Source organism: Diadema antillarum, unplaced genomic scaffold, assembly GCF_040938485.1.
Source record: "Diadema antillarum isolate AM-2024a unplaced genomic scaffold, OU_Dant_1.0 seq00002122_RagTag, whole genome shotgun sequence".
NCBI classification, from domain to species: Eukaryota; Metazoa; Echinodermata; class Echinoidea; order Diadematoida; family Diadematidae; genus Diadema; species Diadema antillarum.
Genome location: NW_027272762.1, coordinates 196,358 through 338,124, shown reverse-complemented (window position 1 = coordinate 338,124; position 141,767 = coordinate 196,358). Strand labels below are relative to the sequence as shown.

General features: G+C 39.1%; 1 protein-coding gene across 5 annotated transcripts; it reads left to right on the top strand.

Annotated features, from left to right (window-relative positions):
* The first annotated feature begins 32,978 nt into the window (after positions 1-32,978).
* LOC139713995 (uncharacterized) lies at positions 32,979-99,134 on the top strand. Of its 5 annotated transcripts, none has more exons than XM_071625715.1 (13): positions 32,979-33,089; positions 54,589-54,685; positions 74,202-77,236; positions 77,808-77,991; positions 80,408-80,557; positions 81,800-82,401; positions 83,983-84,067; positions 86,515-86,588; positions 87,346-87,512; positions 90,649-90,800; positions 92,233-92,334; positions 96,706-96,868; positions 97,607-99,134. In XM_071625715.1, exons 3-13 carry the CDS (start codon positions 74,246-74,248, stop codon positions 97,896-97,898), a joined length of 4,962 nt encoding a protein of 1,653 aa, XP_071481816.1. In that variant the 5' UTR covers positions 32,979-33,089; positions 54,589-54,685; positions 74,202-74,245; the 3' UTR covers positions 97,899-99,134. The 5 variants fall into 5 exon arrangements, with proteins under 5 accessions (XP_071481816.1, XP_071481820.1, XP_071481819.1 ...); XM_071625716.1 differs by lacking the exon at positions 32,979-33,089 and adding an exon at positions 54,162-54,455; XM_071625718.1 differs by lacking the exon at positions 54,589-54,685 and having other exon boundaries at positions 33,006-33,089.
* Positions 99,135-141,767: the final 42,633 nt, after the last annotated feature.

Genomic DNA, 141,767 nt, shown 5'->3' with positions numbered 1-141,767 from the left:
ACAACTACAAGGCTTTAATGTGCTGGTCACATGATGGAAAGCGAAGACACTTTCAACAAAAAGTACCCCTGGATAAAGACGGAACGTAACCATATAATGCAGCCAAAACCGGGTGCAACTTTGTCCCTTGATCTATCCCATAATGCAACTAAAGCACCCAGGCACTGGCGATGTATCGAGAATTGGCGCGCACAGTGCGCTTCACTGGAGTCACATTGTTGTGGTGGGCACGATGTTGTGTGCACGCTGTTTGGATGTGCGCTTTGAATGATGGAATACAAAATCTCAAGATTATTTGGTCCATCGTTCACACGGTCACCGTGGGGCGAATTATCGCGATAATTCAGAAGATATCAGCGCAAGATTTATTACAATTTGCGTCGCAAATGCTGATTGTGATAATTAGTGAGATTCTTGTGCTCACACGGGCAACAAATCGTCGAGATCTCGTTCGCGATGCAAATCTTGACATTTATATTCCCACAAATTCACATACGTGAGAATCCCACTGGTCTATAGGGAGTCCCACAAATATTAGGCCTAATTGAAATGAAATAATGGTACGACAGTCGTTCCATCGCCTATTTTTGCGTCATTATGCCTCTTTTGAAAAAAAAAAACACCCAAAAACTATCTAGTGTGTACATCTTTGCAAAACATATCATACACACACAAGCACACACACACACACACACACATATCATCGACTCAGATTATGTCAGCATACGTCTACAAGTATAGCATAATGATCATAATAATAGCTCATACCATAATTCTATGCGCGCAGTTGCGCAAATTCCGCGACCACTGGCAACTGTCAGTCTGTCTAGGTGCAAATGACATACAGTGAATGGATGCAGAATTTTGATGTTACGCGAATGCGGCAGCTTAAAGGAAACGACGAGAAACAAATTTTGCACACGCTTGAAAAATCACTCATTTCCTCTGCGTTTTAATCCTCATCATTCACAGTGGAATTCCCAGCCATTGAAAGATCTTGCACATGAGTGGAGATAAAAGCATAAAACGGTGTAGCACCAGCAAACAAAGATTTTCACTATTATCATCTATTTCTTTATTTGTTCTCGACGGAGGAGGGGGGGGGGGGGGGGTGTTCTCCCTCGATTCCCTAACAATAAATCCAGCTTTTTCCAGCTTTTAAACTCACCTTCCGTTTTCTCTGCTTTCGCGACGCCACCAATTTTCATTCACGTTGTTCCTCTAAAGAGTCTCTTTCTCTTCCACTTTTCTTCCCTAGTCTCTCCCCTCCCCTTTCTTACTTTCTTTCTTTCTTTTTTCCCCTTTTTTTCTATCATTTCACCTTTTTCTCTCTCTCTTTCGCTGCCAGTCCTTTGTGAGAATTCTTACGGAACAAATGGCAGGATGTGTTTTTTCTTTTTTCAAAGGACTTGTTTCTCCTATAGATACTTTCCAGAGATATAGCTTCATCAGTGATGTTATGCTTTTATTAGCGCAAGAAACAGTAAAATAAAAGCATTTTTTTTTTCAAATTCATATTATTATCATAGCTTTCTTTCCCAAGGGAGAAAGGATAAATTGCTCTCCTAAGAAATAACGCAAAGAAATAGTCACCTCCACGTAACTCGCCGGATGTATGGACACAACAATACTTCTCTGTTTGTTTCTCTTTCTTTCATTCTCCTTGTTATATTCATTCACTCCTTGTTTGGTTATTTTCAATTCCAAACAATACACACAAAGACACGCACACATACATACACACACACACATTATCCATTACAAATGTCAAATTGATATTATATTCCTTGTAACATAGTATCATACATGACATCACATCTTGTTTAATTAAAGACTGGAAATGGAAATTGAAAGGGCAGCTACATTACTACAATACATTTATACAAAAGTTAAAGGTATTGTTTACCATTGGGGGCAGTGATTTGAAAAATGTTCGAGTTATCACATTATTGATGCATATGACACTGTGTAGGTCAGTTGTATCTCAAAACATCCTGCCATATAAATATTTTGTAATAAAGCCTAAAACATAAGGAGATATCTTTGTTTTTCTAATCAAACCATTACTGTAGACGGTTAAGTCTAGAGACAATTTTGTTAAGCTGTTGTTCACATTTTGTATATTTAACAATATTTTACATTGATTATACTGATTAACTTTTTTACACTGGTTGTTTCTATCCCTAACTCACATTTTAGAACTAATTTGAAGCACTAAAGCTGTATTTTTGTTTCATCTGCAAATAGTAAATAATGCCTTTAAAAAAAGGTATACATATACCAAAGCAATTTAACCAGTGCAAGTTAAACCGGTCTATGGTTTTCCCTCTGTATACTGGTGGTAAAGTTCTTAGCACGAACACTTTCATGTTTAACATACATATCTCGTTTTGTTGTTACAAAGCAGTGTTGTTGTTGTTTTTTCTCCATTTCTCCTTCTCTCTCTCTATCTCTTTCTCACTTTCTATTCCTATCTCTCTCTTTCTTTCTTTTTTAATAGTTTTGTTGCCTCCATTATAATTATGACGTTGTTGTTTTCTTTTGATTTATGTCAGGTAAATTTATCCGAACTAAAGACGAGCATACGAACAATATCATGTCCTTCCTGTAGTAAGGCCATCTATAAATTATTTTTTTCGATTTCTTCCCTTCTGCTAAAGCGCTCTTCAAAATGCGTATCTGCGAAACCCCCTAAACATCTCCTTTTATCTGCTAATGTGACATGGATATCTCATTCATCTGTGGCTTCATTTGTTCCATTACTGTTGTCCGTGTTCTTTCTGGGTTTTTTTTTTTTTTGCATCGTTTTTCGCCTCAGATAAATTTCTGAATGATAAATGCATTTACATTATAGTGCATGGCTAGAACCTCTTGTAGAATCTGAATTGCTGTGGGTTGGATGATATTTTCGCTCAAATTATGCATGAAAACGGAGGAAGAGCTGAGAAGCATAGTAATTTGAGGGAGACAAAAAATATCAGTCAGGTTCTCCGCATCTGTTCCTGTATAATTTTATAATAACAGAGCAATTTCTTTTCATGTTTTTTGAAGCTTTGTGGTATCAAATTCCAGACACGGCCAGAAATTGATCATCGATGTCCCATTTAAAGTGCACATGAACTACTTTTATACGTCATTTGGAAACCCAAGTAGGACGACAACAATGACCAATTGGACGGGTGTAGAATGTCGTACACGCGGACAAACCATCGGGTCTAGATCATTGTAATAATCAATGTTGCTCCATCTACACTGTCACACGTACTTTGGTGATTAACTGCACGGGACAAGATAATACTATTCTGTCGCAGAAGATACATGTCTTTTTGGTGTTGTTGTTGTTGTTTTTTCGGTGTGGTAAAATTGATTCATTTCCACATCGGGCAGCGGTGTTGGTATATCGACAGAACCCGAGGGTGGGGTCGATATAGCGGTCCCAACCTGCTTCCCGCAACGCACAGATGCAATATCGGGAGAGTGTAAGATAGAGCGAGCGGGAAAGGGAGGTAATTCACTTATCTAGTACATGTATGTTAATATATCTGTTGTCCTATTTATCTACCTGTGTGCGTGCCTCATTACACTTTCTATGTCTGTATAACCGTTTCTGTGTAAGTATTTAGACAGTTTTGCTTTTGTTTGTCTGTTTTTTACACGACTTTCTTCACCTTAGCTTTTACTGTTTTACGTTGCAATTTATTTTTTCACTCTTTTTCACTCTCATTACCAAAACCCATTAGACAATGCAAGCAAACGGAATGTGATATCAGCTAGCATGCTGGTATAGCGAAGGGAGAGCGGAACAGTGTTTATACAGCGGCAATGCTTCAGGCTTATACAGGGCACTGACTTAAATTGAAAGCAACACTTGCTTTTGTTTATGTCCCGGAATGAATGTAGCTTAGCGCTTCTCAAAAGTAAGTCAAAAGTAAGATATGATTGAGGAACCTAGATATATTCAAACGTGTCCAAGAACAGCGAAAACGGCGCCAGCTGAAACTTAAGATGACTTAAACAGAGATAGTGGGTATCTGACAAAATAAGTAAATAAATAGACTAATGAAAAAAAAAGTCAATTTAATATGGTACCTTTCCTTTAGAAAAATTGAGAATTTGAGGAAAGAAAGACCGAGGAACACAAATATTAGTCATCTGCATAGCAATACATTGAAATTATTATTGCCCTCGGATTCCTTGGAATATCATAATTCTAACTTGAAGCCAGAGATTCTTGCCATGTCTGAAAATCTTATCAGATAAGATAAGATATGATGATTGAATTGAAGATTTATTGTGAATAAAATTCAATTCAAATCATTTTATTTCCATATAAAGTAATACAAAGTAATATATTTGTCCACAGATACGAATGCGGAAATGTGTCTTTCACCAACGTTACATACAAGAGATATACACAAATAACAATAATGTCAAAAGAACAACATATTATTATGCACAGCACACTACAAAGAACATCTGACAAACAGACATCTTTTACTTTGGTTGTTGCAGGAAATAAAAATAATGATCATAATATGCATAATACATCTTACACATATATGGCTCAACTGGGTGGTTGAAATAAATTCCATAATCATAATGATGTCATCATTAAAAATTCAAAAAAAAAATCCCCGTCGTCTTATCAACATCATCTTCAATAGATATCAACTTTAAAGAACACCTGTTTCTAGATGATTATCATGGTGAGGACATTGAAAAGGAAGAATAGGTACAATAGTGAAGAGTTTGTATAATATTGCATAATGCGAACATAGATGAGAAAGATATGAAGTTGGCAGAATATACATATATATGTAGGAATATATATATATATATATATATATATATATATATATATATGTATATAATTATGTCAACTATTTCATTTTATTTTCCCTTCTCTATCAAACTCAATGTTTCACCAGTAATTGATCGCAGGTATGAATTATCATCTTGTTTTTGATAGCATAGGAAACATAACGAATTCTCAATGACGATCTCAATGACAGCTGCTGATATACAGTACAACTGGCGTTGCAATGCACTCTCTCCCAGACTGTTTTGATATATTAGGTGTGTCTTATTATCGTTTTCACCAATGATATTCATTGATGTATTTTTACGTCCTTGTGAGGAAAAACAAGAAGTATCAAAATTTGATGACATGAGCTCGGAAGGATACACATTCATAGGTGTTATTAAAGAATAATGAAAGAGGGAGTACACAGGAGTACACTTTCTGGAGTAAAAAAAAAAGGGGGGAGGGGGTCGTAGGAAATGCAGTACTAATCGAAATAGAGGACATAAAGTGTTTGATTACTGAGAAAGTCTATCGCACGTTAAAGGATTAAAACACATCACGTTCTTGCCCGTTCTCTTGTCCCCTCTCTTTCTCTCTCTCTCTCTCTTTCGTCTTCTTTCACTCTGTTCCCTGCATACACAGTCACCACACACACACACACACACACACACACACACACACACACACACACACACACACACACACACAGACGCTGTGTTTATTATTGTAAGCCGTGTGATGAAAGGCAGGGGAGGAAAAAAAAGAAGACCGCTTCAATATTGTATGACGATTCCCTCGTCGCCACGGTACGTTGGCTAAACGGTGATGAATTGATCCGCCGCGCTAGGTGTATCGTAAAGAGGGTTCACGGAGAGCTTTTTCGCTTTACAGCCCATTATTACCTTTATGACAGAACGTGTCGATAACACAAAGTATTATCCTTGTGGCAAAATCCTTCACGAGCGAGCTGCATACGCGGTCAGACAAAAGTCTCCTCTTTCAATTTTTCATGTCGAAGCGAATTATTTTTTGCATATTTGAGCAGCATTAGCTCTTTCGATGCAATAACAAGAAATGTCAACGCCTCGCTGCTTGTGTTATGAAAAAGATAGCGTATCAATGTTATATCAAACAAAATGGCTAAAATTTAGTGCTTTACCGCGGGAATTATACTGCTAAGCCACATAATCATAGTACTGGAAGATGTTTAAATGAGGATATATTACATAAATTCATAGATGCAGATAATGCGTGTGTGCGTGTGTGTATGTGTGTGTGATGTGTGTGTGTGTATTTGGGTGAAGGGGTAACGAGTGAGAGTGCTTGTTTGTGTGTGTGTGTGTTTTGAAAAGTAGATGATGTTTTCACAAAACTGTCCGTCAAAAGAAATTCCTCAGATAGTTTCATTTTAGTGGTTGCCCGAAAATGGCGGATTATGTGGATTTTAACGCAATGATTTTCTCAATAAATCAGACAAATCAAAGATACAGCGAGGGAAGTGAGTGAAAGGGAGCATGTGCGTATAGGAGGGGAAGGGGGAGGGAGGGAGGTTAGTGAGTGTGAGCAAAAACGGACATGATTTACAAATTGAGAGTCAGTCTCTCTTCGAGATGTTATTATTATTATTATTATTATCATTATTATTATTATTATTATAATTATAATGATAATAATGATAATAATAATAACAATAATAATAATAATAATAATAATAATAATAATAATAATAATTATTATTATTATTATTATTATTATTATTATCATCATTATCATTATTGTCATCATCATCATTATTATTATCATTACTATTTATTTGGCATTTCAACATTAAATACAAACAGAAAATCATATAACATGATACAAAGATTGTGATGCATACCGCTGGTTGCCAGGGGAGGAAAAGGCAAACTTAGTCATCGAGGCTCGAGGCCTTCCTCCCCGACCAGTGCATGCGCCCAGAATCAGCTATATCAATGTAACACAGTTACAAACAATATCAAATGATACGTTATTAGATTTTGATTCATCAAGCACGAAATACTAGCAAAACATGAGAGGAGTAAGATTATCAGCCCAGTACCTCGTACGATGACCTATGACCGTTCGACTTTAGGGTCATGACTTGTTAGTGTTTTGTCCGATTTCGTAACACATTTCTTCTTCAGCTGATTAAGTATAATTTGGATTTATAATATTCTTGGGATAATATGAGCGAAAACACAAACCAAAAAGTGTACTCAAATTTGATCTGGGTGCTAGCTCCGACAGCGTTAGATATTCTATGCACTTCGTTGTAACATATTTTGCTTGGTTTTGTCCCGCCTTGATGGACATGCGCATATTGTATACCTCGTGATAAAGACACACCAAACGGCGCCATGCCCTTTTTACATTATTGAGGTGGCCTATCTGCCGTAATTTCTTGCATGGCGTAGTGGCGCCTTTTTGGTACTCTCGCGCACGCGGACCCTTCTACCGAAGATTGCAGCTCGTCGTGGACCACAATGAGATAATGTGCGCGAGGAACATGAAATTGTGTGTTCATCGCTACACGCTCCATGTAGCAAAGTTAAAGTCCACGCTGTGCTTTTTAGACGCTCGATGCGACTACTCAAATGATTGGATTTTGCTTCATAAAATCAAACACGGTCTGTAGCCCCCTTAAACACACACACACGCACACAATCAACACAATACTTCATCTCAAAACTTAACAGTCAAAAGAACTTTAAAAATGCATGAAAGCATGAACCTTTGCCGCAATTTCAGGAGTTCGTTGATATGAACTCTTGCCTTACACTTAGCCTTCAAAATTGAAGTTATGATGAGTAATGTTATAAAAAGCTTTCGTGAAGAATGAAAGAAAAAAAAATGTAACTTTCAACAGTCACAATCATCCATCCTCATCATTTGGAAAAGACGGATTATTTATATATATATATTTTAATGAAAGCTGATTCTTGGTACTACACTAAGATGCAGATTTAACTGATAACGTGGTAGAAAATGTCTTCTTCTTCTGTTTTTTTACCTAAAACAAACCTGGTAAGAAAATTTCCACGAGGCGATAATTGTCCGTTCTATTGTTATTTTGCACAGAGCATAACACACAATAATTATACGCACGCGAAAAAACACAGGAAATACCAGAAACTGGTATATGACGAATATTGCTTGCATTTGTCTAAACAAAGGCTTTTGTAACATATTATTTTGAAACTATCTTTGCGCGTGTTTTTTTTTTTTTCGGACTGATGAAAGGCAAAACAATGATCTTAGAATTGAATTTTGTGAGTATTAACTACATATTGCATTCATGGAATGGCTTGAATCTGCAAATTCACACATTAAGGCTCAACTTCCCGATCGGGAATGATTGTGACATTTTTTTTTTTTCATTTAAAAAAATGTCGTTGGTGTTAACTACTCTTTAAGAAACCCCGTCATCATCGATGCCTCTGCACTGATACCCTTGGGTTTGGGCAGTCGTCTTGATGGAGAATGAAACCTCACAAAATGATGCAGCACTGGCCAGGATTCGAACTGAGAACTTCTATTTTCAAAGCCCAGGCGAGTCGTTGCAATCACAGCTCTCCCACCGACCTAACAACAAAACAAAATAAAACTAAGTCTGATCTTGTGGAATGTAAAATGGATTTGCGCAGTGTCTGATCTATCATACCTGAACATAGCTATCATAATATATCCATGATATGAATAGATGGTAATTGAATTCACGCTCAAAGCGCAGGTTTAAGCAATGACTCAAGTATACTTTATCAATAAGTAAGTATAGTGCATGAGAGATATCCTTCTGCATTGTGTTCTTGGTAAAGCGATCATCCGTCCATCTTCTTTGAAAAGAGACGCTATGGCAGCTCAACGTTGAGATAACACTCATCATGTTCCGATGACGCATTCCAGTGGGTAATTAAAGCACGCTCAATTCCCTCTTTATCGCTCACAAGCCCTACACCGACTTCCATGAAAGAAGAGAGAGAAATAGACGGAGAGGGAGAGAGAAATTATGGTCCTTATCCTTCCTTCCTAATACGACTTCTTGAAAGATTAAAAATAAAAAGTGAGTCAGATATTACCGCTGCAGCGATAGAGTAATAATGACTTTTGTATATGGGCAATAGGTATAATAAATAGGCCTTCTTCATGATGTTTGCCGGCAGCGCACTTGCAATTATTTCAATACTTTTATGAGAAACGCTTGCTTCTGTTGTTCATTTTTGGTTGACTTCTACCTTAATAAAATGAAAAAGCTTATAGTAATTTTGTTCTTTTTGTGATCAATATGACCAGCAGTCCATGAACGGCGAACCTCATACGTGTGCATAAACACGTGTCAAGGCCTTGTAGTTGATTGCAAATTCATCTACATAAACTTATATTTCTGGTATCGCATGCCGAGTGAAAAAAACAAACAAACCACCAAACAGATAAACGAAAGACAACAACAAGAAACACAAAACAACAACCCCATCCTCCCCCTTAAAAAAAAAGAAAAGAGCAAACGACTGAACTAGAGAAAAGTATGAGAATGATTATGATGAAACCACGCCTTTTCCTTCATTTTCCTCTGCGGGTATACTTACATGGTCACATGTTTAGTTTCGTTTGTTTGTTTTTATTTTCGAAACAATAAAATCATGGACAAGATAAACAGTGTTGAACATGACATAACTGAAACATGAATAAAGATTGAAGTATCAAAACACCATGAAAACAAGTTGACATGTGACAATGATGATAACATGTAACGGTGGATAGCCCATTTCAGATCTATCAATATGATAGATCTGTTCTTCCATGGGGTCCAAGATTTATAAATCTATGTAATAACTAACATGTCTTTGATTCATACCAAACATAATATCTAAGATTATATCACAGAACAATCCCTCAAAACAATCCCTCCCTTCTCCTTTCCCCCCCCCCCCATGCTCATCTTAAATCTCAAATTTCTCAAATCTCTTAAATCTAAAATTCAATAAACATGTAAGTACATATACATACATAAAACATAGTGTGTATTCATCAATTCATTTTGAATAATTCGACTACTTTACTGTTCAAAATCTACATATACAATTTTTGATTTCTTTATTGAAATCAGTAAGGCTGCTGGACTGTCTAATAGACAAAGGCAGATCTTTGTATAATTTACTGCCACTATATAAAAATGTACGTTTGCAATTTTGAGAATTGGGTTTCGGTAAATCAATTTCTCACATTGTCTTAAAGAGTAACCGATTTCTTTGTAAATACATTTTTTTCACGTCAATAAGTAGGTGCCATTTCATGAAGAATTTTGTACATCATCAAATTAACGTGCCTTGTGCTGCAATTTTCTCACTCTAGATTATCACGAATTTCACTTATTGATTTATGTTCAGACGACTTTACTTCCAGTATTATTCTGCCTGCTCTGTTTTGTAATTTCTGTAACGTTTCTACATGGGATTTGGCTGCTGAATGCCAGATCATATCACCATAATCAAATGTGGTAAAATTACGGAAATATACAGTTATTTCATGGTTGATTTGTTGACAAATCCTCTCACTCTTAGTCCTCGTCATCTTTTGGACCTGTGTGTGCGCGGAGCAAAGATGTATAAATAATGTCTATGTATATAATCATGGACCTAATATACATGGACTGTTCACTGCCGTCTTTCTTTGATGTAATGATCGTCGCCGACACCTGACTATGTGCATCTTAAAGAGTACATTCAGGTGTCTGGACAATAACGATTGTGTGATCATGTATCGCCACTAACAAAAGAATCTTTTCCCTCATTTCAGTCTTGTTTCGCTGATGTGCCCTTTTTCAGACGGAAATGTCTTTGAATAATTACAGATGACGAGGAGCAGCAAACCTGAGATCATTACAAGTTTTGTGTCAAAATATGGGTAATTACTGATTCGCACATTTTCGCACACGCATAAGACCTTGCCTGATGGCAAGATATACCTGTTCTCTACCATTACCGTCCCTTTTTGCTCTTGAATAAGATGGAGAAAGTGAAATATTGAGATCACAAATGACAATCATTCTGCCAAAATGTTAGCTTTCTTTTAAAAACTGCATGCTTCTCCCGAGCGAAATTGTTTGAGGTATGATTTCCTAACATACACCACAACTGCACTTTCACTTTACATGATTTTTGTGAGTTATTTTCTTCTGCGCATATAGTTTTAGATTTCTCGAATCTCCGTCTTGTTCTTCTCCCGGCTTGCTGGCGGTGACGATCATGGGAGCAAAGCAGTGAAGCATGTTAAAAATGTCTTTGTGGCGCTTTTGAGATGTACGGTTGCATGAATTAATTATCGATACGATGAATGTCCATGTGTATTATGTCCATGATATAATATATATACGCATATTATTAATTTATATATTTTTCAAAATACATGTAACACCGGACGAGAAGCTATTGATAGACTCGTTTCACTTAGTAAAATGAATAGAAGGAATTTGAAATTTGTTGAGTGATGTATTAAAGCTGAATTGTTCAATCTTACATAATGCCATACAGTGGCACCTATATTAGGAGCAAAAAAGAAAAAAAAAAGAATGTATGATCAGGGTTTCCTCTCACCTCCCTGGTATGATGGCAGCTGTCATGCAATGTTAACGATTTCCAGTGACTGCAAAGTTGATGCAGTGTTTGACGCAGTGAGAGCAAAAGTCAGGGCACTGATGTCGCCTACGTTGCACTGGCGGCAAGTTTGGTGCGTTGATGGCGATCAATAGCGATCAACTCACGATCAATGTTATCCATGAACGCAGAATCAATGTTATGCAGTGTTATGCAGCAACGACTCGTATTGATGGCAAAATAATATTACAGACATAATGTCAATCATGCTTGGTACAACAGGACAAACATTGTTCTGATTTCACATGCTGACGGAAAGGCAGAAAATGACAACTTTGCCTACAATAATTACCATGCAGTGATCGCAAATATCGAATATCAATGGCAAGTTTTCTTTCCACCCAAACTACAAATTTTAGCCGGTCTTTGTTTTAATGATGTGTTTCCCCCAAAAAATATTGTTGTAGGTATAATATGAAATATTGAAGATCAGACAAATACTAGGGGGATTCGGGGCTAGACATATACACAAACACGTCAATTTGGACTTGTTTTTAAGACTACTTGCAGGATGCAGAGTCACATTTTCTTTTGTGTGTGCACGTGTGCAGGATATTTGTCAGCAGCACTCAAATTTCTATGTGATTTTATTTTCCAGTCTAAGATGTCATGATTTTGAGTGATGGAGATGTGATTTGAGGTTGAATGTTAGTGTGTTCGTTCTCTTCATACCAAAGGCCAGCAAAAACTGGATGCCCCCCTCCCGCTCGCTTCCCCACCCTCTACCGTCTCCACAAGAGTACAATCACACCCCCCCCCCCAAGTCTCAAATGAGCCATAGAATGAGTGAAGAATACGAGTGGACAATAGGGAAGGATCCATGCGACCGATAACAAGTTCTGCTCGGGAGATCGAAAAGAAAACTTTGCATCATCCCCTCTTTTTAAAGTATAACCAAGGAATCAATTCCCCATAACCAACAAAGAGCGTTACGACACTTATTTATGGAAAGACATAAAGCACAGAGGTTTACACAGGGAAGAGGCAGCGATCAAGAATAGAATCCGAGTATGCACTTTAAAAAAAAAAGGCCTTTAGTTAAACTGACGCTTCTCTGGAGATGTATACACACGAAGAGGAAAAAAAAACACGAAAAGAAAAGCTTCGGATAACGACAATTGTGTTTGCATTATGCCTCAAACCTGTGTAGTATTGCAAAATATCCTTGGTTCTTTTACCGTTTTCAGCCTCAGTAAAATCGGTAGGCATTATACTAGCTGCTACAACTCGCTACTCCATTGTATCTACACAATCAAGTATGCAGTCCTTAGGCCTCTGCACACTAGAGCATCCAAGCGCGGTACACCCAGAAGAACCCCTAAATGTAATGTATTAGCATTGCTGTCCCGAACATGATGATTACTGTTGTTTACCCCACTGAGACAATACAATATTAAAAGCCGTCATCTGGATTTCCAAGCATTTTTTTTTTTTTGGGGGGGGGGGAGGGGTTGTCATCAGCTTTTTGTTTTGTCTTTGTTTTAAACACCAGAACTACGTGATTTGGGGATAAAATGGAAAAGACAAAAATGTTCTGCAGATGGTCAAATCATATACCGTTTTGAGAGCAAATTTATAGTGATACTCGCGAAAACTTACTTGGGAAATTCACTATGAGAACGTTTAATCCCTGTATGTATGCTTTGAGTACCCATTTGGCACAGAAAATCCCACAACATTGTACACTCTGCGCAAAGTCACTGACAGAGAAAGAGTTAAAATTGCGCAGGGACGAAATTAACATTAGAATTGAATTAAGCCATTGGTATTGCCGGCACGTCTGGGAATTACTGCTTCAGTAGATATAAATTTTTTCTACGTTGTTATTTTCCTCTATGATAGTTGAAATACTGTTTTGTCGACATACGCGCTTTTTCTGAATCAAAAGACATATTCAATTCCCAAGAGATTCTACGCTAAAAATGTTCACACTGAAAGCCTTCTATTACAAATTATATCATGTGAGATCACATTATTGTGCTGTGGCATTTGGTATCGCAACAGACAATTTTTAAACTCACGAGGTGAACTCAAGGTTTAAAATTGGTGACACGTGCAATATATACTGATAAAAGTCGCCTTATTGTCGAGAAGCACCTGCTGTGTTACGTTTGGGAACGTTTTGATAAGTTCAACAGACCAGCATATTATGAAGACACAATCACATGTTATGGCAGTTAAACGGAAGGCGTAGAAGAATACTAACCGGATTTTCTTAAAGGTCCTGTGTACCTTTAGGAGCAGTGATTTAAAAAAAAGTTCAAGATATCACTTTTGATGCATATGTAATAGGTCAGTTGTATCACAAAACATCCTACCATAATTTCTTTTTTTTTTTGCAATAAAGCCTGAAGTATAAGGAGATATCACTATTTTTCTCATTAAACCATAACTGTAGACGGCCTTAGTCTGGAAACATTTTTTTATTATAACTGTTGATCACATTTTGTATACTTAACAATACTTAACATCGATTATACTGGTTCAAATTTTTACATCGGTTGTTTCTATCCCTAACTCACAATTTAGAACTATTTTGAAGCACTAATGCTGGGTTTTTGTTTCAGCTGCAAACGGTAAATTCTGACTTTAAACGCTGTCACCGTTGACATGGCCTCAGAGAAGATAAACCCATTTGAAACAGATAAGTGAAATTTTTGAATTAAATGCTTGGATGTTAAGAAAGTTCGAAACCCTTATCTGTCAGCGAGGTTTGTTTCTGAGGTCCTTGGAGCGGCCATCTTTGTCACGTGATTGTGACGTCACTTACATGGAAATATCCAGGTCTCACAGTCGTACAAGGTCGTAAAAAGATACAACCTCCGCTAGGCCCATCGCTTTGTCGTAGTCAAGATAATGGAATCGAGAGAAAAAATATAGGTCACAATCATTATGTCAATTTGATGCAAACTAAATATTTGTACGTTATCAGTAAACTGGTGGTTTATTGGGGCTATGCCTCAACAAAAGACATCTTCTATACCTGGAAGCTGGGTATATGCTCTTTTTAAAACAAAGAGGGGCTCATTTTATCCATTTCGACGTAGATGCACCAAGGAAGCATGTCTCCTTGGATGAACAGAGCATTTGTAATTTTTGAGTAGTGAAATCGTAGTCTTCCTTTAGGCCCTACATAACAAATTGATAACAGATGGGAAATCTTTAGGCAGGGAGACTGAGGGGGTGTTTTGTCAACCGAGATTACGATATCCTGTTGGTTTTCTTTTCCCCCTCTCTCTCCCTCTCTCTGATTTCTTAAAAGAATATGAAACTTCCTCGGTCTCAGGGGTCACGTATCAAAATGACCTTGAAATGTTTTGACTAACGTCGCAATGAAAATGTACCGTGCTAAAATCATAGTTTACGAAAAAAAAATGTATACAGCGAAAACAAGTCACGTTACGTCGGATGCTTTCGTTCTACATGGCGTGCACACGTCTGCTTGAGATACTTTCTTCTGAGAGTAGACAGGTGACGGTCCACGTAGGTTAGATAGGATGTTGAATACATAGTACTCGTATATGTATACGCAGATTAGTGAGGTATTCGTTATTCCGAAGGTTCGTTAATCCAAGAATGAAATGAGGTTCGTTAGTGTGAGGGTTTATTATTCCTAAACATACATTCCGTACACCTAGATGTTCATGAATCCGAAAATGAGATAGGCTCGTTAATCTGAAAATGACAAAATAATATTCGTTAATCCGAAAATTGAGAAAAAAGTGGGTACGTACTAACGGACTTCCGGAATTACGTACCTATATCGTTTTCAGATTAACGAAACTTTGGAAAATGAATTTTTTTTTCGCTTTCAGATTAACAAACCTTCGAAATAAGAAACCTTATTTCATTTTCGGATCAACTAACCCTCGGAACAACGAACTTTATTTCATTTTTAGAATTACGAAAATTCCGAATAACGAACCTTCGAAATAGCAAACCCCAGAAATAACGAACTGCACGTAACCAACAGATTACAACTCGACTTTTGTGTTGTTGCTAATTTCCAATACACATCCAAAGTGAGGTAACGAAAAACTCCCGTCTTGGTGCGGAAGTAGAGAGGAAACCTTATTCGCTAGTTATATCAATGGGGCAGACCTTTAAGGGTCAATCCGCTGTATTGGTTCAATTCAATTCAATTCAATTCATTTATTTTTCATTCTTCTTTTTCCAACAAAACATAACGCATAATATATTTGGAATTACATCATAACTATAAACATTCGACTTTGTAAAAGATAAATGATACAAATAAACAAAAGAATGCATACTGGCAAAAAAAGTACAAAGTTATGCTTCAGTTGAGAAAAAAAAAAAGAACTGAGAGGTCCATTAAAAAGCAAGCAAGCTTGTATGTTGTGAACCACTCAAAAAATGAACAAACTTATGAATTACTTATTTACAAATACTTATCACAGATATAATTTACGACAGAACGGAACAAGACAGGAGAAATACAAAAGACATGACACGACTTGACAAAAAGGACGGAAAGAATGGGGAGAGAGAAAGCAAAAGAACAAAAAGAGAAAGAGAATAAGAGAATGCCTACACGCTGAACTAGGGAAATGGAACAGGGGGTGATTGAGAATGTGCTTCAGAGGGCTGGTACTGCACGCAGCTGTGCAGGGGTTTAATGGCTATTGCATAATAATTCATGTAATCCATTACGTTTGTTTGCTTGTGAATTTTGTTTGTAGACCTTTTTTGATATGAAATTCTTCTTGTAATGGCAATTATTTCTGAAATTATCACTATTGTCGTCACTAGCATTATCATATCAAATTATGATTTTTGAGAGAGTTCTTTGCAGATCATAACTCGATGTTACGATTTCATCATCTAAAAATGAATCAAAATACCGGCATTCACATTCTTGAGAATGTGTTGTTAACGTATAATAAGGGGCTTTCGAGTTCCGTATTTTCATGAACTAGCAAATACACAACTTTACCTAAGTTTTTTTTTTTTTTTTGGTTTTTGTTTTTTTGTTTTGTTCTTTTTGGTTTTGTTTTGTTGTTTTGTTTGTTTGTTTGTTTTTAGGGAGAGTGGATAAAAGTATAGTATGCAGCTTATGAAGCCAGTCCTAAACCACTGGGCTCCTTATTATCAATGCTATAGAGGGAAACTCTATACCTTATGTGCTTGGCTGGCCATAACCCCCCCCCCCCCCAAAAAAAAACAAACAAACAAACAAACAAACAAACAAACAAACAAACACAAAACAACAACAACAACAACAACAACAACACAAACAAACAAACAAAACAACAACAACAACAACAACAAAAAACGTGTTCACGAAAGAAAAAAAGAACGAGTTTTGTTACATTACATCAAAGATGATGATTTCATGTCCTCGTATCTCTCCCCACTTGTTGTGAATAAAGAATAACATACTATAACGGTTATACACGTATGTATATATAATTTAACAGATCTAACTGAACATACATAATATTACGTTCTATTGATTATGTATCATATTCTAACATAACATTGCGTAAAATATGCCCTATATAATAAAGTTAAAAAAAATCAGAAGCAAAGTAAATAATTTCTCAATGTTTAATATATGTACATATGGATATTTAGTAAGGAAAGGGAAATAACTTCTACAGGTTTAAAATGTCGAAACTTTGGTAGTTTCTATCCGATTGTGATGAAACTTCTATCGTAACTTGCTTATTTGATTCAACGTGTCAACGTGTGGATAGCTTGAAGTTTTACTATGGTATTAATCAAAGGATCTATTTCTTTGATCTTGATCTTTCCTGGCGCCCTTCAAGTAGAATTTAAGGGTTGGGGATTAATTCATTCATTTCAGTCTTTTTTTATTATTTGTGCCGCTCGTTACCCTTCACTCTTTTTGCTGACTCTCCCTCTCTCTCAATATCTCCACTCTCTCTCTCTCTGTCTCTCTTTCTCTGTCTTTTCCTGTCTTTCTTCTCTCTAATACGTCGAGAGGACTTTATTCCATAATCCTTCCCATACGGAAGAACTATCTTTAATCTCTACTTATTCTGTCTGGAAGGAATGAAGAATTTTAATTCGTATAATGTTCCTTTTCTTCCCCCCCCCCCCCCCCCGAAAATTTGCCCCATACACGTGAATGAGTCAAAGAGACAAGATAAGAGAATAGTCCCTTTAGGGACGATTTTAATCTTTACACGCTTCATTTGACCAGGTTACTGTACTCGATATCGCCTATTGAAGGCCGGTATAACAGAAGGGAAATAAAAGGAAAAAAAAACACAACAAATTCTACAAACAAACAGCCAGGCAAAACATATAAACAAACGAACAAACAAACAAGAATCCTTGATTATTTCCAGACACTATTAATCCGTTTCTAGGGGTGCACGTCACGAGTTCGACACCCACGAGTCATACAGCCTACTAGTCATACAGCCCAGCAGTCATACATCCCACGTGTATGTGTATTAATGCGCTATTAGAACAATATTCATGTGATTTATGATATATTGTCAAATTTTGTTATGCACTGCAAAACGGAATGCAGAAATAAACTAAACTGAACTGAACTGAACGAGTAACACAGCCCACGACTCAAACAGCCAATGAGCTCCACACTATAAGCAAATAAGGCCCATGAGTCCGGCACTAATGGCACATCGTGATGTACTCGTGAACCTTGTTTTCCTAGCGTCTGACTCATGGACCTCTCTTTTTGCCAAGTGTCGAGCTCATGGGCTGTATGACTCATGGACCTTTTTTCAATGTCGTGGGCAGTATACGACTCGTGGGTATTGGTCTCGTGGGATTAGCCTGTTTCTAGGTGGTTGACGTATATTGCAGGAAGAATCAATGCGAGCACCATGTTCCAGCTGAAAACTTTGAGCCATTTTCTGTGAGTTTCCTAAAAAAAAAAAGAGAGAAATGTTGGACTTGATCTTTTCGTGCAATTCGATGGGAATTCTGTTTATAATCGATGTACGGCAAATATAATAGAAAAACAGTTTTTGCTATAAATTACTTCTCTTGAAACTCATTTTCGTAGTTATATATTTTTTTTATAAGCTGAAGTTGATTTCTTTTTAGAGGTTTCCCCTACATCTTCCGAAATTAACACGTCCCAAGAGCCGCCAGACAACCAAGTGTATCTAAATATGACAATTTTCTCCGAGTGTGCCCTTTGCTAGATTTTGGCCAATTATAATTTTTTTTTTTGTCTCTGCTATGAACGCTCAAGTGGATGCACAAGTTGAATGTCCCTTTCTCTCCTTCGAACCTTTTTTTTTTCGCTTGAGCAGGGCAGAAAGACAATGTACTATACATATAATTTGCATGCCTGGATGTTTTTATGACACTAGCTTTTATCTTTAAGTAATCCTATTCAAGTTTGATCCTATTTTACGACGATTTTCTACTCTTTTTTTTTTTTTTTGCACAGGAGTTTCATTTGCTTAAACAATCAAGCCTCGTTTGAAAATCATTGCTTCAAAAAATAGTAAAACAAACCAACAAACACGCAAACAAGCACAGCGACTAACCCTACGCCATTTTAAAACCCGTATTTATGAATTCCTGTCACAGTGGTTGAGATTGCATTACATTATGTAGTTTATATGACCCGCAAGTCCCGTTTAGGAAATGAGGGATGAACTTGATCTGTCATTATACGCGTCGCATAAACTTTGTCCCTGAATTCTCCATTGTATACAACGCCCACTATCATTCTCTGAAGATTAGCTCCCAATTGTATGTGGGGGGGAAAAAAACCCCGAGGAATCAAAGATCAAGCAAACAAACAAGAGCGATTCCAAGGATACACTGTTGATAAAGAACCCTCGATATTGGATTGAATTTAGTTGCATTGATTTTTCATTGATATTTCTTTCTCACGCAAACAAAAAACCCACAACAGCAACAACAGCGGTAATTTCAAGGTTTGTTCACATTGACTATACACAGGATTGATTAAAATCACATTGATAATGCTGACTTACAAAGTTTGAAGAAGAGCAGAGGAGCTGCAACTTATGTATGCGGTTGAGATGGTTGCTGGTTCAAGTGATTTAGAAAACAAACAGAATAACCGATGAGAGCCATCAACCTAGCAAGGTCGATATGATGATATAGCAAGGTCGATTATGATGTTGGCAAGAGACGTTAGGGACGAATTTAAACATATATACAGGGCAGAGGGTCCATATATGCAATGCCCTGTAAGACCATCGCTGCATGATAGATTGAACACGCAATCAGACACACACGCATATACGCACAGTAGGAAATACACTCACAAACACTCGCATTAAAAAAAGCAAACAAATTACAGGGAGAAAGTAACACACACATAAAAAATGAAACATCGAGTGTTATTAAAATGTAGTTAAGATTTTTACGATTGTGTGTGTGTGTGTGTGTGTGTGTGTGATATTTTTCTTTTCACTTGCAATTTTTCTAGTTTTCTTAAATTATCAATTGGATTAAAAAAAGAAAATAGATTTGAAAGGTCGTTCAAAATCGCAGTCTTATTCTCGTGTCACTGAGAAGAACATTAAAAAAACACATCGCAGCCATTTTGTCTTGATATCTAGTCTCGTTTAACACAAGATAGAATGGACACCTATATGGAAGATCAGGGCAGTTTGATTAATACTTATCAAATCTACGAAGCTAGAGCCGTGTTTCGTGTCCACAGTTACAGGGGCGGATCCAGGAATTCCGTAAAGAGGGGGCGCCTTTAAAAAAAAAAAAAAAATTAAGGGGGCGCACGCACCCCTCCGCAATTTTTTCTTTTTATTTCTTTTGTTTAAAAAAAAATAAAGGGGGCGCGCGCCCGGTGCGCTCCCCCTGGATGCGCCACTGAATTTAGAAAGGTGAACTCTTTATGTATCAAGGCTGCTTATACTATATGGAGTCGCTGAATCATACACCAAGCCTGAATCATGCTTTTGAATAAATGGGTGGAAAATATGAAATACGTTTTTAATCGTCAAGTTTTCGTTCGATCACTTTCATGACTTTTGTGAAACTTTAGAACAATGTAAATAAGCACACAGGGGCCTACGTAATTATAAGCTGGTTGTCCCCCCCCCCAAAAAAAAAAAAAAAAAATCCCTATAATAATTCTGCGTTCCGTTTTAACGTCCACCAAAATGTTTTCACCCAGTTCCGCGGATGGTGAATCTGAATCTGGATGATGCAACTTTTGCATCCCTGACAGTTTTAAGATATTCAAGGTGACCGTCAAAACTTTTAACTTTCTATACTTTTTTTTTTCTAGATGGCGAAAAAAGTGTTCTACAGTGATTTGTGTATAGAACCAAGTGCAAATCATTTGAAACCAGTCATCTATTTTTTTTTTCATGTTCCAGCTTTGCGACTTCGACAATTCAGATAAAATGGCATTCACAATAGCTGCCACACTGGGATTCTGATACATATATCCAAATATATCCCATAGAAAAATTATCACGCGTACTAAAAAGGTTCATACAAACATCCTTTCTGAAAAAGTGAATGTCTGGAACAAAGATATTATGGACAATGTTTTTATCATGCCACAGAATGCACAAAGATTTACTTTCAAAATTACCGCCCAGATGGCTGGCAAGATGCGTAGTTACCCTATATTAGCAAGAGTGAATTGAGTGACATGTTTGTAGGATCAAGAACGATCCTCCCTGCTAGAAAGGTCACAGTGTCCCACAGTGTGAAACACGGTGTGAAAAAATTGTGAACACAGTGTGAAATCTCGTCACACTGTTTAATTGGAGCTTTTAAACATTGTGTACACATTTTGAATCAGAAATTCATAGTATGAACAGATTGTGAACTCTCTGTGAAAAAACTAGAACAAAAACACTGTGATGAGAAGTTATTTTCACACTGTGATTCGAGCGTTTTCACATACCCGACTTTGTGAACACATTGTGAACACACTGTAAGACACTGTGTTCTTTCCAGCGGGATTTGGTTAATAGGATAATCATTGATGACTCGGCAGTAGACTAATAGAAAAAATTAAATACAAGACGAACAAACAAACAATCATTTTGCACAGTGGTGCATCAGGGTCAAGTTCAAATTATATCTCCTCGCCTTCACGGTAAAGTGTATTTTGCACGATACTCTATCAGTACCCACAGTGCTGGATAAAATCGGTCTACAATTTTTATCAGATTCGTATGTTATATCGTACGATCAACTATATGGATTGAACATCTTTCTTATACGTGTTTAACATTCGTATGTGTAAATCTATGTGGGTGTATGCGATTCTGTAAAGAAAGCAAATACAGACACGCACATGCACACACACACACACAATACATGCACACACAACACGCAAGCATACACACAGCACAATTATCGTTAAGTTTCACAAAAAGAGACAAAGTTCAGAGTCAGTAGGCCGTGAACTTGGTATCATGCAGTGACGTGTATAAATAAAACACACGTTGTTTGATTTACTTCTATAGAAACGGGTTGTAAAATATCAAAACGATACGATGGTATACCATAAAATTCAGTTTAGCTTTTTATGCCTAAATAGACAGCCTCTTCTAATAATACAGTGAAAATACACGGCTTATCATTACATTTTTTTAAGCCGAAGATGTGTATTGCACTACCACTGGAATGTAGTCCTGACTAAAATACCGAAGAATTGTTGTTCCGTTAACTGGACAGGGTAGTCCCTCCCTGCTCACTACAGTACACTATGCACTAAATAGTATCTCCAGGGGGTGTTTCATAAAGCTGCTCGTAAAGTTACGAACGTCTTACGAGCGACTGGTGATCAGTTCTTGTGCTGAATTATGAAAATTCTGATATGTATAGCACATCAGAACAACCCCCAGCCTTGTTCTTTCTTTGTTTGTTGTTTATTTTTCAGAAGCGTTTTTTATGTCTTACAACAGGGAACAAATGAGTTTCTCAAAATGAGTTATTCTGAATTAGACTAAGAAAATGTCATAAATATGTATTTTTTCTTCATGAGAAATGTTATCCACACATTCGTCACTATTTCAAAGTCTCTAAGAAGAGTTTTCAGGAGCAATTTATAGCTTCAATTTACGTTTACATCACAGACGCCACGTGCAGAATGTCGGACCAAGCAGATAATATTCTTCGAACGGGAAAACTTTGTTCAAGAATGCCCTCAACATACCCTTTTAAGAACTTGATGATAAAAGACTCCACAAACGATCAGCATGGGATCTGATATTTCTTTTTTACCCCATCAGAGTAAAGACTAAAGCCCGCCGCACACTACACGATTTTGCCCTGATTCACCGGTCTTAAGACCTTAAGACTAGAAGTGTGACGTCACAGTCTTGCCATTTTCTAGTCGTACGACTGGGTCTTAGCGCCAGTCATAGAGATTTGACATGTTGAATTTCTACGACCGGTCGTAGGCTTTCAGCCATTCACAATGCAGTAAACTGCAAGCGCACGCAGTGCGCACTGCGCGCGCTTTGCAGTCGTAAGCCTACTCGTAAGGTTCGTGTCCGGTCGTACGACAGGTCTTAAGACCCAGCTTGGCTTAAGACCAGTCTGATCGTGTAGTGTGCGGTGGCCTTTATTCTCTTGATTGATTCGAAAATGTTGAATGTTCAGAGGCTGGGAGCCACCAGATGGACTCGTTTAGACCGATCGGACTATATTAATTTAAACGACGAATTTAGGCTCAGAAACTCACTGCATTCTTAAACAGGTTCAGATTTTGGCGCCGTTTTATATTGTTGTTGTTGTTGTGGTTACTATTATGATTATTGTTAATATTATCATTATCATTATCATTATCGTCATCATTAATCGAATCTTTCTAAAAGCGAATCCAGAAAACGTAAGCATTTTATTTTTAATCTGAAGATAATAGAACAGAAGACATAAGAAAATACTAGTATTCAATTGTAACTAAATAGATCACTCTGCACTCAGCCTAACGATTTCAACAACAATGGAGGTGTCTTAATATCATTACAAGCGGGAGAGAGTAAATTGTCGGATAAAGTGCGTACCGAACAGCGTGCAATGAAATTCACTTCGGCTGGTCAATTAATTGCTAATGATTTATCTACGCCGAGGACACACGTGCAAGAATCCAGGAAGCCCGATCATGTGTGCACACACACGCGTTGATTAACGAGATATCTCCCCTTCACGGCTACGCTGTTGACGTTATCTCGTAATAGATAGGGGCGGATTTCGTATAATGCATCGTAAATGACAATATCCGAGAAACCCTGACTATGTTTCGACGTGTAAATCGTGAAATGTTCGTGAAATCTACCAAATGCATGTATCAAAAGTCCTGATACCATTGACATGAACCTCATTCTGAAGTGTATGTATAATTATTCTTGTTTTATACTGGAGCCCTTACTCCAGCCCCATCCATACAGCGCCCCCTCCCCCACCCCAACACTGTTCTGTGTCCCATTTTGGAAACCGTCCCAGCTGTGGCTGTGGTGAGATCGATCACTTAATCGATCGACATTGACTTAATCGTCGGTACACGACGGATGGAATGATCGAAGACGGTTTTATAATTCCCCATTTTCTCTACAGCACCGGGACCCGACTTTGCTGGGTGACGAAAGACTTTGATACGACCATGCAGCTATACATCATTCATTTTCATAGCCTTTGAGGATCGTGGCTGTTTTTACCTCTTTCCATTGCAATTTACAATAGCAGATACTAGTTGGAATTGAAAACCATTATGCAAATGATGTGGTCGCTTTGCAGATACTCATGTGTGAATTCCAAACAGGATATATTTATGAGATGTCTAAGAGGGTGTGCAACCAAATTTGTCATTTAATATCAGTGTTCAGCAGAATGTCGTAATCAGTAAATGTTAACATGAACAATGAATATCATTTGGGTCCTAAGCTACAGGTTTTTGAGAAATGCTTACTGTTGAAATGTACACAAGATAGATTCGATAAACCCCCTCCCCATTTGGTGCTTCTACTTTTTTTTCATTGAGTGAAAAGATATGATGTATAATTTTATCATATGATCGCAAGACTACTACAACGACCTGGTTTCAAGAGATTATGGGTAGAAGAAACAAAATATGCACAAGGCAATCTTTCATAATATGTATGTGTGCATATACCGCACTGGAACTCCTCACAATGTCGGCTTGACTTTTTCCCATCCATATATTATATTAGATGTTAAAAATTTATCATTGAACCATGTCCACTCTCCGATATATGATGCACTAAGACATGTAAGATGTATAATCTTTCTGTCTGTCTGTCTGTCTATCTATCGATCCATCTATCTATCTATCTATCTATCTATCTGTATATCTATAATCTATATGTCTATCTCGTGCTATACTTTTTTTTTCAAATAACATCATGATTTTGTTCAAATGATTTGGTAATAAGATTATACACTTGATTATTTTTTCTTTTGCCCTCTCAAATGTGGCTTCATATATTTTCATTATATTGATTTCTTGTAATTGTGTTTGAAAGAATGCATGTAATATTGGAAATCAAATTTGTATTAAATTGAATAAAACTGAGCTGAATTTGTCGGTGTTTATGTAGTGCACTCAGCCTCATGCACTATATGTAATATATTATGCAATAAGTAATGTCATGGGACAAGAAATATCAAAAAACTATAACGATTGTGATTGTGCTATTTTCATTCATCATGGTACAATCATTGACGTTAGTTTGAGTCATAGCAATCCGATCGTATCAAAGGTCATGATTGATAACAAAGTCATCATGCCGCAACAATAGAAGGATATACACATCTAGTATGTGTCGCATAATGATATCCACTATCTTCCTGTTTAGCCTCGTTTTCTTTCTTCCCTTTCTTTTTTTTAATAATTCAATATTGCTGGTGTTGTTGTTGTTGTTGTTGTTAATTTGTAGCGATGAAGTGCGTCCAATGTATTAACCGAAGTTGTCGTGATACACGCTATGAGGGAACAATGGCGAACGCAATCTATTCGCCTTGGTTGTGAAATCTATTGTACGAGCTGTAAACAAAATTGTCATGGGGAGTGAATAGGTGCTTTTCTGCAGCGAAAGGTCATGGCAAGTACCAAAGAGGAGCGATAAGGAAGTCCTTATATCCATTCCATACCTGCACACACGCACACTCACATTCCTTTTTGCTTCATAATAATTGTTTTTTCCCTGCTCGAAAAGCACACACACAAAGTGTTCCACAGTGTGAAACACAATGTGAAACACAGTGTGAGTATAACCATTGTGAACACAGTGTGAACACATTGTGAAACAGTGTGAAATTTCTTTACTCTTTACACTATTAGATTCGAGCATTTTGCACTGTGAAAACATTGTGAATCATCAATTCACAGTGTGAAACAGATCATCACAATGTGAACTCTCTGTGAAAAACCACACCACAGTGTGAAATCATCTTCACACTGTTAAATTCGAGCGTTTTCACATTATAGTCGACTATGTGAGCACATTATGACACACTGTGTTCTTTCCTGCAGGATTCATTTGCTAAATTAAAAAAAAAAAGAACTAAAGACATTTTAATCCTTATATCTGTACAGCTGATTCGTAGATTGGCAATGTATTTTAGGGGACTAAAGTTTTTGTTTCTCTCTCAATCTGAAAAAAAAACCAACAACCAACAACAACAAGTAGATTTCAAGTAGATTTTAAGCAGATTTCTTTTGTGATTTTGTACGAATACGGTGATTTAAACCAGTTCTATCCAATTTTTCTCCTAAAATAAATCATGCATTAGAATACAGAGGTGCCCATTACGGATGACAAGATGACAATAGATTACTAAAGTATCTGCAACGAAATATTTGCCCAGGACATGGCGGGTTACCGTGTCTTTTCTGTAGCAGCCAACGTCAGCATGCATCAAATAAGGCCTCATCCACAAATCCTATACATATACATCAATGAATCTCTACCAAAGAACAATGGAGAACAAACTCAGAATGCCGTCTGAACAGAGAAACAGACTTTTTAAGCCCCTTACCCTCATCCTCCAAAGTAAGGGACTGATTTTACCTGAATTATGCCGTTTCGAAATGGAAATGTGGTGATGGAGTCCTGAATATGACAGAACGATTCCTTCAAATTCAGATGAAGATAAAAGCGCAACTTCACACCATGCCAAAGTTTGCTTCGAAAGGAGTATATAAATCAAACTGACTTATAGAGATTGATTTATCAATTTTGGATTCAAAGTGAGAAGGTACAAAATCTTTTAATTTTCATGCTTTCACGAAACCGTGATACTTGGCTTACATTTTTATATGTGGTATATTTGGCTGAAAAGTGATAAATATTTGGCTTTTAACCAAACAAGCTTTCTCTCATGCAGGTCCCGTCATACTTTTCTCTCAACCAATTATCATTATAATTATTGTGTATCATGTATGTATATTTTTGTGTGTATATTATTGACAAGCTGCAAGAACTTGTGCTAAAAATGTTGATGTAATAATGATAAACGAGAAGTATAAAATAAATTGAAACGTGAAAACTTGAAAACATATATCTACAGCAACCACTCAGAAATGTGCTCATTAGATTAGATGTTGGGATGCCATTGTTTCACAACTCTACCTTTGATCTACAGACTGATGAATATTCACTGAATTTTCTATTTATTCGTCATGAAATTAACACAAAAACTAGAATCTTTGGCAACAAATTGTGTGTGTGTGTGTGTGTGTGTGTGTGTGTGTGTGTGTGAGCAGATTAGTGTGTGTGTTTATGTTCTGAGAAAGCCTATAGCAAAGATTTCTATGTAGGGGGTAAGGTATTGAAGTTGATATAAAGCATCAACCAAAAATATGATTTGAATGATATCTTACGGCAAACCAAATGGAGTAAAAATGACATTAACACTGTATCTAATTTGCGGGTTACAGTTTGTTATTAATCTGAAGGTTCGTTATTCCGAAGGTTCGTTATTCCGAAGGTCCATTAATCCGAAAATGAAATAAGGTTCGCTATTTTGAAGGGTCGATATTCCGAAAGTTCGTTAATCAGAGGGGGAAAATTGATAAGGCTCGTTTTTCCGAAATTTCGTTAATCCGAAAAAAAAGGTTCGTTATTCTGAAAATGAAATAAGGTTCGTAATTCGGAAGATCCGTTACAATACGCTGCTCCTCTCTTTATTTCTTCTCTTTCGGACAAGAGACTTCAATGTTAATAAGATAGTAACAGATGATAATCGTTATACTGCCACTATTGTATAATTGTTGAATCATTGTAATTGTTAGCATTATTGTGTTTTCATTTTTTTTTTAGCAGCATTCGCGGTAATGATTTTCAGTTCAAAGTTTTTCGGGGAAGTACAAGTCTCTGTTTTGTTTTGGCTTTCTTTTCTTTCCTGCATCCTGGAGTGTGGCATTAACTTCCGAAATGAAACTGGCCTGGACTTCGATCATAAACGAATAATATCCTTGTTCTGTTTCCGTACAAATACGATGAGATAGTGCCGCATTTTCTCATTGCAAGGCAATAAAATGGCACATTCTTTTTATAACATCGAAAATTCTTCTTTGTATTATTATTCCAATTGAATTGTTTCGCAAACCCAGTATACGGGTTTCGAGATGGGAATCGGTGATTTTACTCTACAATGATTATATTTTCGAGAGAGTCTATATGTTGTAAATAGCCATCTACAGTTAATCGCGTGATGCAATGGGTTATACGTTTTCAAGCCTTTTGAATGATGGAAAAAGTAAAATTTTGCGATGCAATCCGGAACCAGGAACTCTGGCCTATAAATCATGTTGGCAAAGTGGTATTAGGAAGTTTCTTAGATTTGATGCTATTTCCATTAAGGCGGAGCTTCTGATTAAAGGGATCGTACAGTTTCGGTTGAGACCTAACTTCAGATTTCTAACATTTTTTTGTGAGATAATGGGAAAATTTTTATGAAGTAAGAAAGAGCATGTAATTTTAAGAGGAATTCAGCGTTTATTTGATGAAAATTGGTTTTGATATGGCTGAGATATCCAAAAAAGAGCGATCCCAATAAAAGGTTGGACCCAGCTTTTATTACGATCGCTTTGTTTAACTTTGTTTTTGGGTGCCTCAGCCATACCAAAACCGATTTCCATCAAATAAACTTTGAATGCCTCCTATGGTATCCTTTGTACTATTTCATAAGTGTTTTCTTGGTATCTCGAAAAAAGTTAAAAGCCAAATTCTCATCTCCACCAATACTAAGCCATCCCTTTAATGTGTGAGTTTGATAAAGTATAATATAAAAAAGCTATATATCTGTAAAGCATTCAGATCACAATCCGCTTGTTTTGATGAATATATTGAGAACAAGTTGTCATTGTGAATCCAACTGCGATCATTAATTCTGAGACCCCAGCTGTGACGTATATAGACCTGCCACTGCAACCCATGTGAGGTTGACGGCTTGATACCAAGAGCTCGTGAAATAAAGAAAAATAAAGGCAGATGAGACGTGAATTATTTTTTGTCCCAACGACAAAGTATAGGCCCTATTTGTATTTGCGCATTTATCTATCAATTTTCTTTCTATTTATTCATTTATTCACTAATCTTTTGTCATATTCTTGGGTGTTGGGGCAGTGGATGAAATGTTATTCCCGCTACATTTATGTGCGTATAATTATCTTATAAATATGGGCCTATCTGGCTTATAAGACGATATTTATATTGACAGACACATTGATGACAATAGGCAGACATTTAAGGTGAAGTTTAGACATTGTCCGCTTTCGGTCAAACTTTCACTTATCACACTGTAAAAACATCGGTGTTAGATTTAACACCACGGGTGTTAAATCTAACACCGATCAAACTTCAATAAAGGACCACACCCACAGGTGTTAAAAATGCACTGTGATGGTGTTGAAAAGTGTTCACCTGACACTTCGTGGTGTTAATTTGACACTGTACCTGGTGTTATTTTGACACTGTACTGGTGTTAATTCAAAAATGACACCACATGGTGTTGATTTGATATTTGCTGGTGTTAATATCAATGGTTTAACACCCGTCCAGCTTCAATAAGGGACCACACCAGCTGGTGTTACTTTGGTGTAAATTTATTTTCACATTTTTTCAAAAATCTAGTATTTTAATGTAAAATTCTTGATCGTCTTGTTTAAATTAAAAATCAACAAGAAGTGCAGTTACTAAGAAACTCTTCAAAAAACAGTTTCAAATTTGGAAATGACACCCGTAGGTGCTAATTTAACACCATAAATGAGCACCGAAAATTTAACATTAGCTCAGTGTTCACTATTTAACACCGGACTTTTTGCAGTGCAGGTTCAGTTTCAATACGTGCTTTGTAGTAACCCAAGTAGTTGTGCACATCTGCCAAAGTCTTGGGGGGGGGGGGGGGGGGGGGTTAAACGCAGATGTCATAGAACGCAATAATTCGTCAGTTGCACACGCTTGCATATAGCGCGCGATAACAATACGACGACTGTTGTGTCACGGCACAGCACGGTATTTGCTATCTCTTGGGCGATCTGGCGAATACTCTAAATAGATATCGATCTACGCAAAATGGCATTATCGCAATCCGCCCTTGCCGCGCTATGTAGGAATACAGCACGCCTATCAACATCGTGTTGCGACGCAATATGTCTCGCAGCGCGAGCAAGCCTTGTCGCACACGGATGTGATATTATCGAAGCCCGTCATTTGACTTGCACGAGCATGTACACAATCACACCCAATTTATCCCTTGTGCTTCCTTGTAAGCAATCGCGATCGCATCCTTGAGGGAACGGACTTCGAGATCCGAAGGCTTGCCTCATGGTGACCGCGAGGTTTTTTGTTTCGCTCACCTTGAGAATGAATTCTCGCACATTTCCCGTCCCTATCATACAAACTCCGCAGTTCAGTTATAGGTCCCACAATGTATGATATAATTACATTCTATTATAAACATACGCCTTTTCTGGGCTTTTCTTTTTGTCCGTACCGTATAAATGTATTATTAATATTTCCTAGAAATGTACAAAGGAAAGCCTTTATCGAGACCAAGCTGTTTACGGATGTTGCGGTGGCCCGAAGTTCACTGCGATTTTACTTGAAACTGCCTGTTTTTCCCCCTCAATATTTCATCACATCAAATAGCAATCACGGATGTGGCAGGATGTCAGAATGAGGCTATACACAAGTTTACGCTTTATCAAAATACGCATTTTAGCCTCACCCTTCTTTCTTTTTTCCCTTTAATCCTGTAAGACTTGGATACGATTGCATGATAGTGAGACTGTGGAGCAGTTTATGTAAGCTTAAAAACTCAACGAGATAGGACAGCACGGGAATTATTTTTCGAGTAGGCCCTACATGAATACCAAGAAGCCATTTTCTTTTCTTCTTTTACGCGGGGGCTTACACAGGAGCTAAAACGGGCGAAACTGAGAGCGTCTTGTTTGCGAACATGAAAGTTCATCGACAAAGAAAACATTGCTTGGCATTCCACTGACACGATTGCTGTCAAAAACAAAAACACATCAAAAGCAAAACGAACACAAGCACATGATACAGAAAAGCGAAGTAATTCGACTGCTAACGAGATAGTTTTCTCGTGACAATTTAATTCTTATTTTCTTGACTTACGTATAGAGGTCATTACGGGCTTATTTTCGGTGTGTGCGCGGGTGAACATCGTGAAGTTCCACAACATCTTTCAAAATTTATAAACTTAGGCCTTTCAAGTAATGAACATACGATAAACGCGTTACACTTGTTTCACTTACGAATTGATGTTAGAACAAAATCATGCCAACTACAAATAATAATTATGTCTACGTCCACTCGCTATTTCGTAAACAATGAAGCAGGATTCTTATCTCCCTTGCCAACGTTTTTGAAAGCAGAACTTCTTCTCAAAGTCATGTTTCCAAACACCATAATCGTAGTGAGCAGCATATCGAGATCTCATCCTTATTTTTACTATTGTATAACTGATTTTTTTTTAACGATTTGATTTTTTCATTCGACTGGTGAAAAGCGAGGCCATAGGAAAAGACATCGTGAGTGTATACTGTGATAAAAGTGTATCACTTGACGACAGATAAATGCCTTCCCTTCAGCTAGATTATCAGAAATCCTGTAACATGAAGACATTTAGTGGCACAGCGGAATATAAAAAGATTGTGCTGAAGTAATTACATTGTATTAGATTCAGTTTTGCAACGCGTGGTTTCTACCTTGCGAACACCGCACCTGGTTACACCGTCATGCTACTACTCGATTAAGTATTGTAATAATTCAGCAAAGAATCTGATCGCCAGCGACAAAGTACCCGAAAAAAAAAGAAAGAAAAGAAAGAAGAAGGAAAGGGAAAAATAGCTAGTAATAGCACGAGTCTGCCCGCGGGAGTATTTATACAAGAGCGTCAAATTACGCAGACCGACGCGGTGCGAAAAGACGCATGCCTCCCCACCCCCGGGAGCACGAGGGGCAGACCGCGTCACACACCGTCATAGACACTGAGCGGACCGCCGGACGTCCCACCCACGGGAGAGCTCTCCACGCTCCACGGACCCAGAGCGGAAAAGCCGCCTGCCTCTGTACCCATCGCCGCAGTGCCTTGAAATTAAAAACTCGATAATCGTAAACGGATAAAGCATTCGCCATTTAATTCCTTTGCGTTGTGCAGTCGGCACGGCCCAGGAATAGGTTAGACAGAAAAGCCCTGTCTGGCGTTAGTAGGGGGATTATGTGCTGTATTATCGGTAGGCCCGTTCGTTCATCGCTGGATGGTTTTAATTGGATACTCTCCTCTTCTTACTTTTTCCCCTCCCTGTCCTGCTGCCTATTTTCTTTTATTTATGCCTTATTTCTTATCACTACTGGTTTCCTCTTTAGTCGATAAAAATGGTGAACGAACGCTAGAATTGTGATTCAAATATTTAATGATATTTACCATCTACATGATAGAAACAAACTCGCTAAGAGGTGTGTAGCAATGCTATCTCAATATAGTCGAAGATTTTCCATTATACTCTGCCTCGATGTTTATCCGAAGAAAGGTGAAAAGGGGAACAAAAACAAGCAAGAGATGATGAAGTGGCCACCCTGGCAAGCATGCAGCTCGCTGAAAGCCAGCGTGGTATTATGTTTGCGAAATCCTCACACGCTTTGTCGGCGATATCTACCAATCTATCAGCAAATTCATATCGGACGTGGGCCTATCATTTTTCATTATATGCTAAGCAGTTCTTATTCGATACTGCTCGAGTGCGGCGGGCAAGTACGTGATAAAACAGTTTATGTAAGGCAGTCGATTATCGAGTATGCCGCGTGATAAAGGAAATACACACACACGCACACACACAACCAAACACACACACATACACACACACATGGACAAAAAGAAAATCACACGACCCAATCGCTATGGGATCCTAGTGAAACACTCACACACTCCCTCGCCTTTGTGCGTGACGTCACACACGTTCGCGATAGGCGGCCTTAGTTTAGTTGCACGTAAAGCGATCTAAATGCGGCGTTCAATAAAGCTACACACGGGATCATACAGACCGCGAACGAAACGTATATTGCCGAACAGCGCATGCCGATCGCGAAAAAAAAGATTGCGAGACTTCGGGGAGTGAAATTTCTTTTAAATTGGTGAGCTCTTATTTGACATATTTGTGTGCTGTCTGGCTTAAATAGTTGTGAAGTTCACTTAATATCCTAGGTAATGGTATATTTTTCGTTATTTTTGAAACACGTTGAAGGGCTTTTATGTTTACTTGAACATATCGTTGATATTTCGCTAAAAATCCGTGATGATGTTGGGGTAGCGTGTTTTGCCGTAGCTCGTGGCTGCTCGCTAGGCGACAGTCTACGTTCAGATGCCATTCAACCTCCATTATGGCAAGATTTGATAAATCAATCATCCAAGGGAACCAAGAAACAGTACCGCTGTATACCGTTGTTCTTAGTATTGTTTGTCGTTGACACGTAAACAAACCCAAGCCAGTGATTGCGTGCATGGTTTAATGGCGTTGGAGTCTGCAGTACATTGTGTAGTTCAGCTTTTATTATCAGAGGCGTATTTTAAGTTTCGATGCATACCCGGTGTTTCGATAAATTTATTTCCGGGAAGGATATTGCAACTCTCGACCTTTGATGCTCGGGAGTAGGAGGTGGAGTTCGTTTCACGTGGTATGGCTGGGAGTGTTAGAGCTTTACGTAAGCCTTTGACCTGGTGAAATTGCCGAACCTCCCTATCGTACAGCTACATCGCATTAATTCACAAATTTTACCGTAATTGTTTTTTTTTTCAATGTTCGAGTAATTTGTCTTGTCCACTGCATGAAAATAGATAATCTCCTTACTCTTAACTCGTCAATTACTGTGCCCCATTTCTATTGAATTTGCCTCCACACATGCGCATGCATAATTGCCTGTTATATGTTCTTTTTTTATTTATTGTCCTGTGGAATTTATTTGATCGGCTTTCCTTTATGAGTACACAAATCCAACTCCCCTTCGCCCCCCCCCCCCCCATAAAAAGAAAAGAGTGACAAGAGTCGTTTCTGTGTTGTTGAAGTTTCTTGCGTTCGTTGCCGTCCTTGCTCGTTTTATTTTTCTTCATATCGTTCTGCGTCTGGAATCTTTCATCACGTAGATTATTAGTGAACAATAAGCGCTTGCAAGTCTTTGGTATCATTTGGCTCTACCAATCCTTGATTTCTTGTTAATGCTGTCACATTTACTGTGGTAACGATCTCATTACTACTACGAGTTGTGACACTGAAATCATCACGACGAGCATTATTAGGCCTACAGTAGATGTTTATTGACATCGTCGAAAGTGAAATACTGGTGATATTTCAGCAAGAGCTATGATTTAAAAAAAAAAACAACTGGTCTTGTTGTTTCACCACAATTGCTATCAATTCATTGCTCCTAATTTTATCAATTTATCGTATATCGTAGTATGATTAAATGTTGCCTACTTCAGTTGAAAAATGCCCCAAATTAAAAGACACACAATTTACGTTTGATTACCTGCACTATCCGCGCTGACTGTGCGTGTATAGTACAACGGATTTTAAATCTTCTTACATTTTTTTTTATTTATTTATTTATTTATTTATTTATTTTTTTTTTTTTTTGGGGGGGGGGATTAATCACACTTCCCGCAATTTGCCGGAATGACGTCATTATCCGAACTCCAGACGGGTGTCACATGCACAATTCAATTTTAAAATGGCTTCGGAATCATAAATCATGCGAAAAAAAAAAAACAACAACAACAACAACAACAAACGAACAGACAAACTGCATAGAGTTTAAAAAAGCACACACACATACTATGATGATGATCGTAAGTTATAATACGGTTATGCAAGCGATCTACAGTTTATCGTCAGCCCCTATGACATCGAAACGCCGTAATATTTGACTGAGGACGAAAGTATATTCGGGTTGCGTTGATGTATTCCAATATTATTATGTAGCAGCTACCAAGGTTGTGGTTGATCGTTTATTTCCTCTTCGTTTATTACATTTATAGTGTAGATGAGGGTGGGCTAAAATGAAGTGGGGGGGGGGGGCGTAGAACTCAGGGTTAAAGCCCTCACGAATCGTTACACTTACGCTTCTGCATCTCTCACGTAAATCGATGGTAATTTTGAAGTCAGGAGCGTATAAAAACCGAACCCACAAACATCTCTCTAATGTAAGATCGATTTTTTTTTTTAGTCTTTTTTTTTTTTTTTTTTTTTGGGGGGGGGGGGGGGGGGCTTGATTATACCATACGTTTGCAGACGGGATCGTAATTGAAGAAGACTTGCATTGGCGATTCCGAAGGGTAGGAAGTTATTACTATCATTGAACAGCACAGCACAATATCATGGAGCGTAGGGCGTAGTCGAACATCACTCTTTTGAATGGCCGGTTTGTTTGTTTGTATGTTTGATTTTGTATATATAATGAAGCATATTTATATCGCTTTGGTCGACATGATTTATTTCTTTCGTATTATTTTGTATTAGCTATGAATAGATAAAACATGTATACGTTATGAGCGCACTCTCCATGGACGGGTTAGATACAAACACCTTCTCTGCGTTTGTTCGCTGTTTTATTTCTTCTTTTATCAAGGTCGGAAGAGCTCGATGGCCATTCCTTTCTTGTCAATTACATGTGACGCCGACATCTCGGTAACCTTCCCGCTTACTATCAATATGCGCGTGCGCAGATTCTTGTCCTTGCTCAGCGCGTGGCGGCGCACCTCAACATCCTGTTCTGCTACCAAACATCTGTTGTCTGCACATAGGGGTATTTGTGGACGTAATTCTGTTTGTCGTTCCGTTCTTCTGGCGTACAGTGTGATTCTTTCTCGCAAACAGTCGACCTGGAGAGCGACGTACCCACCTCGCTGGCTCGACCTCGGGTACGCCGCACGCCACGTTCGCACGTTATCCTTTCCGCTGAACTTTTCCGCTTGTCGCGAAAATGGCGCAGGCCTATAGAATTGCCCGTACGGACGATTTGTTTGTTCTCGAGCATCGATATCAATAAGATTGATTACCGTTTCACGCTTCAGCTGTTCAGCTTTGTTTCCATGGAAACAGGTTCGTCATTCCTATCCTGCGCTTCTCCGTGCTGCTAGGCGTGTAATGACTGGAGTGCTCAAGTGCTCGTTCCAGTCAAAGCAGCAAAATATCTCTTCGTTTGCTTTACTTTTCCCATCAACTGGCGGGGAGTGATCCACATATCAGAAATTCCCGTTGATTCAGTAACTTCCTACTTTGCTCTTGCTGAAATTCCATCTCAGGGATTCTCTACATAATCAACTTTGCGTCACACTATATAACTATTTTCAGATTTAGATTGATTTCCATAAACTCCGGCTTAGAATAAATGGCGGGGGGGGGGGGTGTTCATTTGTTGTTGTTTTTATGTTCTTAACTTTTGTCGTTTTTGTTGAATCTGTGCCAAAAGACATACTCCAGTATATGCTACTTGTGGGGTTGAAAGGGAATCGGTCCGAATGAGCTAAGGTCTTAATTTTGCGTAAAATTTATGTCGCATTAGTTTCACCAGTATCATTTATATCGTTTTGTTGTCGGTATATATAGGATGACCAGACGCCACGAAAATGCGGAAAAAGTCAAGGAAATTTGAAGATAATCTTCAACTCGCTTTCATTGTCAAACAGGAATACAATGTGATCTTGATTTTCCCCGGATCCCGCCCCGACGTTCTCTCGTTTACAAGCCTGCGTCAGTTAGAAATATTTGATATCTGGATATGGTCTGATTTTGGAAGCTTGCTTCTTTCAATTGGCGTGCACAAGACAAATTCGATCGTGACCATCAGTATCGCGATCGCAGAATGCAGCATGTCGTCTGCTTGATGCACCAATAACTGTGTGTCAGAGACTCGTTGCCGAGTCAGATTACATGAGATTATCGTCAGATAATATCGACATGACAGTCATACTAGACCGGAGAACGATTAACTCAAGCAAACCACAATATCCTCGATACCCTCTTTATACCCTCTCTCTTAACTTTCTCTTATACCGCGCCTTCCCGTATCGCTCTTGATACCTCCACGTCGATCCTGAATCTCAATTGATTTTGAATGCGCAGAAAATAGAAATCTGTCTCGAGATCACAGTCATCAAAGTGTGCGTCTCAACGACTAGAAGCAATCGTAATTACAAAGAGATAATCGAAGAAGTGATTGTGACAGCCCACGTTGTGACAGCGGCTTGAGATCTTGAAGCGCGTCGGCTTAATCCCAGCAGAATAAGGGCGAAGACGACCAAGCGCAAAATAAAAGCAAACAAAGCTTTTGAGAGCGACAGCCGTGAAGGGGTAAATGCCAGAGTCTTTTCAATAATTGTTGCATTTGTTGAAAACAGTGCAACTGAGAGGTACACAAAATGACGTCATTGGAATCAATTAAAGCCGCGGATCTCTTGATTTCTTCCCCCATAAATTCAGTATTTGTGTATACTCCCTCCCGCAAAACACTGGCTAATTGTAATCTACATTATAGTCGCAATTAAATGCTAAAAAGAAAATAACTAAAAACTTCTGCTTCTTTTGTAAGGGTTTGAATGTGTTTCCATACTTATGATGATACACATTAGTAACATTTATGATAAATATTTTAACTATTGTGATGTTTGACGATAATGACAATAATGATGATAATGATAATTCTTCTTATTACACTGTATTATCATTATGACACCAATACTGAGGATAATCTTCTTAACTGCACAAGGTATCGCCTATTAAGTTTTGCATTGTCCTTAATGTTATATAGTGTTTTCTAGTTTTTTTTTGTATAAAAGCTTTATAGAAACACCCGTATAAAGCGCCATAAAATGTAAATTATTATTATTATTATCATATTTATCGTCATTATTATAATTATCATTATCATTGTTATTATTAGCATTGTTATTATAATCATTATTATTATTATTATTATATTATTATTAATATTAATATTAATATTATTATTATTGTTATTATTATTATTATTATTATTATATACCTCATAAGTGAGATTCGTATCACTGATTGGTCAAAAGTATATCATGTGACAAGGTGTAGTCCCGTCTATCTTGCCTTAGGGTTTTCATGTAAGTGATAGAAAGGCAAAACCCTCGTGATAGAAAGGCAAAACCCTCGTGATAGTAAGTCAAAACCCTCGTGATAGAATTCGTAAACCCTCCGCGACTTTTGTACACATAACAAGTACACTAGACTTCGCGCACGGTGTCCGCAACCCCTCCAAGGACGTTCACTACGCGCATCGTATGTACAACACATGCACAATCATCGCACTCAGTGAGCGCACAGCAGGCATGTTTCAACATGGCATGATGATCGAGCGCTCTTCCGTGATTTGAAGTGAGCTGAATCAAAGATCGTACACTTTGTCTTTAGGATTTCTTAGGATCCCGAAGCAGAGACAAATCTCAGCATGTTGGAAATATCGAATTAAAACACGAGCGACGGGAAACTGGACGTATACTGTAATCTTCTGCCAAGATTTTATGCAGGAGCTCGCCGAAGGCCGTGTGACTTACTGTGAGTGATTACCGTGCGTTTTGGGTAGTCTACGAAATGCACGAAAACCATGCAAGCGAGCGCTGTGGCCTGATTTTAGGGCTAACGTTAGGCCTAACAGTTAGAATTTACTTCGTATTTGCCTAGCCCTAGATCTTGGTTAAGTCTTAAACGATGAGGTATATAAAACAAATATTAACTGCTCTGTATTCGGATGGTGGTGGAAATTATCACTCCCTCGGTGCTTTTCATACCGACCCTTCCATCACCCCTCGGCTAACGCCTCGGGGTGATAGAAGGGTCGGTATGAAAAGCACCTCGGGAATGATAATTTCCACCATCATCCTCATGAGCAGTCAATATTTGTATATTATTATTACTATTACTATTATTATTATCATTCAGTATGCACACCCTTCCTCTATAGCGAGATATACCAGTAGGCCTATAGGTAATTACTCCGGCATAAGTCCGAGTCGAGGAGGGAGACAGATTGGGTTTAAAAAAAAAAAAAGATGTCTATAAATAGGTTCGCCGGACGGAATTCGAACTCTAAACTCCCTGATCAAGAGTACCATGGTCTCAACCACTACACCAGTTTACTCCCACGTCGTGATGCATGGAGCAATGCAATTTTTTGACCACAAAACTACATGTTGTGTAGGACAGGATGAAAGCCATGTTGGGAGCTAATAAGTATCCATTTTTCAAAACTTTCACTTTGCGTAAAATTGTTACGCGATAATATACCTCGGAAAAAGAGAAAAGTAGATCAGAAACCAGTCAAAAATGAAATTGTCCTTCTATGGGTTCTAATTATTTTGTTATTGGCTATGAACGCCTGAAGCGTCTTTCAATTTCGTTTAGTCAGTGAAGAAAGTACCTAGTTTGACAATGATTTGTAATTTCTTCTCATATGGAAGTTGTCTTTTAGAAAGCTAAATCAAAGCTGCGGTTCTTCCGGCCCTTCCTGATTTTTTTTTAACTTCTTCTCATACGTATGTGAAGCGATGGGAAGTACTCAATAACAATGCATGATGGTTTCACGAATCCCAAGGTTATGAGGAATACGTGAAGGAGTATGCATGTCATGTGTTATTACTGTATTTCTTTTTCTGATTTGTGTTTTTTTTTTACATACTTAAGATATTTACTCCGTGCGCGCACATGTGTGTATTGCATGAGTTTTGTGTAGGCCTACACTGTATTTGCGTTTTTGAGTGTGTGCGTGTGTGTGTGTGTGTGTGTGTGTGGGTGGGTGGAAGTGGGTGGGGTATGAAACACTGGGAATAACGCCCCTTGGACGTCAATTGCACGATTTACTATCCATTTTTGTTCTTTGTTTGGTTTGTTTGTATGTTGTTATTGTTGTTGTTGTTGTTGTTGTTTTTGTTGTTGTTGTTGTTGTTTCTTGAAAAAGCTACAAATTATGGGAAGTGTTTTTCGGCTTCAGTCGAAGCCGGATAGTGATTGGCCAATCGGCCAATCACTATCATGGCTCCGCATTCTTATTCAAAAAAAGGGGGAGGTATGTATATAATTTTGACATCTAATCTCAACTGATATCAAGTTGTTATAACACGCCACCATCAATATGACCAAATCGCGGTTTTCGGCGATATCACTGCATCTGTCATGTTGAAGGCAAATAACGTTTGAACTTTGGTCGTGTAAAAAGAGAGATATTGGATTCACAATGTTGACTTGAAAGAGACTTTGCTTTTAACAAAGGAAAACACAAAGTGAAAAGCCACACCAAACACAAATTTACTCTGATTAGAGGAAATGAACTGGTTGTAGCTTTACTGATTTTAAGTTTGTATGTATCAGTGATGTTGTTGAAAAAAACAAACGAGTAGGCCTAGATAAAGAATTATATCGTCAAATGAGGACCAGAGCGGTGCTATCGTGTTTTAAGATTTGAGCGTAAATAAAAACGAAACAATCAATTTCCATGAAAAAAAAAAATCATTGAAGAAAAGTGGGTTGATTAGTATCATTAATTTCGAAGCCAACTCGTGTTACAAATCATTCCGCCACCCTCCTTGATAATATTTTTACTAATTCCGTGCAGATTTTAAATTCTTCCATAATTTTATCTGATATTACTGATCATTTCCCCATTATAGCATGTTTTGACCTTAAACATTGTGTTGATAAGTTTCATTCTTTTTCATCCAGACGTAGAGCTACACCAGAAAATTTGGCTAGTCTTGGTGCTAACCTAGACAGGGCTGATTGGTCTAGTGTTTATGATAATGATGATATAAATGTATCGTTTGAGAATTTTTCAGGGATAATTAATAGACATTTAGATGAATATATTCCCAGATTAAAAGAAAAGTCAGTTAATTATAAAACGTCCCCCAAATTACCATGGATTACAAAATCTCTTCTTCGTTCAATAAATAGGAAAAATAGGTTATATTATAAATTCAAAATGAAAAAAACTGAGAAGTTAAAATATAAATACACTTCGTATAAAAATATTTTAACGAAGATTATACGGTTGGAAAAGAGAAAATATTATATGACTCAGTTAGAAAAATATAAACATGATATGAAAAATACATGGAAGGTGTTGAAGCAGGCTATGAATGTATCAAAAAAGAAATCAGAAATTATAAAAATAAGACATGATAATAAAGTTTTTGAAGATCCTAATGATATAGTCAATATTTTTAACTCTTATTTTTCAATGATTGGAGAGACTTTGGCAGAAAAAATACCGCAGTCAAATATACATTTTTCTGAATTTTTAGGTCAATCCAATTCCAGTTCTATTTTTTTTGTTCCAACAACAAAATATGAAATAATAGATATTGTTACCGCAATGAATAACAAGCGAAGTGCCGGTTATGACGACATCAGTAATTTTATTTTAAAGGGGATTATATCTTCAATTGCTGACCCACTTTCATATATTTTCAATAAATCCTTATCAAGTGGTGTTTTTCCTGATTTTATGAAAATAGCCAAGGTTTTCCCTTTATTTAAAAAAGGAGATGATTCTGATATATGTAATTATAGACCTATTTCTTTGCTTTCATCTTTATCTAAAATATTGGAAAAATTGATATTTACGAGAACAATTAATTTTTTGAATTTGCATAATGTTTTTACAAATTCTCAATTTGGGTTCCGTCAGAAACATAGCACCATTCATGCTCTTTTAAAGTTTATTGACCACGCTGCGCACACTATTGATAATCATTCTCATCTTATTGGTATCTTCCTGGACTTCTCCAAGGCCTTCGATACAATTAATCATGAAATATTACTTTATAAACTGTTTCATTATGGAATACGCGGGAAGGCCTTGGAGTGGTTCAGGAGTTACCTACAAAACCGAAAACAATATGTATCTCTGAACGAGTACAGCTCGAGTTTAGAATTCATTAAATGTGGCGTCCCACAGGGTAGTTTATTAGGACCTTTACTTTTTATCATTTATATTAATGATTTTTGTAGATCATCTGACATACTCTCATTTATACTTTTTGCTGACGATTCAAATATTTTCTTTTCTCACCAAAATCCAGATACTCTTGTACGCATAGTTAATTCCGAATTGAAAAAAGTAACTCAGTGGATAAGAGCTAATAAATTATCTCTTAATCTTCAGAAAACTAAGTATATGTTTTTTAGTAATTCTTTAGAAGATTTAGACACAGGTATTGTTCTTGATAACACTTTGTTAGAACGAGTTCCTCATATAAAATTCCTTGGTATCACAGTGGATGATAAACTTTCGTGGAGGCCGCATATTACTAATATTAGTACAATAATTTCACGCAATATTGGTATTATTAATAGACTCAAGTTTCATATTCCATTGTCCTCTTTGTTGACGTTGTATTTTTCTCTAATTTTACCTTATCTTAATTACGGACTCCTAGCGTGGGGTAGTGCCCATCAAAACTTACTAGATAAATTACTTTTGTTACAAAAAAAGGTTATTCGTATTATTTGTGGCGTCTCGCCACGTTCCCATACAGAGCCATTATTTATTAAACATGAGATTTTGAAAATTAAAGATTTGTATTTTTTTCAACTTGGTCAGTTTATGTTTAACTACAATGTAAATGCACTTCCCAGTATTTTCAATTCAATGTTCCCACGGAACCAGTCTTTTCATGATTATCCCACTAGACAATCTAATGAGTTTCATTTACCCCTCCTGAGAACTTTATTGGCTCAGAATACATTTATATACACTGGTCCTAGATTTTGGAACTCACTGAGCTGTGAAATAAAAAATTCCCCATCTTTGTATTCTTTTAAGCGCAAGTTGAAACTTTTTTTATTAAATCCTCCCTGACATGTTTTTTTTTTCATTAACAGCTATAGTTTTTGTTAACCTCAGAGTTCATCATCCACCCACCAATCATTCAAACACTGAATTTATTATTACGTAAAGAAGTAGCCATTACAATCCTTGCTCAGCTGCATGCAGCACCAACTCTATGAAGCACATTCTCTACCATCCTCTGTTCCATTTCCCTTATTCAGCGTGTAGGTATTATCTCATTCTCTCTTTTCTTCTTTCTTTCCTTCCATATTTTTCATCTATTCTGGCAAGTTGTGTCATGTTGTTGCGTTTCTTCTGTTTTGTCCCGTCCTGTCGTATATTATATTCGTCACAAGTGTTTGTAAATAAGTAATTTATAGGTTTTATGAGTGGTTCACAATCTACAAGCTTTGCTTTTTAGTGGACCTCTCTATTCTTTCTTCCTTTTTTTTTTCAACTGAAGCATGACTTTGTATTATTTTTTTTTTGCCAGTATGCGCTCCTATGTTTATTGATACCATTTATTAATTAAGACAAATGTTCTTTGTTTATGATGTAAAACCTGATTTATCTTGTGTTATGTTTTTGTTGAAAAAGAAAAAAGAAGAAGAATGAAAATAAATGAATTGAATTGAAATGAATTGAATAAGCATTGTCCCAACTATAGTAGCGTCCTTGTGGTTTTGATTTTAACATTTTACTGAAAATGAAAGTAATTTGAAATTGACACCATTTTGTATAATTTATCTAAGGTGATCCAGCTCTGCAACGTGATACCAATAACTCAAAATGCCCTCAAACTGCAATAAGAGCTTTCTGGTTCTCGGCTGACGATCAATATAGAGTACATTGTGTATTTTCATATTACATTGTATGTCAAAGGATTGTAGACTTGTAAAAGCTCAGCACTGATGATGCGTAAGGCAGAGATTTTGGAGTATTTAGCTTAATCAAAACCTGATTAACATAATTAATGATACAGTTGAGCTATGCACAAGCGAATGATTGGGATGTGACTCGATGAGATATTTACCTGCAGTATAGTTGTTACCACCTTAATTACGTATACAGCTTTAAAGGGGATGGCTAGTAACCGATCAGTGGGAATCAGTGGGAATGCTGAGGGATGATTGTTCCAATCCTTGTGGGATTCCTTTAAGAGTACATTATATATCTACTGTTGTGTGAAAATTATTTGCTTCAGAACGGTCTCGTATTCAAGTAATGTGCAGATTAATGCCCCGTCACTGACCAGGCACGCTTACCTGGAAACATTAAACTGCACATTACTTGAATATGAGACCATTCTGAAGCAAATCATTTCCACACAACAATAGATATACAATGCATAATGTACTCTTAAATGAATCCCACAAGGATTGGAACAATCATCCTCCAGCATTTCCACTGATTCCCACTGATCAGTTACTATCCATCCCCTTTAAGATATCATTTTCTTAAGCCCGCCGCACACTACACGATTTTGCCCCGATTCACCGGTGTTAAGACCTTAAGACTAGAAGTGTGACGTCACAGTCTTGCCAGTTTCCAGTCGTACGACTGGGTCTTAGCGCCAGTCGTAGAGATTTGACATGTTGAATTTTTACGACCAGTCGTGAGCTTTCAGCCATTCACAATGCAGTAAAATGCAAGCGCACGCAGTGCGCACTGCGCGCGCTTTACAGTCGGGTCGTATAGTGTGCGGTGTCCGGTCGTACGACTGGTCTAAAGACCCAGCTTGGCTTAAGACTTTAAGACCAGTCGGATCGTGTAGTGTGCGGTGGCCTTTATTCTTACATCCAGTCTTAATGAGACTTCAGTTGTGCCGTTTGTTCGATTTTACTTTATCTGTTAAAGTAGCTGTACACTTGACGTCGTTTTCACTTCGGTTGTTCGAATTCTGTGGGCGCGGTTAAAGAAAAGGCAAGAAGACAGGCAGCTTGCGGTATATTTGGAGGGAAATGTCCGTTAGAATATCATGTTCGCATGTAGGGCGTCAGCAGAGGGCGTCAGCAGAGGGCGTCTTCGGACAATAGTCCTCATCACGTGACGTCACTGTGACGTCACATTGTGTATGTGATTACATACTCCATATATCCCACTGTGGACATTATGTTTGCTGGCCGACTGACGACCGCTCCCTTCTAAACTTTTGTTACAGGGGCTTACTTGCATTATTGAATCATTGAATCATCTGGTTTGTTCCATTATCTCAATTAAGTCATCATCTTTCTTTTATATGCATTAATCAATTACATATCAACTATTTTCTATTTTTAGAGTAAAATAATCTGTTAAATATAAGTCCTCCTCAGATGTAACTGTTATTGAACCGTGTATCATTGTGTCTATTCTCTCCTCTTTATATGTCCGCTCTTCTGCATTATTTCCGGTATATGTACCCAATTCTTCGTAATATCATTCCAGGGTGCGTCTTATTACTCCTACATCATGGAAGCCAGTTTGCTTGTGTCCACGATAGCGTGTGTTGCAGTTTCATTTTTTCATTTTTTCCTTTTTTCCTTCTTTTTCCTTTTTTTTTTCGTTCCTTCCTGTTATTTCATTTTATTTTATGGCAGTTGACATTGGTTTCTTTGATTTTGTTTCATATATTTGTTTGTAGTTTCATGAAGTCATTATTCGTTCCTTTATGTATTTCTGAGGGTCCCATATCGCACAAGCTTGGCTTTTTAGTGGGACCCTCCCTTTATATTCCCATCCTTGTACTATGCATATGTATATACCATAAAAATGCAATTATGTTGTTAGTCATGATCACATGTAATTTGTCAATGTACGTTTTTGAAATTATTACAAATATGTTCTGTTAATGCATTGGGGAATTTTCCATGTTTATTTAATGGAAATGAAAATAAAGTTGATATTGAATTGAATTGAATTGAATTGAATTGAATTGAATTGAATTGAATTGAATGGAATTGAATCTACCCTCTTGCCCCTGTTTGGATCATACCTGTTTATTCGTAATATGATTCTATATCATATTTATTACGTGTCCTCTAATAGCAGAAATTGTTTATGATAGATGTATGATATTTCTATCGCGACCGGTAAGTATCAAAGAAGTCTTTGAATTAAAGTTTTCATTTTATTAACTTTTACATCAATTCCGTAGTTTTGTTTTGTTTTGATCCTGAGTAAGATCATTTGATCTTGCTCAGGATTTTTTTTTCCTAGATCACGTTTTCGTATGACAAGCAAATAAGTGTGTTGCCTCACCTCAGCCCTAGCATAGTTAACTTCAACCAAGGAGGTATCATACCTCAAAGTTTCAACAAATTAAGGCAGCTGTGCGTATCCCTTTGGCACTTTGATAACTTATCACCAGTCTACTTTTTCTGACACTTCAAAAATATAATATTGCGACATTTTCCTGCTGTTTCTTGTTAAATGTTGTTTGTTCAAAAGAAAACGTGGGCCCTCTTTCCATCCCGTCGTTACTTTTTGCAGACGAGGTCTCGGTCTTCTCAACGATCTTACTTCATATAAGGGTGGTGTTTTGATACCTGCTTTTCGTTGTGAATAAGTGTCGCTATTTTTAACTTTCAGAGTCTCAAACTTTTCTGGCTGCGCTGTTTCGCTGCCGTTTTATTCTGTATTTCTATAAATGACAAAGCATCTCGCCTACTTCTCATATATTCATTATGAGAGCAGCAAAAAAAAAAAGGATCAACAATAACAAAAGCTGAACGGAAGCCATTGGCGGAAGGTTAGAAAAAAGACAGAGTTTAGAGACAGTTGATTCTTCGAACGTCTTGTCAAAGTGCGCTGCGTACAACTTGTCAAGTTCGCCTTCTCCGACAACACAAGTTATCGCCCACTTTCCGTTTCCGTCGTGTGTTATTTTTTTCCTTCATCAAAGAAATGCAGGACCAAACACTAGCAAACAAGGAACAAATTCAGGATGAGTGATCAAAATGGAAAGAAAGAAAACTAGTGCAAGTTGGAAAGAAAAACAGAACTCGCTGCGACGCCTCACTGAAATCAAACGTATATTGATAGTAAATGAGTAATTTCGTTTCTACGTGCGAGCCAGAATACGATCGCCTCAGTACCTGGTCTCTGACCCTATATCGTTCACCACCATACAGCGAGAGGGCCTTTATTGGCAAAAGGCTAGTCGGAACTAGATACGCGAGCCTTATTTTACCTCAATGATCTCTTGCAAATATCTCTATAAAAGGGCTTTTTACACTTGTGTTTCTTAACCCCGGACTTTCTCTGACCCAGGACTATCGTTAGTCCCGTACCAATTTTTCAGCTTTTTACACTTGCCAATTAGTCCCGTACTATCTCTTGTCCGGGGCTAAGGAGAAAACTGACCTTTTTACACTCGTATTTCTTAGCCCCGGACTTTCCAAACCACATGAATATTCATAATTACGCTGTGTACTGTACACGTACACGCACGCACCGGCAGCACTTGATTACCTCGTTTCTGATTGGTCAGTGAGGGTCGGACTTCGTCTCCGTCGCTTAGCCCAGGATTATTTTTTCGTTCTGTTTACACTCACTTGCTTGGCACCGCAATTGCGGTGCTAACCCCTGCTATTTTGCAGGGCCAGATAGTACCGTACTATCGGTGGGGCTAGCCCACTTTGGCAAAAACGAGTGTAAACAGAAAGTGGGCTAAGGATAGTCCCGTACCAACGGTGGGGCTAAGGCCCCCCCCCCCCCCCCCCCTTAGCCCCACCGTTGGTCCGGGGCTAAGCAAAATTACAAGTGTAAAAAGCCCTTATCACGACCGGTTTTTCTTTCTTTCCTCTTTTTTTCCGTTTATTCCTTACCCCTCCCTCTCTCTCCCTCTCTCCCTCTCTGCGTGTGTGTGTCTCCCCTCCCCCCTCCCCTCTTTCCCTTTTTGCCCCTCTCGTGTATTTCAAGTTCGCACCCCAATGGGTTACTGGACTGTTCAAGTTCGTTTTCATGAGAGGCTGAAAGCTTCATCGAGATGAAATCCTTTGATTGCAATATTGATCAAATCAAAACTACAACTCGGTGATTATTGTAGTAAAGTGATATTGAACACATAATTAAGACTTAGATTATGTTTCTGCAGTTTGAATACTCACGAAGAGATATAAAAATCGAGGCGTAATAATGGGATATGGAAATCATATCGTATCTACGTGGGCGCATGGACGGTAGCGCTAGTTCAATTGTACGTTTCGTGTCATACACAATTAAGACTAAAATAGATGGATAAATTAAATACATGTAAGTATATAGATGAATACTGATATGCCGTATATCTGTGTGATTCAATCCACTTCCTCTTTTTTTTTCACAGGGACATGTATTTTCGCTATGCTCCTGATCCTAAGTATGATGAGTCAGAAAGCGGGGAAAAAAGTGTATAATTTTGCCTAAACAGAGGAAGAATATGAAGCAAGTGAGGTAATGGTCAGGTGACTGACAACGCTCTTTTTGGGGGGCCCAAGTTATAGACGCCATATTGACCGAGTCTTCTTGTTGTTCAGATAGCCGCACAATGTTGTGTTTTCCCTTCTTTGAACTTCGTCGTTCTTTAAATACAGTTATTTCAGTAGGACAGTATTTCGCTCTGGTGTTTTGGGGAAGTTTCCCTTAATCATTTCTTCCGGGATTTTTTTTTTCCAGTCCGAATAACCCCTGTATGCGCTTCATATCATTATCAAAGTAGGGTCAAGTAAATTGTCTATATATGTGCGTGTGTGTACGCGCACACGTACGCGTGTACGTGTAAGTATTATTGTGTTGTGAGATCGCATACAGGGCAATATCGTAAACTTCCGTTGTTGCCGATGTTACTGATAACAAAATTAAAGAAACATGAAGTTATATGCACCAGCGGGAATATAGTTATACATCATTAGTTGATCTTTTCTCGAGGGTATGCAAGGCGATCAATTCCGTCCTTCGGATGTCACACCTTTCTTCAACTGCTCTGAAAAAAAACCCCACACCAACCCGACGTGTCCGAAGGGCATGAAATTAATACAAACTGTCTCAATCTGCGAAGCTTGGATTATTATTTTCATTACATACCTGACAAGTTACTTGCGTCAACAAACTTTTACCAGGCCATTCCACATAAGTGATTAGGAATATAGCATTATCTGATGATTGCAACTGTGACCAGTTTACAGAAGATTATAATGACAAGTTTCGTTTTTCGCTGTACACGGTCTGAGGTAGCACAGGTAACAGGCTTTATGTATATAACTCACAATCGCGAGAAATTCTTCCATGAGGAAACTAGGGCCTTTATTGCAAGTTTTCTATATTAAAAATACATATAATCCTGTCCATGGTCAAGAATGAAAGAATTGGCTGACATTAAAACTTTCCCGCTCAAATAATTTGAAAGCACTTCATATACGAGGACTTATCGACAAAAGTTTAATTTTGTTATGTATTATCAGTTTTCGTATACCAGGGCCCCATCATGTAGCTATAGAGGTCGATCATGTAAAATCAACTGATGCGTTTTTACTTAGTCTTCTTGTCGTTGTTATTTAGAAATAGGAGACCACCATGATAACGATGTCGATGTTGTCTTTGTTATCACATGTTTGTTGTGACGTCAGCAAAGTCGATGATTACTGTATGTGAAATCAAGAACTGATCACAGGCTTTGATATCAGAGTCAACATGCAGACGTATAGCACACCATCTGTTTGTTTTCATTATCTGCATGTTTGTGGCTTTGTAGTTTTCACACGAATTACATGGGCTGCTAGCGAGAGATGTTTCCTTTAATTACAAAGTCTAATGTTCGTTATCACTTCTTACGTTTTCTTACGTTCAATCATCTTCCAACCTTCTCTGACCACCCCCTCCCCTCCCCCGCCTCCCCCGCTCTTGCATAAAAGCGAGGATGACGATTATATTTCAAATGCTATACGGAAAAGATCACTACTTGCCTTATATTCTTCTTTGTCCCTCTTTTAATCTCCGAGTCCTATTTTTGTGAAACGTTTCAGAGGAAAACTAAAGAGCTGAAACACACACACACACACACACACACACACACACACAATGCGGAGCAATGCTCTGAATGTCATCTTCGATCGCATTCGCCAGGCAATTCTTCGCAACATTTTATTGGACAGCAAAAGAAATCCCAGCCATCTCTCGCACTCTGAGTGTAATAACATTATTGTTATCTCTAGAGTTGAAAGGCAAGGAAGGGATTGCTCGTTCAAGCGTAGCAGACGGTTATTACGCTTGTCGCATCTTTCCAAAGTGTGCGTACATCTCTCCACATCGTGTGTTATCCGTGACGGGGTAGGTATGATTGAGTATGGCGTTCTTGAAACGAGGCGCTTCTGGGTTGACTTTTTAAACTGTTCCTTAAAGGTATAGTCTGCCCACTCGAAACAACCGAAAGGGGGGGGGGGGAGGAAAAGAAGTGTGTTGCAGACGTTGTGTGTAAGTATTAAGTAAAGCACTCGTAAGAAGAAAAATATAAAAATCTGTATGGTGTTGAAGAAACTTACGATGGTTTACTATTTTCGCAGTTTTTGCGTTCGTGATGTAATACATAGAATAAAAAAGGAATAGTCAGAGAGATTTCGTATATGATATATCTCCCGCGTCCCGGTGAATCTGACGTCAAGAGGTCTAGCCTTCTCTCAAGGCTTTTGACGCTTGATTAAGGATTCATCTCGTTGTGGCCGGATTTCTTAATTCACTGCGTAGATTGAAGCCCAGGTAATATGTATGTTTTTCGACTGTGATGCCATTTTCGCCATGGCATTTTGATAGGCTTTTGTGGCTGCTATATTGCACACTGCGCTACCTTTCCAAAACTAGCTTGTTATAGGGGCTTTCAGCTGTTATACGTACGTGTTGCGTACCGACTACGCTTTCACATCGGACTGCGTAGAGTTGCGTAGTGCGGCGTAATATAAACATGTTGAAAGAGCAAGCAAGAATGAAAAGAAGTGTCTGCACAAATCCTTGGATCAAGGAGCAAAGGATTTTTTTCGTCGAATCGGCGTAGGGTGCATTGGGTAGTACTGCGTACGCATTGGCGTACAGCAAAGAAAGTGTTGCGTACTATTGCGTAGGCATAACGAATAGAAGTGTAATGTGACGTAGACTTGCGTATAAACTGCGTATTTTCTGCATCCTGTGTTCTACGTCGGAAGCACCCGAAAAAAAAAAACCCTCAATTTTTGCGTCCATCTCATGCACCCCTTTGCGTCATTTTGCGTAGTGTTACGTAGGTCAGCGTAGGCACGGCATGGCTAGGGTTTATAAAACATATACTTCTCGTACAGAACGGCGAGATAAATAAGTGAACGCGCGCAAACTTTTTTTTTCTTTTTTGCCATGTCTAACAACAATTAGGAGCTTGCTGGCCGTCGCTGTACTACTAGTTAGACCCCCTCGTTCTACAGCCAAGATCGTCCAAAAAGTGACGTGACGAAACAGAAAAAAGACAGCCTGGATATGAAAGCTTTATGACATGTCCAGCTTGAATTTCGTCATAATGATTGATTGCAACGTGAGCCATGATGAAAGACCTACATCCTGCCTATCGAAAGTTGCTGAACTTAGCTTCTTGACAGCACAAAACGAGATTGAGTGCAAGTCACAATTATTCAGGACCTTGCTTGTTATTTTGAGGAAAACACACAAAACAAAACGAGAGTGCTATATATGGCCTAACTCTTTTTTTTTTACCACTTGCCCAGTCGGGCAAGCGGATTTTCATTTATATTGCAAACATTTGCCCGATTATGAATTTTACTTGCTGGAAAAAATCCAAAAATATAAGAAAATCATTAATTTTTAAGGCAATGCCTTATTTAATGCACGATCATTTGAATGAACAGCATGCAAGTTGATTCGTGGGCTTAATGCATTGGAATTAAAGACCTGATTCGATCGAGTGTTGGTGTTACACTGCATTGGGATTTCTTCACATAAATGTATTTTGGAAAGTTGCTAAAATGAAATGATAAGGATATAGTAAAGTGCGTTGCATCACTGAACAGATGTTATCATGGGACTTCTGTATGGTTGATTTCTTGGGTTTATAGGGGGATGTGAAAAAAGGGTGACTTCAAAACTCTATGCTTGCCCAGTTCAGGCAGGCATTTTTTTTATTTTATTTTATTTTTTTTTACTCATTGTTCTGAACACTTAGCCAACTTTGAACTTCTCTTGCCCGGGCAATCAGGCAAGCGCTTCTGTCGCACCTTGAAAACAGCAACTCTCTCCAATGAATAATAACATGATCTTACACGGTGATGGTCAGAGAAAGTGTCCTCAAACCAGATCACCTATGTGGTTTTAGCTAAAAAGGAGAATTTCACCCCAGTATTAACATCCTACTCTAAGTAGCGAATAGACAAATATTGAAAGTGTTTGTTTGTTTTTTTAACTCACATGATCATGTTGGTTTTGTTGTTATTGTTATTATTTGTTTGTTTTGATAGAATTGTCTATTCTAATTCTATGATTTTTCAAACATTCAGTGCCACAGAGAAAGAAAAAGGGGAAAACACGGGGAGGATGGGGTAATAAAATTCCGCAGATGTCACAATTTCGACCGAATGTAGATCGCTGTTTCAGTGACGTGACCCGAATTGTGTCTGCTACAGTCCAAACACAACATGTTTACACCATGGACCTACCAATTGTAGGTTCATGTTTACACGCGCGTTCTGGTGGGCGAGTTGTTTAGGACAACAAGTCGATGTCACATTACCTCACGAGTAAAACAGGGCGATTCGCGTAGGCAAGATATGGGTGGTCATGGGTCATTGCCATGGGATGTTAGGGGAGGACTATAATTCTGGTCGACTGATTTGAAAAAAAAAAATCGGAAAAGAAAAGAGGAACGCCTCAGAAAAGATATCGGAAAAAAACAAACAAACATCGATAGCCATTCCAACACAGCAATTAACCCCGCCCGTATGATATACGTACATCGCTCTTGCAGACTGCCCCGTGCACCCCTACCATGCCTACAGCTCCCCCTCCCACGCAGCAAACAAAATGTCGTCGCACACGGGCACATTTTGATCACACAGAGGTAGGGCTAATTACGCTTACTTGGCTGTCGTACCTCCTTGAAACCCTTGGATTTGAAAAGAAACGTAACTTTCTTCATGGTGGAAATCGCTCTTCCGAATCACGCTTTGAGCAAAAATTGTCAGGAATTAATACTCTGCTGGCTCGGTTATGTAATTAATTCTAAAGTTTACTGGATATTTAACGATTGGAAAGGAAAGAAAAAAAAGACAAAAAAGAAGGGAAGAAAGAGTAAAAATCAAGACAACTCTTCTTCTATAAGAACTATCAGCTTTTGACAGACAGAGAATTTGAAAGGTCGTGAAGCCAAAGGGTTATATCATTATAAATAAAAGAGTTCCAGGAATAAGAGGACAGCTGAATTAAAGCGTGATTGGTATGTTACTGAATTGATGCCATTACGTATAAAGAATTGTTTCATTGTATTTTAATTTTAATATTTGGGAGGAGGAAGTTGAGGGGTTGGAACAGATTTCTCTCTGACTGTCGGCTGAAATAAAGTATTATAATACAGTTCATTGCGGATTTACTGCGGCGGTGATTATCTCTCAACTCGATGTCTTTCAGATCCACCCATCATCTACCTCTTGGTATATTCTATCCATGTATTTATTTATTTATTTATCTATCTATCTATCTATCTATCTATCTCTCTATTTTCTTTCTTTTTCTTTGTGTCCTTATCAATATTTCCTATCTATCTATTTATCTATCTGTTTTTCTGTCTAAGTGTCTGTCAATGTATTTTCCTGTCCGTCTATCTATAATCTGTCCATCTATCTATCTGTCTATTTATCTATATATAATCTGTCCATCTATCTATGTAGCTGTATATCTCTCTCCCCTCATCTAATTACCTTTGTCTCTTTGGTCTCGCGCGTGGAGACAACCCTTTATGTACTTCTTCTATATATCGCAGATCTACTAATATTACAAACGGAGAGCCTAGTGTCTCAGCCTCTTATACACTACGCGTAGATTGTCTCACTTCTGATAATTTGCTCATGTCGGACTGAAGTGAGCAAAGATTGCGCTTCAGGCAGTTTCGCATAGATCCATTCATTTTTCAGAGGCATCATTATAATTATGGATGTGACAAGAACGTTCGCAAATGTGTCAGAGCGGAGCTATTAGTATATGAACGGCTGCCACTTAATAATATCATAAGGAAGGGAAGCTAGATTGATAACGAGACCGAAAGAAACAATACGTAAAGACATGTTGTCTATATGGTGGTTTTGACGTACGTGAAGATCCTTCATTATGCTTCTAATATTGTCTACATAACACATGACCATATGTGAAACTTATGGGAGAAATGAAAACATTGACAAAGTGATTTGGAAGATACAGTAACAAAAACAATAAAGCTCTGGGCAAGAAATGACGCATTTCGGCATTGTGTTGCATCGCCATTTTGAGTAATTCTCTCGAGTGCTCTAGTTTGTCGAACTAATCGTTTCGCAGCTATAGTTGTTCACAATGGCCAGTCAAATGGTGGAAGCTTTACAGCTTTTATGATTATGAAGAACGTGAATCAACGATATAAGCATTCAGATATATCCTTGAAAAGTGGTGCGTGGGAAGAGCAGTGCTTTTTTTTTCCGGGTAAAGGCAAAAGACATCATTTTAATTGTGTTATCTGCTGCAATCGGTTATGCTACTTTTTTATCACTCTATGCATAGTATTCATGCGACCTTTCGTTCATTTGTGCATTATTCTTTCATTTCAATTTTTTAGGGGTGCATACCGGAGAAAAGATCGTGAGGTCGTGAATCGCGCAACGCACGAACCAATCAGGCGCAGTACGTTACATCTGAGTGTTATATTCAAACAAGTAAGTATACTTGTCCGGGAAAGTAATCAATCAACCAATCAATCAATCAATCAATCAATCAATCAATCAATCAATCAATCAATCAATCAATCAATCAACAATCGATCAATCAATCAATCAATCAATTAATCACTTTTGTTACCATTGACCCGTACTTTTTTGTTTGTCAGTATAACGTTCCTTTTACTTAAAGGTAAAATTCGGGACGCAAAAGGATGCATTTCCCCCCTCTTTTTGTAGTATGAAGGGAGAACAACATCCTTCCCTTGAATGACGAGTATTGAGATACTGATACCGAATTTCTTCGAAGTAAGGTTTACCTCCGGGTCCTCCCATCTTTCCCTTATCTTCTCCCTTACCTCTCCCTCTCTCCGTCTTGGCGCTACTGCTGTTTCTGCTGTGGAAGCGAGTGATGTGTTATCATCCTCTACCCAAAATCTCATAACGTGAATGTCAAATATACTGTTGTATTATTCTCTCACACGCCACTTCTCCGGCGAAGGACGGGCAAAGTAGACGTAGTATATTACCGTGAATCTCAAACCCTATTCTCCTTCTCGGGTGGGATATAGGGTGCCCGACTACACCGAACGCCGTAATTTGAGCACGCGTTCAATTACAAGTACGGTAACACATCGGCGAGGTCAAGCGTTGAGTAGAGAAGTGAGAGAAAGTGGAGGCAAAGCCTTTGCTTTACCCCAGTGATCAAGCTCCCCCCGATTTCCCCCCTCTCGTCATTGCGAGAAAGGGGTCAGAAACGAGACATCTTGTGCTATGACAGTACACACGAGAGTTCGTGTGTGTATCTGGAACTTATACCCGTATTTCGGACACTCTTGCTAATTACTTTTCTATTCTATTCTATTCTATTCTATTCTATTCTATTCTATTCTATTCTATTCTATTCTATTCTATTCTCTATTCTATTCTATTCTATCTTATTCTATTCTATTCTATTCTATTCTATTCTATTCTAGTCTACTCTATTCTATTCTATTCTATTCTATTCTATTCTATTCTATTCTATTCTATCTATCCATTATCATGATTATGATTATCCGTCGTTACATTTTTTTCAGAGTTTTCAGAGTACAGAATATCTATACACGGGAGAGTGCAGGCAAAGGTGACCCTGAAAATCCGAAGCGACAAGCGTACTGAGACAAGTGTTCCGTGTCAGCCTCCATATTTTCATATTGTCAAATAAAAAGAAAGAAAGAAAACGCGTTGGCGATTATCATCACTGCGTGGGTGAACAAATAAAAATCGCGAGGTTTTTCTATATTATAGTGTAATAGAGAAAGTAATAATGACGCTGCATTACAGACGCCCAATTTCCCCTACAGTCTGTCGTTCGCATTGTCTTTTACTGAGTTGGCCTTCTGCATGCCTACCAGTATTAAAAGTTAACCATTATTTATAATCTGTTACTTGTAATAACAATGACGGTTTTATTTTCCTTTGAGTCATAAGAGTTGCTTATATTTTCCTGCGTTTGTCGTTGTACGGCATGCACAAAAATGGTGACATTAAATTTTTACCAAAGAGCTGGGCTTTATCATTTTTTAATCAATTTCTGGCGCCTGACCTTGCGTTGACATCGCCCAGTACTTCATTATTCTTGTGCATATTATCAGGTTCCGAAATCTCACTTTTTTTCCATAATATGATATATATATTCCGTGTTGATATAGATAGACGATCGCATCTAAACATTATCGTTTATCCAAGAGATGACGTTTTGCGCCAACGCAAGGTTCCGTGTACAAGTACAAGTATCACGCGCGAATTAGATACCGCCATGTAAACAACACTCGCATGCTCGCGCAAAATCAGATTTGAAAATGGCGTCTAAACGTGTTTCGATGCGTTAGTTCGATAAGTGTCGACGGAGAAGAACGCGCATACTTGAGTATTTTTCGTGTCTCCAATAGAGACCTTCCACATAAAGAAGACACACAATAACAGAACCCGCCTGTCATAGGAATCGTTCGTGCATAACACCGTACCCCCTTAACACCTGGCTATTGATTGTTTTATCACGTGCAAACAAAGAGTATTGTGACGCTGTTATGAATTTCGCCGTACCCGTGTAGTATGTAAATTCATTTTTCCATGTGTAAGATATTCCTGTTAGGAATTACATTTGATGTACATGCCCCTCTCTCCTTTTTTCTCCTCTCTCTCTCTCTCTCTCTCTCTCATTTATTTTTTCCGACATGATAATGTCGACGATTTAATGTCCTAAGAAAGGTTAGTAATCACCTTGTATAGACACAAACATAGAACTACAGTGTTCGTTCATATTCTCGGTCATCATTCTACACAAAGGCAGCGGGAACGCATAGTCACTACAATATACAAATTTGCGCTTATGATGTACATACTCCTATATAGTGTATTTATTAAACAGTCATAAATTCATTGAAATTTTGTGTCATCAATCATGTAAATTCGAAAGGTAACGATCGCGTTCGTCTTGGTTTCAGATATTCGTACCTTTGCTCTGCGGCCTTTACAGATTATCCTGTATGACAAAGAAAGTCCTGACTTCCACAAGATATGATATGATATGATATTGGCATTCTGATTTAGCTAGAATTACACACACGCCTTGCGGCGATTGAACACAATGCTTGACTTCCGAATTTCAACCCGGTCGTAGTGTTCAGCACACGAACTCCAAACAGACAGTTTTAGATGACGCTGTAGAGTAAACTGATGATTTTTTATTATGATAATAAAAAAAAATCAGCTGGAGAGGAGCACAAAATATTGCTCCATCGTCCTGAGTGTCAATTGTGCGGGAAAATTGAGACAACAAAAAGAGGAAAAAAAGGGGGTGGGTATACGTGGACGGAGACGATTGGAATTTCACAACCAAATGTCTGGAATTTTATACGTCTAAATGCGACAGAAACAGGCATCAGATTTCACCGTGCATTGTCTTCAAGAACAAATATATGTCTGTGCCAAAACTGCTGCAATCATACATGTGACTCCACACGTATACAAAAGCCGTTGGGATTGCACAAGTTCCGTAGGCATGGCATTGAATTTACTACATCATAATTATACACAGTATTGCAAGTGATATAGAAATCGTCAAGTTTATAGTGTTGGTTTACCATCCAGAGACGCACACCCCATAATATGCCGGTAATAGTCTTCCCGTATAGGCCTACATGCAACCCGGAGCTGTTCGAAAGACAAAGCCAAATAAACAATTGAAGCGTGTGACGTCGTAAAAATGGCTCATTAGCGTGTAATTCGATTGCTTCAACTCTTGTTTCATTTTGCTTGACTATAACGACAACAACACATGGTCCAATGTCATTTTACTAATCAGTCGCGTACGTCATTAGCAATACTGTCTATGCATCTATTATTTCCCTTCCCTGCTTTTTCCTGAAAGTGGTTTCAGTGGACATTCGAGTATGAATCTGCCAGGAATTTGAGACGATGGCGAAGCTTCAAGAGATGTCTCTGTATGGATTACACGAAAGAATGTGGCTATTACTGTTTTGCACTGGACAGCTGGGCATTTATTGACAGTGAAAGTTGCAGCAATTGAAGAAAAAGAAAAGAAAAGTAAAAGTCTGTTCGCTACGGTAGTTTCTTATTTCGCACGTGTGTTTGTTGCGCTATGCTTTTTCTCCTTTCTTTCATACGGGCTTTTTCACACATGCAAATCAACTGCCTTGAAAACGCTGGTCTGGAACCATACGCTCTGCTGCATTCAACGGCGGTATTTATATTAATTTCATGAATATGTATACTCTACGTTATTGACGTGCTCTGTCAACGTCGTGTGTTGTATGATGTGTGACGTGTATGCCGAGCTCTCATTATCAGCGATCTGACAAATAATATTATCATTGTTGGTTTTGTTGCCCTACCCCCTTCCGCTCCTTTATTCGACAAAACGCACGAACTTTGCAGAGTAATCAACTATGTACAATAATAATTGTAGCTTCTGACTACTGTGCCCCTCGTAATGTGCCGTAACACTTTATCGGGACGCAAAAGCGATACGCAACATCGCCGTTGATAACTATTTAAAAAAAAATAATAATAATAGGCCCTATATACTTTGTGACGTCAGGGAGGTGGGACGAAACCTGCTGACAATAGTGACATTTACTAGCCTATACAGAGACATGGAGACTGAAACAACGGACAAAGACAGAGACATCGAAAGAGGGATAGGAAATGGGAACAGTAAATAGGCCCGTGAAGAAAACAAGTAGAGAAAACAAAACAAGAAGCCAAAATGGAAAGGGGGAAAATGATATGGCGAAAGTACAGTGTGTCGCGGTGGAACAGTCACGTTTAGTTCTGCCTAATGCGCTAAAAGTCCTCTCTGATGTATTGTTAAACGCTTGTCTCTACGAGTAGTACTACTGCGAGTCCATCAAATTAACGCAGAAAGAGACTAAATTGGTGATTATGAACGACATTTTTTTTTTAAAGTCATAAACAACAACTTTTTATCCGCAGCTACAATTCAAGAGATGTATCGGGCCGTGCATTGTCTTCGTGACGAATATCATATTTTCCATATTTTGAAGTCCTAACTGGCTTTTAATTGTATTGAGTGATACGTGGGCCAACGACGCTTCGTCGTAGACAATAAGAGAGTGTAACAATGCAAATACGAATAAAATCACCGCCCTTTAATGTTCGCCCCACCCTCGTGATGTCAGCCCCCTGGGGGTGGTGTGACAGCTTCTAACGCTTCCGTCCGTGTTCGACCGTGAGCAGGTAGCGAGATATCTTTAATTGTTCACCACTCCACTTAATTCGTCTTACTGGTACGTGATAGCACCAAGCATCCTATGGCAAAGACCCGCTGATCATCCTTGCGCTCACCCTGCAACCGACAGTCCTTTACTTCCTCTTTTAGGCTTCGGTTTCGCTTGGACAGGCATGACATTTTTTTTTCGCCTGTTATATTTTTTCTAATCCCCCGATAGACTGGGAAGATAATCGAGGATAATTGTGAAATTCGCAGGTAATACAAGCAAGCAAACGCTGTAGGACTAACCCTGATTCTGCTTTCTTGGTCGTTGGTTGATATCGAATTTATGCGCGCCTTGGAGGACGCGAACATTTTGGGTTTTGCTCCGATATCAGTCGCGTGTTCAGGTTACGAAGTTTTTTGGCGGCAAGTAACATGCGAACGATCGCATCGCGTCTTGATCACAAAATACAGAGTACCAGGAGTATACGCGGCGACACCGATGCCTATTTAAATGTCAATCTTGAGGTAATACTGTATAATGATTAAATAATATGCCCAGGTCTAGTATTATTCTCCCCCCTCCCAATATGTCTTGAGGGGTTTTTTTCCCCAGATTCTTGTAAAGTTTTTGTCTTCTTAAGGGGGGGGGGGGGGGGGGGAGTGGTATTTATATTTAGGGCCTACGCCTTTCTTCTTGGACCTGAACAAAGCGAACGAATTTCCATAGCTAACCAGCATCTTAATGAGTAATATATACTTGATGTTTATAATTATTCATTGAATTTAGTTTTCACACCATTTAAAAAAAAATATTTTAAGTGCGGGAGCGTCTGCAACTTTATTCTCTTTATTTTCCCCTCTTTGTAAGATACGCACTGAGCTGACAACAATCATACGCAAAAAGAATGAGAAAAGGACAAAAAAATGATTTATGAGAGGATTCAATATTATTGTAATATCACAAAAACACCCAACATGATATGGAATGAAATAAAAGTACATAATACAATATCATATTTGTTTTATTGTTGCGTTTTGATGCATGCTTTCTCAGAAGTCCTTCGCCTAATATTATTCTCCCATCTCAGTTCCTTTGTATCCTTGGACGCTATTTCCCACTTTACCCCGACTCCCACATCCTCCAACCCCTACAGTGTCTACACCACCTCACACCAACCACCCTATCCCACCCGCATCTTTTCCACTCCTTATTTTTTTTTCCATATGATATTGATGATCACGTTTATCGGAACAGACTGCAGCCGCCGTGCGTGCTGGTCTAGTTGAAGCGTGCTAATTTTCGACTTTCCTGTAAATGTCGTGCAGTCCTTGTGATACGAAATACGAAAAGTAAAAGAAGAATGAAAAGGAAGAGAAAGAAGTGAAATGATGGAGAATGGAGGAGAGGAGGATATGTAACAGCAGCGCATGCGATAGAGTGAGGAGACAGACAAAGAGAGACCGACAGACTGAAAACACGCACACAGACAAAATGAGGGAGAGAGAGGTACAAGCGGCGGGTGGGGTTGTGCGTGGGGGGGGGGGGGGCTTGAGGTAAGAATCAAGTTTCTCGTAGAGAGATCGATTCGCGCAGTTTCTTTGTGTGCGCGGATGGCAGCGTAAGACGTAATTGACGAATATCTCGTATTATTAAAGAGGAATGCTACGCGCAGCTAACGGCATGATAATGAACAAGAAGACACGGTTATAACCAATGGATTCATCGCCATCGTGGAGTGATGATAAAATTGCCGTCATAAAACAATGAGCGTTATGTCAAGATAATGATAATAGTAACGAAATTAAGACAATTATACGATAACTACAATGATTGTTATTACAGTGATAACGAGGAAAGAAATGAAAATCGGAATAAAGATATCTATGATAAACAATGATAATGAATGAACGCTAAAAAAAAGGATAACAGTAATGTCGATAATAATGGTGATGATTTCATGTATCTAATACAATTCAAATTTTGGTTGCAGCATAGTAATGGCGTCGCTATATATGGCAGGGGATATAAATCATAATTACCCTATAGTCGGCGCACATTTTTTTCTCGTATTCTTCTTACATATTTCGATTTTCGATTTTTAGGTCTATTATAGATGACATAGTGCTACCTTGTATAAATATATGTATATAAGATTATGCATATATTCATATTATCTGTATGTATATGTAATGCTTATCATACGTGGAATACATACATATTTTCAGCAGCAAATGAGAGGAAAGTATTTTGAATGTATTGAATTTGTGTGCATGTTAGATATAAAATATTTAGGATTGGCTTGTTTGACTAAACATTTGACTTTAGATGTTTTATCTTGGCGGGAAAAACATCACGCGATAAATACTTTTCGTCTGTGTGATGTTTCACTGTCTTTCTCTTGCAGAAATCCTAACCTCGAAATGAATCATTAATTGTCTGAAATATACGCGTAGTGCAAGGATATGAAGACAAGCAGCGACTGTCTACTTTGTTTTGATGATGAAACAAATAATCAACTAATAAAGAATAAAACCAACTGAAACTGAAACTAAAATTAATCAGGAATATAAGCGAAATCAGCAATGGTCATGTTGAAGCCATAGCTGTAAGGACAATTCTCCCTCTCCCTACCCCCCTCCCCCTCTCATAATATTTTGTGCTCACGACGTGGGTTTATCCAGGGAGGTGTCTCCCTGGTTTATCACTGTGTGAACTGCTTGAAGAGAATGAAACTATATTAGTGAAGCCTTCCTAAAAAGTCGAAAAGAAAGAACGATTATTAAACGGGTCTGAAAAATAAAAATAGGAAAACGAAATATTCCATCAGAGGGAAATATATTACCCTACATGCCCTCATGAACATTTAGCAATTGTGCCTATTATGATTTTGATTAACGTATATAAACTATAAACTCTCGCGTTAGTTGGTCTAGTTAAGAAATATTCAGACCCGACGACCTAGAGCTGCGATAAACACGATGCGAACGTTACATACAGCGACCCCAAGGAGATATTTTGTTGGTATATTTTTTTTTTCAGGTTTGCAAGATGTCCTAAATCAATTTGTCTGTCTGTACGTGCGAGCTTCGCTATTCTAGTCCTTTGCTCCATGGGTCTGCAGTTATTGAGATACTATAGAGATGATGAATTTACCGTGCGTTTTACTCGTAATTTAAATAGCCTCGGTGACTTTATTGAAAGACGGATCAAACGCAATATTTTTTTTTTCCAGTTCAGTCGTCCGTCTCTCTCCTACTCCCTCCGTTTCCCTCTCCCTCTCTCCCGTTTCTCTTTCGTTCGTTCTAGTGATTAAGCTGTGTGTACCTTCACGTGTGTGCCGAAACATCGGCGGGTTGTAGTTTTCGCTCATTCTCTATAGCTCGGGTTTATTGATTGAATGGAATTAATACATCGCCAAGCACAGATATAATGGCGCGCGATTTACAATAAGGCCTTCATACGGCGTGTATGTTCGCTATTGAGAAGGCGAGAGTGGAGCGTGTAACACTGCAACTACGCAGCTGCTAAAGCTTGCCTCGTGCAGAGGTACCCCTGTTACCGAGCCATTCCAAGGTAAGTGTAGCGTTTGTGTTTCACCGCATGCCCCCTTACCTCGAGATATGCGTGTGTGCAGTCATCTTTGTCGTCCACGAAATCGTGCGAGAAAAGGTGAAAACTTGAAGAAGAAAAAAAGAAAAGTTACGCAAACGGCGAGATACACCTTAACGCTATTTCGTGCCTTTCAGTGTTAAAGGTGTACTCTTCTCGTAACACTATCTGTTTTTTGCTACTATGCAGGCTATAATGATATAATGTATCACCTTGAACTTGAGTTTTGGATAGTTTGAACTTATCGTTTGCAATTCTTCTGTTTCTCACAACAGACAACGCTAATTCCTATATGCATGTATCTATAGATAAATGCGAAATCAAGAACAATTATGTGAGTGTGCATGTGTTTGCGAAACAATCTGCGTTGTTTACATTTTTTCGTATCACCCTATGTCAGTCGGCCCTGTTCTTTTCTTATCTCTTGCTAAAGTATTAAACGACACTGGCACACCCTTTATTTTTTCAGAAACAAACAAAAACGCAATACGTGTGTAAGTGCTTCTCGTTATTTAATATTGTACGTGAGAAAGAGCGTGTTGGCGTAATGCTACTCGCAATTTACCACGCACGATTGGAATGTGATGTGTGACGGGTCCATTTCATTTGATTGTAACAATACATTACTGGGCTTCACTTTTTTTTCGGGCCGATCGAGCCTCTTTGCGCGTTGTATTTTCTCTCGCACGAAGTTTTTTTTTTTTTTTTTTGGTTATTTTACTTATTCATTTATCTATTCATGTATCGCAGAGGAGATGAATACGTATTGCTGAATATGAATTCCTCTAGGAAATACTGAAATTTGTACGAGTATTTAATACAGATGAGCCGTGCCATGAGTGCGTACATCCGTGCTTATATTGCACTTTATGTTTCCCAAGTCACGCCCCCGCTATTCTTTGTAGGTCTACTTATTATGTTTAGTGATATCTCCTACATCACCGTATTTAGTATTCGACTGTCCGATATAGCGCTTAATATAGATTGTGAAAGTGAGGCTTGTATAAACTGACTAGCAGGATTTCTGTGACGACGCTGTCTTGAACGCTTGGGAATTACTCGCGATTGGGATCTCTACATTGTAAATTCTTCAAAATCCCCCCTTTTACGGCACAAAACTAAACAGACACAAAAAAAGCGGTGGATTTTCAATGAAGACGTGCGAAGCGGCGCCAAGTCGATTGAAGGGGAAAAAATCGAAAACGTGGTCACACGCATTGTTTACAAGGGTTACGCCGATGTCTTTGTCTCCTCGGTGCGCGTGGTACGTTGTGTGGGTGTGTCTGTGCGCATTGGTAGGGACGGGGTGAGTGTGTCGTGGTTTGCCTAACGGTGTGTCACTGTGTATGTCGTGAGGGTGGGGAAGCGGATGAAGGAGGGTCGGGATTTCGGTTTGGTCGTAGTGGCGGGGTATTGGGATATCGGCTGTGGCGCATCCTTCTCTGCCTCGTAAATTCAAGCGCAGCGCATCGTGAATTTTACGGTCTTATCGGCCTGAGTTCGTGACGTGCTGGAATGACCGATAAGTATCGAAGCCCCAGAAGCGTTTTGCAAACGCAATGGGGTTCCTTATGTCAGAAGGTGATGTTTGAACGATCAATGTGCAACGTTAATCGGACGATCTTTTATGGGAGCTTCATGGAAGTTATAGCAGCCTTTGAACTGAAGAACGCTTTTACTCTGACCAGGGAGGTGATGTCTTTTTATTTCCACTCGATTGTAGACCTGCTTTCTCCTCAAACAATGCTAACGAACTTGTGGTCAATTTAGATTTTTCCTCTGTAGTTTAGATGTAGGGATTTAGCTTTTTACAGTTGTTACTTATACCAAGAGGGTATACCCCGTTGGCCGTGTGTGATACTTTAATACTTGCGACAAGGGCGACAAGATTTTTCTTTTTTCAATCTAGACGATTTTGCCAGTTTCGCCATTTGCGTTCACCGAAAACGATTTGACAGAAATCTTGAACAGCAGCTTTAGTGATTTGATTTGAAATGAAATGCAATTCCACAGATTGGTTCACTAAAGGATCCGAAGCTGTGGTAACATTGAAAAAGAAAAGACAAACTGGCAGAATTGTCATAAATGTAATAAGCGGACTTAAAGATGCAGTTCCACATAATATTTTACAATAATCACTTTATTATAGTGTATTTTATCACCTTATCTTATTGACATAGTGCTGTTAATATTACTATCTTCGTGAAAATATGATAATTTTTGCAATTCTATGACATTCTTTATGCTGTACGTCTGATCTCGATCAAGCGTCCACCATTTTCTTTATTAATCATTTCATGCTCTGATCGCTATCAAAAGCGAACGTGATCATGGTGTGGCATTCCACCTGAACTTCGAAGATGACTGTGTTGCCTTTCGCTGGCAACAAACGGGAGGACGATGTATCCCAGCAAAAATGTGAAAGCATTGTAATCCTTAATGCTTATGGCACATGATTGTGAGTAATGAGAGGTCGTATTGTTGATGTTGAGTTAAAGGTCATGTTTCAGCACTGGACGACATTCCAATGGAGTACGTAGGCCTACTTCTTTCTTCCTACTCCCTCTACCCCCCCCCCCCCCCCCCGATAGGCGCATATTGCGAACATGGTGCAAAACTTTTAAGATTTTTTTTTTTTTTTTGGTAGTACTGAGGACAACTCCGCTGCAGAATAATTTACCTGTCGATACCCTTATTACTGTTTGGAAACTGTCTTTTTTAGAATACACCAAAGGGAGGAAAAGAAAGGAAAATCAGAGGAGGTGGAACTTCAGTAGGTTATTACGATAAAGCTATCGTGTCTTGCCCCGTCGAGCCCTGAATAGTTTAATATTGTGACACAGAGCTCATAAACATTGGATCGGAAAAATCTCTTCTAATAACACTTCTGCCATCGCCAGGTCTCTGAGCTCATCATCATGTCAGATCGAGATCGTCGTCGTTCGGAGCCACGACGCCGATAATATGTTGCAAGGCCGAGCGGTGCTGAGATCGAAGCAAGCATGGCCAAAACCATTACAACTACATGGAGTTACGAAATGTACGCAATTTTTCGGCGTTTTCCCTTGCAAAACGCTGCTCTCTCTCTAACGGCGGGGGAAAGAGCCCCTGCAAGAGAGAGATGAGGGAAATGGAACCCTCGTAATTACGATTCCTAAGTTCCGCGCACAGCTCTTCGACGACGAAACCAGAGCGCAGACATGTACGAGGGGGACAATGACTGTCGGAATGCGAAGAATTTATAATGGCCGCCGAACAATTCTTCCTCGGCGCGTAAACTTTCAGGTCGGATTTGCATTACACGCTTTTTAAAACGAACCGTGTTGAGGAACGGTGCCCGTGTTGTTGATCGGGTACACGCTCTCATCACGTCACGTATAATAGCAAGTTAATGCGTAAATCAGCTGTGTCGGGATTTGGTTTCATATCAATTTTCATCGATAGGCTGTGTGAGAGACTGGGGTATAACCTCCCTGGTATAACTTATGCTCGGATGGAGCGATAATACAACCAGTTTGAAGTTTGTAAAGTGCGTTTTCGCGTCGTGTATCTCTCCAAGTCCCTCGCCCCGCCCCCTCTCTCTCTTTCTCTCTGCTTTTCTTTTTTTCTCTTTGCTTTTCAGGTGGAATGATTTGGCGAAAAAGAGATGAGCTGAAGGCATTAACTTGTTTTAATCTTTCTTTTCTTTTCTTTTTCTTGCCATTTGCGCCACGGATTGCATTCTTGGACGAGACACAGCACACACAAAGGACACACCTTTGCTTGCCGACATTCAAAAAGAGAATGGGGTTCAGTGGGTGTGTTCAGTCAGGGTGTTCGTTATATTGTGACGCACAATGGATCTTTTATCTGCGCTGTGGAGATCACGGGCAACACTTTACACATCTATCCCCTGGTTCTATTTTTCTCTTCTTCAAGGAGTTAAAAGTAAAACAACATTCATCTTCCGCCATTTATAGTTTGCTTGTAATAATCATATCGAAGGGTCTACCAAGGGTCTACCAAGAAACGTGTCGGGTTGACGCAATTTACCAGAATAGTGAGTTGTTTTATAGTTGGTTTTTTTTTTAATATTAAAAGTGAAAATATAGTTTTGATCGTAGTACACGCCTTTCATTCCAGAAGAGCTCTCCCCGTTCAGTAGTGGGTTGGAAGAATCGCTTCCCACCTCCCTGGTACGGTTAGTGGAGGAATCGTATTTTTCAAAAAGCTGCATGCGGTTCACTCTCGCGCGGATCCAAGATCGTTGGATACCGTATGGCCCTGTATGTATGTCGATTTATCGATAATCGAGTATGAAACATTATACGTAGCAACCGCGATCAGATATGTTCTCGAATTGCAATGCTGTAGGCATATCTTTTGGGGTAATATTTTGCATTTTCGTTGTTACCCATATGAAATCATATTATCACAGCGTTATTTCACATGATTATTTCTAATGGACATTTGTCCATTTTAGAGTAAAAATTGAGTTTCTGCAGGCGTATGAATAGTGAAGTAAGGGTTCCGACAGTAACTTGTCGTTGACTTGTCTTGACGATAATTATTCGACCAACATGTAGAGTTTTTGAATGAAATTAGGGAGTAAAATAAGTGTGTCTGTGACCCCCCCCCCCCACACACACACACACACTTTTCCATTTACAGTAGAATTATGTACTACCTTTAGTTCATTTTTCATACATCTTGTTAATCACATTTCTACCTTCCTTCCTTATTCGTTATAAATAAAATGCAAAATTTCACTTATTCAGCTTGTACCCTTCCCAGAAAAAGACATCTTATACATACAAATACATCTTTTTTTTAACACTACGAAGTCAGCTAAAAATTTTAGTTTCGGAAAAACACAAATTCGCGGAGAGTGCGTTACCGCAAGTTCGTCTGTTCGCGTTCAACCTTTTTCCGAACTCTTCGATTTATTTGAGGGGCTTTTAGCAGCGAAAATTTATTCTGACAACAAACTGATCAAATTATCAACTTATAGCATGACGTTCGGCTACGCACAACACGAGCTGTTCAGCAAACAGTGTCTACGTTTATTTAATTGACTTCAGAGTTATCGTAACGGTCGAGTTGCAACTTCGTGAAAGGTTCATAATATGGGGGATTAGTGTGTGCCGTATCATAGACTTCTCGAATAGCTTTAGACTTTACTCGCATACATTGCTTAGCAATGCGAATCATCTACTCAACGTAAAGGTTACCCTTGAGAACTATTATTTCCCAGATAAGGCCCGGAATAGTCCAAGCGAGCTTGCCGTGATATTATATCGATGAGAAAAGTGGAAAACATGAATGAGACGAAGGCAAGGAAAACAGACGACTCTAAAAATGTTGGTGTGCAAATATTCGTTTGCATTATATCATCATGGATAACTGTGTACAAATTTGAAGGGGATGGACCATTCAGATTGTGATAAGTTTGGAGAATCAACCCGTGATTATTACCACACTTCCGCTGTTTGTTATCAAGGAATCACAGATGTGGACGTGTCACGTGAATGTTCTTATCACCATTACGTGCATACTAATTTCTTGATTTCTTTTTTTTTTTTGGGGGGGGGGCGGCATTATCATCATTCAAGGCTATTGGCAATTCTTACTCTGAGTTATAGATGTAACAGCAGCGAATGCTACAATGCTTTGATTTTCACGTATCTGAATTAGATGGATTGTATACAGTAAGCTTGAATAAAGAAAATAATAGATGTTTATTTATGTGAGTCGTTATCCGTACAAACTCGTGGATATTACAGTAGCCTATATTAAGTAGCACAAACATGCCCCCCCCCCCCCATACTACAACAATGTCGCATTTCGGATAGTGCATGTCTTCATTTTTTTTTAACAGTGTGCTTGTTTGTTTGTTTGTATTTTTGGATCGAAAATTTTCGAAAACAATTATACTCTTTTGCCTCACTCGCCGCGAACATGAGCGTGGGTGTGGAAAAAAAATGGTTAAACAAATCGAATTACTTAAGCGTCACCGATCCTAAAAGAGTTTCTAGCCGAGAAGAAATACCGGTAAGCATGGAAACAAGAATCAACAACGACAACAACAAACATATATCGCTGTTGGGGAGACAAAACCTTGTATCTCATATAAGTCAAATGTTCAGGGGAGCGAAATAACATGGCAGCCAAAGCACTGCAACATAATGCGATCGCATCTCCTTTTACATGCCGTGGTGGCTTCATTTTTTTTTTCTTTTTTCTGATGAGACAACTAGGATTTGGACAGGACATCACTGAACTGATCATCTGACAATTAATAAAATCAAGTGATTTTTACCAAAGTTTGAGATATAAGGTTTTTCTCACCCCAATACATGCATATGTATTTGTGAATATTCTCTGCAACTTGATATTCCAAAAGCAACAAAGGAAGCAAGCAGTAAAAGAACCTCTTTTCTCAAGTCGTTGAACACCACTGCACGGCCTATTCCCTTTAAGATAAGACGTGTTATTTTTTCCCCATTTATTTACGTAACATGCGCGTCATACCTTTGCGGTAATCGGAGGTGACGTCGAATCTAAATTCAGTTATAGTTCGGGACGCGGCTGCCTGCCTGCGTGCCCGTTCTCTCTTATCGGGATTTTTGCATTCTCCTCGAGCCCCGACCCATAAGGCATCATGTAAATTATCATTTTAATATTGCAGTGTAAAATTGTCCGCACTTCACATGTGTGTCATTTAAATGTATTAGATACATCCACATATAAACATATATTCATGTATATATGCATGATTATGTAAACATGTTATTGATAGGCCTATGTCATAACTAAGTAAAATTGAACATGTTTTCCGTATATATATATATACACGGTTGTTTTTCAGGCGACAAAAGGTCGCGCCATCTACAGTACGACCATGACAATGACAATTTTTTTCCTTTGACGATCATCTTTTTTTTTTTTTCATGAGGATGTATATCATAAATTATCGACCAAAAAAAAAAAAAAAAAACATTGAAAAATTGTGCTGGTAGTAGAAAAGCTGAGCGTTCCAAGCGGCGCAATATCAGTTTATATCATATATTTCCAGGAGCTTTTGCAATTTTTTTTTCTTTTTACGTGTTACCATGTATTTCAGACACCAAGCACAAAAGACTATATAAACTGGGAGGTTTTTGTAGTTGTTTCTAATTTTAACTTATCCTTCGTCATGACAAGAAAAACGTCAACAAAGAAACAAGTAAATGAAAACCATGGCGGCTGAATCGATTGCGCCCGAAAAGGAGGCAAAACTTCGAGGACAATGTTCCATTATTCAGACCGGCATGTGATTTGCAGGTCATTTGAGCACGCAACGAACATGGCACTAGCACGACTGGGCGCTTGAGACACGAATTCAATGTTGAGGGGAGTTTATTACCATAGTGAACACTCAATAACGAGTATGCAAATACAGAAAAGGAGAGATATATACAAGGTAGACAGTAATTCAGACATGAATACAGTTATTTCAGTGCAAGATCAAACGTTGCTCTCGTTTCCGCATTTATCTTCAACGATGCACGCATTTAGAACGTTTTCTATGATGTTAACTCCCCCATATACAACATGCTTAACTTCCTTTAATATGGTATGCCAAATATTGCGATTGTAAACGTGGTCCGGGCATAGTTGTTGAGGCGTGCAAGATGCTTTTATCATTTTCTGCTCTCGTATCAAAATATGGCACCCGTGACATATTACGTGTAGGCGTTGTCTGCTGCATTGCGTTATGTTCTAATGCCCCCCTTTACTGCACAGCTATACAGCCGCTGTATTGAATTCCATATAATGAATATGAAATGTAGATATCAAGTTCAGCAAAGTCGATACAAACTAAAAAACGTGGTTAGGTATGTTTTAAACTGAGATGTAATGACGAAAAGAATCGATTCGAAGTTGACTGGATCAACGCTTAACATTATATGCGGGCCTCGGCTACAATATTTGTTTTTTTGTTATACAGATATTCATAAATAGGGTGCGTCATTGAACTTCTGCCGCAAATATGCCAATGAACTGAAATCTTGGCTCTGCCTGTCATAGCAATCATGTGATGCTAGTGATTTGAATATGTGATCGATCAACCTTGATATTTGTTTTGGCCGATTCACTGAGATAACTTGCGATGGTGCTCGAGATTTCGTTCCTACTGAGGTGGGTTTCTTGCCGCCATATTGCATTTTGTGATGGCGTGTGCGAAGTATTGTTATTTTCTCGCGGGATAACAACGCGAGATTGATCATCCATGAATCTCTACCGTCGCGTCGTCTGCTTGTGTCTGTGCGTGTTGGACACGGTGTGTGACCCTTCACGGTCAGTACAATATATCTGTCACGCGGCACTGAAATCGTCTTTTTATGACCCGGTACGAATGTGCAGAAAATAGCAGTTGATAGAGATATACTGTGTCAGAAAATGCATCGAACTATCTGCGAATTTAGTGGTCATTGCCGCCCGTGTACTCCTTCCGGGAGGAAATGAAATCAATGTAGACACACAGCAGCCCAATAATACGATGCGGAAACACGTTTAGTTTGTTCATGGGCTATTGTTGGCTATACCATTGGGGGCTCGTGATGCGGTGCTAGTTAGTTCAGTTGTATTTTCCATTTATTTCAGTTGCGATGCGATTGGGATTGTTTCGAACTTCCTCGACTTGATAAGGTCTGCCGTTGTTGTTGTTGTTTGTTGTTATTGTTGTTGTCGGGAGAAATGGAGTAGATTTCGATCTCACTCGAAACAACACGAGTACATCGAAAATTATCCTGTATTCGTGCATAATGTGATTGCACTTATAAATGCATCACACCACGATAACATGAAATGAATGCAGCGATAGACACATTATTTCCTGGAAACTGTGTTTTCAGAAGTAACAAGATCTCTGACTTCCTGCACTGTCATCCTGGAGAAAACATAGAAAAAGAAATATTTTCGTATGCAAAGAAAAAGAGTGATAAAAAAAGAATAACGCTCTGCAGTTTTGAAAAGCTTTTTTTTTCCCCCTCATTTTTTAAAGGACCAATGAAGCGGCGCTTTCCTCCCCTCTCTACTTCTCTCCATAATTCTGTCAGACTTTGATGAATCAACTACAGCAAAATGATAGAATTCATCAGAATACCGTCCACTGAGAGTTATGGCAGACATGACAGATCTGTTATTATGATGACCCAAAACTTCAATTAACCTACCGTCTACCTAATAACTTAAAGTAACAAACTCAAAGAACCCCAGTAAAAGAGAAATTAACTTCCGCGAAGGCTGTTTAGTAAAGTGATCGGGATTGTATATGTGTAAATTCCGTACATAATATTTTGTACAAAATTATGTTGAAGAATATCGAGAAAATAATAATATTTTGTACGCACCCCATAACGAAGAAGCTCGTTCGGAAAACTTCGATTTTATGATAGTGGTAATTTGCGTACTTCCTTTAATTTTCGTTTCACTGAACAAAATTGGTATCATTGCAACAGCACTGCCATATATACGTGAAGGAAGTTTAAAGCCCATCACGGAGACATCCTCAAAGAGAAAATTCATCAGCCTGGAAGAAGCGTTACAGAGCTGAGGAGGAAGATAAAAATTGAACAACATCGAACGTACGCCACGCAAAGGGAGGTGGGGGAGGGCTGGGGGTTACAGTACAGGTACCATGTCATGTTATCTATCGCGGCTTCATAATCGATATTTGTAACGATCAATCTATTTGTGACGTCTTTGATGTCTCTTCCGTATATACACTCCACTTCTCTCTTTGATTTGAATGCAAAGTGATATACTGATTTTCGTGACGTCACTGACGATGTCTGTCGTGGAAGAATTCTGTGAACAATATGAGCTGTATTTGTTGTGCATATATATATATATATATAGAGAGAGAGAGGGGGGGGGTTGTGAGGAGAGAAATGCTAATGATGATAAAATCAGCTACGTTTAATGTGCCTAGAAATTGTTGGGGACAATGCTCGAAAGACCGCGAATTTCTGGCCACAGGATGCCATTACGGTTGACCTACTGACACTCGAATGGTCCTTTCCTGTTGCTAATTTCTTCATGTGCGTGCTTGCAAAAAAATAGGCAATACAAGATCAAAAACAATAAAACAACAAAAACCAAAAAACTTGTTTGTATGAATCATAAAATATCCTCTAAGACGGTGTACGTATAGCATCCGTTTGTCAACGTATGATACGAGAAGAATTTTGAAACGAGTACAAAGTGTAAAAGGCTATCACAGTGGCCTATAGGCAGTCATATTTGTTTTGACAGAAGTCTATAAAACGCGTTTCTTGAGATGACAAACTGTCAAGGCGGATAAGTTGTTTAAGCTTTGCGAATGATATACACATAACCATTAATTTCACGGATCGTGCACTCCTTTGCCTACCTATAACGCACAACCTGTTTGACCTTTCCGGACAGATTTATACTTTTATCTTCACTCCCTTTCTGCCTCCCCCCCCCCCTCCACCCCCCCCCCCCATCTTTCAGAAGGTCAAATTCTATATTTTGTCATCAGATTATTTTTCAACTGCTTCGCATGAAATTTGCTGACGAAGCTGGGAAGTTTCGCGCCGGCGATCTCATCACGCGACGTGAACATCCGTTGCAGGCAACGTTCATTCCAATTCCATCCACAAGCATTGAGATAACGAGGTGTTGTGATGTAGAAGAGACGGTCATTACACACTCAACTGGCAAAAAAAAAAAAAAATACCAGTACAATACCCTGAATCCACTAACGTTGATATGAATAAACTATTTCGAGAGAAAGAGGTAAAGGGGATAATGAATATTGAACGTATCTTGATTGGCAATCTTGGATCTTTTACGGAAGAGAAAAAACAAGAGGTGTTAAAGGAAACCCACACCCAAAGAGAAATGTGGATTGAGTGAAAGCAGCAACATTAGTAGAACACATTAGTTAAAGTTTGAGGAAAATCGGACAATAGATGCAAAAGTTATGAATTTTTTCAGTTTTGGTGTTGAAATCGCTGGATGAGGAAAATACGTAAGTTTATGTACGATGTCAACTCAGGCGAGGTCGGCTGTAGTACGAAATGACTGGTATGGATGATAATGCTATGTTACCATAACATGTGGAATAATTGTTATAACTTCTTTTTTGTCATTATTTTCTTTGTTTTCTGCAGGACGCAAGCATTTCTGACTGAATTCCAGCCAACCTGGCGGCCCAATGTTACAGTTGAACCAGGCAAAATTTGCCATTGCACACAGAATCGAGCGCAGTGCAATGGACCACTCACAGGACTCAGTGACACCGGCTCAGAAGCCGCCCATCGACAGAACCCCACCAGAGGACCCGGACGAGCCGCTGGACCTCAGCAAACCTCTTGACCTATCCACAAAGTCATTGGAGACACAAGCGATGAAGGCATCGGGAGACAGCCAAAGTGTCGAGGTTCACAGAATGCCACCAGGTCTTAAGCCGGGAGAAAAACCTGAGAGATCGGTGACGAAGGCGGACAAATTGCCCCCTCTGGGTGCGACAAGATACCCTTTACAGAGAGGCCTTGCGTATGTCCAACCCCAACAGGCTCGACTTCCACAGCGGACTGTTTCTACGGAGGACCGACAGCCAAGTGCTCAGCGCACTCAGAATGCACCTGCAGGAACTATTTCATCAGACCAGGTGAAAGCCATGAGGAACTACGCTCCTATGCATCAACGCGTTCGTGCCGAAGCAGCGAACATCGCTGCCATGCAAGCACAAGCGATGCAGGCGCAAGCATCGCAAGCAGCCCAGGCTGCCGTAAATAGTGCCATGGCTAGACGTGCCGCTTTCCCTGGCTCTAAAATCAAAATCAGCCGAACTCTAGCGGACGCTAGCGCACTGGCAGCAGTTCACAAACAAGTCCAACAACCATCAATTGGACGTGCGCGGATCGAGGAGCGTCAGAAGCGGCTCCTGCAAGGTCGGACGGCATCCGTGCACCCAGTCCAGAGAGAGCTTTCCTCAGCTGAGGTCCAGGCGTACCTCAGAAATGAGCAGATAGCCCAGGCCCAGCTGGCAGCACGAAGAGGGAATCATCCAGATTATGATCTCCTGAATGCATACCGTACCGCCATGCTCTCATCAGACGTAGCCTCACGTGTAGCGCCCTCTCCCAAGTCCCACGCAACGCTCAGCCGCGATGGAGCTACAACTTCTCAGGCTGATAGGATGCAAGATGGAACGAAGCGGCACGCCGATCCTAACTTCATCGCAGCTGCCCGGAGAAGTTCTCATCTCCAACAAAAGCCAGCTGATCGTTCGGTATCACGCAACAAGGAGACCGATTTCGCGGCCCAGGTAAGGGCTAGGGAGCAGGCATTGATAAAGAAACAACGCGAATTGATTCTTCTGCAGCAGCGTCAGCTTTTCGATGATATCAATAATCGGACGTTGCAGGAATATGCAAAGACATACAATGAACGCAAGACCAAGATGGAAGATCTGAAATATAAGCAGTATGCAAATCTCGTGAAGGCAAGAGAAGAAATGGAGGCAAGTAAGCATCGAACCAGTCATAAATTCCATCAGACGACCGCTCAGCAGGAGTTTGCTAAAGCTATGGCCGCTTACAACGCCTCATTACTCTCCCGACATGTAAAAGGTGACCACGCCAGTTCCTCCCCTCCAATGCCAATTCTGATGCCCCAAGATTTATATTCTGCCAAGTTTCTTCAGAGCCAGCATGACATGAATGGATCTCATGGGCGCAACACTCAAAGACCTGAAATGATTTCCCCACCTAGGGTACAGGTAGCCACGAAAAGATCATCTGATATGCGCGACGACATTATACCTTCCAAAAGGAAGGCGGTATCTCCAGTCTCGTCAACTGCAAAGTCGTTCGAAAGTAGACGTAAAGATGCCCGTGCCGCTTGGGAAATGGCTGCAGCGCAGCAAAGTGCTCTTGCTCATCAATTGTTGGTAAATGCGCAGGAGAAACGCAGCAAACCTCTGCACCAGCCCCATGTCTCCACCATGAAGAATCAATCCGGTTTGCCTGCCCGGGGTGCACTGTCCAGTATGTCTGAACGGGAGAAGGAAGAACTTTTGTTTTTAACAAGATATGGTCAGCTTGCCAACAGACAGTTTATCCAGTCACAGTACTTGGACTCTCTCAGAGCCAAACAGCAGAATAAGATACCGATTCAGAATAAAGAGAAAACACTTCTGACTTCAGGGTCAAAAGTGGATGCGAGTCTCATCCATGCTATGAGCAAACAACCGGCAAAGCAGCAGAGTATCCCTTCAATGAAAAGCGGTATCTCCAAGTCAATAATTCCCCAGAATGAAATCCCTTCAATTGGCGGTCATCGGTCGCAGAATAACAGAGACACTGTGCATGACCTCACGTCCTCTTCACCAGCAAGCTCACCGGAAGTGATCTCCCCGAATGTCGTACATGATCTCCAGCCGGGTAAGAGGCATACCAGTCGTCTTCCATCTTATGATGACGCCATTGCTGCCCGGCAGTCTCTGGCTCGTGCGATGCCCAAAGACCAGCTAACTACAGATGTTATGTCGGACATGGCTAAGCGTCTTGTCTTCTCCAGTCAGGAATGGCTGAAGAAAGTTCTCACGAAAGACAAGGAAGTGGGTGCTGAGCCAACTTCGAGTGACCTTACAAACGGAAGTACTCCAAACTCACTATTGAATGGACCATTTGCGACTCTAACTGGAAGTGGACTTTCCGTCTCGCAGAAGTCAATACACGATGACGTTTTAGCAGATCGCTCCGTAAATGGACACTCTGCCAGCTCTGCTCAAGCGTCGGTATCTCCCAGATCAATCACTGATACAAGAGTCAGTACTCCAGGAAGTGTTCCTCCTCAACCTGTCCCCGAAAGTCTCGAGATACCTCGCGTCGGTCGTTCGCTGTCTCACGACCCGCGGAAGAAGCTGCTGGCAGCTCTGGGCTCCGATGTATCCTCTGCGGAATCTTCGGAGGGTTCTTTCGTAGATTCACCTATTCCCGCTGCGCTTGGAGTTGCCCCGGAGGGTCAACCTGAGACATCCGCAACGCCAGCAGAGCGGCAGGACTCGAGTCAACCAGAGGTCAAAAAGCAACTCCCACTCAAAGATGATACACTGCCAGCAGAAAAGAAAGACCCGAATGAAAATGATCTGATGCAAGCTGATTCGGCATCTCTTGGTAGCGAAGAGAGAGCCCTACAGGTGAATATCTTCCACTATTTTTATTATCTTATCCAGAACTGTGCGTGTGATTCTATCATGTTTCACATACATTTTTGCAGACAGGTACCTGTTTCCTACCTTATTTCACGATGATATCATGCATCCGTTAGAACTCATGTCAGTATTTTCATTGTTCACCACCATAATCTGTCTTCAAATGAACAAGCAATGGTGAAGTAGATGAGTTAGGTACAATAATTGATATGAATTTTACAGAGGGTTGAGTGTCGTGGCAAATTTTTCATTGAAGGTTCTAGTGTAGGATTAAGATTTAAGTGGGTTGTAATGACAAGAGACGGTCAGTACTATTGTATATTCTCATGAGAATCTATTACCATGTTGCAGTTGTTCATTCTTAGCCTGTAATGCTTGTATTCACCATCTTGTCAGCGGCGGTCATTGCCCGTGTCGTTGAGAAGAATTGCCTTGATCTTCGGTACAGTTCTTTACTTGAAACTTTTTTTTGGACAATTACAAATCTAAGGAAGGAAAGGATTTGTTTTGAAGGTATTCTTTCTGCTTCCTGCAAAACTTCCCCAATCTTATTCAGAGAGCTATCATTCGTTTCAACGAACCGGATCAGCAAACACCCGAGAGCGCAGAGCAGGAGGCTTCAGCGGTACATGGCAGGCTCTCCGGAGGACGAGGGAGGGTTGCTCAGCGACGGCGGAGGAGGAAGTTGAGCAAGTTCAGACGCCGTGTTCGCTCCAGCCGCGCACATGCCATCATTAATGGTAAGCATCTTGTCCACCCCTCGTGTCCTCGTGAAGCCTTTGTGGCAGATCGATGACGGCAAAATGATGCGGTACAAGGATCTTGATATTGTACTCTCTTAGGTTCTGGACTCGTATTGCAACCCTAAGACAGTTCATGTTACGGGTGAAAGTCCCTTACATTTTGTTTTAAAGATCCGGTAGGGTGGGAATACCATGGAGCGGGATGGCTGGCCCGACTCGGATATATTCGAGAATCCCGTATTAAACGAATTGTGTATAGCTTTATCACTGATCTCTATGTAAGTACACACACAGCCGAAGAATCTCGACCGGTATCGACCGTTACCGATGAGCGCACGCTTCGATGCACATATTCGCTGACCGGTGCTATTCGTGTTTTTCGAATGTACCCCGGTGGACAGCAAATGACTCGGGCCACCCATGAATCCTTACACTACAGGGTTTTTAGTGTTTACCATCCCAAAAATTGCTTCAGGTATAGTCTTCAAACCCTTTAATGTAATGCCAGCGATGAGCATTCCTGAGCTCGGGGAACTGGTTCCATGACATTATTTTGCTCCCGCGACAATATTGCTCCCATGAAATTTCTGCACGCTAAGACAGACATAAAAACCTACCCACAAACATAACCCTAACCCTAACCCTAATCCCAATCCTCACATCAAACTAGACTTAAAACCCTATCACGACCCTAACAACCCTAATCCTAAGTCCTTGGAGAAAATAAGACCGGAGCAATTGTCTCATAAGAAAATGTGTCATTCGGGAAAATACCCCCATGCCATCATGACGGTATTATTTTTTTTTATTAGGGGGGGGGGGGGAGGGAAATGATGCAAGAATGTGTCTGATTCATTCCTTTTGATCCTCCTTATTTCACGATCATCCATAGACTCATGTAGTCCCTATATATTGTGCGTTAGTATTTCACATAATTTGTTGTTACTGTGTTGTTTTTTACACGTGAGTCTTTGGAAAATTTTACAGGTGCGAGACCTACAACAAGCTAGATTTTGCAAACGTAAATCGATTTTAAAAAAAAAGATAATTTACTGCTTTAGACAATGAAGTAAAGGTAATGGGGGGGGGGGGGTCTATGGCTCTAACCTTGCCATTTCGTCACCTATCACCTGTATTATAGGCCTAGATTGTTGCAACAAGACAAGAAGGAAAAGGTAATGTTGTTTATACAGCCAATCCTTTCCGCTACCTACTCTTCATTTTGAAGTGTGACCAGAAAGTATAGGGCCTACATGCTGTCACGTGTGCCTCTAATAAAAGACATGGAGATAGATAAGCTTTTCCAGTGGTGCTTTACAGCTATGGTTTACTCAGAGTGATTTAATTCTTTATGCCAGTAAAAAGGATAGGGGACAAAATACACTTAAAATTATGTAGGCCGATAGTTCAGTTCAGCTCAGTCCCTCAGAGTTCTTTTTCTTTCTTCCACAGAGCATGATATAAGAAAATTACAAATGAATTTGATTACATATTGATTGAGAATCAGAGGTAATCAACGAATCGAAAGCATGTTTACGGAGTTTCAAACCAAACTTGTGACATTGTCTATGTTATGAGGGAAAAAATGAGGGTCCACTAAAAAGCAGTGCTTGTATGCTGTGAACAACTCATGCACTCGACGCAAAACACTTAAGCTTTCTTAATTACAAATGTAAACCTCTTCTCGTCATAATTACAGGAATATATGGCGAGCTCGAGTGCTGACGTTTGAATGACATTTATTGATTTTCAACCCATGAATAAAGCACGCGGCAGACATGCTTGGCATTTAGGACCTATTTGTCAGTATGCGAGCATGCGGCAAGCCTGCAAATATAGCATCATTCCTAGCTACTACAAAATAAACTCGAAGGGTGTGGCTTTGTATCGCAAGGGCAATAGGTAAAGCATGGAATGGAGCTGTGTTAATCTGCATTTCCGAAACCAGATCTAGCTCTTCATTAAGGTGCAAAATCCATTGCCCATCCGTTATGACATCATTGTGTCATCATTGTGACATCACTGATGTTAGTTAGACGGTAATGTCTTAAAAAATGATCTCTGGGTAACGGTTTTGATACTGGGTTAGCACACGTGCACAATTGTCGTACGCTGAAAGAAAACTCAAACTCAAATGTAACTGAAAGTAAGTTCTAATCCAAAAGAAAAAAAAAACCCGAAACAGACAAGCAAAAAAAAAAACCAAAACAAACCAAAACAAAAAACCAATACTAACCACGAGCTTTGCCGCCTATTTGAAACGAAAGTATTGCTGTAGAGAAATTTGAATGTCAAAGCGATACAAAGTTGTAGAGCACCTTTAATAATTGCGAGGGACATCACAACATGTCACAACAAGATATATCATTAGTCTTATTTTCGTCGTCTAAACATTAAATCTCGATTACACCAGGCTCCGAAAATCGCCCGACGGGACGAAAGCGTGGACGACCTCGCCGATCGACCGTCCCTCTGGACATGGACCTCAACGAAGCCAGGCGCAGTCGGTTCCAGGACTTTGTACCCACAATTCTGACAAGCCGTACACGCAACGCTGGCACAGGTATTATAACAAACAACACAATAGCAATAGACATCATTTATTATCAAACAGGGCGTGGTACCACTTCTCAGGGTCTAACTAGCACACGCTTACACATAAACACGCTCGCATGCACGCACGCACAAACGCTATAGTCCCATATACTGATGGGCGCGTTAAAACCCTTCGGGCTGGCCAAAGTTCACGCGACAAAGATTAGTATGTGCCATACGACGTAAATTTCCCTTATCAAATGGAATGGACCTCTTAAAACCCGAAAATTACACAAGTCATGGGATAAAAAACAGATGATGTATTGAGTTTTCAATAGAAATGTACACATAGATCAGTTAGAGACATACATACAAAACGTGTTGGTGCGTGCGTATGTCGAGTACATTCCATACATTCCCCATTGCGAATTTGGACTTCGACATTACATAGCTACTGAATATTAGGCCTACATAAATCACAGAAACCGCCAAAATAAATCGTCTTTATTATTGAGTGACTGAAATGAAAATCTCTCATGTCGCTACAAGTCTACTCTTGTTAGGCCTACACATTGTTGTAGCTGCTATAGTATTCTGGTGTTATTTGTTCAGTGAAAGAAGTACGTGATCTGTTCTATCGCAGCATTCTTCCCCCTTTAAATTTCCTCCAACCAATTTATGCTCGGTAACAAGGGAAATGAAAAGCATCACATTTGTACGTTGAACTGATTTACTTTAAAGATGTGCAAGGTTTTTTTTTTTTTTTTTTTTTTTGTTTTTTTGTTTAGAAGACTATGTTTCCCCTCATGATTATTTGGTCAAATTGTGATATTCTGTAATTTGGAAAAAAAAATGCGTTGCAGATTGTAGGTAATACTAATTTTTGGTGTGATGAAATTCTAGATCCTACTTGTTAAACTGCGGTTTATTTACTTGACCAGCATGCAAAGTCTGTCGTTTTCTTACAGATAAAGGCCCTTTCCATAAAGAATATTTAACATTTTAACACCTACAGTAAAGTAATAACCAAAAGCGGCGTACCACGTCGTATGAGTTGTTTTTTTTTTTTTGATAAACCGATAAGGAGCATAATCTGTCTACCCGTCTTCTTTCGTGGACAAGCTTTGCATGTGTGTACTGCTATCTCTAAAATGTACCACATAAAAAGGGCGGACCGTCGTATTTATCAATTCCATGAATTGTTTTGTCGAAATGTTTTGTTTCGTTGTTTTCGTTGCTAAGTGGGGATGTGTTGCGATTGTGCTCACAGGTCCAGTTCGGAACTACCGCTCAATGTACGATACGCGAAACGTTCGTTACGAACTGGAGATCGAACGAGAGCGGGCCAAGGTGGTGGAAAGACGACTCAGACTCCGTGCCAACAACTGCGTCGACAACGCACCCAACATGGACAATGACAACGCTATTGGCAACCAAGAGGAGGGCGAACCACTGGTCAAGCGAAAACCACGTGGTAGACCACCAAAATACAGACCAGACGACAACGTGCGCGTCGCAAGGCGGGCTAAAAATGCAGCAACATTTTCCGACGAGACGCCATCTTCTAACAACGACGGTGAACCACCCACGAGTCCCACTCACCCCTTGAGGGTCGTGCTGGACGAAAACTCGTCCAATCGAATCAAGATGAAATTCGTGAATATCCGCAGCGTGCAGGCTGGGGAGAACGTGGATCCCGCTCCCCCGCGTCGCAAGCGCGGGAGGCCGCCCAAGGCTAGCGGGAAAGTCGGGAAAATCCGCGGGAGGGCGGCGGTCCAGGGCTCGCCCAACTCCCCGGAGCCACCCACGCTGGAACGAATGCCTCACTACAACGAGAACGACAGGGGAAGCCTCGACGGTGACTACATGCAGGTAGGCACCAAGGCTAACAGTAACGCATCAACCTGTAACTATCTTGCGTAGGTACAGCGTGAGGAGTTACAGTATTGCCGTAGGATACTAGGCGTAGCAATACTAGACGAGCAATAGATAATGTCAGAATGGCACGATGAATGCAAACTTGGTCCTACTTCTCACAATTTGGTCTACACGCCTTCAAAGTTTTGATACGCCACAGTGAGTGTATGCATCTCATGCTGACACAGATATTGACATTATACTGATTATCCCTGGGCCCTTGGAATTGTTGACAAAATGTATTTACTTCTACGTGCCAGTTCTTCCGTCGTCTGCCATACCTCATGTCCACGGGCATTACACAGGACAGTCTGTTCCCCGGATGCCCTGCTCCAATATTTCTGTCACTTTCGGCTCGCAGCACGTATGAATTTGCACCAACATGTTCTGTCAGGCAAACACTAATCCAGTTTCAAAGTGAAAGTCACGTAAATGTGTTTGAATTTCATCGACATTTTGCTTCTGCAATGAATTGAAAATAACAACAACAGCTCAAGGCTGGAACTTGATTACCGCGCAGCGACGCGGTATTGTTTCCTAGCAATCGCGTACCACCAGGTTCGCCCCTCCCCCCCCCCCCCCCACGCACAAAGGGACAAGGTCAACCATTGTTTGAACGCTTGATTAATAGTTTACTTTTTAATCACTTTGCGGTCAAGTTGGACATGGTCAGTACTTGATTGAAAATTTGATCTGGGGTCAGGCAAATATTTTTTTTTTCCTTCGGGTCATCTTATTGGAATGATTTTTCTTTAAGAAAACAAAAAAGACCCCTAAAAAAAGAATTAATAAAACAAGATAGAAAACTAAAGCATGCAGATAGAAATTAACACACACTTCCGCTGCTAATTTCAAAGATTTCCTATACACACAGCGAAATAGTACCCAAGAACATATCGTTTTATAGTGGAATTTCCCCTGCCAAAATAAAAAAAAAACAATTCTGCAATCGAATGAAAAAACACGCGAGAAATATGCCTCTAATGGGGCCTGTGCCTCCCACCCTAGTAACAAGAGTCGTGAGAAAGTCTCCCGTACGACTTTTTCTTCAAATTGTATAGAAATGCACTTCAACACAAAAATTACGAGACATGTAAAGAAAGAAAAAATACTCGTGATGCTTTGTTTCGCATGTAAATTAAAGCTGCCGAAGAAATTTCATTTTGATGCGCAATCATCTCAGCGTTTAATGTTGTAATCGGTATTTTAGACATTTAGGCTCTTCAAAACATTTTTTTTTCAGCAGGTCATTTGCCTAGAGGCTGCTACTAGTTGCGTGATATTGTCCATTGTTATAACTTATGTCATCTGTGTGTTTTAATTGTCATTTCGTGTAGCGCGCTCTTGATAATTTTTTTTATTCCAGTTCTCTTTTTAACGTGAAACGTGCCGGAGACCGCATGACTCTTGTGACGGAAGGGGGAGGGAGAGGGGAGGACCAGAACGATGCCAAACAATTCCGTTGCATTTGCTGCGTGTTCACGCTTCATGTTCATGGCTCAGATAGCTGTATTTATTTCTGTGATTTGTCCCTAGGATGGTGATTATGATGTCATCGATACTGGAATGACGTCATCCGAGTACATCGACACCCCGATCATACGACCCGACCCTCCACCAGGTAAGCGAAACGCGTGGAAGGATGCAGAGTATCCCGAGGAAGTTTTAAACTGGGTTGACGTCACAGGGCGTGTCGAAGCAGTTTATTAATTCCCTTCGTGGAAGCTGCTAATCGCGTTATGCTATCCTCTGCACGCAGTGATCGATGTGGTTACTTGTGTCTAACGCACACTTTCTTACTACATGTATTATCATTTCTCTGAGGAGTGTTTTCCTTTTCACTTACTATTCTGTTACACGCCATGTCCCCGGCAATGCATCACTCCCAATATTATATTAAGAGGTCACTCGGTTTTGTACATCTTGGACTGTGATTGTGTGCGTGCGTGTGCATACCATGTGCGTAGGCGAGCCTTTGCGTGCTATGCATGTAGAACGCGCTGTTAATGATACGTCACTTCGCATTATAATATTTGAGCATACACAGTACATACACTGCTATGGGATATTTATACACACGGACCTGATAAACGAAATTAAAAAGCACTCATAATCATCACTATCATCACTCGAACACATCAGTTATGCTTCGACCGTAATATTTCAGGGTGAAACTTGCCAATTCAGTGACGAACAGAGAAAAACAAAAGCCTGCGAATTCTATTCGAAGTTTCGCTAAGTAACCAGTTCGGTGATAAGGGGGTTCGATTTACCACAAATCGTGGAGAGCTGCTTCCGTTCTTCGGTAAATGTCTTGAGGTATTCCCACGCCGATATCGGGCTGATAATCGAAGTTAATTACAAAACAAAAATAGATGCAATATCTTAATTTCGACGCGTGATCTCATGTTGGCGTTTTGCCAAGCGGTAGAAGCAGATCCGACCTGACAGTTCAGATTACACATTTTCGCAATATCTTTTCCGCCATATTGTGAGTTGTGTTCTGGCGGTCTCATTTCCAAAGCGGATGATTTTTTACTTCTTTCATTTTCGTTTACGATATTATACACGTACACTGTATTATCTTTCCTATCCGTATCTCATTAGTTATTTATAGGCCTAGCAGGGTTTGTATGTACATCACGATTGCTTCGATAAGGAAATTTGATGGATATTTTTGACAAAGCTGTAAACAATTATACGCTCATGGTATGAATTATTTAGTATTCATGGTGGGATCGATGATGAAAAACCGCTAATATTCACAGAGTGCGTATTAAACAATTGCTATAATTCCTGCTTTTGATTGCCAAGTTGCGAACTCAAATTGGGAAATGGTTCGGGGGATACAGAAGTCTTGCTTCCATGTCCTCAAGTCACCGGGAAAAAATCTTTCAGGCAAACTTTCGTTCTAGATTTGTACACTCAACGTTTATAGAGCGTTTATAACGTATCATACAGCCGGTAGTCTGTCCATTAAGGCTTTCAGAATTATTTCTTCGTGTCAGAAAAAAAAAAGATTGGGGTAGGGAGAAAATCAGCGAGGTTGTGTCGTGTTAGAAATAATTCGCAGTGATAGCCGAAGGCGTAAGCCAATCATCGTAAGACAATGGGTCTACGAGTCGCTGATTTCTCCGTAACGTTTCACAAGAACATTTTTTTTTTTGCTTACTAATCTTTTTTTTTCAATGCAGTGACAATTAAATGAATCGAGTTCTTTTTTAATTTTCAGTTTTACGCGCAATGGCGACTCCATTGTTACAAATCGGGCTCGCTTTTTTGTTGTTGTTGTTGTAATTACTGTTCCCCTGAAATTATTCTGCGCCTCTTTATAAATAATAAAAACAAAAACGATCACATATCAAGTCATCATAGAATGGTCCTAGAGAGATATGAATTAGACGTCAATTATATAATTATGAATATGAGATGTACATGTAATTGCACACGCACACACACACGCATACACATATAATATATGATATATATGAAATTATCAAATATGTCGTGCTATGATTTCCTTTTTTCCAAAGAAATCACCGCGCATGACGTCACTGCACGGAATATAACGATTTTGATCCTCGTTACATTAGTCACGTGATTGCATTGTGGCCAAGCACCGACCAGTACTTATGTTGACAATTCTATATACTTCACTAGCACTTTGCACTACCAAGATAAAAAAAAAAACTGTCTACAGAAACATTGCTCGCTAGTTGCGAAAAATCAACACACTGTATTGTGTAGATGGTGCAGAGGAGGAATATGTATTATCCGAGTAGCTGCAGTTTATTCGTTTTTAATTGTTCTGTGCGTGACATGCGTTTCAAATTTCAGGCGCTTGCGGAATATCAAAGCGTTGTAACTTTCACATTTCTTTTGTTACCTCATTAACATTCCCCTGGCATATTTCCAACATGAGCGTGGTACTTTTGTTCGTCGCTCGCATGTGTGTATGTATGTGTGTGTGTGTGTGTGTTGTGCGTAGCTTGAGTGCGTCAGTTTGACAAATGGCTTGTAATAATTTACCTGCCCTTACTATTCTTCTGTCTTTCGTTTTCTATACAGAAATGAAAAAGCTTCTGGTGAACAAAAAGCTCGGAGAAACAGCGCTTCACCGATCAGCTACGCTGGGATATATGGTAAAATACATCACGCGCTAGTGCTCGCAGACCATAAACAATTAATCTAATTGCTTGTGCATATAGGTATTGACAATTAAGATTAGAAAATCATCAGTAACCGCAAGTTGATCCTCCTGAAGGTCATCATAATTATTACGCGTTAATGGCATGGGAACGGGGCATCTTTAAAACCTTGGTCACACGGAAATACTATGCAGTGGCTGCCGTTATTAAGAACCTTCCGAAGACTGTGAATAAAACTTTACATTGTCATTGTCATTAAAGACAGACATTGGAGGGGGAAATGACTCAACATTTTTCCTCGCGTAAAATTTTAAAAAAAAAGTGACAGTAGCAATATAGCAGCTGCTGATTCCAATATTGCAGTTGGGCATATACACCCAACTGGACGAGCATTTAGCATGCACCCAGCTTAATCAGAATTCCGATCACGCAAGCAAATATTTCTCTTCATCTTCAATCAATAAAGGGTAGTATTTTTTCAGCTTATAACAGTGTTTTGAGGAAACTCTTTCTATCAACAACGATTTCGTACTTCTGTGGAGGCGAAAGAACAAAAACTAAATAAAACAGGCGAAATTTTTGTCCGGTAACCCACGAACAAATACGGAAGTACAGTAAATTGATTGAATGCACACTATCTTCCGGATGTTGTTTATTTACTTCGGCCATGGAACCATGTATAGAACTATTCGTTTGAAAAGGAAAGGCAAATAACCTTGTAAATGCGGATGTGTTTGTTTCCTTTCTACAGGAAATCGTGGCCTACTGTGTGGATTATCGTGTGGTGGATGTGAACGCGCGTGACAACGCAGGCTACACGGCGCTACATGAGAGCTGCGTGCACGGCCATCTGAACGTGGCGCAGTATCTACTCAGCCATGGAGCGGATGTGAACGCGAGTGCCGCTGACGGAACGAGGTATGAACAAACCCCCTTTCCCGGCTTCCTGTAAAAAGCTCCCCATCCCTCCCCCCCCCCCCCCCGCCATTCTTCTCCACCTTCCTCCCCCTGCTTCCTTTCCATCTCTTTCCTCCCCACCCTAATCCAATCATTCCCGCAACCACCCCCCCCCCCCCATTTCCGGGTGGCGATACCCGCAGTCGCCCTCATCAAAGCGATATCACTTCTATACAATGTGACTGTGAAAAAACAAAGGACAGGAAGAAAAAAAAAAGACTGCTGAATAGAGAATGAAAATGTGGATGACTGCAATAATACGGATGACAATTTTATCTTGTTAAAGTTATCTTGTTAAAAAATGTTACGATTAATTATGTCTTTATTACGGTATTATTTTAAGCATAATCATCAGAACAGGGAATCGCATTATTTATGTTATTTCAATATCAATGGGGAAAAAAACATAAAGTAAAATGTACCTTAAAAATTCATCTTCGAGAGTTACGAGAATATTGGACAACGAAATTCTTCGATGGGTTGAACAGTTTTATTTATCGTTTTGTGAGCTCGTTAAACACTGCTTCCCATTCATTATATCACGTCCTCGCTTTTCCGGCCTGTAAATCACATTTAGTTTTAGCACGGAAGCGGAATCACTTCAAAAATCTAATAAGAAAAAAAACAACAACAACAACGTGCAGACAAAATACAAACAAACAGCGCATGATGCGTTACAATCACCGCATTCCCTTGCAATACATAGACCCATGCGCCGACAGTGTAAGTTTCCGTGGCGATAATCTTCCCATCCTAACGAGTTTTACGAGAATATTTCACGCGCTCAAAAAAAAAGAAAAAAAAAACGCTTTAACATTCAGCGCAAAAACAGCTGCAAGCATGAACTATAGAGTCTTGTAGCTGTGTCAAATCAAGAAAGTAGGCTGAAGGAAAATGACAAAATAGACGGACTTAAAAAAAGAAGAAAAAAAAGAAGTAGATATGAAAAGGTCACGGCATAATTTCTGTATTTTTTTTTTTTTTTTTTTGGGGGGGGGGTTTGTAATGGGATGGTTGCAAATTACGTTATCCTCTAATAATTTGGTTTCACTTTTGTTGGGGATGTTTATACGATTGAATCCTAACGTGCACTTTTCTCTTCGAAAGTGCCCAAGAATGTTTCAGATTACAACGAGACCTTATTTTGGCAATGTGACAATTTGTCAAGGGTCAAAGAACTTCACTAAAACAACAACAACAAAATCACACACACGCGCACGCACACACACAAACAAACATAGATAACAGAATCATAACAGAATCATAGCCAAAAAGGTGCACTTCACGGACGTATAGCGTGTAGCTGCATATCAGTGCAACGTCATTGAACTCTGTTCCCTGGTTCACTCTTTTCTGAGTAAGTTCCTACCCTGCGAAACGACATTTTGCTTCCAAGGGAGAAAAAAAAAACATTCTATTCACCACTTTATGCATCATGGATACAAATATCATTGCACCGAGTGGCTGAGACGAGAGAAAAAAAAAACCGAGCAAACCAACCAGCAAAAATAGAAGATATTCCCCCATTCCCCCAACATACTTCTCATTACTTTGGGTATATGACTGCATGCGGTTTTGACTACTTTTTGAGTTTGTCACGTAGCGTTTCATGCGAGGTTGCCTCCCCGCTCCGCTGTACAACACGTTTTTGAAGTTCGGCAAAATACGCAGAAGAGGTTTTAACCATGACGTCTCCTGGATACGAAGATATCTATAAAACAAACAAACAAACAAACAAACAAACAAACAAACCCAACAGTTGTTTTTTTCTTGTTTCAGTGAATTAACATGTATCGGTAATGGCACTAGGCAAGCAGGGGTTGCGTTATCATTAAACCGCCTTTTGTCGTTTAAATTGAATAGAGGCAATTCTAGTTGGAATTCACATTTACTTTGTCTTTCTATAGTTTTAAAAGGTAAATCCTCCCTGGGCCATGATTTTCATTTCTTAGTGAGTGCTCTATTGTTTGGGGAGTTGGCATCCGTTAATGTGTTAGTTGCGGTTTTTACAGTCATTTCGGGCACATTATATTTAAGTTGACGATATACAATGCATGAATCCACATTGGAATTGAGTGGAATATTCACAAGTCTCTATTGATTTGTTGTGCCGGAAAGAAACTCGTGAAGTGGAATTCGTGTGTCGCTTTTAACTAGACCTCTATATCTGGAGCACTTAGCAACTCGTCATTCACAGCTATAATAATAGGTAGATTTTCACAAAGTTGGCCTTCGCGTGCGGAAGTCGCACTACCCGCTATTTTCATCTCAGCTTTGCTAAGGAGGGCCTGATCGCAATAGCGAGCTATTTCTGGAAAGACGTTCGTGTCAATACTCACTGGTAGCAAGAACCATGAATTAGATAGAGCCGCTGTAGCAAAGTACCCATTTCCTCTACCAGCTACTCTTCTATTTGCTATGCAGCTGACAAATTTTGATATGCATCTTTATCCGCGACCCTTAATATATTTCATTTATCTTCGTGTAGCGTGTTTCCCTCTAAATGTTATTTTCTCTCATGAAAAGGGTTTGGTCTCAATCGGCACATTATGCCTTTTTTTCTGATATCTCTCTGGTAGGTGATAATTCTTGCTTCCCCAACATTTACTGTGTAATTGCCTTTTTCATTTTTTTTTGTATAAAAAAAGAGATGTAATAATGTTCATCTGTCGTGTGTTATGCCGTATATGTTCAAGGTCAAGTTCCAGTTTGTAAAACATTTATTTTCCATCTTTTTCATTTTGTAAATCACATACATAAGGTTGTACAAGGAAGGCAGAACCTCAAAAAAGCAGAGCTTGTGGTAAGCTGCCTAACAAAATACATTATGTTGTCCACTTGTGTTTCAATTCATCCATCCCTCAAATTCCTTTACGTCGTGTTTTTTTTTTTTTGTTATTTGATATCAATGAATTTGAGTCAATATTGTGTTGAAACGAGTTTAAATGTACTGACTTCAACGGAACTGAAGTGCATTAAACTGAAATGAATTTCCGCGAACAACCATGACCCATTCTCTCAAACTCACCGTTAGGGGGAGCCAGTCTTCTTCACCACCATTTCATTTTTCTTTCGTTCTTCATTCCTCCGCTTCCAGACCCATTCACGACGCAGTGGACAATGACCACGTAGAGGTGATGCGCCTTTTGCTGGCCTACGGCGCTGACCCCTTCCTGTCTACCTACTCAGGCCGCCGGACCACCAAACTGGCTCTCGCTAGGAGCAGCGCAATGAAGACTCTGCTCTTCGGTAAGTGATTATCATTAACCTTTTATGTGGTAAAGAGTCAAATGTGCACAAATTTTGCACACAAACCTGTGGACAGGAAATAATGTGGCAGGTAATGGGTTAATTGTAATAGATAGATTTGACGCATTCCGGAGTGTTCAAACTTAAATTAAGGCTCACTATAGGGTCACTATCGCCATATAACCGCGACCGCATTCCGTCAAAATGAAAAAAAAAAAAAAATACTAGGATGGAATGCCGAAGATACAGAGGATTTTTACCATGGCTAATATCTTCTTCTTCTTTTTTAATGAATAATTGGTGTGAATTGGCGTCGATGACGACAGGCAATTCGTCAGTCAGCTACAAGAGAAAGTCGACATAAGAATCATTGAACACTGAATTTTGGTCTCTGTGATATATACATATATATATATATATATATATATATATATATATATGTATATATAATATATATATATGTATATAATATATATATATATATATATATATATATATATATATATATATGTATAACACAAAATTGAAACAAAGTTCATGCTGTATTCACCAACAGTGTATTTCAGCACACAAATTTTCTAGCGATTGGCTCTTTCTCATTCGCTCTTTCTGAAGTGTTGATACACTTGAAGAAAAGCGAATCGCTCGAAAATTTGTGTGCTGAAATAAACTGTTGGTGAATACAGCATGAACATTTTGTGTCAGTTTTGTTTTTGATAATCACGTCAACACGTGGACAACTTACTCTCTCTCTCTCTCTCTCTCTCTCTCTCTATATATATATATATATATATATATATATATATATATATATATCACAGAGAGGAGAATGAGTAAATAATGTATATCACAAATTGAATTGTCTGTAATTTTCTCCCAAAGTACACTCAACGTTGCATGATGACTTCTGGTATTATGGCAAGGTGAAGTTGAGAAAATATTTTTTCTGGCGATCTTCCAGTCATCGGACTTTAGAAAGGGGCGTTGCCAAGGGAAACAAGCGTGACTCATGCAAAGTTTCGTTATGACGTCATTCCAGCCGGCGGTATTTCATAGATCGAGGGATTCGAAACTTCCAAGCGGCAAAATCACAATTTTACTCGTTAGGTATGGCCAGTGGCAGATCCAGAGGGGCGCGCACCCTCTTTATTTCTGGTTAAAACAAAAAAAAATAAAATAAAAAGAAAAAATAGGGAGTGCGTGCGCTCCCCCCCCCCCTTTAATTTTGCAAAGGCGCCTCACCTTTACGGAATTTGTGGATCCGCCCCTGATGCCTTGAAAAAAGAAAAGAAAAAAAATATATATATATGGCGTCATCTTTACAGAATACTTCGTTGCTCTTAATGGTTTCTGTTCGCTGTTGTTGTTATCATTGATTGTTTTTAAACTTATGATATGTGTTTAATGTTTTCGTGTCTGTGTATGTGTATAGGTTACCTGCGAGATGTTAACGGAGATAGGACCAAACTGAAGGACTTTCCTCAGCGACCTTTGGACTACCAGTGGAACTTCAGTGGATCGTGCTCTCTTTTTGGTAATTATTTTATGCTCATGCACCATGACAAAATAGTAATTATTCAAACTCACCCTCTACCCCTTCCCACGTCTCCACAAGTATCTATCATTTATACTCAACGCCCTCAATATCCATGTAAGAGCACGGAAGCTACTCAATGTCGCATTTCTATGCACATGAATAACTGTAACAACCAAGAATGTCAATTCCGATGCGAACCCTCCGCGCGCGCATTAATCGTGGCTCGCCTTTAATTTCTTGGAAATGATGTACCGTACAAGTATCCGACATAGCTATCTCCGAACAGCGATCAATTTATTTAGGTGATCCGAGAATCCTCTCGGATCACCTTCTGTATCTGTACTGATTCTTTGTTCTTCTTCTTCTTCTTCTTCTTTATTTCTCCGCAAAAGTTGTGTAGAGATGAGCTCAGAAAGTGCATTGCCTATGAATGTCAAACTTATACCATATGTGTATCATGTCCCAAAGACGACATGTCAAGTAAAATCGTAGTGATCAGTCGACCGTGACGTCACTATGACGTCATTATATGAAAACACATTTTCAATCATATCTCATTAATGGAGTGGAATTTCTCAATGAAATTTACGTCACATAAATTTCAATTCAAGGGAATTCTACCCATATTTTCAAAATTCCTCGCATCGTAAAGACGTGCGCGTACGCGCGCGTTGAAATATTTGTATGCTCCAATCAAGCTCAAATTTTTTTTGCATACGTTTCAGACCATTTGGAGCATTTTTTGAAAAATTGAAAAAATCGGACGGACGCGTACGCGCGCGCACATATACGCACGCACAGCTCATATGCAATGAAAATTTCCCGTTTTTTCACTTTGATCGGATGTGTGAAATGTCAAGGAATATTTCTACCAAGTTTCAAGTCAATCCGACTCAAGATGACGTCATACGGGTCCGTCAAAGTTGAAATTCCGCGCGCGCGTCAATGGCGATATACAGTGCAACAATGCCAAAAAACTGCCAATTTTAAATCCAATTTTACTCGTCAGGATGGACGGTGACCCCCCATTTTTTTTACATATTCTGAAAGCTGATGAGTTGTACATGTCATTTCATGGGTTGGCAATGCTGGAAAAATGATTAAAATATATCAAATTTCTTAATAAAGTTAAAAAAGTAAATTTTCAAAATGACGTCATCAAATTTCAAGTTCATTCAAGCATATCTCACTTATTCTTTAGTTGATTTTCGTCCAAATTTCAATATGTTGTAGCTTATTAAATGGTCTTTCAGATATATAATAACAACAATTTGATTGGATGACGGCATCACCTCGTAAAAAGGGATTAAAAGTAACATTGTTAAATTTGACCAGTTTACGTGTTATCTCTATGGGAGTGCAGTTTTTCTGGAAATGAAAACTGACATGACTATCTTTATCGAGCACTAGCTCACTTATGCTTCGGTGAATTTCTCCCATATTTTAGTATGTTGTAGCTGAGACTTTGGGCTATCGTAAATGTGCCCTTTGTTTTTTCATACGGAGTCGGCATCATGCCCAAAAACTTGGTTGAAATTAAAGCTTATCTTCCATGTATTTTCATATTCCTTTCTTTCTGCAACTTTCTTTGCAATAACTCAAGAAAAACAAGCTCTATCAGCCCAATATTTTGCACATGTTTAGTTTATGTCACGTACATTATTTCATAAAATAACAACTACTTGATCGGGTACCTTCTTGGGTATGTAAATTAGGGTCAAAGGTCAAAAATGTTTCATCCTGTATCTTGGTGAATACATGTCTTATCTTTCCCATATTTTGCATACTTAAAGACCATGTTACAAGAATCATTTCACAAAGTAACTACTTTTTGCTCAGACGCCATCTTGTCTGTGCAAAGTAGGGTCAAAGGTCATATGTACTTCTTTCTTTATCTTCATTATGACGTGTTATCTCTATGGGAGGGAATTTGTCTAGATGTGAAAATTGACATGATTGTCTTTATCGACGACTAGCTCAATTACCCTTCGGTGAATTTCTTCCAGATTTCAGTATGTTGTAGCCAATGTAATACTCTTTAAGTTTTGTTCAATCAAAGTTTTAATCGGATGATGTCTTCACCTCGTGAAAATAGATATAATGTAACCTTGTCAAATTTAACCAGTTTACGTGTTATCTCTACGGGAGGGAATTTTTCTGGAAATGAAAATTGACATGACGGTCTTTATCGAACACTAGCTCACTTACTCTTTCGTGAATTTCTCCCAGATTTTAATATGTTGTAGCTCAGACTTTGGGCTATCGCGACTATACCCTCCATTTTTTCATACGGCGCCGATATCACGTCAAAAAACTTGGTTGAAATTATACTTATCTTCGATGTATTGAGATATTTCTTTCTTTATGCCACTTTCTTTGCAATAAGTTAAAAAAACCAGCCCCTATCACGCCCATATTTTGCACATGTTTAGGTCATGTCACGTACTTTATTTCATAAAATAACAACTACTTGATCAGACACCATCTTGGGTATGTAAATTAGGGTCAAAGGTCATAAATGTTTCAACCTGTATCTTGGTGAATACATGTCCTATCTTTCCCGTATTTTCCACACGCAAAGACCATGTTACAAGAATCATTTCACAAAATAACCACTTTTTGCTCAGATGCCATCTTGGCTGCGCAAAGTTGGGTCAATGGTCAAATATACTTCATTCTGTATCTTCGTTATAGTGTATACCGAATTTGGTACCAAAGATGGCAGACCTGACTCTCTTTTCTAAATGGGAATCCAAACATCACACGGCCAATGTCTCTAAACACAGATGAAACCTATATGGTCATGCCTATTGCGATCAGGACTCGAATCATCGATTAAAACAAATCGGATCACCTAATTTGTCAGTCTTGACAAATTCCAAGTCTAGTTACAATGTACTTCGGGTCCACTCCAATACATTATATGCATCCCTGCACGCATTTTCTTTTTTAAAGGCAGCCATATTTCCATCGGCTCCGAGATATTGTGAGTCCGCCCATATTAAATACGTGATATACCTGGATAAGGTGTCCTTGTATACTTATTATCTTACTTGAATCGTCTGACTCTCTGAATTTGAAGAGTTTTATCTCAAAAACGCTCTAACTCCTTTCTTATTAAATTTGCAATTAAACGCTGCATTCTAAAAACAAAGAAAACAAAGGAGAATACGGAATATCTGTAATTATTACTTCGAGAATATCTCTTCTTTTGTTACAAGTGAGCTTAGCCCATTTTTGCGATGAAACTCTTCATTAGAATCTGATATAGCCATCGACACCCTGACGTGCACGGAAAGACAATGTTTGTTTCGGTTCCCCCCCCCCCCCCCCCCCCGCCTTTTACGGTTTTTATTGGTCTCGAAACTGCCAATGAAAGATCATCGTAGCATCGTGTAACACGGAGACAGGAAAGGCCCCTATTTCATTTTCGGATTCACGAACCTTCGAAATAACAAACCTTATTTAATTCTCGAATTAGCGAACCTTCGGAATAACGAACCTTCGAAATAACGACCCTTATTTCATGTTCGGATTGACGAACCTTCGGATTAATGAATCTTTGGATTAACGAACCTTGGGAATATCGAACCTTGGGAATAATGAACCTTCGGAACAACGAACTTGCGGAATAACGAACCTTCGGAATAACGAACATCACCCGAAAGGACTCGATGCGTTAACTTAACGATAAGGGGTGGAAAGTTCGGGCGTTTCTTCTCCTCTGACCTTACGAGGGGAAATATAGAGGAGCAGCCTAAAGACTGGTTGTCGAAAAGGCAATACTTATCTAGTTGTGCATTCTTGTGCGTCCGGTCCGGGGGAGGGGGAGGGGAAGGGGTGTAGATAGCAAATGGTATGAAAGGAACGGTGTAATTTTCTCCAACGATGGTGCAAAGAAAATGATGACGATGATAGATCTATTAAAAAAAAAATCAAAACAGACGACACCATGATAGAACGCTCGTCCTCTGTTTGCTAACAACATGTTAGCAGTGATAAGAATAATTTTATGTGGATTTTTTTTTTGGTATAATTTTTTGGAGAGATCGTTTCGATTTGTAAATCATGGGCCATCGCAGTTTTCGCAGACATCTTGACGCGCGTGTTATTCACAAATTATAGTTTGCTCTGGAGAAAGAGCAAGAAAAAAACACCTTTGAATTTCAAATAACTGTGATGTTTTGTGAAATTTTGTGAATCTGGTGAAATTCTTCTCAAATGAGTCTTCTCAAGTGTTATGATCTATTGTTCGAAGTTCCTAACATTTGCTCGAATGTGAGGCGTTTGTAGATTTACCAATGACTTATAAACAGAGGAAGCAATATTTTCTACTTAGTAAATGATATTCTTTTCACCTGCTCGCAGATACAGCAAGCGAAGCCAACATCGACATTTTCGCTGATGCCCCGGCGCCCGAAGAGGAGAGCTGTCAGCCCGCTAGCGAGGCACAGGATGATGGAGTATTCTTCGAGATCAGCGAACAACCAGTCCTTCCGTCATTCAACTTTCGTCTTCAGGACCAGGACAAGTAAGACTGACTTCCGGTATCGCCTCGAGAAATATTCTTCCTGATCAAATATTAATGGCGTTTGCACCTAAATAATATTTTGTTATTACCGAAATATAACGCCAGAATAGCGGACAACCTGGCTTCTTTCTCGTTGAGTGCACAATACCACGTCATGATATATGTGTCATACGTTTTTGTTTTGTTTTGTTTTTTGTTTTTCAACGGCTGATGTATCTTTAAGCTAAATTTATTTGCTTATTTGACGACAGCCTTCTGCATTTACATCCCACAATACATTGTCTCATAATTCAGTCAGATATCCTTCTTTGTACCATTATCCTGAGTAGCTCCAAATCGACGTGTTTTTTTTTTTCTTCAATCTGTTAACAGTCCATTGTATTACAAGTAAATTTCAACTATATTCGAATGTTCAGATTGTATGCCTTATTGTGTTCGAAATAAGAATGACTGTATTTCATTTGTAATATAATGCAGAAAATTCTGAATAAATTGAATTGAATTGAATAATGACGTTTGTCTGAATTGCGCCCTTTTTAATATCTTAACATTATGTTAGTTGAAAATCAAATCCGTCTAAAGACACGACTTTGTAATATACTGGTATTAGCTTCTGGGATTTTTTTTTTCAATTTCATTCGTTACATATTGCCTAATTTTCTTTTAAATACTATCGATAGCAAAAGCGATAAGCAAAAGCAAAGTCTAGAACTAACACTGCTCCGCCACACTTTTCAGGTTTCGCAACTGGCTGATGTTGGATCATGTAGCTGAGCGTCTGTCCCTCACCCCCGAAGAACTGCTCGCCAAGCACCCCAAGGTCGTTCCCGTGACTCTCCCGGTCGAACAGTTTCAGCAGTCCGTGCAGGAGTCGCAAGTGTCACAATCGTCGTTTCCCTGCGCAGCCGCCGGTCTGCGAAGGGCTTGCCCGACCTCCGAACCGTCCGCCAAGGGGGAGGAGGTGACTATAGTCGAACTGGACGATGAGCTCAGGAACTTGCTAGGCGTGGAGATCGAACACTTTAGGTAGTCGCCAGATGCGACTCTGTTGCTAGGCGTCAGAGCACACGCCTTTGCCAAGCTATCTGCAACTGGCAGAATGCGGGGGTAGTTTCTTCCGATGTTTGATATGGAACAGACATTCATCACCAACGTGGACCTAAACAACGTTTTGATACTTATAAACTGTGGTACACGTTCTGATACTCGTCTTCAGATTTGGTGATTGACCACCTCACATCGGAGAGGATTTCGTTTTCGTACGTCAGATCAAGGTTCTAGACCCTTTTCGTTCCGACTTATTCTTCCACAAACAGCAATAGATTGGTGATTTACAGTCATGACAGTGGTGTGGTATTCCGTGGTTTGAAGCAGCCGCAAGACATCATGCATAGGCTTTTGTAATGTGTTTTTCTTGTTTTGTATTTACCGATGAGTATGGTTTAGTTGTGATTCAGATCAGTAATACCAACACACACACACACGCACGCACACACGCAAAAACAACTTTGATGCTTCGTGTGAAGCTTTTGGTCAGTACTATATTTTCAGTGTGCAAGACTCCAGCGTGAAATAGTTACTGTAAATACTTATTGCATAGTTAAAGGACTTCGACTGTGGTCTCATTGGATTTTCTTTTCTTTTCTTTTCTTTTTTTTTTTGGGGGGGGGAGAAAATGTTACGAAGGGAGAGTCATTCGGATATATAATGTCTTGACTGAGCAATTAGAGTACTAAAAGGGAAAGTACGATCATTTATGTCATGATAATTACGGCCTATGTCCGGTTGTTAGTGCTGCACGATTAGCCATTTCTACCCTGTGGTATTACGAGGATACTATAGTCTGCCTCGTGTTAATTCCAGGCTGTTCAAAAAATCCGGATCCTCCTCATCTTTTTTTTCTTCTTCCGTGTAAAAAGACGGATATGTATAAAAATATAATTTTTCATAAGTAGTCTGGGGAAATAAACATTTAAATTCTTACAGTGAAAGGTATCTTATGGCTTTGCGTCGACGCGATACTCTGTTATACAAAGTTTAACAGCACCTGTTGGTTTAATTGTGTTCTACGTGTTCTGTCACATATCCGGTTCGGATTCTTTATCTTGTACTTATATCGTATGTAATTACAAGCTCGCGGTTTCCTTTTTTGGTATTTTCAGTGTGCGTTCCTCTTTACGTTGTTTCGACTTTCTCGCCGTAATTTATTGACGTTGTTGGTGGTTTCAAGAGTTTTGCGCGTGTTGTATACTTGTACATAATTTATTGTCCCGTTCACGGCTTGTTTGTTGACACTTTTTACAAATAAAACCGTTTAGAATTAAACCTGAAAGTGTTTGATAGTGTGTTTCGTGTTAGAGTCCTCAGAACAACCAAGGAGGCAAGACGAAAAATTCACCTCACCTCCCTGAAACACTTGACAACCGTGTTCAACACTACGGCCGTCGAGTAGACACTGTGTAAACACACACACACATACATAATATTATACACACACATGTATACATATTCAAATTCACACTGGATCTGGATCTGGATGAATACGCTGAAAAACTCTGGATAGAGTATCACTCAGCACTGTGGTGTGTGATGTGCAGCTAATCACAACGGAGGTGACGCTGGAGCGCTTCTTTGAATGTGTCAAATTTATGAATCTGTTTTATGTTACTCGGCAGATTATTCCAATCCTTCGCTGTTCTATGGAAGAAGGAGTTGGCGAGAGCAGTTGAGGAACCGTGTAAAGTAGAGTAATTGTCCGGATGATAACTTCGGGTTGTCATACCTCTCGGTGCTTGAGCAGGACTGATATAATCCTCGAGATTTAGATCAATATTGCTGTGCTTTATTTTATGAAATGTTGATAGCCTTAAAAGCTTGCGTCGTTCTGGGAGTGGATGAAGTTTGAGATCCTTTATCATTCCGGAGACGGAAGATTGCCACTTGTAATCATTACAGATGAATCTGGCTGCTCTATTTTGTACTGCTTGAATCTTGGAGATGTTACGTTGAGTGAAGGGGTCCCATACTGTACAGCAATACTCCAAGTGGGGACGCACTAGGCTCTTGTATGCTTGTAATTTAACATTTCTCGGTGCATTATGTAGATTACGACGGAGAAAGCCAATCATGCTGCTTGCTCTGGCTGTAGTTATATCAATATGTCTATTCCATTTTAAATTGTCTGATAAGACAACTCCTAGGTATTTGTGACTGGACACTGTTTCTATCTGGTGACCGGCTAAGGTGTACGTGTGATGAATGGGACGAGACTTCCTTGTGAAGCGCATAACGTTGCATTTGTCAAGCTTGTATTTCATTTGCCATTTTTTTCCCCAAGCCTCTAAGGTACGTAGATCTTGTTGAAGTATGACACAATCGTTATGTGTCTTAATGGGACGGTAAACTACACAATCGTCTGCGAATAGGCAGACGTTGGATGAAACTTGATCAGGGATATTGTTAATATATGATAAGAAAAGCAATGGGCCCAGAACAGTGCCTTGGGGCACTCCTGAGGAAACATGAACGGGTCTTGAGGATGACCCTTGGACTACGACTGTTTGTTCCCTTTCTGTGAGAAATTGTGAAATCCATGAAAGTAATGAGCCCTGGATTCCAAGATACTTGAGGCGATGAAGGAGCCTCTGATGTGGTACAGTATCAAACGCTTTTGCAAAGTCTAACACAACAGCGTCAACTTGTTTAATGGTTTCGACAGAGGAGAAAATATGATGAATTGTTGTAATCAGTTGGGACTCACACGACCGTCTGGATCTGAATCCATGTTGTGTGTTACTGAGGATATTGTTATCCTCCAGATGGCTCATAATGTGGCGATAAATGATATGTTCTAAGACTTTGCAGCAGGTGGATGTGAGGGATACCGGCCTGTAGTTGGCTGGGTCGGATCTACTACCATTCTTATACAGAGCATTTATATTAGCTTGTCTCCAATCTCGGGGTAGCGTGCCAGTCCGAAGACTTTGCGTAAATATGACTTGCAATATAGGTGCTACTTGTGCAGCACATAACTTGAGAAATTTGGGAGAAATGCCGTCTGGGCCAGAAGCTTTATTCACATCTAAGTTCTTAAGAAGTTTCATAATACCTTCTGTAGAAATAATCAAATCTGATATTGTTGGGATTTGTCTCTGTCCCATATGAGGAATATTAATCAAATCTTCTTTAGTGAAAACTGATTAATATTGATCACTTAAGACTTCAGCTTTTTCACGAGCTGTATCGGCTAGTTTTCCCTTGGAGTATAAAGCCGATATACCATTTGTGTCACGCCTCTTTTGCTTAATAAAAAACCAAAATTTCTTGGGGTTAGAAGTGAGTGAGTCAAAAACTGTTGTTCCTAAAAAATGTTGTTCAGCTTTTCGAAGTTCTTTTTGGACTTGCTTACGAAGCTGCCTATAACGGCACCAGTTCCGATGGGATCCATCTGTTTTGGCACTATAAAACGCCCTATTTTTCTTTCTAATCAATCGCTTGAGGGTTCCGTTTATCCAAGGAAGATTAAATCGAGTACTCTTATACCTTGAAAGAACATTTGAATCAACACTGCTATAAATAGCTTCCTTAAATGCGTTCCAGTTCTCCTCCACTGTCTTATGTGCATAGTTGGCCTGGAAAACTTGAAAGAAATTTTCCATATCCTTTCTGAGATTAAATGTATCTGCTTTATCCCATAAATAAATCTTTCTACGTTTTGCTTTATGGAGAACTGGGCGTAAAGAAATTTCTGCTATCATATTGAAATGATCAGATATTCCTGCTTTTGTTACAATTGGTGCAAAACAGCCAGGGTTTGTTACGAGAAGTAGGTCCAGGATATTTCTAACATTGCCTGATCTCATCTTCTGGTTGTGATTGGGTTCGTAAGCCAATTGAGTGAGTGAGAAATCGTGTATTAAATCGAGAAGCTCTGTGGTCAGTTCCTGGGGGTACACGCAGTGGTGTTCAGGCTTTCTACACAGATTGGACCAATCAATGTCTGGGACATTAAAGTCACCTCCTACCCATACTATAGGGTTTTTACTGAAATCTATCCTAGACAAGGATTCCCTGAGTTTCTTGATAGGGTCTGAACCCTTACTTGGTGGGCGATAAAAACACCCAATGTGGATTTGTTTGGAGTTCACCATCTGCAGTGAAATCCATATCAGTTCACAATCTACATCCAAGGAGATTAAATGAGTGGAGATGAGATCATTCCTTACTGCTATAAATACTCCTCCTGCTTTTCCCCTCTCTCTGTCTTTCCTATACACTGTATAATTCTCCGGAAAACACTCACTATTCTTTATGCTTGGGTTTAACCAAGACTCAGTGCCAACAATGATATGGGGGTCTGAAGAGTGAACAAGTTCAGCAAAGGCGGCTCTTTTACCAAAAATACTTTGACAATTGAGTATTAATAATCGCAATTTATTCTGATCAGCTGATTGCCTAGAATGGTGGCTTGGCCCTGAGAAGGACCTTTTTTGTTTCTTACTGGGTTTACTAGGTGTGGATGAAGATACAGGTTCTCCTACAGAGCTATTCTTTCTGGAAGATGGTGAATCTGATAAATGGCTATAATCAGAATCAGAGTTGTTGTTTAATAGCTCTGGGCTGGACAATATTGCAAAACTATTATCATGAATAAAACTATTAGTTCCAGAGGTCCAAAACAGACTAGAGCTAAAAGAGGGCATGCCACATGTACAACAGCACCATGAAAGCTGGGAGTGTTCTGAAAGAATTTGGTACATGCCAGGGGACATAGGTATGCAGTCTCTATGGAGCCACTGCTCACAATGGTCACACTGAATGCCTTCTTGATTCCACCTGACTGCTTTGCCACAAATACCACATGGCCATTTACACTTTGGGCCTGGGTTGGGATGTATGTCCCCTGAGGAGGACAAAATGACTAGCATCTGAGACATCAATGACATCTTGCATAAAATGAAAAGAGAGTTGGACTTTTGAAGGTGGAAAATGTGAGTGCTCACAATTGCAAAAGAGGGAGTAGTGATGTGAAGACCTTTTATCTTAAACCTGTTCTTCACTGGGTTGTGATCAAAACATACTATCTTGGACAAATCATGTGCCTGTAAAGACTGACAGAATCTCTCGTCTATGTAAAGGACGACAGTAAAGCCACATTCACGAGTGTGTGTGGACATGTTATTGCTGAAATCATGAGATGTGTAGGGGTTGGGTACCGAGTCAGCAAGGTAATCAAAGGGTAAAAAACTGACAAAAACCAGCAACAGGTATGAGGAGTGACTCTTCTGGTTATGACTGATGTCAGTACTGAGGTTCAGAGCTGGGCTATGGCCAGCAAAATTTTGTAGTCCTAGGTTTGTTGTAAAGAGGAGAAAAATAACTGCTACAAGAACCCATAGGTTCTTGGATTTGCTGCAGGTATTGATGTCATACATTGTCATTGTCGAGAAAAAGCGTCTGAAGTTCTTTAATAGGCAGACAAAGTTCAGTGAACTGCTGAATATCTCCTGGTAGAAACGTCAGATAATCTGAGCCGATATGATAAATCTGCGAATTCTGAGTCTAACTGTTGATGCTCGCTTTAACATCTAAGTAGAGCAGATAAATGTCAACAATCAGTCAGAGACTTTAAATCTGATATCGATAACAATATCAATTGTTCAAATAATTCTAATTTCAATAAGGGAGGAATGAATGAGTGTACTTCCCTTCTTGCTGTGAAACTTCTCGGTGCTCAAAATTGCTCTGGATATACTCCTTCTCCTTTTGGTTTGCCGAATACTTCAATAGGCTTCTAATCCTTCCAAATTCCCACTGTAGCCGACATGAGACAAAATGACTGCCGAGGTTCCCGCCACTGAAATTAGGTACACGTTGTAGCTTGTAGTAGGCGTAGAAAACAAAATGGCTGCTGATATCCCGCCAAATGAATCAGGAGTGATTTCTCATAAAATATACACAAATATGATGACAAAACCGATGAAAAACAATCCTTCACGATGTGATGAAGAACGATGATAATGGATTGCAATTCGTTAAAAATGATTTCAGTCTTAAAACACAAGTTGTACACGCTGGTTAAAACTCCGAGGCAAGGGTTGATGCAGTAGGACGTGTCGTAGGAACACGTGCGTTTCACCGCCGCAGCGTGGCGTGGGTCGTATGTTGAGTAGCGTGGAGAAGTGTGTTCAAATGCACATTGACCGTGTTCCTCAGTTTCCTCAAACTTTTGGGTGCTCCATCCACAGATAAAATTTGAAAATAACACCGCAAAACTCACAGATGAATTAAAATACGCGGATTTTAATATATGCAGGTTTAAAAACACCAAAAGGTGACGAATAAGTTAACAAAAAATAATCATTCAGAAATTAAAAGACGGAGCTCCGAGCAGACACGTCCGTTCGCGAGCGCTGCACACCACCTTGTGTGTATTCGTATGTGTGCGTATGTGTGTATGTGTTTGTGTTTATTTTCTTTGATAGAATAGAACACTTTGTCAGACGCACACAAGGTTAAGGCGATTATTTTCTTGTTTCTTTATTTATACAGTTGTATAGGTACAGTGTATCCCTACATAACGAAAGTATGACTTTCATTCCCGAGGCATTTGCAAATATACAAGAAGTTGTTCAACAAAGCTTTTACAAAATTTTATACACAATTATGTACACAGAATAATATAACACACTAAATGAGTGTACACCACACTACATCATGGCACATTAACATTATTATGTTGGTCGTTTCTTGATAGGTGACCAGTGCGTATATATGCCATAGAATACAAGGGAGGAAAAGTACATGATGCGTGTAAGTACGTACTTCGCTATAAAACATACACACGTAAAATAACAATAATTTATGTAAAAAGCGTTATTTAGAGTTTTCATAAGGAAACTATATACGTTTTAGGCACTATGATTATTCTTTTCGTTTCTTTTTTCTTACGATGAGAGTAAAAGAATACTTCAGGGGGTGTTTCATAAAGATGTTCGTAAAGTTACGAACGACTTACGAGCGACTGGTGATCAGTTCTGATGTGCTATAATACTTATCAGAATTTCCATAATTCAGCACAAGAACTGATCACCAGTCGCTCGTAAGTCGTTCGTAACTTTACGAACAGCTTTATGAAACGCCCCCAGAAGGGGAAAAAAACACCTATGTCATTCCTATTGGGCTGTAAGTCTTATTCTATTTCTTGAACTGCTGAATTGAAGGTCGTTACATTTCGGTAAGTTGGAAAGCAGGGCAAAAGCATACGAATGGAACTTCAAAAATTTTCCCTTATGGCTGAATATCTTGTGCTACAAGAAGTTCTGGGTGAATATTCATAAGCACTGAAAACAATTCTCCATTTAAAAAGACCAAAAACGAAACAAAAAAACAACCAAAAAACAACCCCCCCCCAACAAAAAAAAATAAATAGATGAAATAAGATAAGATAAAATAAAACAGATCAGTCGCTGATATTAATACATGTACATATCGAATTCATTCGCCTCATTCGGCTTCCAAAAATGTCGTGTACACACACACACACACACACACATACACTGAATGTCTGACAGAACCAAATAACAGCAACTAACCATTATTACACCCAATATCTGAGTGGGATTCCGATGAGGAATTAAAGGCACAAAAGAAACCCAAGGCCTGCATACGCTCATTCGGCGAGATGAGGATTAATAGGACGTCGGCCTGCATATTTATACTGAACATTATTGATCCGTAGCTCTGCGACGCTATTAATAGCCAAAAAATGGTGTTTTGCACATGCGCGAGACAGCCGTTTCCATTGTCCAACACAACCTGGGAGGCTGCGTCGTCTAAGCGTTAGCGTCGCAGATCTATTAAAAGTTCTCTAATGACACTTTTGTGACGTCACTGAACAATACTCAGTCACAACTATGCAGATATGAAATAAATGAATACGCAATGGTAGAGACAATGAAAGTGTTGCTAGGGAGACGTGAGGACATGTGCACAGACAAGATTGGTAGGAAAAAAAATGTCAAACCATTATCAACAATATCATTCCATATCAGGTCTATAGACTTAAAACAAAACGAAAGACCCTTAGTAAAGTCAATCCTCTGACATATTATCTGAGACAACCATTTATACGTGATAAGAAGTGTTGAAACATAATCATAAATTGCTCCAATCATCACATCGTTTAATTTGATGAAACAGAAAGTAGAGGAAACTAATGACCGTTAATACATGTCAGTGGTTTTAATGTGAGATAACATTTCCTGCTTTACACACCCATCAAGCTCATATCCATGTTTCCAGAAGGTTCTGGAACATCAAAGGCACTTGAGCAACATAAACATGCATTTCCGTTTTGACACAATGTGACAAAAGTTCGGTAATATTACCCTGTGACGCACAAAAGAAAAATAAAAAGCGTGAGATTATATGTACAAACTATATTATACTTATTTGTACAGAATATGTACTAACAATTCAAAGATTTGTCATCATTCTTACAGTATGTTATCGTGATTTGTTTTTGTCTTCCAAATAGTCTGTCAACGCGGACATTTCATTTGAATGAACCCGGTGAGAAATGCACCCATCTCCCGAAAACATTTTCAAATAATACTTGCAGATCAGTAGATCTACCCGAAAACAGGAGAACAAAAAGTAAAAATAACCCTGACTGTGTCTTATTTCCTTTGCTGTGTCCTCCGACTTTGTCGGCATGTATTTACACGTACTTTTAAAAGAGCATTCCGAGCATTGAGAATTTAGGGTTTCTGGGACGAACACTGAACTAGGGCTTTCTATTATAGCTCAGTCGGTAGAGCACCGGGCTAGCATCTGGAGGTCTCGGGTTCGAATCCCGATGGAATCCCATTTCTTTGCTCATTTTTCCACTACTTTTAAAAGAGACAGAAATTGACTAAGTAATACCCTGTTGCTTCCATGTCATGTCGGTGTAGTCGATTGTGATTGAGATCATTTTTGATCGTATATGTACACTTCACAATCCGCTTAAACGCGATCACATTTGTAGCCCCCCCCCCCCACAAAAAAAAAACAAAAAACAACAACGACAACAACAAAACAAACAAACAAACAAAAACACAAAATTATGTGTCGAATCTGCAGTCACCCAACGACATCATTTCGATGTGGCTTATCATATTTTACATAAAAAACTGCACTAATAATTTCCGCCTCACCTCTTGCACTCTGTCCACTTCTGTATTTTAACATACAGTAATCACTATGATTAATCAAGAGACCAATATCTCCACGTAGACGACACACACAGGTAGGTAAGTTTTTTTTCCATCTCTCGGCATGCAACCGCATTTCAATGGCCTATGATTTTATAGATATAACGGTTAAAAGTAAAATGCGTAGCATACGCGCGAAGAGCTAATTCTAAGGATTTGAGCAGTATTAACCTCCACTCTTTTCTCATTGTTTCTTGAATTAAAAAGTACCATCACTGCAATATTATGGGAAAACAAAAGAGCGAACGCCCCAAAGACCATCTGAATTCGAAAAAAAAAACCCACACAACTTTTGAGATCAAGATAAACTATCTTGAGATAAGATTGACTTCTAAGTGAGTACGCTCATTCAGCACCGGTTATGTTACGTTTTGGTGCCTTGTACATGGGACTGGTGTAGATGTTCATTAAAGGTCGACGTCATTACTTTCCAAAAGCTCCATCAAACATCGCGGATGTATAATCACTCTTTACGAGCTGTCAGCCGGTTGACATTCTTAGCCTTTGTAATCTTGCAAAGTGGCGTCTCAAACATATTCCACTGTAACACCCAATATCTCTCTCAGCGTATCGTCAAGCACCAATAGTGTCACCTCCTGTTTGGTCGACGCCGAGCATGCGGGGTCGCTGTCGGTCTTGTCTCCGTTCCACGACGAAAACTCGGCCCTGGCCACCTGCGACTCTCTCACGCTCTGCCAGAAGTGGTCGGCTGGGAGCGTGACGGGACGAAGTTCCGGGTGCGACGCCAGGAGCTCTTCGCGCGACACGCCCAATCGGTCTGCCACGTGTTCCAGCAATATCCAGTTGCAATATCTGTGGCATATTAAAGATTCATTAATTCGTATAGATTCACTTTTCGATCCGTATCTGATTATGAGAAGCAAAGATTGGACATTTCGCACGTTGGTATACGTCAAATTAACAACCAAAAATCTTCCTGTATGTTTCTTTTCCCCTGTACAGTAGAAACTGATAATAAGGCATTGGCTACTTCTGTAAAAGCAACTCCCCAACTAGCATTTACGCTGTTTCTAATCCTAATCCTTAGAACCTAATCCACCAAGTGGAAATGGTCCAGAGAAGAGCTGCGCGATTCACTTTAAATCGCTACCATAACACCTCGAGTGTCACCAAAATGCTACAAGAACTTAATTGGACCACTCTGGAACAGCGCAGAGAAAATGACAGGCTAATTATGATGTACAAAATACACAATAATCTCACTCCTCTTTCAGCACAGGACTATATCATCAAACAGGCTACTCAGTTAACGAGAGCCTCGCAACCACACTCCTATCAGGTACCATATTCGAGAACTGAATCGCATCGCCATTCGTTCTTCCCAAGAACTGTAAGGAACTGGAATTCCCTGTCGTCAGAAATTGTTTCAGCGCCATCTGTGGGATCATTTCGAAACCGTCTAACGGTTGATCACAGTGGCTAGTTATTTTCGTCAAATTTTCTATGTGCTTGTAAATATCTGTAAATAAATTGTATTATAATGTAAATAGCACCAGTCTGCAAGAATCTTCAGTCTATTGAAGGAGGCAGACTTAATCAGAAGAAGAAGAAGAAGAAGTTTCTCGTTGCAAATCCCAAATCTACTAGATGGCTCCAACACATTTCAAACATTCTCCAGGAAACTGAACGATTTAAATGCGATGCAATTCTTGTTATTTTTTAACAGATTACATCTTGTATGTTAGGCAGAGTTATAAAAGTGTATTAAAAATGCCCAGAGATCGTTTTTAAAGCGTCTGTCTGTCTGCCTGTCTGTCTGTCTGTGGCAACATCCTTTCGATTAATCAGACTGATATTACATTACTAAAGGAAGTAGATTACATCACGATCATGTGAAAAAAGAAAGAACACGTTTCACTCATTCATCGAAAAAACAAATGCTTGATGGAATTACAGCGTTCATCTCTACTTATAAATGACATGAGTATAAGTTAATGATGTTAAATACGTAAGCATTTTATTAAATACTGTCATGATGTGTTAGTAATCACAAAGTCTAATAGCAACCTTGACTCTATATACAATTTTACGTGACACCTGTTTTGCTTTTATATTGTTATTTGCGTTACCAAGCATGCCTTTTCTGTCGTAGTTCATTTCTAATGTCCAAACTGCCCACCTATTTCGGTCATCCATCCACATATTCACCGTCGGAAGCATCGGTTTTTCGCTGAACTCTACCACAACTCCTTCGTCTATTGACATGATGTGGTTTTTCTCGTCACTCTCTTCCAGCTCAGGTCCCTCAGCGAAAAGGTCTGCTGGCGACAGCGCCGATGCATCTATAGACATTATGATATAACTCATTTATACACTAAGTACGTCCATACAATGTGAAAACTGAATAATGCACTAGCTATTCAGACTGGCACGACCTAGAAAAGATTATCTAAAAAGGAACCGAAAGAGTTGGAATTAATCTTCGTTGGCAATGATGCCGTTTATCATTCTGATAGTCGGATCATTGCGCCCTCGAAAGGATATCCGAAGTAAACATGATATTTTGGTATACGTATAAGATCTATCAGCATCCTTGATACACATACAGCAAGTAAAATGAATTCACCACAGTTCTTCATTAAAATTTCAATCTTATCATTACAGGAAGTATGCGGTATTCAATTTCATTATACTATCGCAAAGGTTTTCACGTACTTTGATTCGTTATGTATATGTTTTCATTATTATTCTGAAAACAGGGTTGTAAAAAGAAGAATAGGACAGTATCTATGTAGATTTTTGTGTTTAATTTGCGTGTCTTTTTGTGTATATATATGCCAAAAGTCAGACGAGAAGTCTCATTCAGAACATGTTTTTTTCATATGCCTTTGACAGAAGAGCAACAAAAGAAACTTGGTGTGAAATACCCACCTAACACGGAACACGAGCCACTAAAGCTCCATTGGTAATCCAATGTTCTCTGTTGTGAATACTCGAGTGTGGCACGATCCCCGTTTACATCCCGAAGATAACCTGATCAGAAGGAACGGAATTCATTATTTCATTTTTTTTTTTTTGCTTGCTTTTAAATTTCATCTTCAGTTTTACAGTCTTTGTGTCAGACCCGAAAAGATCTCCCTAAAATTGATTGGTTTAATGATGAACTGAGGTGAGGGTAAACATGAAGACTCTAGTCTACTATTTTCCACAGTGACGTCATGACTCGTTCGTGTCTAAATAATCATTACTATTTCCTAGTCATTGCTATTTCTATAATACTTAGATCAAAATACAACGCAGTCGAAAAGTACACAAAAGTGCATGTTGAATGTGTATTTTTGATTTATATCCTGACATTTTCCCCTGGATTCAAAAGCGAAAAAGGATATTTCAAGAGATTGTAAATATACGTCGTAAGACTGTTCTATCCTTCAATGCTTAGTTACACTCTATAATGGTGTAGGAGCTGCCTACCAAGAAGTAATGTCCTCATAGCGTCACTCCTATGTGGGGCGAGTTGTGTCGTGCTGCGGCCCGAGTGGGTAGGGAGGAGCGGATCCGCCCCATAGGAGAGGAGGAGACGGACGTGTTGCACCCGGTCGTTGTCTACAGCGTCATGTATTGGCCTAGGTGGAGGAAAGAAGGGTCTTAAGATCGTTACGACATCTTTGATGTCACCAAATATCACATTGCCACACTCATTTTTTTTTTCTTGTTGATATGACAGGTGGTTATACCAAAAGAGAAACCTACATTATGAAACAGCAAAACCATCAAAGGTCTTCAAAACCTTAGAAACGTATTTTCACCACAGCTACGATCTCCGGACGTTGCCCAAGGCCCCTTCACCACCCCTTAATAAGAAGGAAAAAAAACAGCCTCCTCGGCCCGTGTATGTATAAACAATATCAATTAATGTTCGTATGACTAATATATTAGTCAAGTTCATAGAAGGGTCTTATATAGATGGCTTTTATTTTTTAGGAGGATAGTCTATCTTTGCTGTTTGCTTGTTTGTTTGTTTGTTGTTTGTTTACCTCGTTCCGTCAGCGGCACTCGCGTTCACTTCCGCTCCATGGCCGAGTAGATACTGCGCCACGTTCAGATGGCCGTGCACGCAGCTCTCATGAAGCGCCGTGTAGCCTGCGTTGTCACGCGCGTTCACATCCACCACACGATAATCTACACAGTACGATACGACCTCCTGCACGTATGGATGGAATAGTCCGATAGGGTAATATTCGATCAAAAATCATGCCATTGATACTTTAAACCATTGTCATTTTAGTAGTAGTAGTAGTAGTAGTAGTAGTAGCAGTAGTAGTAGTAGTAGTAATAGAAATACTTCAGTAGTAGAAGTAGTACTGTAGTAGCAGTAGTAGTAGTGGTTGATGTCGTTGCAATATCATCATCATCAATAAAAATATGATTGTCATTGCATTCATCATTACCACTTCTATTACTTTTTCATGGGGCTGCAAAAAGGGGGAATCGAAATAAAAAGAAAACAAGAAAACCCATGACTTTTGAGAAAAAAAAAATTGCGGGCCTATTTTGGGTCAAATTTTCTTTTAATGGCCAGTTAAAACTAAACGAAACAAACGCAAATGCTTAGGAGTAAGCAGCTATGAGACTTTCATCTTTGTCCCCCCGCCCCCACCCCCTCCCCCCCCCCCCCCCCCCCCCCTCCGCGATTTCATCCACAGAACCAGAACAGCCAAGAAGAGCCTAGTACCTCCTTGGTCTATTTCACACTGGTCTGAGTTGACTAGACATCTTCGAGTAAATTCCCCAGCCACTGTCAGCAATCAAGTCAAGGGGTAAGCAAAGAAAATATTAGATTAGTGCTACTTACTAGGCTTCCTAAAATGGCTGCTCGATGAAGCGGCGTTTCACCAAGTGTCTTGTTTATGACCATTTTTGTCATTTCTACATGTGGGAGGAAAAAGGCAAATTGAGAGTTATACCTGGATTATCTAAAGATCACATGAAAAGAAGTAATTGGAGGGTTCTTTGCTCTAGAAATCGTTTATAATAGCAACGTCAAGGTAAAAGAAAAGTGCAACATTTAATGCACTCAATACTCAACCGAAAAATTTTCATAGCTTAAGGTGTTTCGTAACAAGTAATATTGTCAAATATTTCTTTAAGAAGACAATCTCAGATTATTGCCACTATTCAGTATCATCAATACAGACAACAATTATCTGATCAAGACATGAATGGTCTGCAATCTCGAAGTTATTCTGTAATTGCGAGCAATTACAACCTCAGAGTACATGTTGCAGAACTAGGTTTTCTAATGCAGGTCATTTTTTTACAGCAATTACCATAGACTCTTCCCTTACTTTCGCTGAGAATTTCCTAGTGCTCTCTGCAATGTTCATTTCAATATCATTATTTTCCTGTAAACATTAACATGTATTGTGAAAAAAAATAAATAGTGTTTAGGGTAACTTTAAACAAACGAGCCTCAGTCGAAACTTGAAGCCGCTCCAATGTTATTACCTAGAGGCGGTTCAGGTCGCGATGCAGATGTCTCGAAATATTCGGATGATGTCAGCTTCAACTCCGTGACGTCACTGGTAGAACTCTAATTTTCAACAATGATATTGCAGAATCAAATTAAAAAAGGCGTCTGAAACCCGTGGCAATTATCTAATAATTACAAAGATGTGCCGAGACGTCAACAAAATGTTGAAACATTTGAAAAGCAGAAACAACAAGAAGGAAAGAACACCGAATCGCGGAAGTAGCAGAGCATTGTCGGGGCAAACTTCTGATCGGGTAGCCGGGGTAGCCGATCCCTTTCCCGAAACACTTTCTCTAACAAACTCCAATAGACATTAACTATTTGGGTATTCAATTCTTCATCGGGTGGTTGTTTGATTTGAGGGAACGGCGTTAAAGGAGACATTTGTCTTCATTGCCCGATGGACGGGGATGGGGCAGTCCTTACGTCTGCATTTACCTGCGGCACGTCATCGGGGGTGCTTTCATTTTCCTTGTCACAACTCGGCATTGGTACGGGGAGTTGACGAGGAGAAGGTATCTGGGTGAGACTCTGCTGTTTGAGGGCCATCCTCTTTTTCACTGACTTGGGCGGTCTTCCTCGTCGGTGCCGTTTCGGCGCTCCCTCCTTGAACTTGTGAGATTGCATGCTTCGTACGTTTAGGAATTTCATCTTGATATGGTTCGAGCAATTTTCGTCCAGTACAACTCTCAGAGGATAAAGGTCCTTTACTTCATGTCCATCATCAAGCAGATAGGAGCACGACGGCTCATCCACCGACTCGCGCTCTACTTCGTCTTCGGCTTCGCGACTATTTTCTTTGATTTTCCTTCGTTTTGGAGGTCTCCCGCGTGGCCGCCTTTTGACCGCCGTTGGCACGACGCCTTCGGCCTCGTCGGTATCCAGAGCGCTTAAGCTCCCAGAGGTGTGTTTGCTTCGAAGACGCTGCCGTCGTCTCATGACTTTCTTTCTTTGCCTTTCAATTTCCAGCTCGTATTGGATATTTCTGGAATCGTACATCAAGCGATAATTCTGCCAGTGACCTGCAACAAAACAGAAACAAACCGAAACATCGTGAGAGATTTGCTTTTTTTCTAATAACGCAAACATAACAGAATTTATACGTTGTCATTAAACCATCCTTGTGCTTTAAGTTCCGATGAACACAAAAACTCCATAGCATTGTACAGACTGTCCAAAGTCCCTTGCACAAAAAGGGTTACACTTCAGGTTAGACTGCATCTACAGTTAGCAAACATTTTCATGCTTTTGGCGAGTGTTTCTACTGTCATCGTTACACACGGGAATGGGAACTATGAAATGTCCTTCCTGCATAGGATACATGCCCAACAACAACAACAACAACAACAACAAATACAACAAATACAAGATAGAAAGCCGATGATTTATAAAGATATAGTAACAATTAAGTAAGGTGCAAACTATTTAAAAAAAATTTGTTTCTTCCCACTTTATTTTCCATTTAAGAAAAAATACGAATCGTATATCATTTTCCTCGATAATACGGCAATGGCCTGACATATGGCACTTCGTAGCCTCAAAGAAATCAGCGCTTCAATTACATTCAACTTCTTGGCAATCTTTTTGTAGGAAGATTCGAAGGACCGTCCCGCGTTACCTGATCCGGCGTTACGGGTCCGGCTGGGTAGAATGGTTGGCACGAAGTCCTGAAATCTCTGCCGTTTCACTGTAATCATACTGAGCATAGATGGTGCTGAATCAGAACGCCGTGGTCGACCAGGCCTGCGTCCACTTTTAGGGGTTGCTGGATTTAGCAAGAAAAAAAGAAGATTTCTTATCATGAAGATATCGATTCGAAGCCATATTAGGAATTGTTCTGAACTGAGTATTTCACTATCATTATACACATTCATTTGGATGAGTATTAAATGTTTAATATCTGTTTACTTAAACCTTTCAAGTTTGAAGTTTCTGACTCCTTATTGCTTGTTTGCTAGGAAAAATGTAAATATGGAAATACAGTATTTCTATCGACAAACTCACACATATAAACAAACAAAAATTGATTATTCTTGATTTAATGCCTGATGGGTTTTATCAGTCTCCCTCAATGCTTTAATTTCCATACACCAATACCACACACACAAAAAAAGGAAGCGGACATAAAAAGATGAAAGAGAACGGCCGAAGGAGAAAAATCTATTTATTTATGTTTTTCTCTCGAGGACATCGCAAACACAACGGCATCTACATTTTGTGAATCACTGACGCTAACATCAAGATTAACAACCATCCTTGTTTCAGTAACCACTTAGTGAGAAGCTGCACACATTTCATGTACAGGTCTTTGCCCAGTGTTTTTAAAGTAAAAAGATCTCAATTCTTTGGGAGACATAATTCGTATACACGTTTATTTGTCGACGTGCCCGCGTCAAAACATTCCCAAGCACACATAGTAATGTGTGTCAACTTGACAATGACATTATGACAATTGAGGTCAGTATAGTTCAAAGTGCAGTGTACAAGGCGGATCTTTATTTAGTGAATTCGTGATTTATGGCCCCTGCATATCTCCACGAACAAAGCAGCGGTACACACACACAAAAAAAAACCCTGCACGATATGGTTCCTCTTTCCTTTTGCATACAATCACTAACCTTCTTACCTGCTCAAATGAAACGTGCCGCGTGCTATCTAGGCTGGGCTTGCAACATTTCAGAGGCAAAGGATTAATGTGCCGTGCAGGGGGTATCTTCACGTGCCACACGTGGAGTTTAGAGATGCTGTCTTTTCATGATCTCGTTGTTTTGTTTTTCTTCTACTTTATTTTTCATTCACTTGTGTGTGTGTTTGTGCGTGTGATTCTTTTAGTAGAGCCGACACTTACTATTAACGGCTGAAATGCTGCGTTGGAGTTTTGCACGGCTTTTGAACTTGCTCATTTTCCTCCTCCTCCTCCTTCTCCTCCTTACTTCCTTTTCTCTCATCACGGTCCCGCCTCCGCCAGCACATGTTATCTCAGCTGTCCCGGGAAATTGTTCCCCAGATTCGGGGATATGATTGTGGCTTCCCTGAAACAAGAATTGGGGAGATAAATGTGATGAGTATCGAGTAAATCGTGCCAACCTAATCCAGTCATGCAATCATCAGTCAAAAGAGCTTCGTATTAGAAGATAAAAAATTGCTCATGAGCAGTCGTTTAAATGACCAAAATGGCCTAAAAATTATCATCTTGAATCTAAGTTACTTCACGTTTATAAAGATAATAGAAATGAGTTGCAACCTGAACACTCGGCTGTACATTTTGAAGTGTATTCCCAACCGTTCTAGGATGACACCTTGCCAGATCCTTCACAAAGGACAATAGTCAAAAGCGTAACTTTTTCGTGTTCTTTTCGAATACTTTTTGTTTTCGTCTTTCCTAGTGTAATTCCAGTACATTTGATGAGCGTACTTCTTTAAGGCAAACTTTATGCCCCCACAGGGTCATTTACGCCGGGAAATGAAGCATGGGGTTTTTATCTTCAAGACTTATTGTCAGACATTGTAAGTGATCGCAAAATGAAGATTTGTCTATTTTGTATTGTCTCTGATACCAACCTGCAGCGTTGTTTCGTCCATCAGCATGGGGTGCTTTCCTGCAGCTTCCTCGTACCAACTGGTGAGAACCTCATCGGCCAGATCTTGATCTCTTTCAACCTTAACTTCCTGGATTTCACTTGTGTCAGCATCCACATCAGAAGAGGTCGTCTTCTCAATAGCTACGGCATCTCCTTGCGTCTGGCCACGTGTGGCCGGGAACGGTGATGTTACTTGGGAACATTCCGAGGAATAAAGCGACAGTTTGGTATCCGGAGCCCTCAACGGGCTTAGGTTTTGTTGATCAAAGATCCTCGTCGCTGGCTCGGCATCTTCCGACTTAACGATGGAAGGGCAATTTGAAGTTTCCGGATCTCCCAAGTACAAGGAAGAAGGGGCAGAATCGCAATCACCAGGAAAGTGTCCGACAGTGCTTCCGTCCATCGGAAGAGTCGGTTGGTAGGTAAACAGATCTGGTGTTGTAGCAGTGAATTCAGGGGAGAGCGTGTTGGTTGAGAGAGAAATTGGTGTAGTCTGTGGGGATGAAGAAGAGAGAGGGCTCTGGAGCACTGCCGACTGCTCGACGTTTGATCCTAGCTGCGGAGAACCTGAAGTCCCATGAATTGGGACATCGAGAGATTGTCGAGTCCCCTCTTGGTTGAAATATTGCTTCAGCCACTCTTGACTCGACGATAACAGTCGTTTTGCCACGGTTGAGATGTCACCTGAGGTTAGTTTCTCCTCCTGGTTCTTGCTTTCCCTCAGTTCCCGTTGGGCTACTAAGGTCTCTTCGTAAGAAGGCAGTTTCTCCCCGCAGTGTCCAGTTTGTTCGGATTGGTGTGTCCAAGGAGATTTAGAGCCCTCACATCCGGGAAACTGAGTAGTGAGATGGAGACGAAAAGGGTTCGTGGCGTGTGGCTGATCGAGCATATGTGACTTATCTCGGAAAACATCTACTGGCTCATTTTGCTGCGTGGTCTCCATAGGGGTCAAGTCCTGGAACTGTCTCTTCTCGTTTAGGAGCTGATTGGCAGTTGCGCCATGGCATGAGTTAGATGTCGTTTCAAAGATAGTTTCATCAACTCTGTCCCCAACCCTCGCTGGCATACGTTCTGGAGGATTGATAGCAGTACGATCCGGCGAAAGATTAAAGTTTCGGACGCCACTGTCCCACGACTGAGACCGATTCGGTCGTTCCTTGGTCATTTGACCCATCACCTGCTTCCCTTCCGAGGCTCCCAGCAGTGAGGACCTCCAGGTTGTTTCCAGTTGTCGTTGGAACATCTGCTGCTGGGCTCTGCTGGTTGTTTCTACCGGCTCAGTTGCGTTCGAATTTTGCCATATTTTTTCATTTAACTGTTGCTTTGAAGGAAGGACATTGCTTTGATATAATGGTGACGGTCGCTTGCGCCCCAGAGTGACTGAAAGGGAGCTTTGGTCAGAAAGAGGCAGGTTGTTATCAGTACGGGCGGAGCTCATAAACCCATTGGTAGGAGGGGCAGACTGAGGATACTCTTGTAGATATGACCCCTGAGGAGGTTGACCGGGCATTGGAGGTGAGGAATTAACACGATGATTTCTAGGAACCTGGTAACCACGCGATGCTCTATAAGAAGCCATTGCCTTTAAGTAATCACCCGTACGAGGCACCATCCGATGAGCGTTGCGTCTTTTTCTCATTTCTTCTAGTAGCGCTTTTCGTTGTCGTTCTCTCTGGCTTAAAAGTTTGCGATTATACTTCATATCTTCAACGAGCTTCTGATGCCGAAGTAAAAGGAGTTCACGTTGTTGTTTGAGAATTTCCTGCTCCCTCAGTTTGAGATTCGCTTCGAAACTAAAGGCCGATGCTTGAAGAGAATCTTCATATTGCACTGGGCCTTGGGGAAGTCGCTCTCTTGCAGCGGCAGGGGAGAAATCGTATGCTGTTTTTGTCATATTTTGGCGGTTCATTGAAAGTGTTCGTGAAGGGCGAGGGAAACCTTGGGATGGTTCATTAGGTGGGTGTAGGACCTCATTGCGAGCTCTCTCGTAAACGCCATTGGGTTTGGCTGCCAGCTCGGCCAGCTCTCTCTGTCTTAGAATCATCCCAATGTCGTTACTTGGAATTTGTCTCTGGATCGGATTTACGGAGGCCGTGCGACGTCTTCGGAACCACTTCTGAGGAACATCGTTATGAGGAAATGTGTCCGGTTTATGTGAACCCCCCATGGGGACGTTCGTACGTTGTGAGCCTTTTGCTTCATTGGCTGCGACTTGTTTGGCAAGTGCTTGCCTCTCGATAGCCTTCCTCACAGCAGCCTGGGCTGCTTGCGTCACTTGCTCCTGAAATGACAGATTGTTCGCCTCCTCCTGATTGTTTCCAGACGTCTCCACATGACTTTTGGAATTTCTCATCTCTAATGAGAGATCCACGTTGCTCGGTTGTGCTTTCTGCAGCATTTGCGGTCGTTGTTCTTTTGTGAGGGTTCCATCATGAACAACTGGGGCATGCTGGGGCTGTACCTGAGCAAATTGTCTCTGCATCTGCGCGGGAGTGACGCCATTCTGCTGGTACCCTCCCACGGGAAACTGATCTGACAAATGTCTGGCCGAATGCAGCGCAGCATCCGACAGATTGACGAGAGATACGTGAGGTACGTTATCAATGTAGGTTACCACGGGTACCGGCTCGTTGGCCTTCAGAGATAAATCTAACGGCTGATCGATGTCCACTGTCCGTTCTGAGGACGCACGGAAGTCGTCTGCTAGACTTGGTACATCCATATATGTCTTTGAGCCACTCATCGTCGATTGCGCAAGTTATTAGGTAGCCTAAATTGTGCTGCTTCTAGAATATCATAGATGCCGTCCACTCTTTCAGACTATTCAACAGATGAAGATGAACTGTAGCCTGCAAATAAATGGGAGATAATTGGAAAATGTCAATGCAAGGCACTGGTAGTCAATTTGAACCAACTCAGACGAATGCACGATCATATCTACCCGCCCTTGACTTTTTGGAGAACTTTTTTCCATGTTCTTGCTATAATGTGTAACAGGCGAAAACGAAATATACTGTTTGCATAGGGCTTACTTTTCACAGTTCAGCGCATATACATTCATACCAATCAGCTCTTAGGAGAACATTCTGCACATTGGTCAAAAGAATTCGAGGCTCAAAAGAGCGTGGTAGACACACAGATCACTGTACGCGAGCAACAATGAATATCATACAAAATTCAATGTCTGCATTGTGATACTGAGGTATCGCTTGCGAGGCATCAAGCTTCGATAATGCGTGGTGAATATAGACAGCAATTCGTTCATGAACATATTCAACTCGAAATCACATTGCACTCGCAGAGACAGTTTGTCAGTGTTAATGCCCAACACACCAATACATCTTTAATGATGAAAATGTAGGATTTGTTCAAGTAGCCAAAAAAAAAAAAATGTTTGGATTGTATACCCAATCTTTCCGCGTGTGCATGGTTGTTTGAGACATATTGTAAGATATCGTATTTTTAAAAAAGAAGGCCTATCGCAGGGGAGAGGAGAACGTCCAGCGCACTCGTCGTCTCAGACGTCCGCGCGTCAAAATCTAAAGCTCCCCATTATGTAACCTAAGGATTCGGTTTCTAGGCATGCTAGACGTGATGCTCGCCACCTGCTTTTATCTAGACTCATGAAAATAAAAAGTGTTCATGTTTTATTAGTGAACATGGATGCATATGTAATTGGACACTTGAGAATTAGTTTTAAAGGGAATGGCTAGTAACTGTTCAGTGGAAATCAGTGGGAATGCTGGGGGATGATTGTTCCAATCCTTGTGGGGTTCATTTAAGAGTACATAATATATCTATAGTTGTGTGAAAATCATTTGCTTCAGAATGGTCTCATATTCAAGTAATGTGCAGTTTACCGTTAATGATTGCCCCGTCACTGTACAGGCATGCTAACCTGGAAACATTAAACTGCACATTACTTGAATATGAGACCATTCTGAAGCAAATAATTTTCACACAACAATAGATAATGTACTCTTAATTGAATCCCACAAGGATTGGAACAGTTATCCCCCAGCATTCCCACTGATTCCCACTGTTTACCAGCCGCCCCCTTTAAGTGTATGTTGGGGTGGAGCTTGATCGTGCCGATTGCGTGTGTGTGTATATATATATATATATATATATATATATATATATGTTATATTATACATATATATCATATATATATATGTATATATATATATATATATATTAGTATACATATATGTATACACATATCTGTGTGTGTGTGTGTGTGTGTGTGTGTGTGTGTTGTATTTCAGTGTGAATGAATATGTATTGGGCTGTGTGCGTTCATCTCCTTGCTGTAAGTGACGCTCAATAGATATGCTATCAATTCAAACTGCGTGTAACCGCGATATGAATTTGCCATCTCTTGCTTCTCTTATAACTTCCGCCATCATTCTGATTTACGCGTGATTGATATGTGTCCGAAGTATAAGCACTAGATACAATAGCTTTGACTTTCGATTCATTTTATTTCGTTTCTTTTTACGTTTCTATACAACAAAGACAACATAAGTAACTGCCAATGATTAATCTATAAGGAAGTGTTCATATGTACAATGAGATAATAAATATAGTGGGGGTCTCGAAACATGCTGAATTACAGTACTCTTTGCATGGTGATGATTTTCTCAGATATCTAACACGAGTTGGAATTTATACTTCCAAGTTATCAACTATAGCGATCTCAGCCAACAAATATATCAATAAAGGAAACAAATCCAAGCTCTCGTAAGAAAATGCCATTCTTACGACTGAATAAAAAAAAAAATGATTTGTATACATGGTGTATTTTATGCAATTCAAATAACGAAAATCAACTAACTAAACTGAAATCAGAGGCAGAATTACATCCGTAATTCTGATTCTTGCCAATGACGTTTCGAATTTTGTGAGTGTGCACGGAGATCTTTTCTTTACCATAAGGATGTCGTTATATCCCTTTAGGAAATGATCTTTAAATGGGGCCGGCAACATTTTATAATCTGCAATCTCTTCGTAAAGGCAGGAGTTCAAAGAGCCAGAAGGCCAGCATTAAAAATCAGTTTACCCCATGGTAAAATCGCGCCACTGGCGTTAACTTTCCAAGTATCCATTTCAATATCTTGTATAAGTATCTCAATAAGTGTATGTGAATTTGCGATCAAATTAAAGTTGTCTTCTTAGGATAGTTTCCAAAATACCTACTTCTTTTTAAATTTCTTGAAGCTTAAAGTGAGATATCGTACTTATTATCTGCTTATAATCTATTCAAACAGCATAAGTTTGACTAAAGATCCACGTATTATATAAGTGTTACTGTATCGTGCTCCTTTTTTTGAACTGCTTCATTTTCCCCCAAAAAGGCGTATTTAAGACGATCTAAGATTGCAGAAAATCATTTTCTTCTTCTCACGATGTTATTTCAAAGCATCATCACTTTCTGTGGATCTCAAATATCGTAATTTCTCGTACCGCATCGAGTCAGGTGAGACGATAGTAATCGATTGTACTCGTGTATCAAGCTATCGTTGCCATGTAGTCCTACGTCACCGCATTCAAAGCCATAATGGCGCCCCCGTGTATGCCAATGGTAAAATGGTAAATATTGCATTGTGTGGTCTTTTGCTGTTCGCCTCCTCTCTTTAGTGCCGGGTGAGTTAACCGCACAGTAGAAACTCACATCGAGTATCTTCTTCTTCTTCTTTAGATTGGCAAATCAATATCGGTTCTTACACTGCAAAGAGATTTTGTTCATCCATATCATAGAGGCAAGCAACTGTGGCTCGGGGGGGGGGGGGGCACTTGAATACCATTGATTTTATGTTACTGTATTGGCTTTATCCTTGTGCTTCGTATTTTTTTTTTTTTTTGCAATTCTTGTGATCTTCCCAGCGCGAAATCACAGGGAGAATATAATGGCTTCCTCGTTTCTTCTTACGCCACGTGTACCAGGCTGTGTATGGAGGGAAAAGAATGAACCCAATTCTCAGCAACTTCTTTAGTCACCTCAGCCAAACTATAAAGTAGAAAAACCGTACCAGTCTAGAAGCGTGTCGTGTTTTGTTTTTCTTTCAAAATCAGGGTGTGGCTTTCATTCCATAAGATAAAACCTTAGGTCACTTTTTTACGTTCTTACATCAGCTCGCTTCCTAAAGGTTTTTTTTTTCTTTCTGATTTTGCATCGAAGAATTCAATCCATGCCCTTCCTAAGTGGACTAAGAAGCATGATAATAAGAGGCATATCGTTACAAATAAGAAGTCTGTCCATCATAAAGAAAATTTGGAAATATACTGAGTACAATTAACCCTTTCCAGACGTCGTAAGAGCGTTCCAGAGGCAGGTTTCATCAAACTTACAAACTGATAGTAATCTGACGCGGGCAATGATAACAACAAAGAAGTAAGACCCCGTAATCAGTGGTAATTCGATTCCTATTAAGGATAGACACATGATTCCTGTAAGGGTTAGGCAGTGGCAGGTGCTTTGTTGACTGACAAATGAATCTAGTGTATAACAAGTATTAAAGAATGTTCCATATCATACGTTATGAAAATTATGAATCATTCTGTCCACAGTATTAGGCCATACTAGAGATTGCACGCTACTACCAAACGATACTTTTGGCGATCAACAAATTAGAAACCAGCATACTCTGGTGTTTCACCTTTGTTACAAAATATCAATGATTATATCACATGTCATGAAATGTTAATTTATATACATTGTACTTGCCAGAATGCTGATGAGCAAAGAATTCTAATCCCTTCCCAAAACCTGTATTTGTACAGAACATTTCATTTTTAGAGGAACAAGAAGAGAACCAAGAATATTCTAACACAGCAGAAGCCCATAAACTGTTGACAATTTTATTGTTGCGTGATCATATGTCACGGTTAAATGCATCCAGCGTATAATCCTGTATCTATACGTAGGTGCTTCTTTTTTTCTGTCTTTCTTTCCTCTAACAATCAAAGTGCTTCAGGCTTGTACATGCACGGCCTAGTTTCACAAGGACATATGTAAAGCTCGAAACCTCCCTTATTCTCTTTTTGTCCTGTGTGTATGTTATCAAAGGCAGACAGCACATAACACATTTTGCAAAGCTTCCGAGTCCAGAACATGCATATCCGATCATGCTCCGCGTGCTCGTTCCTTTGCGTGTATAGGTAGCGTTGTTTGCTCTTGAAATGATCTCTCTCACATCTTGTAAACTACAAATAGCCTCTGAACACTATAGTCTGCTGATGAAAGATGAGTTGTTCTTTCCCTTGTCAATCTCATATGATATTCTTCCGCTTGGCTACATACAATAATTGTGCCGTAGTCTGACGTATCTACAGCGAATGATTCAACTTACTTTACAAGTACTTCTTTGCGTTAATATGATAATTGCTGTGCTATTACGTAATATCGTATATCGCAACGTTGATATACACTACGTTGGAAACGCTTAAATCTAAAGGAAAAAAATCATGTTTGTTGTTGTTGTTGTTGTTGTTGTTTTTTGTTTTTTTGGTCTAATTTGGTCAGCAGTATTATTTAATGTGCTGTAGACATAATCACATTTTATAGACGAAGGATGTCTAGCAAGCCGGTCAGTGGAAATGTAAAGAATTCATAAAAACAACAACAAAAAAGGAGAATTCAGACAAATCAAAAACCCTCCCGCACCTCCTAAAAGACATAGAAACATGTTATTGAGTATCACCTTATATCAATGAGTTTTCATTTTTGAGCATCCCCACCACCAAACACCGAAAATTTGTTAAGTAAATCAAATTCATAGAAGGCAACCTTAAGTCCAAAGAGTGACTTGTTAACCAAAAGAACAATGAAAGACAATAAATAAATGAATAGATAAATAGATAAATGAATAAGTACATACACAAATAAAAAGGTAAATGAATAAATAAATAAATATATAAATAGATAGTAGGAATTCGGATGCTGTGACGTAATCATGCAAATCGTGCCTGAGAGCTGAAAAAGAAGCTCCCTCGTGAAGGCATTTACTTTTTATTAGCATAGGTTTAAAAAATAACAACTTATGATCTTCTTATAAATTGCTTGATATGATATCAGTATTACCTGGGGCATATTACTTCAACAGGACCCCATTTATTTATTTTTTGTCCATAAACAACAGCAACAACGAGCTGAAATTCGCAAATAATTTTGTCGTTTTGTTGTTGATACTTTTTTTTTGCAATGAAGAATATTCTGAAGCGTGACAAAGATTTTCTTTTCAGATATTGTTAGGAGAACATTTCCTGCTGACGCTAACAAATAAGCGGTCTAGAAATCATGACAAGTGTCCAGCTGGCGTCATCAAAAAAAAAAAAAAATAGGATGGTCGAGTGGAAACAATGGTAAAATGATTTAGCTCTTGAGTGATAAGGTCTTTTGGTGCACCGGTAATATCCGCTAAAAGAGTGCGAAACCATCCGCACCAGGCACTCCATTATGACCGTGAGATATCTAAATGCATCATTCAAACATAACAGTTCTTTCAATGAATTTGTAGAAGAATTGAGGCAAGGTCAGGAAAGAGGAAGTGATCACTTTGTGTTCCCTGTAGATCAATGAAGCAGAAAGAATTATATTTGTGTTGTTTTGTTTTGTTTTGTTCGTATGCTTGTTAGGCTAATTGATTGGTTAAATCGATTTTTTTCTTTCTTTCTTATCCCGCTAAGCCATCAACGACGGAAAATTACTTTGTCGGACTGCACCAACACCTCGACAGTACGGTGCCTATATATCACTCATTTTAGTGATAGTGATGATGATAACAATAATGACGATGGTGATAATTATAATAACGATAATAATGATAGTGATAATAGTAATAGATTAAAAACAATGGTCATAATAACCACAGTAATGATGGTAATGATAATCATACTAATATCCATTATCACAATCATACTAATACTAGGAGTGATAATTAATAATAAGTACAAGCAGTAGGCTTTGGAGACTTTGAGAGCTTTCCATCTGGCCCTATGCATTCATTAATGACGTCACATATTTTAAATGACATCCTTTTTCTATGCCCTAGGTCCGTGGAATGAACCCAGCATTACAGCTGCAGACATCAGATCTAAAGAGAAATTGTTATATTATCAATGATAATAATAATAATCATCATAATAGTGATAACAATAATGACAATGACAGCAATAATGATAATAACAATGACAATGATAAGTACAATATGATGCAACAGAATGAAAAAATTCATAATGATAAAGTTTATTTTGATTACAAAGGAAGATTTAGATCGTCAGTATTTCTTTTTGTTACGTTTTATTCCGCCGTGATTTGATTTGTTTTACATAAAGATTGCTTTCAAGCTGTTTATAGGCACGTAGATGGGTAGATCCCCTCCCATGCCCCCCCCCCCCTTCACGATTGTGTTCCATACACGAAAGCCAGCTGAATGGGGCATCTGTGTTTAATGTTCTTTATCATATACCAATTGAGCCTCTCTGCACGAGACAGCACTATCTTCTGATTGAAGGTCGGTCTATAACCACCTAAAAATAAACGTTTCATGTCACGTAGGGCACCCCAAACTCAGGTCGTCGTCTGCACTGCCCTAAAATAAAGTTATTTTGTCATGATCGTAAGGCCCCCCCCCCAAAAAAAAAAAAAAGAAAAAAAAGAAAATACATACATGCTGATACATGCTGAGGTATCTATCAACGACATACAAAACAAGAGTGACATGAAGGAGTATATGGGACTCGCATCGTATACACAGAACCAAAGAAGCGCTCATTTCAGTTGACACCGGACTCACTTTATTAACCAGTGGCGGATCCAGAGGGGGGGGGGGGGGGGGGGGGGGAGGGGGGGGGGGCACCGGGCGCGCGCCCCCTCCTAATGATTTTGTTGTTAAAACAAAAGAAATAAAAAGAAAAAAATGAGCTAAAAACCGGAAGTAACACCAGAAATATTGTTTGCGCCCCTCCTTTCCGGAATTCCTGGATCCGCCCCTGTTAACTAATATTTGAAAGTTTCAGAGTACGATACCTTGATAAACTTGATTTCACCATAATATACACAAATATCGAATTTTCAATACCTCTCCACATCTTGTTTTGTCAGACCTTCCTCAGAAGTGTTATGAAATCCCAAGCAGCCACAGAACTTCGCATCTTTTATTATCATTATTATTATCATTATTATTATTATTATTATTATTATTGTCATTATTATCATCTTTATCATTTTTATTATTATTGTTATTATTATCATTGTTGTTATTATTATTATTATTATTATCATTATTATCATTGTTATTGTTACTGGAGACAAACAATTATTGCATATCAACTTGATCTACACGTGCCTCCCGTTTATGACCTCTTGCAGGTGCCTTTATTTACCAATCCAGTCTAATCTTAAACAGCCACCCTGAAATCGTATGTACACTAGCTTGGTAATGGCAGCTAATCGTTTATGATTTATCGAGCAACAGCATGTGCAGGTGTACATAATTGCATGAACTCTCTCATTAGCAGGGGCAAGCGGTTTGATACAACGCCAATGGCAATTTACTATATACATAACCCATCAAAGGTTAAAGGTCAAAGTGACCACACATGCTCAAGTTCGCTTTACAACGTAGAGTAAGTGGAAAGAGAACAACAATAAGACAGTTATATTGTTTCAAGTTTCTTTTCGTGAAAACAAATATGGCATTGGTCACATTCGCATTATGCAAATTAGATTAGATGATGACGTCATCGACTCAAAACTTTCTATTGGTTTGCATATAATGAATCATTCATTTTTTTTTAATAAGTACTCCCTCTCAATATCGAAGATATCCTTGTAGAACGATGCAACCCAAGAACGACTTGATATATACGGACATGATTTCATTTTGATTTCCTTTCACACACACGCACATACACACAAAGAAGAAGAAGAAGAAGAAGTTTGTGACGACTTGTTTGCAAACAAGGTGCAAGTCTTCTGAAAACACTGCTCTGGGATAAACGCACGCGAAACTCTGCGATGCCATAACTTTCATTGTGTTTGCCCGATTTTGATAACGCTTTCCTTATACTAGTATACTGTTGCAGCTATAAAAGATGAACGTGACGTAGGTTTTAACTTTTAACTGGTCACAGCATCCCGAATAGCCCCCCACCCCCCCCCCCCCCCCCCCCCCCCGGCTCACTTTCACATTGTAGTACCCTACAACCATGGAGGCACGGTATCTGCAGCTCCATGCTACAATGTACTGTTTATCTGTATATGCACAAAGCCTTGACATCGGTTTAATACCATCCAAATGGCCTCAAATGAAAGAAAATAGATCCTGGTAGAATGACTGATATGACATTAAAATGTGGTATAAATATAGACGTATTCCCTTCTCTTCAAAAAGGCACGGTGCAAACTGTCTGTACGCGGTACACGTACACATTTTGATATCCAGGGGCGAGGCGTCAGTATTACTATAGTGCATAAAACTTCACACTGATATTTGACAATAATATTTACTCACTTTTATCACATTAGACTGAGATATAGTGTCCTTACACTGATTTGACTGTCCCAGTGTGATGGCAAACACAAAGCAACGTTCTTTTTATATCTGGTAAACTTTCTTTTAAACACGGGCTAGTATTTCTATACGGCAAGGAGTAGTCTTCATAGAGTTAATCCTTCAATCGTAGATCGAGTTCTCAAGAAAAGTTTCAGATAACCAGGAAATCCTTCGGCTTATTCCCCGCTGAAGCAGACTGTTCAGACGAATTGGCAATGTTACAGCAAATTTCGATGCTGTGTCACGTTTGACAAATCGTTATCTACTAGTAGTACCCTCAGCATTCAAATGGATTGATTGCAACTTTGACTTGAGGCTCCCCCATATCATGGCACGCAAGGCTTCAACGTAAACGAATGTTTCATTTTGTCAGGGTAGATACCCACCACAGTTCAGTCATGTTTTCTCATGTATAATCAAATAAACCATTATGACAGTTTATCATACTCGCCACGACATTTACAATTACGATTACAGATTGACAAGTATTTAGGCCCTAGAATGCTACACTACTATATCACATACGCACTTGTATTTCAACATATCATACCATGCAATACTTACGGTAATCTCGAAAATACGATTCGATCATTACACACACCCGTGTGTGTTTCGGTGACTGTCCATGCGCCCGATTCCCCCCTAGCGGTCGTAGCAAGGATGAGTGTAATTGTGCAGCATTTTAGCTTCGCTTACCACTGAATTAACCCCCGACGAATGGATGCAACGTGAAGTACGGCGAGCTATGCCTATCACACACAGCTTGATTGCTTTAGCAAGCGCCGCCAGCGAATTAATACGTGTTATCCGCCATCCATTGAAAAACGCGAAGACCATTGGATTTGCTATATGGCAGGTTATTTGCGTGCCACGGAGAGATAGGGAGAGAGAGCAAGAGAGAATATAATGCGGTTAGGAAGGGTACAAGGAAGGGGAAGAAGGCAGAAAAGAAACGTTAGATGAATTTATCTCACGAGAGTCTTCTTACCTAAAGAGGAAACTAATCACCCTAGGAAAGCAACGCCAAGTAACTCTATCTTACAGCTGCATGAAATATGAAAATGAAGCGGCGATCGATTGTTACGTCATACGCGATCGAGGCATTTTGGTATGCAAAGTGTAGTACATTCATAAGTTTATCTCCATGTGTATAGATGTTTGATTGAACCAATATAATATTCATCTATGTAATGTGGATAAGTATATATGATTATGAACAATTATGTCTGTGTCTGTGTGTGTGTGAATGTGTGTGTGTATTAATCAATGGCTTTTTGAAAAACAAATTCAAGCCTTACTCGACAAAAGAGGCGCAATTTGTTATACATGTATTTCCCAACATCTACCCCACAAAATAAAACTTGTCTTTCACATCCCACTCTTATGTGAGCGATGGCAATGGAGAGATTTGTAGGGTATAGCACAGCAAAACAAAACAAAACAAACAATAACCCGACATTCTGGAGTCATATTTTTCCTGCTGGGATTAAGCTTCAGTTGAAATTGACAAGTGATGTGGGAAATAACACCTCCTTAAGTTTGGATAACATATTTTGGTCGTAAGCCAAGCCTTACGATGTGTGTGAGAAAGAAACGCAATACACGGCAAATGAGTTCCGGCATCCTTGATATGATCATCATATTTCAAGTGCTGTGCTATATAGCACAAGGAAAACTCAATTAAACCCCATTTTGTGGTACTTTTTTCCCCTTTCCGACACGATGTATTATACATACAAACAAGACAGGGTATGTCGGCCATTTTTTCACCTCATGAAATCAGAGGTATGAAACATTGTTTTCTGTCTTCATTTCTACACTTTTTTAAAGTACAACGCCAACAAATTTTTGCAAGACATTAACACAGCTGCATTCTGAGATTGTCACCGGAATTTTCTATTGAATACTTTTCTTTTTTTCCCCTTGTCTTTCGGTATCTCTAGTCTGTTACTTCCGAACTAGAGTGTGCAAAACAAATCATTTTTTTTTTTTTTTTGCTGAATGGCTATTAAACACTGATTTGTTCCTATACAGCAAGTAGTTTGTAGTTCGTTTTGCAAGCCTCCATATTGTTATTGCTTTTTTCATCATTATTTTATTGTCTTACAATAGGTCTGCCTGTAGTAAAGTTCTTGCAAACATTTAAACTCAATCTGCCCAGCTCTAAAGGCTGAGCAAAAACAACAACAAAAATTGCATGGGGCATGGTTAAGCGAAATCACTCTGCCTGTTTTTGTTGCTTTTTCTTACCTTTTTATTTAAATTTTAAAGGATTCAGTTGAAATCAGTCCCTTTCTCTTTTTTTCTCTCTCGCTGTATTTCTATTCCAGGAATGTAGTATTTTTGTTCAAGCTAGGTTCTTGCAAATAAACTCGTGGAGGAATACCTATATCTATTTTGAGCAGTCGGAAATATGATTTTAAGGCAACGCATCTTAGGGTGACAATATCCCATTTGCTGTGCAGTTGGTATCTTCTAGAAAAAAATAAACAAACTTTCCAAACTGCATTGCGAGATTGCAAATCTGCCCAGTTGAGGTTACATGTACATGTGCTTTGACAATGGTCTAGACGTTCGGAAAACTAGCAAAAACCAGTAGTAAAACGAAACACCCCCACCCAGAAAAAACAAACAGACAAACAACAAACAAACAAACAAACAAAGGTATGATTTTCTTGTTTTTATAGTTAATAAGAAGCGTATGCTAACAAAAGAGCCTGATGGACGAGATCGACAGAATAGTTATCTAACCTGATTTGATTTCATGTTTTCTGTAAGCCTCAACCTTTTACAATGTAAAATATAAGTAAAACATAAGTTCTGCAAGTACTTTCCTGTCTTTCTTTTTTTGTTTTCTTCTTATGCGAAAAATCTTACTAATTTCTAACCAGTGTATAAGAAAGCTTGATCAGATTTGTACTGTTAACATTATGTTGTCGGTTGGTGACGGTCACGTTACTGGTAGTTAACTGTATCGAGCAGTTGTTACCTTGCTAACAAAGAAAAGATAGCTCAATGTTCTCTCCACACACAATTTTGTACGGTACTCATGATTGTCCCTGATTGAGTAGCTTTTGGTCCCCCAAGAATCTTCTTCACCAGAACGAATGTAGGTATGTATAAACGAGACTGTTCATTAGTCTGTACGCATAGATAAAGGAGAATTATGAATAGATATGTCTGTCTATCTCTCTCTCGCTCCCTTTGTATCTCTCTAAAAAATATCGCGTGAAAATATTCACTCTTAAAAGAGTGAATACAAAAATACATTTTGGAGTGACCTCAAGGATCACTTGGAGATTTTGGAGTGATCCCTGAGGTCACTCTAAAACGAGTGAAAATGAACATTTTCACTCAAAATTCACTCCAATTTCACTCTAAATCCACTCTTTTTTGTATTCACTCTTTTAAGAGTGAATATTTTCACTCGATTTTTTTTTAGAGTATACTTATATATATATATATATATATGAAGAGCTTACTTCCAAAAGGCGTTAAATCCATTGAAAAATGATGGATTTAGCGCCTTTTGGAAGCAAGCTCTTCATATATATATATATATATATATATATATATATATATTTTATATATATAACCATATTGAATACTACTGTTTTACGCCTATATGTCTCCACAACATTTCTTGCATATATATAGATGTAGATATATATTCATGTATAAATACGTTTCCAGTTATTCATATATTTGTTTAATGAGAGTACGTTACAATTATTATTGTAATTATTGTATCATACACTACATACACATGTGCATAGAAATATATACACTTAACTAATTATGTAAATTACACATACGATACTAATGTTCATGAACAATGTGATGAACCTTTAAAGGGATTCTTTACATATTTCAGGATGGAGCGAGTAAAGTCGTCAGTATATAACCTGTGACGAACTGACACTCATTCTTGTTGCATTACCGACAACTGGTGAATCACATAATTATACGCGTGCAATATGACGCGGCATCCACCTGATAATTTTAAACCCTGCAAACTCGAGCAGCATTCCAATATGAAATGTAACAACATTCCGAGATCCGCAGTAAGACCATAACGGCGGAAGTTTAACCATGCTATAACCTTTGGAGACCTTTATATAAATGATATTGCGTGCCTCTACAGTGCAAAGAAATCTCATTAACGAGTTAAAAATCGCCTACGTACTTTATATCTATTGTAGGCTGTGGTTGAGTTGCCGTTGATTATACCAAAGTATGAAGAATAGTATATTATACCTCTTTATTATTCAAAGTCGACATGCAAATACAAGACGCGCCTAAACGAGTGTGTGGGCATGTGGTGTTTTGTGAACATAATTATTGTGCAGGTTCTGTACTCAATACATGCTGTAACATTTTTTTTTTTATCATCAGCATTCAAGGTTTTCGTGGCGTGGGTGCACGTTTTATGTTGGAGCATTTCTTTGTTCTTTGAAATACAGAGAAAAACTTAAACCATAAAAAAATACTGTAAAGCATAAGCTGAATTAAGAGTTTGTCTTCAATGTAGTTGTTCGTATGCATGTTGTTTTTTTTCCCGACGCACGATGTCTTTAATGTTTATCATTAGCTGTACTTGCCTTCGCACACATGGTTGAACTTATATTACAGAAAATCAATACAAAGATTCGGCATTAAATTGGGCAGGAGAGAGAACAGAGGGGATTCGATTTATCATAAAAAGGAAAAAATCCAAGGGTAAGCATTTGACATGAATGAAAACAAGAGATTATTTAAGCTTCCCCTCGGCTTTGATAATCGCTTGATTTCACTCAATATAGTCCATGGGCCAAGACCCGAAAAATGGGTTGTTGGTACCATCTGAGGTGGCACAACCTTTTTGGTGTCAGTTTGTTTGTCGGGCATAGATATGCTTATCAAGCTATGATAGCATTTCCAAATGAGTAGCTTAGTCATAATAAATGAATTTTTAACCAATTTGGTCTCGTTTTTATATCCCTATACTTCTGAATCGAAACTAAACCGCTATACAAAGAAGAGCACTGCCTTCTGTATGTCCACAGGTGTTCTGTTGTAAACGCGGTGCGCTTAGTTTTTATTCAAGGCAGCGAAGGGAATATCCAAAGGGTTATGATGTCCACAGCTGTCACGCGGTGCGCTTAGTCTTTATCTAGACCAATGTACCGTTATCATATCTAAAGTTCCTCATAAAAGGGATTATCTATACTGTTTTTATACTACCCTATCAACAAATACATCAGTTTTAAACAAAAATCACTCTGTTCATTTACAATATCATTCATTATAATGTATTGTAGTGTACCGGTACATTGTTTTTGCATATCTTATATTGTTGGAGGGAAATAAAGCGACATTGGCGTGGTATCAGCGTTTTCACCGAAGCGTTTTCGCGGGAAAATGATAAATAATTGAAAGATACGGTAAAATTCACGAGGAATTGCTTTTGTTGTTGTTGTTGTTTTTAGATAAAAGGATATACACTATATCATACGCTTTGAATATTCCCTTCGCCGTCTAGAATAAAGACTAAGCGCTGTGGACATCATAACCCTTTGGATATTCCCTTCGCTGCCTTGAATAAAGACTAAGCGCACCGCGTTTACAATAGAACACCTGTGAACATACCATAGAGCTGCATATTACAGCTCTATGGAACATACAGAAGACAGCGCTCTTCTTTGTATAGCGGTTAGTTTCGATTCAGAAGTATAGGGATATAACAACGAGACCAAATTGGTTAAAAATTCATTTACTATGACTAAGCTACTCATTTGGAAATGCTATCATAGCTTAATAAGCATATCTATGCCCGACAAACAAAATGACACCAAAAAGGTTTTGCCACCTCAGATGGTACCAATATCTGGCCTGGCCCATGGACTAATAAGCCTTGTCTGCCTTGGACTACTAACATAACAATGTTGGAATTTTAGAGCTATTTACTGTTGACCTCAAAACTGAGTTCACGTTGGCGTTTGTGGGAAACCAAGTCCCTCTATTAAGCGGCAGGACTGCAGTGTAGCAAATAGGCCTCTGGGTTTATACACAGGCGATTCATTGTTCAAAACCGGCCCATAGTGGATAGGTCCTTTTATACAATATTTGTCATCACGACCTAAATCTCAAGCAATAGACCTAATGGTGACCAAAATAAGACCAAAATAAACCTCATGATGATAATGATAACAATAATACTAATACTTATGTTCGTAGTGTTATAATATTAATATAAAATAAGTCAGATAATATTATGACAATAGCAATAATTACATAATGTTAATGGAGTGATGTTCGTTATTCGGGTTCGTTATTCCGAACTACGCAATGTTCGTATACCTAGATGTCCGTTAGTGCGAAAATGAAAAATAGGTTCAATGATCCGAACACGTGTGGTGTTATTCCGAAGGTGCGTTAAACCGAATATAAAAAGAAAAAGTGCCTTCGGAATTACTAACTTTATTTCGTTTTCGGATGAACGAAACTTCGGAAAAACGAACCGTGGGAATAACGAACCTGATTTCATTTTCGGAATAACGAACTGTAACTGTGGTAGTGATACAGTTTTATTTATCTATAGGATAGCCTCTTTGTAGTGTTAAAGGGATGTTATAGTTTTGGTTGGGAGGGGACTGCAGGTTTCCAACTTCTTTTGTAATATGATGAGAAACCTCATAAGAAATATGAAACAGCATGCAATTCTAAGAGGGATTCAAAGTTTATTTGGTGAAAATTGGTTTTGAAATGGCCGAGATATCGAAAACAAAAGGATCCTCATATAAAAAGTGGGACCCACCTTTTATCAGGATCGCTTTGCTTTAAACTTTGTTTTTGGATATTTCATATTGAGAAGGCTACCCTAGATATAAAAGACCATGATATTAGCATCATTGTACCTCCAGAATTTCATTTCTATTAATATACGTACAGTTATGCTCAATAGATGTTGCTCATCATGCGTATTCCATTTCACATATCATTATACTAAAACTGTTATAACCGATATTTCCTATTCCGTATATCAACTATAAGACCACTTGATCGGAAGTAAATTCCAGAAATACATTTTACTTTCCAAATATCAATTACAAAAGGAATCATATCCTCTTCAAAGTGACTCTGTAGAACCTCTAATCACAAGCCTTAATTCATTGAAAACAGTCATTTTTTTCAGTGAACAGGAAACAGCTTAAAATGATTAATAGATACAAATACAAATACAACATACATAATAATATGTGGGTCATCCTGCGTAATTGTCTGTTAATTATTTGCAAAAAGTTTTGAAAAGCTTTCCGTTCTTAAATTACATCATACTAATCTACTTACATGACCCTACTGCCCTAGGTACAGAATAAAAGAAATGAAAAGAAAAAAGCATACAAAAATAGTAAATTATTACGCAGTTTTATAGGCTACCGTTTCATCAAGAGGCCCAATAGTCAGCAAGACTTTATTTTCATGTATAACTAAGGAATTTGGTTTCTTCCAAACGTGTGAGCTATTTCGAAAAAAAAAAACAAGTGCAAAACAAATACAACTCTTCATTCTTATCGTATACGGGTCCATTGTTTGGGTTTTATTATGTAAAAATGCTTGATTAGACTTAATTAAAAACAAGGATTTACCCCCCCCCCCAAAAAAAAAAAAAAAAAATAAAATAAAAATAAATAAAAAATAAATAAATAAATAAATAAATAAATAAAAAATGAATAAATGAAATAAAATAAATAAATGAATAAATAAATGAAATAAAACAAAATAAAAAATCAAATCAAATCACTAGAAAATGCATATTAAAGAATGTTTGGAATTATGAACCTTCGGAATAACGAATCTTCAGAACAATTAGATTTAACCGAATTCATCCATTTCATTGACACTGAAAGAGGTTTCAAATCTTTGCGCTCTGCTTGCTGGTATTGGACGGCGTTTTATGTTGTATCTTTTCTTCCATTTTTCTTCTTTCCTGTAACGTTATATTTGTTTTTCATTTTGGAAGTGCAACTTGATATGCGACAACAACTTATATGTGACAAGTTGTATTTTTTCACCATGTAGATCGAATTTTATTCCACCTTGCACATTAAATCAAATCAAGTGGTAAATTGAGCGATATGGGTGTACCTACGTCATACCATAACTCGTGCAGCAGAGGAACAGTCAATAATGGAGGGAAGGGGTGGGAATGGGTTGTCTCATAGAATTTTGAGAAAGTTCTGGAAATAGATTCAATTCAAATCTTATTTCAATTTTTGTCAACAAGGTTGTGATGAGTCTCGACAGAATGAAATGTTGTGCAAGTAATAATATATAAAAAAAAGTAGCAGACTAAAGCGTAGAATGACGCAAAGTGTTCAAATGCATGTGGAAGGATTTATTGCAATTTATTTTTCTCACAAAGAATGTTAGAATAGAGAATGATTATAGGCCTGGAGTTGTAAATTCAACAAAACGCAAGTAACTCAACGAAGAAAGAAAACGCCTGGAGATTTTTTTTTTTGGTTGTTCAATTTTATTCGGGGTTGAACTCGCAAAGCATTTTACACAATGCTTTGCTCTATACCATAGTTCTGTATTGTACCATGTCAGCTACAATTGCAGGAATAAGTGTCTTGGATGTTGTTGTTTTTACATTATTAGAATTATGAATGACGGTCGAGTCTCCATGGTAACATAACAAAAGCAATCGAAGCATATAATCGTAATCAATATAAGTTCGCGTGATGGAATTTTCTTTCCTCTGTTTGACAGAAAAGGGGAAAACAGAAATAGAAATCCAACAAACATAGAACAAGCGCAATGCGTGTTTTATGTTACATTAAGAACTCAAAGAGCCGAATGTCGGGGCGAAGGACAGATTGAGGTAATATCCTTTTATCTTGCATTGAGTAGTATGGTATCACTCCAAAGTGCGTTAGCCTTAAAGAACACGCCCTTTCAACTGAATCATTGCTGCGGAGCAATGATAATGTGCTTCGAAAACATCTAAGGTTTTATGTGATGTGTTTCGAACTGATACGCTTATTATGTATATAATGTAGAGACAGGATAGAATAGGTCCACGTTTCAAAGACATATGATATACTGCATATTCTCTCGTTTACTTTTCTCTCCAATTTCATAACTGTGTGCACATTCAACGGTGCTAACTCTCACCAGCCACCAGTTGGTATATTATTTGAAATGATTATAGAGCTAAGGAGAGACATTTTGTACCCATACACATTATGCACACATTGATAAGCTATTCTAGTAATCTTTAAGAAATCATAGTACGTTTGCATAATTATGTCTATCCATCACGATATTTTGTACATTTGTAAGACACGGAACAACGATTAAATGCAATTATGTCAACCTAAACTTACAAATCAAGCTCAATATTGCCGCTCAATTTTAACCATGCTTATCGATATTCATTAAACGTATGAACTGTCATTTAAATCTTAATGCGTATTTCTAATTCCTCCCATTTACGAAAACAAAATGCACCCTCACCTTGAATGCACTGAGTTCCCTTTCAAGGTGTATCTCTTGAAATAATATATCTCGATCCCTCGAACACATTCACGTTCTTTCTCAATTCAGCTCACATTTATTTCTACTTTCACTTTACACAATCTGAACATATTGAAGTTTCAAACACAACTGGTAATGAATAATGCACTACAATGATGGAATTTGTCTCTTTCTTTGTTGTTTGTTTAATTTTCCGTCTGAATTGTAAGTAGAATTATTTCAAGCAGAGATTGCCAGTTTTGGAAATAAGTAACTAAACGACCTAGTAGATGCAATCTCTATGGATATGGCGTCCAATGTGAAATAATAAACTAAGTGGGTGACAAAAAATTAAGTGTCTATGCACTTTGATAGGCAGATCTTACTCATTTCAGTGGGAGGAACCTACTAAAAAGCCTTTGAAGATTTATGGAGTAGGTCGATCCTTACAAATTACAAACGGATGTACGTGGGAGTACGTGCTTTAAGATCATGTAGAAATAGGCATGCAGTACAAACAAATATATACATTATTCAACTAAATTTTGATTAATAAAGATATCTACAAAAAGAACAACAAAAATTATGCACTTACCTACATGTGTAGGTGTGGGAGAGATTGGGTAAAAAATGAACTCTGACGTGACCAAAAAAGACATAGAGAGAGAGAGAAAAAAAGATATAGACGAAGATATAGCTGGAGATAATCTACCACTGCCTGGAAGTACGTTTACTTTGTCTGTGGTGGGCGGGGCGGGGAGGGGAGGGGGGGGGGGGGGTGGGAGTTTGGACGGGGAGAGTTCTTTGAACCTCATATACGATGTGCAGACAATTTTTCAATCTTTTTCTCACACCTTCACAAAGTACACTGCTTGAATTTGAACACCTGTGGAAACTCATTATCAGATATATGATTGCATGGTGTTATAGGTTTTGTCGCTCTAAGCCTGTAATATATATATGACGTTATGGGCAATCCATGCTGTCTGTCTGAATTATTAGTAATCTAGAGGGATGGTGTAGTTCTGGTTGAGATGGGGATTCAGGTTTTAACATTTTGGGAGATAATTAGGAACTATCATATGAAATTTCGAAGAGCAGACAATTCTAAGAGGAATTAAAAGTTTATGTGATGAAATTTGGTTTTCAGATGGCTGAGGTATCCAAAAACAAAGAAGTCCTAATAAAAGGTGGGAGTCACTTTTTTATCATTTTTTATTTTACTTTGTTGTACTTTGTTTTTGGATGCCTCAGCTATTTCAAAACCGATTTTCCTCAAATAAATTTTCAGTTCCTCTTAGAATTTTGTGCTCTTTCATATTTCGTAAGAGTGGGCTCTAATCGATTATGTCACAAAAAAAACCCAAAACTATGTATCATCCCTTTAAGGCAGTCGACATTATGACAACTTTGATTACAATTCATCCTGTGACTTCAGGGTGACAAATAACTTTGGAAGCGGGAATTAAGTTTTATCTAAAGCAACGGCTAAGCTTGTATGACACACTCACACACAAACACACACACACATAAAAACACACATACGCATGCAAAATAAAAATAATAACAATAAAATGTGCAAGATTTGGTCGGAGTATGTTGACTTTTAGAAGGTTCCATGTTTGCACCGGGATCTGTTACCAGAGCACAATCACAGCTTGATTACACGCTCTAGTTCAAATCCCATCTCCTAAGACCTAAGAAGAGGTGGGAAGACAACATACGAGACTGGACAGGTCAAAGGTTGAGAGAGGCACCAAGGAAGGCAGAGGAGAGGAAGGGGTGGAGGAAACTGTCTGTGAAGTCTTCTGTGGCGCCCCAACGGTCTTCTTGACTACGGGATATGTAAGATGTAAGAAGAATTGAAATCACACACAAAAAAAGATCCAGTTAACCATACAAATTTCAAATGAAATGTTGAAATTGTTCCTAATAACACTGACCTTGCATCCTGAACTTCCTATCAATTGTTGCGTTTATTTGCACACGTATCACCTCTATGATAGGACGTTTGAACCCTTCATATTTGTCCAAGTCATCGTCACGGATGATATGTGTAGCAAAAATAAACATGCCTAGCCACCAGATGACCGAATCCACCTTATCGTTGCTACATAACAGAGGTTCACAGTTCATAATGATAGGGGTACATGATGCACATGTTTGTTTTCCTGTCTGTTCCGTCCTTGCTTGCTTTCGTCCTTGTCATTGTCATAGTCCTTTCTTTCTGTTTGTTTCGCCTGACGTCATGATATCAAAATTTTCATACATGGAGTCCTTGACGAATCTTGAGATGCCTTCATCTCCCGGAGTAATTTACAAAATCTACAAGCTATTCTTCTCTTGTGAATTCCTCTTTCCATATATAAAGAGTTGAAGAATGACATTGTATTTGCTTACTTGTTTACTTATCTAAAAACAAAGTGGATATTATTATAATTGTATCCATGTTTTGTTGAAGCCGCTGTGATTCAAAGTTCCTTGAAGTATTATGTACTCATCTAAGCATTATGCATATTGCTTTCAAATCACTGAAATATTGAAAAATAGAAATTGGGGAAAATGGCATAGTTTTAAAGAAATGTTCAGATTGTCCCCAATAACATTGAACTTGCGTCTTGACCTTACGTCTAATGTTTATGTTTATTTGCCAACTCACGTAGGGGTAATGAACCCTCAATCTTCTCGACTTATCGTTACGGATGATAATGGAGCGAGAACAAACATGTGCAGTCAGCAGATGGCTGACTCCACCACATCGCAACCTTATGACAAAAGTTTATTGACAGTTCATGAAACAGAATGACGCAAACTGACGACGACTGAATTGAAACGACCCAAAAAGTTTTCGTCAGTCAACTCAAAGATATCTGGACAGGTTACAGTGGCGGATCCAGGGGGTGCACCGGGCGCGCGCCCCCTATTTATTTTGCTTAAAATAGAAGAAATAAAAAGGAAAAAATGGGGGGGGGCGTGCGCCCTCTTTCATTTTGTTAAGGCGCCTCCCCTTTACGGAATTCCTGGATCCTCCCCTGGGTTACAAAGGATTGAGTGATGCCATGTTGTGATCAAACTTCACTGCTTTTTCTCAATCTTCTCCCAAGTGGCAAAGAATTTTCTGTCTTTTCAATTTGAAATTGTAGGTGACCATGGTATGCACGAATGGTTGCAACTGCAAGGTCGATGTACTCTTACAACCCCCCCCCCCCAAAAAAAAAAAAGAATCAAGTCACTTCACATCAAAAATTGGATTTACTTGTGATTCCAGTCCAACGTCAGAGGTGAGCGTCGGTCTTTGTCACTTCTTCACATTTTTAAACAGATACATGATGTGTTAGTTTCTCTGGCACCTGGGGCCTGTTTTATATAAAACGTTTAACCTGAGAAAAACTCTGGTAAGAACTGAAAGCTCAGGTTAGTATGATGCTTCTGTTGGCTTTAACACAGGAAATATGCTAAAATCAGCCTATTTTTTTTTCTTCTCAGGTACATGTACAAAGTTTTATGCAACAGGCCCCCATGTCAGGCTTCACCATAATCTGTGCGACAGCGTGCTCTAATGCCAAAATGTTCCATAGTTTTAGTTTCTCTGCATTTCATACTTAAAATACATGTCAGCAGAAAGATGAAATCTTTGAAACAATAATCACGAGATAATACGAGACACTACCCCCGACGTCTTATTGAATGACGTGTGTGTGTGTGTGTGTGTGTGTGTGTGTGTGTGTGTGTTCTTATTCACCCGGAGAGACCCCCTCCACGTGAGTAACTGTTCTGCCAGATCGTCCTGCCGTTAGTATTACATCAACAACCAAGTACACATGAAATCCCCTGCTGTATATGGCCAAGAGGAATAAGGATAGAGGTGATTACACTATTATGATGCAAATAAAACTAAACTGATGATTGCCCTACTCAATCTTTTTCACAACCTTAGAGCTCTAGAGCAGCTGGGCTTTGATGCCTGAAACTGTATAATACCATTCATTTTTAACTTCAACTTGAAGGAAGAGAAGAGAGATTGACGCGTCAATGTATCGACTACACGTTGGCCCTTTCGACCCGAGTGTGATTAGAAGCTTTAATGTGAATTTAATGTCTGAACTACTGCAGCGCCTCTCAGTTAACACGATCGTGCAAGTGCAGTGAGCATATTATATCTGCTTGCTGCGCTTGAATGTTATTTTGCAATATACCAACATATTGCGAAATCAAAGGGCAAATACGCAGCATTGATTTCCTTGTTTCAGCCTGATTAGTTTAGAGATCAAAATGATGCCAATAATTATAAGCTCCCCGATATTACGGTAAGAGTTGAAGTCTCGTGTAAGGTGAAGGAGGTTGTGCTCACTTTCAGAGTATTTTGCGTTTTAAAGCATGTGTTAAAGTGATTTGTTGAAATATCGATGATGATCAGGGATGATGATGATGATGATGATGATGATGATGATGATGATGATGATGATGACCGGTTCTACCCCCCCCCCCCCAGATATAAAAATATCTCAC

What these genes read in the sequence shown, in the direction of transcription:
- LOC139713995 (XM_071625715.1), top strand. Translation starts at nt 74,246, where the DNA reads ATGTTACAGTTGAACCAGGCAAAATTTGCCATTGCACACAGAATCGAG. An exon ending in CGCACATGCCATCATTAATG is followed by an intron (nt 77,992 to 80,407) that starts GTAAGCATCTTG and finishes CGATTACACCAG; the next exon opens with GCTCCGAAAATCGCCCGACG. An exon ending in AATGAAGACTCTGCTCTTCG is followed by an intron (nt 90,801 to 92,232) that starts GTAAGTGATTAT and finishes GTATGTGTATAG; the next exon opens with GTTACCTGCGAGATGTTAAC.